The sequence below is a fragment of the Bubalus kerabau genome, chromosome 9 (genome assembly GCF_029407905.1).
Source record: "Bubalus kerabau isolate K-KA32 ecotype Philippines breed swamp buffalo chromosome 9, PCC_UOA_SB_1v2, whole genome shotgun sequence".
Lineage (NCBI taxonomy): Eukaryota > Metazoa > Chordata > Mammalia > Artiodactyla > Bovidae > Bubalus > Bubalus kerabau.
In genome coordinates, this window is record NC_073632.1 from 101,422,537 (window position 1) to 101,566,715 (window position 144,179).

The window sequence follows — 144,179 nt, forward strand, 5'->3', positions numbered from 1 at the left end:
GCTGCCCCACCTGTCCTGCCCAGGGAGTCCTGGGAACATATACATCCCCTGGGGACTGGCCCACAACCCCCTCCCCAAGCCCTGCAGTCCTCAGATTTCACCATCCTGGGGGGAAAACAAGGGAGATGTTAAGTGCTATTTAAGGTTTCTCTGTCTTACCAAAACCCTTTGTAGGAGGTTATTAATGTCAAAGGAAAACCAACCTTATCCTCACGCCTTCTTTCCCCCTGAAATCAGACAGGCCTGTGCTGGGACTGCCTACATCATGGAGCACCCAGGGAAGGTGGCCACAGCCTCCACTCCCACCCAGGCACCGAGGGACTTTGCAACCCACTCTAGAGAAAGGAAGGTTTCTCCCAACCCCGCCAGAGGCATGCGGGCTCCCTGGGTTAAAATACAATTATTAGTCAGGCTTCTGATATGTAAAGAACTGGAATAAGAGAGAGAGAACTTACAAACCATACTACTCATAGCTTTTGGGGGTCTTCAAAATGCCCAATTTTATCTTAATGAGAAGATTCCTAACCCAGACAAAACTTCCTCTCAAACTCTTACTACTTATAACCCATAAAGTATATTTTTAAAGACTTGGACAATAAAGCATTATAATTCCTACATAGGGTTTAACTGAGAAAAGAGTATTTGTTGGTCATTCTTTTTTCCCTCTCTTTGTATGTGTTTGTGTATAAATGATGCAACTTTAAAACAATATACTCTAACGGTACTGGTTTGGAGACTCCTCACCTTCCAAGGGGCATTCAGACTTGGCTCATTCAGGGTTCACATCTCAACAGTGGTCCCTGGGAGGCTTTGATGCTGGCTCCTCACCCCCTAACCCCTCACTGCTGTGAGCCGGGTGCTCCCATCGCTCTGCATCTGTGTCCTTCCTCTGAAATCACCACTTATTGCTACATCAGACTCTCAAATCCTCCCTGGAGGTTCTTGGACTTGGCTGTGTCTCATGGATAACACCTCAAACAGCCTCGGCTGCTCTGCTGAGGCTCTGCTATCTCCCCCACGTGAGTTGGGGACGCAGCCCTCCACCCAGGGAGTCGCTAGATGTTACCACCTCCTTGCTCCCCTGACCCAGCAGAAAGCCATGGAGCTACTCCTCGGGGCTCGGTTCTTATAGGCCTGCTGGAAGAATTCCAACTCTGTAGGCTGCCGGTGTGGGGCCTGGTGCGCTCCACAAGGAATTCTCAAAGAAGATGGCAAGTCCAGGAGTGGGGGTCATGGTGCTGAGGCCCAGGGTGGGCCCTCCAGGGGCCCCGATGGACACAGGCCCGCTGACCACGGTGGCTGTGATCCTGGAGGGAACTGACATTAAGTCTCCCCAGGGCCCCTCTGCTGCCCCCGGGACCTCCAGTGTGTGCTCAGGTGCTTGTCAGACTCCAGGTCCCCACTCACCCCGGGGCCATGACAGGTGAGTCCCTCGTTCCCCGGTTCCCCAGCATCGCCAGAAGAACATCATCAACCCATTGGCCTCCTAAACTCCAGAGATGCCTTTGTCACTTGGCATGACACATCTCACTCTCTGATCGGAACACGTTCTCCTGCCATTTTTCCTCTGCTACCATTCACGGCATGTTTCCAGTTATGCCGAAGGGAAAAGACACTGCGAACCCTGCTTTGCTGGGAACGTTCAGCCTCTGTCTAAAGTCTGAGAAACCACCCTGGGGAGGTACAGCGTGTCCCGCCCATGTTAGAGCATCTGACATCTCTGGGAGCTCCAGCCAACAAGAGGCTGAATTACAGTGAAATCCACCTGATTGCTCTGCTCCTTGACATGTCTATACCATACATTAATGAGGTGTGTCCGACTGCAAATGCAAAACCATCTAAAAATAGATTCTCGCCTGCATGAGTTTAAAGCCTTGAGGCTCTTCTTCCAATGTTGATTACCTTGGGTTTGCTATAACCAAGATATAAACACAGGATATAAAAACAAGAAAAATAATCTTTTAAGGTTAATAGCTTTGAACAATTAGTATAAATAATCACACATTTCATATTTTCTGCAATATTAATTTTGAAACTGAGCAAACAATTTTGCTAAGCCAAAGTACTCAGCTGACTAAGAATTACTTTTTTTTAATCTTCATTCCAACCAAGGAAGTGAATACGTAACATTAACTGTGTCATTCACCATGTTAGACCTCAGTCATTTTGGTTCCTCAGCCATTTTGCCCCCGTTGGCACTGACATTTAATGATCATCGCTTCATGAGGCTAAGGAGTCCAGCCATGTTCATCATCTGACCAAGAAGCAGCCTTCCCGTCCTTAAGCTCCAACTATGCAGAAAACACTCAACAAGCATTTGTGGGCTCAGGAGTGGAGCAGAACGTCTCAAGGGCTTTAAGAAACAATGTCACCATGATGTTTTTAGCCCCAGGACCTAGCACAGTGAGGGGACAGTAGTAGGTGCTTAACACTCGACTTGACTGCCGAGTAGGCAGCATCTACGTGGACAAGCCGGAGAAGGCAATGGCACCCCACTCCAGTCCTCTTGCCTGGAAAATCCCATGGACGGAGGAGCCTGGTAGGCTGCAGTCCATGGGGTCGCTAAGAGCCGGACATGACTGAGCAACTTCATTTTCACTTTTCACTTTCATGCATTGGAGAAGGAAATGGCAACCCACTCCAGTGTTCTTGCCTGGAGAATCCCAGGGACAGGGGAGCCTGGTGGGCTGCCGTCTGTGGGGTCGCACAGAGTCGGACACGACTGAGGCGACTTAGCAGCAGCAGCAGCACGTGGACAAGCGGACAGAACATTTGGTCATCCCCGCCCACTGCAGCCGGCTTTTAACCTTGTGCCAGAGATAGGACTTGCGTTTTTATAGTTTCCTCTTCCCAGGATGAGGCAAATGCACCTATGTACTGCTCTTGTTCATGGGGCCATGAATAAACCCCTTTCTGATGACTAAAGCCTAGTGCTTAGGAGACAGAGAAGCCGACCTGAGGAATCACCTGAGACACTGCCAGGTGGCTGGTTCCCCTTGACCGGGCTGAGCCCAGGGCCCTCCCCTCACCCCTAAGAGAGAGAAGAAGGGGCAGGCAAGCACCCTTGCATCTGTGGAGACGGCCGAGACCCTACAGGTGGTGGAGGAAGTGAGAGCAGCCGTCCTCATATGTCTGAAGTCGAGTCCTTAGGGTGCAGAACCCTCAGGGAGATGTCCCTAGCAACAAAACAGGCCCTGATAGCTGGCTGCCAGGACTGCCCCCCTCGAAAAGCTAATCTACTAGAAAAACTCTCTGTTCTATGTTTTCGCTGAAAGTTTGACTCTTCTTTTATAGTTTAAAAGTTTTAACTGAAGTCATAATTGTTTGGTTTATTCCTGCTGGCAGCTAGAATGAGTCAACTAATTTCTAATAAAATGAGAAAAAATTATTTTCAGGGAACATTCTATAATTCTTTTTGGAGATATAAATGTAATCATGGTCAAAATTGCTAAAAATAATGTTTCTGAATCCCAGTACCCTAAAAATATATTCACATTTAATAACTAAAGTATTATAACTTAATTATTATTATATAACTATTTTATTCCATGTGTAGTCTCTAGACCACCCATATTTTATCCCTATTATCTCTATTTTCTATAATGCAATGTAATATAAATGTAATGTAGTGCAATGTAAAGAAAGGAATGAAATTCTTAATAGACATTCATTTTTAATGCACTGTAATCATTTTCCCTAATTGATTAAGATCACAACTCTCTAAGGGCCTCCCCTGTGGCTCAGCTGGTAAAGAATCAAGATCTGGGTTCGATCTCTGGGCTGGGAAGATCCCCTGGAGAAGGGAAAGACTACCCACTCCAGTATTCTGGCCTGGAGAATTCCATGGACTATAGTGCATAAGGACTGTAACTCTCTACATGTAACTCTCCATGGGGACTACAACTCTCTAAATATTGCAAACACATGAGATCCAAGTCATACTAAAGAGGAAAATAGGGGAAAAAAGGAAAAGAACTGCCTTTATTGATGAAAAATATAAAATATTTTTTGCACAGAAAGAAAAGATTGTATCATTTCAGTTTTAAAACTTGAAAAGTATTTCTGGAATAAAATTTGTGATTGAATTCAGAAAGTTTGCGATTGCATCTTTAAAGCAGTTGGTCAGTTTACTACCAATACCTATAAACCTAGTCAGTTTCCCTTATCTTTTATCTTTGGAAGATTAAAGAATCCTGTAAACCTCAGCAGGAATAAAAATTTGACCAGATGGGTTTTATACTGGGAATGCAAGGATAGTTTACTATTAAGGACTGTATTATATGACACATCACATCAAAAGATCACATAAGAAAAACTTCACTCAGTGATGCTGCTGCTACTGCTGCTAAGTCACTTCAGTCGTGTCCGACTCTGCGCAACCCCCATAGACGGCAGCACACCAGGCCCCGCTGTCTGGGATTCTCCAGCAAGACCACTGGAGTGGGCTGCCATTTCCTCCTCCAATGCATGAAAGTGAAAAGTGAGCGAAGTCGTCACTCAGTGCAGTCAATGACAAAAGCTGCTTGGGAATACTCTACTCAAGTCCTGTTAGAAAGAAAACAGGAGGAAAGAAGGAGCAAAGAAAGGAAGGACAGACTGGTAGAAGGACCCCACTACAAATCATCAATATAACAAAGTCTGTGTATCTCACATTACCAGTTAACATTTAATTGCAAAACACTAGAAAAACCCAGATAAGAATATCTGCTATCACTAACTGTGTAACATTCTGCTGGTAAATGCTAATTAATCAATAAAACATGAAACAAAAAATACACAGATGATATTTTGTAGCATGATCTATAACATGTTACAGATTATTTTTATATTTGAATACATTAATTATAGCAACTTGTAAATAATACGATTATACATACAAAAAGCAAGAAATGTTCCTATAAACCTTGAAAATAACACCATTCAAGAGTTCTTAATATGAGCTATATATACAATAATTAATAGCTTTGTGTATTCCAGCAACAAACAGAGGTTCTAAAGGAAGGGAAGATGATGCACAGAAAAATTCTAGAAATAATCTTATGGTAACTGTGTGATATTTGTGTGAAAAAAATCTAAAACTCCCCTGATGCACATAAAAGAAGAACTGAATGCGTACAGCAGTAGAGCATGTGCCTCAGGAAAAGACAGCAAAGATGTCAATCACTGGGATGCAAGGAATGAGAGAGGGGGAGACCCAAATAACTGATTCAAAAAGATATCTGAAACAATAAAAGATGCAAATGGCTGGTGAGGTTTTAAAGAAAACTAGCAAGAAGAATTTGGTTGTGTCAGATATTAAACCGTATCATGAGGCTAACAACAGCAGCGTGAACCTGGCATAGTAACCATTCTGCAGAGCTGCAGACTGAAAACGGGATGCCCACAAACAACCCCCATATATATGAAGCTCATAAGTGAAAAGAAACCATCCCAAATAAAGGAGGCCGATTCAAAAACTCCCACCGAGAGGACTGGCTGTTTCAGAAAAAATCAGGCTTGAGCTGAAATTCAACTGTACAGCAACATAAAATCCAGATGTATAAAAGAGCTGATGTTTCAGACAAATACAGAGACAGAAGGACACAGAGAAAAAAGAAAGGAAGAAGGAAGGAGAGCTAAGGAAAAGGGAGAGAAAAGAAAATGTGTCACAAATGTAGACAAATTCAAGATAGGGCTGGACTTTCTAAGCATAAAAGCAGAGAAGAAAAAAATCTTTAAACATACAAAAAGATCTGACCAGGTAAATTTTTCACAAAGAATTTTCAGCCTGTTTTTAAATATGGAAAAAAATGTCAACCAACAAATCAAGAAAATTATTTGCTGTATGTCTAACAGATAAAAGTTATAGACCTCTGTTAAATCAATAGGATTTACATACATATAATAATCATATATCACTTTTTTTAATTCAAAGGAACTTAATAGAAATTCATAGAATGAAAATTTTAATTTCCAAAAACTATACTCAGTAATTGATGAGTACACAAAAATATGTTTACTTTTGTGCTATTTTGCCCTATTGAATTGGCAAAAATAATTTTAAAGTAAAACACCTCATTAGAACTGATTCAAATGTATTCTTTTTAATGGTTGAGTAATACTCCATTGTGTATATGTACCACAGCTTTCTTATCCATTCATCTGCTGATGGACATCTAGGTTGCTTCCATGTCCTGGCTATTATAAACAGTGCTGCGATGAACATTGGGGTACACGTGTCTCTTTCAATTCTGGTTTCCTCGGTGTTTCCTCAGTTCTAATGAAGTGGATGAAACTGGAGCCGATTATACAGACTGAAGTAAGCCAAAAAGAAAAATACCAATACAGTATACTAACGCATATATATGGAATTTAGAAAGATGGTAATGATAACTCTGTATGTGAGACAGCAAAAGAGACACAGATGTATAGAACAGTCATTTGGACTCTGTGGGAGAGGGATGGGGGGATGATTTGGGAGAATGGCATTGAAACATGTATAATATCATATAAGATATGAATCGCCAGTCCAGGTTAGATGCAGGATACAGGATGCTTGGGGCTGGTGCACTGGGATGACCCAGAGGGATGGTATGGGGAGGGAGGTGGGAGGGGGGTTCAGGATTGGGAACACATGTACACCTGTGGCGGATTCATGTTGATGTATGGCAAAACCAGTACAATATTGTAATTAGCCTCCAATTAAAATTTTAAAAAATAATAAAGTAATAAATAAATAAAAAATAAAGTAAAACAGTAATTTTAAATGCTGGCAAGTGTTCACACCATAAAATGGACATTCTCATACACTGTTGAAAAGAATGCAATGGAAACAAACTTTCCAAACAGCAACTTGGAAATATCTACAAAGAGTTTTTGCCCAGTAATTATACTTTTGCAAATTTATTCTAAGAAAATAATCACAGATATGGACAGAGATTTATGTTCAGGAAAGTTAATTATGCATTATTTATAATGGTGAAAAATTGGACCTAGTCTAAAAGGAGAAGGGTTGAATTTATTATGGCATATATTGACTGCATAATGAAATATAAGTGATATAATAGAGCTATGAAAAATCATGTTTCATAAGACTATATAACAGACTGCTGAGAATATGTTACACAATGTCAGGCACAAAATTTTGTGTAAATACCAAATACACAGACACACAAACACATGGACTGGAAATAAAGATACCAAAATATAAACAACGGCTCTTTCCGAGTAGTTAGGTCATGGTTCATTTCCTTCCAACAGCTATTGGAATTCTCTAAGTCATCTAAGTTATCTATATTCTCTAAGTTATCTAAGATAAATATATGTTACACTTAAAACATTGTCATAAGTCAATAATCAATGCTTACTTTGTGCCAGGCTCTAGTCAAAGCATCCAGTATGTATTATCTCATTTAATTCTCTCAACAAACTTATAAGTTAGATAATGAGTATATTATCCTCATTTTATCAGTTAAGAACTAAAACTAAAGGAGGGTAAGTAACTCACCCAAGGTTACACAATAGATAGTGGATAGGCCGGCAGGTTGTAAGTGTCAAGTGGGTAAACTCAGGCCCTATAATTGCAAAGCCCACTCACTGCTACATCAGTCTACATCAGTGATTGTCAAACATTCTGGTCTCAGTTCCCTTTATGCTTTAAAAAATTACTGCAGCTCCCCCATCAGAGCTTCTGTTTAATTGGTTATTTCTATTGACATGTCTCAATATCTACCATATTTAAAATGACAATTTTTTAAATTCACCTCAAAATAGCAATGACAAACTCATCACATGTTAACATAAATAATACATTTTTAATTTAAAAAAACTCTAATTGCAAAACAAAAATAAACAAAAAAATGCAGTGAGAAGAATGGAATTATTTTATCTTTTTGAAAATCTCTTAATGTTGGCTTAATACAAAAGAACTGAATACCCATATCTGCTTCTGGACTTAATTTATTGCAAATTACATGTCATGTTGTCTCTGGAAAACTCCACTATAGATTCATAAGAGAATAAGAATAAATAGGCCAAAAAACACTTATTATGTTCTGATCATGGTTTGGACATGGTGGGCTTCTTGATAGAGTTTGGGTGACTTCTAATGACTTTGGAACCACACTGAGAATCACTAGTCCACACTGAGTTTAAAAAAAGAAAAAAATGATAAATTGACTAAAGAGTGTTTATTGTGTATTAAACACTCATTATCACTTCAGATTCTGAAAAGACTCCAGCACAACAGTTCACAGGGAAACAGGGATTCACGAGCCCTGGGCAAAATTATCTTCTAAGATGCCAGTAGCCTCCAACCCACTAGTTGAGCTGAAACAAAAAATTGAATCAGAATAGAGTTCTGGAATTCTATTAGCCTTGTACTGCTGCTGCTGCTGCTAAGTCGCTTCAGTCGTGTCTGACTCTGTGCGACCCCATAGACAGCAGCTCACCAGGCTCCCCCGTCCCTGGGATTCTCCAGGCAGGAACACTGGAGTGGGTTGCCATTTCCTTCTCCACATCTGATCAAAAGAGGCAGGAGACTGGGCATGCCCAGCAGAGAGAATCAGCCCCAAGGAGCCAACCCTGCTTCAGACAACCAGAGGAAAGCCGTGTGAGAAGCCAGTTCACTGCGTAAGAGAAGTAAGCTGTAACAAGTCATTAGTTCATTCAATGGACATTTCTTGACCAACCACTAGTTTGAGCATTGTGCCAGATGCTGAGACAGAAAGTGGAGAGGAAAACGATCTCGTGTTCAGTTCAGTTCAGTTCAGTCGTTCAGTCGTGTCCGACTCTTTGCGACCCCATGAATCGCAGCACTCCAGGCCTCCCTGTCCATCACCAACTCCCGGAGTTCACCCAGACTCACGTCCGTCAGGTCAGTGATGCCATCCAGCCATCTCATCCTCTGTCGTCCCCTTCTCCTCCTGCCCCCAATCCCTCCCAGCATCAGAGTCTTTTCCAATGAGTCAACTCTTCGCATGAGGTGGCCAAAGTACTGGAGTTTCAGCTTTAGCATCATTCCTTCCAAAGAAATCCCAGGGCTGATCTCCTTCAGAATGGACTGGTTGGATCTCTTTGCAGTCCAAGGGACTCTCAAGAGTCTTCTCCAACACCACGGTTCAAAAGCATCAATTCTTTGGTGCTCAGCTTTCTTCACAGTCCAACTCTCACATCCATACATGACCACAGGAAAAACCATAGCCTTGACTAGACGGACCTTTGTTGGCAAAGTAATGTCTCTGCTTTTCAATATGCTATCTAGGTTGGTCATAACTTTCCTTCCAAGAAGTAAGCGTCTTTTGATTTCATGGCTGCAATCACCATCTGCAGTGATTTTGGAGCCCAAAAAAATAAAGTCTGACATTGTTTCCACTGTTTCCCCATCTATTTCCCATGAAGTGATGGGACCTGATGCCATGATCTTCGTTTTCTGAATGTTGAGCTTTAAGACAACTTTTTCACTCTCCTCTTTCACTTTCATCAAGAGGCTTTTTAGTTCTTCTTCACTTTCTGCCATAATCTTGTGTTCATCGTCACTCAATTCCTAGTACCGAACTCAGTACCTCCCACATGATAGGTGTGCAATAAATGCTGAGGAGAGATGGAGAGATGGATGGATGGATGGATGGATGGAGGGAAGGAGGGGGATGGATGGATGATGGATGGATGGATGGAAGGAGGGGGATGGAGGGGGATGGATGGATGAATGGATGGATGGAGGGGGATGGAGGGGGATGGATGGATGGAGGGATGGAGGGGGTGGAGGGGGATGGATGGATGGATGGATAGATGAAGCAGCCTAGCATCTGCCCTCAAGTAGCTCATCGTCTATTGAGGAAGACAGACATAGAAACAAAGAATCGCAATACCTTGTAGCCAGTGCTTGAACTGAGGTGAGCAATAGATATTTAACAAAATGTAATTTCCAGCAACTGCCCATGAACACCAACACCTTGAAGATGCTGAGAGATGGCAAGTAGAGGAAGTTGAAGTGGGCTCACTTCTGGGGGAGAAGTACTGGCAGGAGCCAGGCCACGTGTGGAGGCCTGGCGCTGGCAGGATGAGCAGGTACTGGGTCATGGCAAGGACCCAGTCCCTAGAACTGAGCCTGGCGTGGTGGCTCAGGACTAGGGGACAAGCCTAGTTACTAGAACTATAGTAGACAATTGGAAAATGAGGAGTAGTACATTCGACCTGATCTGATGGGGAGTTAGCAGAATGCCCAAACCAGGCTTTCTACCAGCCCTTCTGTGTGGTTTCCACAGCTGGGAACAGAGCTCAGCCTTCCGGGAAAGACCACTCAGCCACAGCACAGGGGGAAGCCTGGAGGGCAGCGGCCAGACAGCGGCTCTCTTCTCCTACCCCTCTCTCTAGGCAGCTGTGTATAGCTAACCATTAACATTAATGTTCAACCACTGTTAATATTCAGTTCAGTTCAGTTCAGTCACTCAGTCGAGTCTGACTCTTTGCAACCCCATGGACTGCAGCACGCCAGGCCTCCCTGTCCGTCACCAACTCCCAGAGTTAATATTAAGTAATACTAAAATAAATGAAACAACAGTTGCATGCACAGCCCAGAGGCCAGAGCATAGGCACCTGACTACATTTTAATTCAACGATATAGACAGATAATAAAAACATCTACTGTACTTCAAATTCCAAAAGCAACCAAGGCTGTAAATGTTCTTGGAGTCGGGGTATCAGTCAGTCATTTCAGTCGCTCAGTCATGTCCAACTCTTTGCGACCCCATGGACTGCAGCACGCCACACTTCCCTGTCCATCACTAACTCCCAGAGCTTACTCAAGCTTATGTCCATCCAGTCGGTGATGCCATCCAACCATCTCATCCTCTGTTGTCCCCTTCTCCTCCCACCTTCAATCTTTCCCAGCATCAGGGTCTTTTCCAATGAGTCAGTTGTTCGCATCAGGTGGCCAAAGTATTGGAGTTTCAGCTTCAGTATCAGTCTTTCCAATGAATATTTAGGACTGATTTCCTTTAGGATGTGAAAATGAAGTCACTCAGTCATGTCCGACTCTGCAACCCCATAGACTGTAGCCTACCAGGCTCCTCTGTCCATGGGATTTTCCAGGCAATAGTACTGGAGTGGATTTCCATTTCCTTCTCCAGGGTATCTTCCCAACCCAGGGCTCGAACCCGGGTCTCCCGCATTGTAGATAGATGCTTTACCATCTGAGCCACCAGGGAAGTCCTAATATAGACATAGAATAAAAACATCTACTGTACTTCAAATTCCAGAAGCAACCAAGGCTGTAAATGTTCTTGGAGTCAGGGGATAAATAGGATGAAAAAATGTTCAGAGCTGTGTGGGCAGAAGCAACATAAAATTCTCAGTCTAAAAATAGTTGGCTTTGTTGCCACCGTGTTTTTGTTTGGTTTGGTTTTGTAAGAAGTAAAACCCGTTCTCTTGCATTTCTAGGTATGAGAAACGATTTGCAAACTTTAAATAAAATCTAAGGAGCCCGAATGCTCACCATGTAACACTCTTCACACCAGACTTTCCAAGATATCTCTCCCAGAAACCAAAACAGCTCAAGGGTGGCAAGTTAAATAAACCTATCTTAAGTTATGACCAAAAGTAGAAGCTCTGCAGCCACTGAGGTAAGAGAGGAAAAAGGAGTCTAGAGCCATCTGCACACGAAACTAACCCATGGGGTTTTGCTCCCCTGTGTGTGGATCAACAGCAAGATAGTGCTACCATATTCCAGAAATTTCTCTGGCCTACCCCACCATGAGAAGCACACAAGATGTCTATGTAGTGGGCTTCCCTGGTGGCTCAGACGGTGAAGAATCTGCCTGCAATGCAGGAAACCTGGGTTACATCCCTGGGTTGGGAAGATCCCCTGGAGAAGGGAATGGCTACCCACTCCAGTATTCTTGCATGGAGAATTCCATGGACAGGAGCCTGGCGGCTACAGTCCATGGAGTCTCAAAAAGTCAGACACAACTGAGCAACTAACACACACACACAGCGGATAACTAATTCTCTGGTCTGATGTTTATGTAATAGATCCACTGTGATGGTAATAGGAGTTGTTTTCAGTGCCTTGTAAGATCAATCAAAACTACAACAAATAAATAAATAGAGCTGGTTATCAACTGAAACATGGAAAAACAACTGCCCCGGCCAATCTGGCTTTTCAGATTTGAAAGCTTTATTAAAGTCCGTGAGGACACCTACCAAATGCAGAATACAGGCTATTAAAAAGTCTTCAAAGAGAGAAAGAGAGAGACCCCATTGATTGAAAGCAAGGCAACAGAGATCAAAATATGCCCCTAGCGACACAGGGCAAAGCATCTTACACTTCATACTCTGGTAATTTATAAAGAACCCCAGGCTATAACACAGTGGACTGTATAGCCTGCCAGGCTCCTCTACCCATGGGATTCTCCAGGCAAGAATACTGGAGAGGGTTGCCATGCCCTCCTCCAGGGGATCTTTCTGACCCTGGAATCCAACCCGAAACTCCTGCAGCTCTTGCATTGGCAGAAGGATCCCTTACCACTAATGCCACCTGGGAAGCCCATAACTCAGTGAGCACAGCCACAGACTAGAAGGCCCCTCTGCCTCCATCATACTCTTCAGGCAGGACCACAGGCCCCAAATCTCAGCCTCTTAAGAGCTTAAGAGAGAACTTGGGGTCCCACATGGTGGGAGGGAAGGAAAAAAGGAAAAGAAGGAATGAATGAAGGAATTGTTTTCTCTGCTGAACTTGAAAATCAAAGAAATTTTTCCCCTTTCAGGTGACCTCTGTCAGCTCTCTTTCCCAAGGTAAATTTCAAATCCACTAATCTCACAGGCTAATATTAAAATTAAATATGGCATACTGCTTCATATAACATTTCTCTCTATGTGGCAATTCTCAACACTGTATATTTACCTAAGCAACTCCCATTGGAATTTCACTTTGGGCCAGACCTAGTAGTCCAAGAAAAGGGGATTACTACTATTTATATATGACTTAATCACACTTGCAAACTGCCTGTCCTTTAAGTATAACTCACTTTAGGCAGATGCACATAGAACAAGCCATCAGCTCCAAGATCTAAGCAAGATGCTTTCAATTAACTAAAGCTGCAGTACAGTAAATGATACCTTGGGAACCTCAAAGAGACTGCATCTTCCAAAGGGCCCCATTTATGGGAAGTGGGAGCATAATTTAGGCACTGGAAACACTCGGCTCAAAATAATTAAAGGAGTAAATGGGTTTGCAGAATACGCTTGCTTCAGATCTGCCTCCCAACTTGGACATGCTTTATTAGACCTAATTGAAATTGTGGGTAGATACTCGAGGAAAAAGTTTCCTGAAAGAAATAGGAAACCACATTAAATTAGAAAGGATTTAAGTATTTTCCTTTATATAGAATCCTGGTTTACTTTGAAATAGTGTAATATTATAATCTGTAATAGTGAAACCAATTCTTGGAGAACTGAGTTTCGGAATGGAGGTGGGGAAATAAGACAAAGTGACCTAGCCAATCAGCAAGAATAATGCAGCAATCCATAAATAAATAAATAAGGAAGCAAAACTTTAGAACCAGTGGGGGGAGAAAAAAGATCAGTGATTGTCAGAGATTCGGAGGAAGGCAGAGGTGAACAGGTGGAGCCCAGCTGAAACCATGCTGGATGGTGCTGTCATGGCGGATGCCTAACATTTTGGTTTTGTCAAAACCCACTGACTGTACAACACAAAGTTGGAACCCTAAGTAAACAGTGGACTTCAGCTAATTAATAAAATGTATCAGTACTGGTTCATTAATCTCAACAAAGTTACCAGCTAATAGTGCAAGATGTTACGACAGGGACCACTGTGGGGTGGGGTGGGCTTCCCAGGTGGCGCCTGTGGTAAAGGATCTCCCTGCCAGTGCAGGATATGAAAGAGAGGCGGGTTCATACCCTGCGTCAGGAAGAGTCCCTGCAGAAGGAAATAGAAACCTAGTATTCTTACCTGGGAAATCCCAAGGACAGAGGAGCCTGGCAGGCTGCAGTTCGTGGGGCCGCAAAGAGTCATTCACAGCTGAGCAACTGAACATAGCACTGTGGGGTTAAGCACAGGGGAACTCAGTACTCTCTGCTTGATTTTTCTGGAAGCCAAAAATGGCCCTAAAAAATAAAGTCTATTAATTTTTCTTAAAAGGAGTGGAAGGGGAAAAGGGAAGATGGAAGTTAGCTGAAGTTAGGAGACCAATATAGAATCCAGATAGGAGAGAAAACAAACGTTGAGACTTCGGTTGTTGGGGTACTAGATGTCAGGACACAGCATGAAGATGAGCAGCTGCGCACCCTCCACATTCTGTTCAACTTTCTTCAAGCTAGTGCGCTACCTCAGGGGTACATACGGTCAGGATTAGGAGCCTTGCTGTTTTTGTTGTATACCTTTAATAGGGCAATAGTATTTATTGATGGGTATACCTTAGAATATAGAAAAGAAAAACTGTGCCTCCTGAAGATGATACTTGGAAGAGATCAAACTTAATATCTACCTACTTTGGCCTAAACATTGATACTTGCCTTATGAAAAATAAATACATAAATGAAATGCCTACTTACTGGGGAAGTTGAAGACCCAGTTTTGCCATATGCCCTGAACTAAAAGTCAAGCAATTTAAATAGCTGGAATTTTCTTTTCTTTTTTTAATTCTCTTTTTAAAAATTTTTACTGGAGTATAATTGATTTGGGCTTCCCAGGTGGCTCAGTGGTAAAGAATCCATCTGCCAATGCAGGAGACGCGGTTTCGACCCTTGGGTTGGTAAGATCACCTGGAGAAGGAAATGGCCACCAGTATGCTTGCCTGGGAAACCCCATGGACAGAGGAGCCTGGGGGGCTACAGTCCATGGAGTTGCAAGAGTCAGACACGATTTAGCAACTAAACAACAAAATAATTGATTTACAAAGCTGTGTTAGTTTCAGGCATACAGCAAAATGAATCTGTTACACATATACCCACTCTTTTTTAGAGTCTTTTCCCGTATGGGACATTACAGAGTATGGAGTAGAATTTTCTGTTCCATACAGTAGGTCCTTATTAGTTATCTACTTTATATACAGTAGTGTGTATGTGTCAGTAACAATCTTCCAACTTACCCCTCCTTCCCCCAACCCCTCCCCCCCCATCTGGTTAACCATAAGTTTATTTTCTATATCTGTAACTCTGTCTTGGTTTTGTAGATAAGTTCAATTGCAGTAGATAGAACTTTCTTATGGTTTTCTAATTTTCTGAAATTATTCTTTTTTTTTTAATTATTTACTTTATTTTTGGCTGCACCGGATCTCTGTTGCTCTGCACGGGCTTTCTCTAGTCGCATTGAGCAGGGGCTACTTCTCACTGTGGTCCACAGGCTTCTCACTGGGGCGGCTTCTCTCGCTGTGGAGCACGGGCCCTGGGGTGCAGGGGCTGGAGAGTGTAGGCTCAGTAGTTGCGGTGCAGTGGCTTGGTTGCCCCGTGACAAGTGGAATCTTCTGGGAGCGGAGATCAAACATGTGTCCCCTGCATTGGCAGGCAGATTCTTATTCACTGTACCACCAGGGAAGTCCCTGATTTTCTCAACATCTGTATAAGCTAGTGTCACTAATACACACTTGGGCCTCAATTACCTACTTTCATTAGGCATTTTTAGAAATCTAAATTAAACACATGGATTGAGCCAATTTTTTGACCTAATTTTTTAAATTTCACTGTGAAGTTTATTGTAAACACTAGACATCTAGTTTCTTCTATTTATTAACAGTGATAGCTAACACTGCTCTAAACAAGAGAAACAAGTAGCCAGATAATTTTTTAAATGAGTTAATTCCTATTTTATGCTCATTACAAGAAGAATCATAAAGGAATGAGAGGCACTATTTTTCCCCTTTGCTTTTCACTCTGCCTGGATGCTGGTGGTGGGTGGGGTTCAGCTAAGGCGACTCTAACATCCCTCTTATTTGAGGACCAGAGACATAGAAGCCAAGCAGGCACCTGTCCAGAAGGCCCTCACCCCCTAGGATTGCATCTGCACACAGAGATGTAAGAGGAGAGGTGGCTGCATGTGCTGCTGCTGGAGGCCGAGGTGCCTCTACCTGGGTGAGGGTGCTCCAGAGGAGGGGGAATGGAGATGAGCGGAAAAGGTGGGCCCCATGAGGGGCTGGGGCCTGTGCACAGTTCCCATGAGGCACCCGATGAGCTGAAGTGAGATCTCTGTGCTCCGCTAGCCACCAGAACAGAACCACCAGCCTGGGCCAGGACACCTCACCGGCACTGTTGGTGGCAGTCTTTAGAGCTTTTCTTCTGTTTTCTGGAACCTTGTGCAGATGGAACTTTCATGTGGTCTCGTGATGGGGAAGGCAACCAGGCTCTACTGGCTCGGGAGAATCAATTGTTAAATTTTCAGGCCTTTTGTGAGCTGGTTGGTTAAACACAGTCATTATTTTAAAATGAAATCATAAAAGCTTAAAACTAAATAAATTGTATTAAATATAAGAAGAAATAAATACTTAAAACTAATCACTTCTTCAGTATTTGACTAGATTGGACTATAACTAAAATCTGTGCTCTTGGAGTCCTTTACCCTGGCTGTACCTGAATCGTAGAAATACCATCATGGGGATAGCTCTAGCCAACTCTGTGTGCGGTGATGTCACATTGGTAGCTTGCCACCAGCCTGGATGAGTGTGTACACCACAGAAATTAGCAACCCCTGCCCATCAGCAGCAGCAGCAAATCAGGGCGTGATGTTCTAAGACCAGGAATTAGCAAACTTTGGCCCACATAACAAATCCCGCCCACCACCTGTTTTTATATATAAAGTTTTATTCGAATGTAACCATACTCATTCATTTATGCCTTGTCAATGGCTGCTTTTCCTGCTTCCTTTCTGCAACAATGGAATTGTGTAGCTGAAACAGAGATACATACACTGCCATGTATAAAACAGATAACTAATGAGCAACTACTATATGGCACAGGACCCTCCCCTCGGTGCTCTGTGCCGACCTTAATAGGAAGTAAATCCAAGAAAGACGGGACATACGATTCACTTTGCTGTACAGCAGAAACTAACACAACATCTGAAAAGCAACTATACTCCAATAAAAATTAATTTAAAAGAAAGACAGACGGTATGGCCTGCCTTCCTGGTCCTTTACAGAAAAATTTTGCTGACCCCCAGAATAGACTTAAGAAAGTGATGGATAAAATGTTAATAATGCAAATTAAACTTTAAAATGTGTTTTATCTGTTGCCTGGAGTTGTGTTTGAGTAGCACAAAAAACTTTTTTAAATATTCTTTAATATTCAAAACTGTTTTCCAATTCAGTAAAGAAGATCCTTATATCTATTGATGTTGCAAATTAATGAAGTTCCAAAACACAGCTTTATTATATCACTTCCATATGACTGAGCAATAAAATTGAAACTATCAGCTGATACCTGTGTCCAAACTAAATTCAGCATCCCGGTTGTTAAATATTTAGCAACAAGATCACCACTGCATCCTATGACTGACTTGCACACCATTTTGGTGGATGACAGGGATTTCTGCTGACTGTCTGGTTTTCAAAAAAAAGAAAGGATTCTCACACATTTCTTGCAATTAAGTATTGTGGAACATATTTATAAACTGCAGTATTTAATATGGCATTGAAACTTCACAATAATATGATGAGTCTGGAATTATAAAGTCCATTCAATAGGTGGAACAGAGATTAAAAAGGTTAAAAAACATCATCCAATGGTGAAGCTAGAATTCGCACCTATATTTCTTGAAAATCTGAGCACACTGACTTCAAATTATACCTTTAGAAGGTACTATTAGAGAAAATACACCATCAATTTTTTTTTAAGTAACAGTGAACTCAGTTATACTTTAAAGTAAATTTGTATTTTATTCATTTCAATATAAATATACATGAAAAAGTTATATGTGGAACATTTATTCTATAGGCAGTGTTTGGATTCACCAACCCCTTGAAATAATTTAGCAGTGACCACAGAGCTCTGCAATCAAATGCTGGAAACTTTGGAAACAATCACTGTCATTTTTCTTTTTTTTTTTTTATATTTTATTTATTTAACTGCTGCACGCTGCAACTAAAAAACAAAAGATCCTGTCGCTTATCTGTAAGATACCTCTGCTGAGAGACCAAGTTCCCCACCATATACTTGATCCCTGACTTTGCTCCCTTCCCCATAAACTGCTGTTCACAGTCCTTCTAGAATAGCCATTGGCTTCTTTCGATATTCCATCCAGCCTGGATTGCAGTGTGGCCCCTGGGGAATGTCTTTCATGCTACGGGGACCCTCCAGGGCAAAAAATTGAGGGTGGAATGGCTGCTTGCAAGGGCTCAGTGGTGAAAGAGAACAGACAGACAGACTTAGGAAGTGGAAAGCAAGTCGGAGTGACCAAAGTAAAGGATTTCAGAAGGGAGGAGTAAGAGCCCCGGGAACAGTTTTAAGTGGGTAAGTTACATGGTCTGATTCATGTTGTTTTTCTTTTTATTTTTTAATGATGTCACATCTGTGAACCACTGACTGTTACCATATCCAAAGCTTCACCTTCCACCCAGAGATGAGGAGGCAGGGCCCAGCCATGGAGACTTCTGGGGAGGCCCACACCAGAGGGCAGGAGAGCAGAGTGACGAGAAGCCTCTACAGAAAAAGTCAAGGAGGAATCCGAGTGTGACAGGCCCCAGCAAGTGTGGGGCCATGAGCCCACAGCCAGGGTTCGGAAGGCAGGCGCAGGCGACGCGGCATCTCCTGGGGGATCTGGCCCGGGGGGCTGGCCGAGGCGCTGCTGTCTCCAGCTCTGTCTGCTGTGCAGCCCAAGAGCCTGAGCGGAAGAGCCAAGTGTAAAGGGATATTCTGGACAGCAGTGAAAACTCCATTGTCCAGAAAATCAAATTCTTGGTTTTTTTCTTTCGCTTTCTTGGGTCATTAATAGGTGTGGTTTTGACAACAATAGACAAAAAAAAAAACAAACAAAAAAACACCTTATAATAAACTCAGTAATACTCAAAAATTATTTAATTCAAGAAGGTGAACAGTCCTGCAGCGGGGTCCGGGGAGGGGCAGCAGGCACCAAGTTGGGCCGGGAAGGTGGCAGAAGAAGCCCCTGAAGCAGCTCAAGAAGCAGGCCAAGGACATGGACGAGGAAGACAAGGCATTCAAGGGGAAACAGAAGGAGGGGCAGCAGACACTCAAGGAGCTAAAACCAAAGGCCCAGGTGAAAGGCTCCCTGGCCACGGGTAGAATTAAGAAGTCTGACAAAAATAAGCTGTTCCTTGTGCCCGAGGCCATGATGACCCTTAGTTCCATTACTGTTCAAACATCTGGATTCCCAGCCATGATATCCGTTGCCACCTATACCTGGAATCCAGTGTTGTCTTGGCACCTACTGTACATTTAAGAATAAGCTTTTGTTTAAAAAAAAAAAAAAGATGAATAATCTGGACAAAAGAAGCGTGGAGGGGGAAACTGCAATATTCTTTATATCTACGCCATGTGTGATGCCAAGTCCTTGCTACACATTAAGCCCCCATTCCTCCGTGCGGTAGTGAAGTTCAGGTGAGTGTTCATTTACTGCAGACAGAACAGGAGGGCAGGTAAGTCCCCACCGCCACCCCTCCACCACCCTCCAGGAAATGCATGCGGAAGGAAGACAGGGAAGAGGCTCAGATGCTCGACTGCGCTATTGGGCGAGTAGAATCTTCTTGCAGTGGCACCCCACTCCAGTACTCCTGCCTGGAAAATCCCAGGGACGGAGGAGCCTAGTAGGCTGCAGTCCATGGGGTCGCTAAGAGTCAGACACAACTGAGCGACTTCACTTTCACTTTTCACTTTCATGCATTGGAGAAGGAAATGGCAACCCACTCCAGTGTTCTTGCCTTGAGAACCCCAGGGACGGGGAGCCTGGTAGGCTGCTGTCTGTGGGGTCGTACAGAGTCGGACACGACTGAAGCGACTTAGCAGCAGCAGAATCTTCTTGCGTGTTTTACCCTTGAAATGAACGCAAGTCCTGAACCAAATAAAGCTGGGCAAGGTGCTATGCCCTCCTCAGCCACGTTTTGCCTACCAAGTCCCTGCTTCATCACTAGGGTCTCACACACGCTCCTAATGTTACACTGAAAACAATGTCAGGAGAGTCGCCGGCTGATCACCTCATTGCCAAAACTTCTGGCTCCTTTTAAGTTCTTATTCTCCTTCGTTTCCATAACACTAGACTACCTACCCTTGTAACCAGGCCTCTGTCAAAAAAAAAAAAACAGAATGATTTGATGTCTACAATATGCAGATTGAACGAAAGGCAGGAGGCCAAGACAATATTAGTGTTTCAAGTGTGTGTGTCTGAAACGTGTTGCCAAAACAGAAAGTGGGAAGTGGGGAGGGAAACGTGGTTTGGGGGGGAGAGTTAAGATCCGTTCAGCGGGTTCTTGGAGACAGAGAAATCCAAATCAGGGCAGGGGGGCCCTTGAGACAAAAAGAATTGCACAAGGCCTCAGAAACAATGCAGCCGTGTAGAGAAAAAAGATAGGCCGCTCTGAACTCCGCCCCCTCCCCTCCGCCCACAGACAAGTCCTGCTGAAACAGGGCTTATTTTCTCTAGTTCGACACTGGTTCCTTGTTGACTGCATTCTAAAGGCCTCTCTGCCTGCCTCCCCAGGTCCCATGAAAGCCTCTCATTTACCCCCTTGATTGGAAGCTGCCCTCAGACAGCGGGGCCTGCGTGGGGCCGGGCGTCTCTCTCACCTGGAGGGGCTCCCTTCTCTCCTGCCCAGAAGGTGGGTCTGCTTATTTCAACTTTCTCTCCCACCCTCCACAGCCTCCAGCTCGCATTCTTTCCCCTGCCTTTTCTCAGGAATCAGCAGGAGCACAGAACTGATTTCTTCAAGACTTCCTCTGTTTTCCCCTCCCTTTGCCTGAGTGCTCACTTTTTCCCCAACTGTATTGACAAGAGAGCTGTGTTTCACCACGTCTGTGATTCGCTGACACACCCTGAGGTCAAGCAAGCAGGGAATATATTTTTGGTTGATTGACTGAGAGCCTAATATGTGAAAATGTGCCTCGGTAAAACTAAAAAAAACTGATCATTTGCAGTATCAAAGGAGTTCCTATTTGCAGAAATGAAATTATCCATTATATATTCTTTTTTATTGTGATAAAATAGAATAACATAAAATTTACCATTTTAAAGTGTACATTGAGAATATTCACACTGCTGTGCATATATATAGCCGTCTCCAGAACGTCTTTCATCTTTCCAAATCGAAACTCTGTACCCATGGAACAATAACTCCTCATGTCTTCCCCACCCCCAACACATCCGGCTGGGGCTATCTACTTTTTATCTTGATAAACTTGACTCCTTTAGGGACCTCATCTCTGCGGAATTACAGAGTACTTGTCCTTTTGTCTCTGATCCATTCCACTTAGCATAATGTCTTCAAGATGACTGCATATCCTTTCAGCTAGCTCCCAGCTTAACTCAGAATTCATTCATTTCTAAATATTTGACAACTGGCATGGGAAGAACAGTGACCACATGGAAAGAAATTAGGACCAAACAGAACAGGTGTGGGCCACAAAGGACCCAAACCCCTACCCCACTTTCAAAGTGGAACTCTTGCACAGCTTCTCAAAGACGTATCTCCTTTGGAATATAAGGAACACCAAATCTGAAGATAATGTACTGGAAGAAACAGTTCTGTGCCCAGCATGGTATAAATTCTTTATCATCTCATTTAATCTTCAGGACAACTCAGTGAGTCACAACCATATTATCTTCATTTTACAGAGGAAGAAACCAAAGCTTTAAGAGGCCAAGTAATTTGCTCCAAATCACAGGCAGTAAATACTGGAGTTGACACTCAAAACACTCACACTGATGTCTATTTGACCCCAGACGCCTCTCCCTTAAACACCCAATGCTTACTCCCCAGGGCCCCACTCCACCTGGAAGAAAAGAAAGCAAGGAAATCAACTCGATAATCCAAAAGTGAGACCTGAAAAGAATGGCTTGTAGTATTTAAGAAAAGCACGCTGAGAAGGTGACTTTAAAACAGGCTGAGTGTATAAATTGTGATCAGACTATTAAAGTCTCTTTTAAAGAAAGAAGAACAAATGTGCTTCAAGGGTAACAGAGGAATCTCATTATTAGATGGGTTATCATAAAGGTTGCGAGTCCCCTTCCCCCAGAGACTGCAGGAGGAGAGGCGGGAACCTGTCGAGATCAGGCTGCCTGGAGGCAAAGAGGTGAACCAGGCAGTCTAGGGGGACTCCCCCAGCATCAGAAGTCCCCGAGGTAATTCTAGTGAAGCTTTTGAGTTCCTGGAAGAAAGGCTTCCTAGAAACCCTAGGTAAGTGTCATAAATATGCATGTGTATTTTATCCTCTGTCATCAATATAGTCCTACTGGGTGGGGTGCATGTTTGACACTTTAAAAATTTAAGGGGCAATGTCCCCTTTGATTGCAGGGCATTCTGCAGTGAACTAACTTTCAAACTAACTCCAACTTGCATTCGAGCAGTGTCTTTTAAATTCAGACTGAGTGGTAAGTGTGCCTTGAAGTGAATATTTCACTGAACAGGGAAGATGCTAGCTTTTCATTTTAATGTCCTTACAGCTGGTTCGATATGCATTGCCTCAGAGGCTGAGTTTGTCAAGATATGTAAACAGCAAAACCCAATGTGCTTTTCTGGGAATGACCCGGGCTACTGAGGCAGATTAAGTGTATGGAAGGTGACTCCCAGGACATTTTACACACAGAACTTCTTTACGAGGAAAAATGAAACTGAGAGCATGCGCATTCCCAGAGACAGGACGCATGTAAACACAGCCAGCATTCGCAGGGATAAATCTCTGGTCAGAGATGAGATCTGTTTCTAGAGCAGACACATCACTTTTATCTCACATTCATTCTGCCAAATTCTTTAAGCCTCTATGGCCCATGCTCACTTTCCACTCTTTCTGTGGTTGTAAAGGGATTCCAAGCGAGGTCCACCTCCTTCTACCAACCATTTAATTTGAGAAGGGAGCTTGTCGGCCACTGCCAGCACATCTGTCTCCTTCTTGGGTCTTCTGCCCACCCCAAACCTCCTCATCTGTCAGGGTGAAATCCTCAGTGCAAATGTTTCAAAACTGCATGCTTCCTACGGCCTCTGAGATAACTTCACCTGAGGCTTTATCCAGAGTCTCATTGTTTAAAAATGATATTTCTTAAGTCATAATTATGTAAACGTCTGTGTGGATTCGGACTGATATTTGCTCATCTTTATGCAAAATGGAATTGGCTCCAATGCAGTGCTGTTAGGGTAGGGCAGGGGAGGGGTGGAAAATAATGGAGTAATTTCCGTGAATATTGAAATGTGGAAATTCTATCTTCTACAAATGTGGCTATACTGAATCCCGAGGATGAATGTCTTTCTGGCATTTACGGAGCAACTGATGTCAACGATGTACTTCTCATCTTAGAATACTGTCTTTTTCAGGACACATTCATTGTATTGATGAAAGCATAGGAAGCTTTTGAACTATCAGCAGTTTTTTATTAAGAGGAGTCAGAATATATATATATATATATATGTGTGTGTATAATATGTGTGTGTATATATACACACACAACCCCCAAAATCGACCACGCAAGGCAATCCAGTTATTTCAGCTACCTTTTCAATCATGAGGGACAGGGCAGCACCAGGAGAGAAACTAATGATATAGAAATACACAGTGACTATTAAGACGGACAGACGATCAGACAGTTTGGTCATGACCCGGCCATTCTGGGGGATGCCTTCTGTCTTCTCCCAAGAAGACATTAACACATTTACATTCATGTACCACCAAGCTGCTGAATGGCTATCATTTAAGCAGCTGGATTAAATGGGTAAAGATAACCTCCCAGAAATTCACCCCAAAACCAAAGCCAAACTTAAAATCCATAGTTAGTGTTCATGGTGGGGATGTAGCATTGGTTTCTGGTAGACTTCCAGACTTCCAAACTTGATGTTGTCTGTTCTACTATAGCGTCGTGGGTGAGTCATGATAATTACCATACAGAAGAAGGTAACAGGGACAAAAGGGGGCTCACAAACTTGGAGACAACATTTCCTCTTGAGGTTGAACTATAAAATTGATATCTGCAGACCAAAGAGACATGCAGGGTCTCCTAAAACTAGAGAAAGAAAGACCCGCAGGCTTGTAGGACATGACTGTCAACTGGCTGATGAGGTTAAATATCTAAAGAAAGAATACATCAGTCAGGAGGGATGGACAGTCATGGAAAGATGGAAAAGAAGGAGACTCCCGACTTGACTGAGAGGGGAGAGCTGCCTGGTCCAGACGCCCAACAGCCGTCCCAGGGGCAGGCCAGCTTCTCTGAGAAAGATGACTAGGGTGGGTTCTCAGAGCCCCTTGTTAGGAGTCCATGCTCACCTGCAATCTTCTGATTATAATGCACCTTCCCAGGTCACGAACACATTTCAAAACAATAAATCAGCATTTTGGTCTACACCGTCAGCCTTCCTGAGTTGGGTTAATGTGGGTCCATCCCCATGAGACAGAGCCACTGAAAACTGTCTTCCTCCATTTTTCAGTCTTTCCCCATTTCTCAAAACAACGAATGCACACGATCTACAAGATATAAGATATAAGGCACTGTTGGTCATTCTATGAATCACTGTGACACCACCACAAGGGCAACAATGTGAATAAAAGTGTTCTGTTTGGGAGAGAAATGTCTAGTAAATTCCCCATTTTGTCATCTTACAGACAGTTTGAATGCGGAGCTGGAATTTTCTATTTTATGTTTATTTTGTCCTTCACAATGCCTGGCCCAGTGCTGGGTGCTTGAGCTTGCAGAGAGGTGTTAGTCTATCCAGCGAGTGAAGAGCAGCAGCTGGACAACATATTACCACCACTGCGACTGCAGGACGCAAACCACGCCTCGGACACCAGAGGCCCCCGAGGGGTGGTCCTGACATCCAATCAGAACCCAGGCCGCTGCTGTCCCCAGAGCGCAGACAGCTGGGTCACTTGCTGCGTTTCTCTCAGCCACATGCTCTTTGGGCTCCGACTGAGCATGTGGAGGAGGAGGAATTCCTGGGGACACAGGGGTTTGACAGTGAGCTCACACGTGCTCACCCCAGACGTCTGCTGAGGTCACTGCTGGTACGTGGCCATCTCTGCGTTTAGACGTGACTGTAAGCGCCGCAGTGAGAACGCATTCAGTTCTCTCTCCCTGTTCACTGGGCGAGAAAAGATTTTTCATTTCATACATCATTTACAACTTGCTGCTGTGATTCTAAAAAATCAGTGGGCTTTATCGAGTTAATGAGCAAGAAAAACATATTTGGTGAGCGTGTTAATTTTTTGAATGTTCTGTGGAGTCCAGGACATTAGGCAACGTGCACAGGGCAGCTGGGCACACCGGGGAGCCCCCATCCCCTCAGATTCATTCCACTCGGCTATGGGGGCACCTGGCTATTTACTAATAAGTCAGAAAACGGGTCTTAATAGAAACTGAACAGCAAAGGCGTCATTCACTTTGCATTCTTTTTTTTTTTTTTTTTTTTTAAAAACAGGGAAAAGACGGGGGTGTGTATAGATTGGGAAGGGGAATGAGGGAAACTTCTGCGATATTGGAAATGTTATATCATATCGTCACTAAATGATGGATACACGAGTGTTTACATACGCTTTTTTTAAAAGCTCAAACTATATACTTGAGTAGTGGTCCATATTTTTTGCTTTACTGTATGTCTATAATACAACCACATACACACAAAAAAACTTAACCTTGGCTGCTGCTGCTGCTAAGTCGCTTCAGTTGTGTCCGACTCTGTGTGACCCCATAGACGGCAGCCCACCAGGCTCCCCCGTCCCTGGGATTCTCCAGGCAAGAACACTGGAGTGGGTTGCCATTTCCTTCTCCAATGCATGAAAGTAAAAAGTGAAAGTGAAGTCGCTCAGTCGTGTCCGACTCTTAGCGACCCCATGGACTGCAGCCTGCCAGGCTCCTCTGTCCATGGGACTCTTCAGGCAAGAGTACTGGAGTGGGGTGCCATTGCCTTTTCCATCACTTTGCATTCTCTGCACCATCTCCACTTGGGAACATTTGGGACTTTGGGCAAAAGTCACCATTAACCTGAGGTTCTCTTCCACCTGCCAGTCTTCACAGCAAGAAAGAGGAACAAGTCAGCGGCTACGAGGACAAATCAGGTCAAAAAAGGGAAGAGAGCTCACTGAGCCTCAGAGCTTGGGATCTGTTAAATGATATAAGATAATCTGTCTAAAGAATGATGTAGGAATGAAGGTGAAAGCCCAGACACTTGGATGAAAGGGCTTTGTCAAAGGACCAGGATAAGACAGTGAAATAAGTCTTAATTTATCAGAGGATCCTTTTAGAGCTCTTATTCTTATCTATCAAAATCTCTGATACTCCAGCCTAGTTAAATACATCTCAGAATTAATCCGCCTGTAAAACCACTGGACCAAGAGCATGACATCCCATTTTACAGTTTCTCTTTGAGTTTCACCTTAAGCTGGACATTTAAGACTGATCCCCAGCAAGTTCATGGCACTGACAAAACGCATACCCAGAACCAACAGGGCATGTATGTATTTTTCTCATCTCTTTCCACACATGGTAGATGAGTAGACTTGGGTCTTATTAAAGATGGGGAGACATTTGAGCTATCCACTATTCAGTGGAAACACAAAACAACAGCTGCCACTTCACGGCTTAGAACATTCAGCATAAAATCGACAATGAGTAGGGACGATATTTTAGTGTTATTCAATTCATTTAAAGACAGTCAACTTCTGGACCCCCACCTATCACAAAGATAACCAGTCATAAACACATACATGCACACGCGCATGCACACACACATACACATTTCAAAACTCCCAAAGAGCCTGAATGTGGCAGGTGGCAGGGAAGACAGAAACTGGCTGTTTTCTAGATAAGACAAAATGCAAAACAGTGTATTTCAGAAAAGATATAAAAGAAGTATCACTATTTGGGAGAGGAACATATTTGTGTTTTATTGGAAAATAGAAATACAAGAAATGGTTTTGTACCCTGGTATTTAATGGCATCCTGTATTCTTTTTTGTTGTGATTGTGATAAACCTCTACTTAACAAGACACCCAGTTTGTAGTAACTGAGACCACAGCCAAGCCATTATCTCGGGAGGACTGGGACTCACTCACACCCTAAGAGGGGCTCTATCTCTGATGCCTGGTAAATGGTTAGGAATGTCAGTAAGAATATCTTTTTGCAAATAATTTTTGGAGAAACGGGAAGAAGAGGGTTGAGAATGCAGCCAGGGTGAACGAGGCCAAGGAGAGTGGGCTCTCGGCACAACACTTCTGTGTGTGTGTGTGTGTGTGTTTCAAACTTATTTTTAATTGGAGGATAATTGCTTTACAATATTGTGTTGGCTTCTGCCACACAACAACGTGAATCAGCCATAAGCACACACGCATCCCCACCCTCCTGAGCCTCCCTCCCCATCCGCGCCTTCCCCCACAACCCCCCCCCCCCCCCGCAGGCTGTCACAGAGCACCCTGCTGAGCGCCCTGTGTTATACGGCGACTTCCCATTGGTCGTCTGTTTCACATACGGTGACGACACGTTTCAGTGCTACTCTGTCCATTTCCCCCACCCTCTCCCTCCTCTGCTGTGCCCACAAGTCTGTTGTCTCTGTCTGCATCTCTATTCCTGCCCTGCAGATAGGTTCATTGGTACCATTTTTCTAGATTCCATATATATGCATTAATATACAATATTTGTTCTTCTCTTTCTGACTTACTTCATTCTGTATAATAGGCTCTAGGTTCATTCACCTCACTAGAATGATTTAAATGAGCTCCTTTTTATGACTGAGTATTATTTCACTGTATGTATATACTACAACTTCCTTACCCATTCATCTATCAGTGGACATCTAGGTTGCTTCCATGTCCCCACTATTGTAAATTGTGCTACAGTGAACACTGGGGTACATCTGTCTTCTTCAATTAAGATTTTCTCAGGGTATACGCCCAGTAGTGGGATTGCTGGGTCACACGGTAGTTTTATTCTTAGTTTTTTAAGAAATCTCCACACTGTTCTCCATAGTGTCTGCATTAATTTGCATTCCCAACAAGAGTGTGTGCATGGTTTTAAATGCTCTCCTCGGATGTCCCCCAGAGTAGGAAGGACCACCCCACTCTCCCTGCATTATCCCACATCCCCTCACTCCACAGGCTGTACCATAGGCAGGTGGGTCCAAGAGTCCACCCTATACGTGGACCCAAAGGGACACTCTACATGTCCTGCAGCACAACCCTCACTCAGGCACAAAATAACTCCCCATCTAAACCTTAGACTCACTCTTTTCAGCCCAGAGAAATAGATTCTGCAGATCTAAAGTATAAAAGTAAGGCCTGGCCAGGCCACTCTAAAGGAAACCTCAAAATTCCCAACTAAACTCACATAGGTGGGGAGAAACAGTAGTAAATCAGAGAGGGAAGACCCAGGAAAGAGAACGCTGCCCAGAGCTGACCTGGGTGGGGAAAGAATATTCTGGTAAGGCTGGAAGAGGGCCTGCCTCCTTCTCACTGGAGCACTGGTCTGAAAGGTCGCCTAGTTCAACAACCATGAGGCCACCCAGTCTCAGTTAACCCCCACGGTGGGATCCCTGTGGATCACAGACTCATGTAGTCCCCTTCCCTTGAGTGCAGGTGGAACCTGGAATGTCTTTCTGGCCCACAGAGAAGAGCAGAAGTGACTGGATAGTCCTTCCTGTGATTATGTCACATCCTACCTCCATTCTAGCCAAGGGAATGAGATTCTCTTCATTGGCTTGGTAGGCAGAATGATCCCCCCTACCCCAGCAAAGATGGCCATGCTCTAATTCCAGAACTCATTGGGTAACAAAAGAGACTCAGCAGATGTGATTAAGATTACAGACTTCTAAGGAGATTACCCTGGATTATGTGAGTGGGCTCAATCTCATCATATAAACCATTAAAAACACAGAAATTTCTCTGGCAGGAGTCAGAGAAGTGCTGCAGTAGAGAGGCAGGTGAGATGCGGCCAAGAGGAAGCTAGAGACGCTCCCAGAGTCAAAGGATTCAAGGCACTGTTGCTGGTTCTGAGACGCAGGGGCCAAGTGCAAGGACCAGAGAAAGGTCTCTAGGAGCCGAAGGTGGCCCCCAGTTGACGGCCAGCAAGGAAATGGGCTACAGTCCTACAACCACAAGGAACTGGATCCTGCTAACAACCAGAGTGAGCTTAGAAGGAGCTACTTCCCCAAAACCTCCAGAAAGGATCACAGCCCTTGTGATCACATCTTGTGGGACCCAAAGTAGAGAAACCAGTTGATTCCGACTGTGCCCAGACCTCTGCAGAGCGGCAAGCATAAAGCAATACACTGGTGTTGCTTTAAGCCACTACCTCTGTGGTACTTTGCTGCAGCAGCAATAAGGACTGCAGGCTGGCCTTGAGGAAGCACGCTTCCATGTTGTCAGAGCACCTAGGAAGGAGCGGACGGTGTCACCAACTGACAGAAAACGGGACCCACACCAACAGCAACTGAATTCTGCTAACTACCACGTGAACTTGAATGAGGACTCTCAAGTTCCAGATAGAAACGGGCCTCACCTATATTATGACTGCTGCCTTATGAGACCCCAAGCAGAGGACCCAGTTAAGCTGTGCCCAGATCCTGACTGATGAAAACTATCCAATGATAAATGTACTAAGCTTGTTGCTCCTTGGTTACACAGGTATTGGGAACTAATACACCCTCTTCCAAAACTGTGGGTTTATGCTTCTTCTGGACCACCTCAGCCCAACACCTACACCAACAGTTTCTAATTCAGGATTGAGGCCAGTGCAGAGACTGGTACATAACATATTATAGTTTAGGATACAGATCTAACATGACTGGCACCTATAACATGCAAATATAGACTTTCTTATTTCCACCAGAATTAAAATCAGATGCCTCTAAGATGGAAGACCACATTCCGCTCTTTCCCATTAACTACGATATCACCCTACCTTCCAAAGGTGACATGGGCTCTATGATGAGGACACAAAGAATCGTTAATTCCTTTTTTACAAAGCCATGTAGGAATATTAATCTATCACTTTATTTCAAATATTGCTTTCTAAAGTATTTTATCCCGCTTGACAACACTAACATGCAGAACCCTTTTATGTTTAAGTGATAGAAACTCCAACTCAAACAGGCTTGAAACATAAAAAGGGAAAGACTGGAAAGTCGGGTGCAGGCAGGGCTACAGCCATGGTCTCTTTCCAGCTGAGTTCTCCTCTGAGTTTGTGTTTTTCCCCAGCTGGCTCCTCCCTTGTGGCAAGACGTCAGCCAGTAGCTCAAGAATTCACCCTCCTTTCACCCCAGAAGTGGCAACACAAGTTCGGGGCCTGACTCTCACTGGCTCATTTAGGCGTGTCAATCCTGGACAATCACCATGAAGAAGGGAGGATTTGCCGATGGCCAAAAGCCAGGGGTGTAAGGTGAGCAGATCCCTTCCCATCCCTGCAGACTGAGAGCAGGGAGTGGGTGCTTTCCTTAAATAAAAATTAGGGAGCAGCATCAAAAGAAGGAAAGCAAACGTCAAATGGGCAAAACCAAAGCTCTCTGTTTGGTGAGCCACCTTATTCACCAACTATGACGCTAACTGGCATTGGGCAATTTTCAAGCACCCTATGAATTTTCTAGGAAAAAAGCTATCCTACCATAAGGGCATCCATCCATATATGTTTTCTGGACTATGCCGTGTCCTTGAAGGTCCCTTCCATCTTTACAGTCTGTGATTCTAATCTAATTGGAGCCTAATTGGAAAACACGTCTAGTCTCCCAACACAAGTGTTTTTAAAATCATTCTGGGGACTTCCCTGATATCCAGTGGTTAAGACTTCATCTTCCAGTGCCGGGGGTGCAGCTTCGATCCCTGGCCGGGGAGCTAAGATACCACATATGCCTGGTGGCCAAAAATCCAAAACACAAAACAGAAGCAATATTGTAACAAATTCAATAATGACCTTTAAAATGGCCCACATTAAAAAAAAATTTTTTTTTTAAAAATCAGTAAAATGAAATTATTTTTGAAAGGAACATTCACCTGACTGAAAAACCAGCCCCGTGACTCCCTAGGTGCCCCTCCTGGGTCAGCCCCTCGCCTTTTCTATGTTCAGTCATCTGTCCCTTGGTCCACTGCTATGAACACTCAGACATGGGCTCTCTGGACGTCCCTCTAAAGGGAGGGATGTATGTGCCAGGCAGCGGGGCAGGGCGCTGAGCCTGCACTTTTTCTGCTCCCCAAACTTTGTTTTTCAAAAGCCAGTTTCTTCAAACAAAGCAGTTACGAGTCCTGAGTCAGTTGAAGTATAAAAACAAAGATACTTCTGAGTTTTCTAAACACACACTAAAAGAAAAGGTTGTTTTTTAACTTTCAAAAAAGAGCAATGAATTCTTTTGGTGTTCAAATACGGCCCAGCAGAATTTAGCTACAACTTTCCCCTGAGTGCTATTTTATGACTGAGACCAGGCACCAAAATTTTTTCATGTGAAAGGATTTTTTTTTCTTTCAAGAAAGAAAAAGACATAGTTGGAAGAAAATGAATAAAAGAGCTAAACAGGAAAGCGCTCCCAATCAGGAAGTGCCTGATGTTAGGATTACCAGCAAATGAATTGTTCAGACCTTCCCTTCGAATGTCATTTTTGGATCCAGATGATAATTTTAGCTTCTTCCTCAAGGAAGTAGAACCGTCACTAAATCTTTAACGCATTTCAGAGATACATTGTACTGTTCTGTTCTTAGTGCCCTGTGTCTTCTTTAGCATAATCTGAGGGGGGGAACCCTTAATCTCCCTGAAAGGGTGCCATATGTATTATTTTCTAGTACCTATGTATAATTATCGGTTATTTTAATAATCAATTTCAGTGGAACGGCAGGATTTGCTTCAGTTGCATTTAAATCCTAATAAAGCTCAATAAGAAGAAAATGAGAAAGAAAGAGAAAATATCGTTCGGAGGATTAACAGAACACTCCAACAAAAGGGACCTTTTTAATTTTCATGACATGATAAAGTGATAGCCTTTTGAATAGACAATTAGGCTCATAAACCTGATACACCAAGGGCTTAATTCACAAACACACGTTGCCACTAATATTATACATTTGCAGAGAGCTGTATGCTTAACAGGATTAGGATACAGCAAATCATTCATTATTAATGGGAATCTACACTGCCTGGGTCTTCATCCCTAGACAGACCAGTATTTAAATCAAATAGTTTAGCACAATTTCAGGAGCTTAATTCACATAGAGATTGCTCAGGGGGAGATCTGGATTTTCTTGCACAGAACGGGAGATCTTTCCTGCCTGCCTCAGCTCCTGCTGCTAGAGGATTTAGGTTCTGGAAGCTTTGTGCCTTGCTCTGTCCACCCCAAAATAAGAAATAACCAGCTGGCTGGCCCACCTCAGGAGGTCATTTGCTTCCCCTAGAAGACTGTAATCTGCACCAGATTCCAGGCACACTGTCTGTACTTCAGCTTGGATCAGCAATTCTGTAAATGGGGGGCACACACCTCAGGGGACTTCAGACCCAACCTGGTGTAGATCAGAGGGAACTTACAGAGTCGTCATTTCAACACCTCTGTCTCAAAGGCACCGTCATCCACGGGAAGGATGCAGAAGACTTCCCTCCTTTGCCTCAAGGAAAAACTGGCTCCCCTAGTGAGTACCAACACGATGTGACTAGAGGGAAGGCAACAAGGCAGGTTAGTCATCTTTATTACTGAGCGGCTAACTTGTATCAAGCACAGAGTGACCAAATGTCCCAGATCTGTTGGGACTGAAGGGTTCCCAGGGCAAGGGATTTTTAAGTTTAAACCAGAAAACTTCTGGGCAAGCTGGTCACCCTTGTTGTTCAGTCACTCACTCGTGTCTGACTTTTTGTGACCCCCATGGACTGCAGAACTTCAGGCTTCCCTGTCCTTCCCTACCTCCCGGAGTTTGCTCACATTCATGTCTATTGAGTCAGTGATGCCATCCTACCATCTCATCCTCTGTCACTCCCTTCTCCTTTTGCCTGCAATCTTTCCCAGCATCAGGGTCTAGCAAAGCTATACTCTTTCCCTTATTCCATAATGGAGGTTCACTGTGTCCTAACATTCATGTTCTTCTCAACTGTATGAGAAAGATGCTCCCATTTTGAGATGAAGAAAATCAGCCCCAAAGATGTTAAACAATTTACTCAAAGTCACAGCCAGGAGAGCTGGGATTCAATTCCAGATCTGTCTGGAGGCTCTGACGGTCATCTCCAGCTCTGCTTAGGCCACCAAACACCAGCTAAGCTGGAGCACTGTGCTGTGCCCCAGGGTCACAGGCTCCACTACATGGGCACTTGAGGCTTCCTAGGTCTTAAAGCTTCAGATGACATGAAAACTCAGCAGGCCCTTCAGCAAGGCCAAAGGAAGGGCCAATCCAACCAGCATGTCCCCTCTGGCTCCAGGGCCCAGCAGAGATCATCCTTAATCTGGAAGAGCGGGAAACATCAAAACCACCAGGGATATTTTCCCAAATAAAACTCTTTCCTCCACCAGTGGGGGGATTTTGAGTCAATAGGCTTCATGATATGAGAAACAGATAAAAGATCCCAAATTCCCCTAGATGGTACACAAAGCCATGAGAATTCCTTCATCCTGCCACCCTGGGCCAAGGAATTCATTCTCTATGGTAGGTAGCCACTGTGTCTTGTAAATGTGACTGGGGGCAGGCCTGGCAAGCTTCCTTCAGGGGTCAGATAGACCATATTGAAGGCATACTTAGCGGGGAGAAAAAACATCCCAGCTCTGCTACATGACCCTGGATGAATCAGTGGATCTCCTGGGGCATCTACTTCCTGTCTGCAGCATGAGGAGGATGCTAGCACCTCTCCCAGGAGAGCGGACGTGAAGTGCCAAGCCCACTGACCCACATGTTGGTTCCCATACCCGTTCCTCCACGGCTCCCCGCTCAGCCTCGACCGAGAATCTGAGCAAGCACACTGTTTCATGGGGGAGGAGGTTCCACCCAGGGGACAGACATCAGGGGAACCTGCCCCTTGGCTCAGGCCAGTGTACATCTGTCCATTTCATTTCACTCTGCATCTCGACTACCTTGGAACAACAGCATCCTTCATAACCTCCCGGGAGTGAGTCCAATGAGAGAGGCTTCGCTGGGTACAACTGAGAGGTGAAACGATAAACTTGAGAAGGAAGACATTAAGTGGCTGACTTCCCTCAGAAAAGGTTCTCTTTTCAAAAAGAGATTAGTCAAAGTTTCTTTCACTAGCAAGAGCACAGGCTGCATGAATCAGTAATTATGGGTAACACTGGGTAGTAACAAATATTCAACCTCTAGGATCCAGAATTCTTCAGGTCTGTCATGTCCCAGATGGGACACTTTCTAGTTTGCGGAAGAACATGAGGTTTGATCTGTGTAATCCCCTCTTGAGTCTCCTTTTCAAGTTTCTTGGCCTCTGGAGGTCCTCAGGACTGAGTTCAAGTTCTTCTTCTTTCTCATTCAACGTTTCTTCGTTAGAGGATCTCATCCATCCTCATGTGAGGTCTAAACCCAAGCTTCATTTCTGAGGTTCAACTGCCATTCTTGACTTGGAGGTCTACAACCACCTCAAATGCAGCATGCCTGTTATGGGTTTAATTGTGTTCCCCCCACCCACCCCCCCAAAAAAAAGATATAACCCTTAGTACCTCCAAATGGGAGCTGACTGCAGATGTCAGTGACTGAGGAGAGGTCACAGTGGAGTGTGGTGGGCTGTGAATCAACATGACTGGGGTCCCTGTGAGAAGACAGAGATGGGAAGACACAGGACTCAGGGAGACGTCCCAAAGACAGAGGCAGAGGGCGCAGCAATGCTCCACCAGCTACGGAACACCTGCGGCCACCAGGAGCTGGACGGGGTGAAGAGGGGTCCTCCCCGAGAGACTTCAAAGACAGCACAGCCCAGAAGACACCTGGATGCCAGACTTCTCGGCTCCAGAAGATAAATCAAATAAATGAATTGCTTTGCTTTAAGACACCCTGGAGAAGGAAATGACAACCCACTTCCGTCCTAGAGCAGGAAATGCCAACCACTCCAGTATTCTTGCCTGAAGAATCCCATGGACAGAGAAGCCTGGCGGGCTACAGTCTATGGGGTCAAAAGAGTAGGACAAGACTGAGCAACTAAGCACACACCCAAGACACCCAGTGTGTGGCACTTGGTTCCAGCAGCTCTAGGAAGCTAACACAATGCCTGGCCCAGGATTCCAGTGTCCCCTCAGTAAACAGGGCTTCCTGCATTTGGCTGTACCCATCAGGAGCAATACAGGAGACCTGGGTTCAATCCCTGGGTAGGGAAGATCCCCTGCAGAAGGGAAAGGCTACCCACTCCATTATTCTGGCCTGGAGAATTCCATGGACTGTATAGTCCATGGGGTCACAATGAGTCAGACATGACTGAGTGACTTTCACCTTCATCAGGAGCCCGGGCCATGTCCGAGCCTGGCCGCCTCCCTCGCTGGCACCCTGTGCATCCAGCCCAGCCCAGCTCTCTGCAATCCTACGTCTCCTCTTGCAGCCCCACCACCTCCACCTGGGGACACAGGCGACACCTAAGTGCTTCCCACGTCTGCTCTGCCTGCTGTGGCCTCTCCTCCATGGGAGGAGACAGACAGACCCTTCTAAACGCGGGGCGCCACCCTGCTTATGAACCCTGGGTAGTTTCCACGGCAGGTCAGATGACATGGGCTGTGGAGCCCTGGGTGACAGCTTTGCTGCCCTTTCCAGCTCACCGCCAGTCACCTTGATGGCTAACTGGATAGCAGTGGCCTTCGGGCCTTCCTTGGAGGGTGGGGGGTCTCCTTGGGTCACCTCCATTCACCACAGGTCTTGGGCCCAAGCTATTTCCTTACAGAGCCACCCCCCCTCTCAGCCCTCCTGTGAGAACCTCTTCATTTTTCCCTCCTGGCATTTGTCCCAGTTCTCAGCACACATTCATTCGCGTGGGGATTATTTGCTGTTGCTGTTGTGGGTTTTTCATGTCTTTCTTACCCTCACGGCAGGCCCCACGTGACCAGGGAGAAAGTCTATTTGTCCTCCTGGTGTTGGCGGAGTGAAGAACAACGCTGGCTCCTCAGAGGTGCTCTATAAATACTGAGGAATCGCCCGTCGTAAACGCCTCTCTCTGCAGCGTGACATGGGACAGGGATGCGCTGACTCTCAGGTCAACACAATCAATCGGGCACCAACACGAACTCACTGTGAGAACTCAGAGCTGCCAAGAGACCTGGCGTCACCGACTGCCACCTGTGGGGACACGGCTGGGCCTCTGGTTTCCTGAGTTTCCACAGCTTAGAGCCTGCTCCGGGTCATGGATTCCTGGCTTGGGATACTGCCTGACTGGCTTGGGATACTGCCTGACTGGCTCTTGGCACTTGGCGAAGCTCTTCCTGAAGAGCTTCTGAGGTGATCTGAGGAGACCCACAGCCACCCCTGACCCTGTGCGGGAGGCCCTGGAAGTCTCATGTCACAGGGGAGAACCAAGTTCCCACAACTGGCAGGGCTGGCTCTGCCCTCCTCCCTGCTGGAGAGAGTCTCTGAGTCCAGCAGAAGAGAGCTGTCAGAGAACTCCTTCTGGATAAAGCAGTGAAGACTTGAACCAGACACTGGTTCTACCACACAGGGTGATCGCCGAGCTCTATGAGAACCTCTTCCAGGGTCACAGACCAATTTCTGATAGTGTCACCAGCCGTCACAGGCAGGTAAGCATGACCCTCAGAACAAGAAGAGAAGCAGAGCTGAATGTCTCCTGCCTGCTGGTCATTAGGGCAGTTTCAGCGACCCACTGCAAGTTAGACAAAACACTGGATTCTTTTTTTTTTTCCACCAAATCTATAAGAAATTTTCATTCTTTCAACCTAGCAAAGAAGAGTATTCTAATGGAGCCAGGGTCTCCACCTCCGAACTGAAGCCACTGCTCTGGTATAGACGGTTCAACACTTGCCTCCCCTCTGCTTTTCCAGGCAGAAGATCCGAATAGACGAAGAAAAGCCAAAGCAAGAATAGGTTGATTTGCCAACTGATTTATCTGTGAAGCACTTGTAGTGATAAGAGCTGCACCTAAGAGCTACTCAGAAACTGGGATAGAGGTCGCCATGATGACTGGCCTCAGCCTCGTGATGGGTCCAACACTACTGTTTGGAGACCAAAGGTGGCCACCCCATCGCACGGTGCCTTCCTGCGCTCACCAGGCTGCGGCGGCTCTGAGACGTTTCTCCCTTTGAACAAAAAGCAACTCCAGCGAGAGTCACCAGCTCCCTCCGCACCTCTCAAGTCCAGCATCCCTGCCTGAGCCCCCATCACCATCTCCTGTGTCTGGGTCCCCAGCCTCCTCAACCCCCTCCAAGTCAGAAGGTCTTCCCAAATATAAACCTGACACCTGCAATTTCCAAGCCAAACTGCAGCTGAGGCACTTCCTTCAACTCACACGGCTGCCACAGATGTTGAATTTTTAAGGGATGCGGCAGAATTCAACAACTGTCGGCACGGTGCAAACCATGATTCAGGCAGTTCTCGTTCTCCTCGTGAGATCACCCCACACTCTTTCCAAGGACAGCACATCTTTGTGAGTCTGGGTACCCGGGCTGACGTGACAGAAGCAAGCACCTTGCTAAATACCGCAGAGACATGAAAGCAGATGCTTCTGCATCAAGGTTCACGGAAGCACTATTCACAACAGCCAACAGCGAGCAACAACCCAGACAGAGGAACGTCCACCAACAGAGGAACAGCGGACAAAACGTGTGCATGAGTACCACGGGATGTTATTCAGCCCTAAACAGGAAGGCAGAACTAGCACGAGCACACGCCGCGACACAGACGAACCTGGAAAGCATCACATACATGAGACGAGCAAATACAAAAGGACAGACAGCGTATGACTCCAGTTTTCTGAGGCGGCTGTGTGTCAGTCGCTTGGTTATGTCTGACTCTTGAGGCTGCTGTGTGTCAGTCGCTTGGTTATGTCTGACTCTTTGAGACCCCATGGACTGCAGCCTGCTAGGCTCCTCTGTCCTTGGCAAGAACACTGGAGTGGGTTGCTATTCCCTTCTCCAGGGGATCTTCCTGAGCCAGGGATCGAACCTGGGTCTCCTGCATTACAGGCAGATTCTTTACCATTGGAGCTGAGGTAGCTAGAGTAGCTAATTTCTTAGAGTCAGAAAGAATAATGACTGGTCAGGGTTAGTGGAAGGGAAGATTGGGGAGTTAGAGTTTAATGGGTTTGATGGTGGTGGTCGCACAGCATTTTGAATGGGCTAATGCCACTAAGTTGTACGCTTTGAAACGGTTGCAATGGCACATTTTATGTTTTGTCTGCATGCGCACTGTCGCTCAGACATGGTCAGCTCTTTGCAACCCTATGGACTATAGCGCAGTCCGCCAGGCTCCTCTCTCCATGGGATTCTCCAGGTAAGAGTACTGGAGTGGGTTGCCATTTCCTCCTCCAGGGTATCTTCCCCACCCAGGGATCAAACCCACATCTCCTGCATTGGCAGGCAGATTCTTTATCAGTAAGCCACCTGGGAAACCCTGTGTTTTGTCTATTTTACCACAAAAAAAGTAAAATCTGGCAAAAATAAATATGAAAGAGGAAATAAGGGTGGTCGTGTCCAATAGGATTCCAAGGTGTGAGAAGCTCTTCCATGCTCAACTAGTAAGAAATTGTGCTTTAAAATGCAATGAAAATTTTTTTCATTCAATTTATGCATATTAATTTTCAAAAGGCCACTAAGTTGCTAGGGCATAAGTATTTAGTAGGCTGTTTAAATATAACTACTCAGTCAACTGAACTGTTAAATATTCTTTGGGCACCGTGAAAAATTACTAAGATACTAGAAAGTCCTGAACCAAGAAAGATTCTATGAGGTCCACTCACTCACAGGACCAACCCTGAATTTCATCCACCCCCAATTTACAGGAATTAAAGAGAACAGAAGAACATGCTAAATGATACCACTGTGAGCAGGCCGTATATCTAAACTGGGGAGAACACTATAGAACCCAAAATAGCATTCTTCAACAAATATACTGCAGAGAAATACAAGGAGAAATAGAAAGAGAGATGCAAGGGGTACAGACTATAAAATACTTAAGAAATATCAATAATCGTAACATATGAACATTACTGGATCAAAAAAAAAACTGTAAGAAACATTTTATACAATTTCCTCCTTTATATATAAAGTCAGTTTGTGTATGTGTGTCTGTGTGTGTGTACATACAGAAGTAAGGAGAAACTTAAGACTGGGTATTTAGTTATTTAGGGCTTCCCTGATGGCTCAGGTGGTACAGTGTCTGCCCACAATGTGGGAGACCTGGGTTCGATCCCTGGGTTGGGAAGATCCCTTGGAGAAGGAAATAGCAACCCACTCCAGTACTCTTGGAGAACTTCCCTGGTGGCTCAGATGGTAAAGCGTCTGCCTGCAGTGCAGGAGACCTGGGTTCAATCCCTGGGTCAGGAATATCCCCTGGAGAAGGAAATGGCAACCCACTTCAGTACTCTTGCCTGGAAAATCCCATGGAAGGAGGAGCCTGGTAGGCTACAGTCCATGGGGTCGCAAAGAGTCGGACACGACTGAGCAACTTCACTCACTTATTTAGTTCTTTAGTGTTCCTTAGAACTGTTACATAATGATGTTGTTTAGTCAGCAAGTCATGTCTGACTCTTTGTGATCCCACGTTCTGAAACGCATCAGGCCTCCCTGTCCTTCACTATCTCTTGGAGCTTGCCCAGGTTCATGTCCCCTGAGTCAGTGATGTTATCCAACCATCGCATCCTCTGCCACCCTCTTCTCCTTTTGCCTTCGATCTTTCCCATAATAATACCATGGTTATTTTTTTAAAGGAGTTCTTATCTTTCAGAGCAAAGAAGGCAATGGCACCCCACTCCAGTACTCTTGCCTGGAAAATCCCATGGACGGAGGAACCTGGTAGGCTGCAGTCCATGGGGTCGCTGAGGGTCAGACATGACTGAGCGACTTCACTTTCACTTTTCCCTTTCATGCATTGGAGAAGGAAATGGCAACCCACTCCAGTGTTCTTGCCTGGAGAATCCCAGGGACGGGGGAGCCTGGTGGGCTACCGTCTCTGGGGTCGCACAGAGTCGGACATGACTGAAGCAACTTAGCAGTATCTTTCAGAGACACATATAAAAATGTTTACAAAAGAAATGACAAGATGCCAGGGACCTGCTTCAGAATAATCCAGGTAGAGGTAAAGGAGAGTGAGCAAGAGAAGAGAGAAAACCAAGTGAGCTGTGAATTGACCACTATCGAATGTGGGTGATGGGGGACTTCCCTGGTGGTCCTGGGGCTAAGACTCTGTGCTACCAAGGCAGGGGGCCCAGGTTCAATCCCTGGTCAGGGAACTAGATCCCGCACACTGCAATGAAGATGGAAGATCCCATGTGCCACAACTAAAACCAACTGGGAGTAGTCAAACAAATAAATATTAAAAAAGAAAGAAAGTGGGCGATGGGCACATGCAGCTTCAGTTCATCATTCCCTGTGCTTATAAACAGGCCTGCAGTGTCCCACTTCCCAAGCTAAATGCATGTCTTCTGGCCAAACCCTACTGGTGCTGCCCTCCGCTCTGCCTCCCAGGAAGACTCCCGTGCTCTCTGGATGAGCTCCCGACAGGCAGGTGCAATGCCTTGTCTCTGCTCCCCCTCTGCCCACATTTCGCACCAGCATAGCCAGGCTTCCTCTCCCCTCCTGGCCCCCACGCCTATGGTGGCACATGCCTGCCTCCTCCCCACCTGCCAAACCCTCTGCCTTAGACGGCATCTTCCCCACCTCTCCTGGGCTGCTCTCACCACGCCCCCGCCCCAGCGCTGGATTAGGAGCTTGTCCTTGATGCCTCCAGAGAAACATGTTTTCCCTACCACAGAACCTTTTAAACAGTAGCGCTGTAAGTCCCCTACATACGAACCTTCAAGTGGCAAACTTTCAAAGAGGCAAACGTGTTTCCACGTCCAATCGAGTAAGATCGAGTAAGTGAGTTCTCGTGTCCGGCATACATTGTCCCGTGCGTGCATGTTCTACAGGCGGCTGTGGTTTTGTGGACTTTAGGGTACAGTACTGTATACAGTCGTGCATCATCAAGCCCATGATGTCCGGAAGCAAGAGGGGTAAAGACTGATTTGAACCCAGCAAGGAACCAGAATCTGTGCCATCAGCGTCAGGTGTGAGTGAAACTGCAGCTTGCCCTCCATCTCCTGTTGCTGATGATCCTTCAGCTCTACTATCTCCCACGTGAGTTGCTCTTCTTGCCTGTTCACTGACCCTGGCCTCTGTATGCCACCTATTGTACTGTACTTTTCAAGGTACTATCCTATAAAATTGAAAACATTTTTTGCGTTTTTATGTATTATTTGTATGAAAAGTATTATAAACCTACTACAGTACAGTATTGTAAGCTGATCATGTTAGTTGGGTTCCCAGGCTAACTCTATTGGATTTATGAACAAATTGGACTTACAAACATGCTCTCAGAATGGAATTTATTTGTATGTAGGGGATTTACTGTCCTTCACTTTATCGTTATCTCATTGAACTGAGCATCCAGTACACACTAGTTACCCAATAAACATCTGTTGAATGAAGAAATGATTCAAAAGCAGAGACATTACTTTGCCAACAAAGGTCCATCTAGTCAAGGCTATGGTTTTCCAGTAGTCATGTATGGATGCGAGAGTTGGATTGTGAAGAAAGCTGAGTGCTGAAGAATTGATGCTTTTGAACCGTGGTGTTGGAGAAGACTCTTGAGAGTCCCTTGGACTGCAAGGAGATCCAACCAGTCCATTCTAAAGGAGATCAGTCCTGGGTGTTCTTTGGAAGGAAGGATGCTAAAGCTGAAACTCCAGTACTTTGGCCACCTCATGCGAAAAGTTGACTCATTGGAAAAGACTCTGATGCTGGGAGGGATTGGGGGCAGGAGAAGGGAGTGACAGAGGATGAGATGGCTGGATGGCATCACTGATTCGATGGACGTGAGTCTGAGTGAACTCCGGGAGTTGGTGATGGACAGGGAGGTCTGGCATGCTGCAATTCATGGGGTCGCAAAGAGTCAGAGACGACTGAGTGACTGAACTGAACTGAACTGAAACTGAAAAAATATCATTATCACTTATTGTTCTCTCCTGGGGCAGTTTGCCCAGAGAAGGCAATGGCACCCCACTCCAGTACTCTTGCCTGGAAAATCCCATGGACAGAGGAGCCTGGTAGGCTGCAGTCCGTGGGGTCGCTAAGAGTTGGACACAACTGAGCAACTTCACTTTCACTTTTCACTTTCATTTTTCACTTTCACCCATTGGAGAAGGAAATGGCAACCCACTCCAGTGTTCTTGCCTGGAGAATCCCAGGGACCGTGGAGCCTGGTGGGCTGCCATCTGTGGGGTCACACAGAGTCAGACACAACTGAAGTGACTTAGCAGCAGCAGCAGCAGCAGGGGCAGTTTGCCAGCTACAGGGGCCCCATTATAAGGCTTTTTTGTTATAGGAAGCTTATTTTTTTGTTATAGGGAGAAATGGATCTCCCCTCCTACTTGAGACGAAGGACTTGAAATGGCATCTGTAAGAAGGAAAAAGCGTGCAAGTGTCAGGCCACCTCCATGTGTCAAAAGCTGGAGACATGAGGGATTGAGCCAACCTTGCAGTTTCAGAAAAGCAAGACCCTAATGAAGCAACAGGACCAGGACAGGCCCTTGTCTGATTCTGGGAACAATGACTCCAGAGAAATCCCACCCCTCAGCCCCAGACACTCACCCAGATCTGCAAGTCACTTCTCCTGGGCCCTCAGTTCTCTCACTCGCCTCCTGAATGCTTATTTTACGCCTCATGCCTTGTGATTCTACCCCAGTTCCTGGATCTTTCAGACATCAACAGTCCTTCAGTTGTTCATTTTGCAAGAACTACTCATTGATCACTGAAGTTGTTCAAGCCCCACCAGACTACGTGTGGGGCAGGGAGACAAATCCCAACGTGAACATGGCTCTCAAAATCTCACAGAGGAAGATGAGACAGACACAGAAATAACGACATTGTCACACAGAACTTGACTAGTGGAGAAGAGGCGATGAGGCAAGATGCATGGGAGGTCATTACTGCACCAGAGTTCTTCCAGATGGGGCGCCTTAGGAGGAGAAGCGGGACTTGGAAGGCAGCCCTGGGGTGGGTGGGGTTTGGACCCGTGGCATGTTGGTTAGGATGCTTCACCAGCAAGGGACAGCAGCTTCAGCTGGGTGCTAACCAGCCAGGGAACTCGTTCTCTGGCTGAACCCAAAGATAGGTGTTCTCAACAGCTCAAGCCAATGGGTCCTCCCCCGCTGCTGTGCCCAGGTGGGTTCATCATGGAGCCCCTCTCCAGGAACAACAAAGTTTAGAGGCCCATTCCTGAGCCAATCCTGGGCCTGCCTGGTCACCAGGGTTGGAGGGCAGACGCAGCTGCCATCTGGCCATTTCCACCTTCTGAACTAGTCAGGCGGACGTCTTTCACGTTCTCCCCACCACTGAGGCAGGCTGCGGACCAAAGAAATGGCCAGTGAGGTGGTTCCAAGCAGAGGTCTCAAGACAAGACAGACCTGAATTCAATTCCCATCACGTCTTTCCTCTACCCCAGTGGCGCTGAGTCCTGGCCACGTGTTAGAATTACCTGGGCCTCACCCCAGAGAAATTAAATCTAAGTCTCCTGGGGTTGGGATCCAGACACCTGTGGTTTTTGTTTTTTGTTTTTTGTTTTAAGCCTCCCAGCGGGTACAGATTCCTGGTGAGGGTGAGAAATGGGACTCTTGCTCAGGGGTTCTCCAATTTTAGCAGCAACAGAATCATCCGGAGGGCTCGTTAAAACAGAATGCTTCACCCCATAACTGAGTTTCACCAAGAATTTGTGTTTCTAACAAGCTCCCAGGCAATGCTGCTGCTGCTGCCGGCTGAGACCACGCGGTCCCTGATCTTGATCAAGTCGTTATCTGTCTCAGAGCCACAGTCTCCTTTCTCATCTGTGAAACAGAGATAATAATATTAATAGCCGCCTCACCACTATTATTGAAGGGATTGGAGACAAGGTCCATCAGGACAGAGCACAGGCTCACAGAGCTGCTTGCTGATGCTCACGAGACAGGAGACACCGCCACCAGGGACACTGCTGTCTGCCAGCCAGCGGCCTGGGTGTGACCCGGGGCTGGGGCAGCGCTCCCTCCCTCTAGTATTCGTTAGCACCAAAAAGAGGTGCATTCGTGCATTGGTTCTAATTCTCCAAAGTTTTCTTATAGAGTGATGCTTATCAGAGGGAAAACATCTGCTCCACTTTCTTTAATCTCTAATTTATCTAATCTCCCTTTGTAAAAAGGTATATTGCTAACGAGTGAATTTCTGCCAAGGGAAAAAAAATGCTTGTTTCAATTACTTAATTCTTCTCATTGACTTTACCCTCTGTGCTATAATGTCACACAACATAAATATAATGAATAGGCCACTTTTTCCTGGTATCTCCATCACTGGCCACTGATAAAGGGACCTTTAGAAAAGACAGATGTCACTTTCCATGTTTCGGCTGGAAGCACCAAACACCCACTGTTTGAGTACATCTCTTCCTCGGACAAGCGTCCCTACTCAGCCCAAGGCACCAACTGGGGAGAACCCTCCAGGAACAGTGACCATGGTGGAGAGCGGCCACCAGAGGGCGCCCCAGAGCAGCGCAGCCTGCCCCCTCCAGGGCCAGGGACTGGCCACCTGGGCACTGGAGCAGTCTGGGGTGTTTATTTCTTCCTTGGAAAGGTTGGCTTTTTTTCCCCAGAACCTGCAGACATCTGCGTGCGTGTGTGTGTGTGAGTGTGAGTGTGTGCTTCACTTTTTAAAATTTTAGTAACCAAATAATATGATGTGTTCCTATGTGTTTATGAAAACAAATGATGAATAAAATAAATAGAATGGAATCAAAAGAAGGAAAATTAAAGTTTAGAATTGTACTTCTGTGGGGTGGGGTGGGGAGTTGAAGGCCATCTCTTCCCTTGGCAGAGATGAACCCCTCATTTGACAGAGAGAAACCTGAGGACCAGGGAGTTCACACCATCCTCACTAACAAACCGAGGCCAGACCGCTCCCAGACCACGCCTGACTCTGAGCCCGTGTCCTCCTCGCCACAACCCCAACCACAGCCAGAAGATGCAAAGGCCACCAGAGACACTGGTTAGCCCCAACTTCCTCTTATTCTGTCCTCTGGTATCCCACTAAGCAAATCAAAAAATTAACATTTCATATTATAACCTGAGTTTGTACCAGATCTTGCAATGTTAATGACACTTGCATTCTTTTTTTTTCCGCAATTTTTTTTGTGTTGTGGTAAAATAATATAATATGTACCATGTTAACCATTTTCAAGGGTCCAGTTCGGTGGCATTAAGTACATTCACGTCACACATCACCACCACCATCCATCTCCAAACTATGTCATCTTCCCAAACTGAAACTGTCCCCATTAAACACTAACTCTCCATGTCCTCCTCCTCCAGTCCCTGGCAAACACCCTTCTAGTTTCTGCCTCTATGAACTTGCCTGTTCTAGGCACCACATGAAAGGAGGACGATAGAACATTTGTCCCTTTTGTGCCCGGCTTGTTTCACTGAACACGACATGCCCAGTGTTCAGTCATGCCTCAGCGTGTGCCCGGGCTCCCTTCCTTTACTCGGCTGAATAATACTCTCGCACTTTCATTCTTGTAGCTGACACCCAGGAGAAGGCTGCCAGGAAAAAACGGAGGGCAAGCCACACCCTCATCTTTCCGACAAGGAATCTGAGCTCCTGGCTAATTCATTGCACCCTCACAGTGCAGGTCTTAGATCCACACGAGGGCTTCTCGCTCACGTCCAGAGCTCTCGGCTCTCCTGGGGTGGAGGAGACAGGCTTTCCCGTCACTCCCCTGCACACTGACATGGAGAGACACTTCTTTCTGGGACGCAAGTGCAACCCCCCTGCGGGGAGAGATGAAAAGACCAACTAAGCAGAAACAACCCCTCACACTAACATTTACAGGGATTGTACATCCTGACCACAAGCTCTTCTACAGACCTGGTTACAAAGGTAAGGAAACTTGGGTGGGGAGAGAGGGTGGAATATTCAGGCTCAAGCCAAGTGAAGTGGACTCAACAAGCTGCCAACTGCACCAAATCCCTTTAGGCTTTGAAACCCCTCTCTGGCCAGAGACCCGACTGAACAGGACTTGGGACAAAGCTCTCAGGGGGCACAGGTGCTGAGAGCCCTGAGTCTGGTGAAGTGCCCTGGGGCAACAATTCACATGAGAGAGTCCAGTTAATAGACAGCTGCATCCTGAGTCAGACAGGGATCCATATGACAAGCGGATCTTGTAACCCGCTCTGAGTGTGATGACGGCCCCATTATTGAGCTACTATTATTAGCTGCCCTGTGCTTTTTGCACCCTGCATCACTCAATTCCAACACACACTCCAAAGGAAACGAAAGCTTAAACCCCAAAACTTGCTCTTGCTTGGGATTCCATGGCTGGCAAACGTAGCCAGGACTCCCAAGTGGGGTCTTCTGATTGCGGAACACACACTGGTCCCTGCCGAGCTCACTTAGCTCCTGCAACTCATCTCGTCCAGCCAGCAGGGGCAGCCGTCCTTGGCAGGCGGGTACTCCCCCTGCAAACCAAAGCTTAGGCATCCCAAGCAAGTCAGTGATCCCCAGCGGGGCACGTTCTCCAGGCTGGGCCCTGCAGCAGGTGCTCTGAGGCACCAGGGGGAGGCAGGCCTGGCTCCTCTGGAGCTCACATCTCACAGACAGATACTTGATGAGTCCTCTCTTTGACTTATCAGGCTTCAGTTTGGAGAAATATGGAACATCAAATGTGGTAATTCTCAGCTGTGTATTAAAAGAAATTGAGAAATTTTACTTTACTGGATGGCAACTGATGAGAAAACAGAATGCCTTGATTTTTACTAAAAACAGTCTGTGCAAATCTTTCCAAACTCCATGTAAGATTGTGAAGACATCTCACATTCCGTGACATTTGTCATCTTGGTCCCCATAACTTCCAGTACTAAAGGGTATTACCAGAAGAAGGGGTATTGTCTTGACTCTGGCCAGATATGTTTTAAAAATCAAATGGTGGGTCTTCTGAGACCGTATTTACTCTAGAAAAACTGGGAGAAACAAAAAAGAAGGCTCTGATCTGTCCTGTTTTGTTTGATAAATACTGAATTTTCTTGAACTCCAAAAATTTACATAAGATGAAGCAACATTCAGAAAAGGTTGGCTGATCCTAAAAGGATTAAAATCTGTCTCAGTGGTCCAGGAGCCCTTTGTAATTTCAGCTGCTCGTCGTCCTTGACGATATTTGCCAATTTTCTGATGTGAAAACAGAGGAGGTGTTCAGTGCCACGCCTCGTTCACGAGTCAGCAGACACGGTGGTGGAAAGAGAAGCTGACTTTTACACACTGATTCCCCTGGCTCCCACCCCAACACGTTACCAAGGAAAAGGAGGCGTGTTCTCTAGTTTGTGGAAAGGCAAGAACACTTGTATCAGCCACCTGAGAAATACAAACGAAGGGTGCTTTTCCTTCCACTGGATAGCCTGAGACAAAAACAGGAAAAATTTATTACCCATGGACAGCGTTTTAATATCTGTGTACTCCACGGGTTAAAAAAAAAAAAAAAGATGACATAAAGAAAGTTACTCTCAGGTTAACTTTTAGGTAATACCTTAAAAGAAATTGAAAAAAGAATTCTGTTACCAATAATATACTAATTGTACCAGCTGCCTACTTGGTAGAATGCAGCCACATGGATGGCTCCACAGTATCTCAAACAGAACATCCTCAAGACCAAACTCGTGATATTTTTGGCCCAAATGGTGGTATCTTGTGTTCCATTCGTCAGTGATTCATTTTCGTTCAGTAGCATCAGGCAGAATGGAGGGGTCATCCCTAAAGCTCACTCTCCCTAGGCCCCCGTGTCAATCACCAAGGTCACTCATTTCATCTTCAAAACATTCTCACACGCATTTCTCCACACGTCCACCACCCCCTCCCCAGTGCAGGCTCCTGTCACTGCTCGCCTGGAGCGTCCGGAGATAACAGGCTTGCACCGATGAACCTTGGCATCTGCTTTAGTCCAGCCGCTGCACTTTCCAAAAGTCTGATGATGTCCCCACCAGCCCCATCCACACAGAAGACTCCTCCAGGGCCAAGTGGAAGGAGGCCTCGTCCGAGCTACTGCTGCCACTCTCAAACGTGTGACTCGCCGTGACCGATAGGCCGTGACCAGCGGCCGTGGGTGCCATAGCTGAGAAAAGTCCCAAAGGCATTTGGGGGCTTTATTCCTGCTCTTCGCACTCTGCCTTGAGAGAGGCCGGACCCCCTATTTTGAGCTGCTTCTTCAACTTGAATCCTGCAGTGCAGTGAGGACGTTAGAGTGCCCCACAGAGCACAGCTGGCCCACAGTCAAGACATCACACAAGCGAGAAACACACATTTGTTACTAGAAGCTAATGAGATATTAGGGTCCGTTTGTTACACAGCATTAGCAGGTGAATGCTAATATATGGGGCTTCTCATTACCTTTAGGTATTTCCTTAGATTAGCTTTGCTTCCCCACACCAGGCCTGTGGCCCCTGAGGTTGCAGCTTAAAAGTCACTTCTTTAAGAAGATGTTAAAGAAGAGAACGCCACTTTTTCCAGAAGATTTCAGAGAAGTGACCTGATCCCTCAATCTACCACATACTTCTCCTTCATAAGTTGTATCAGATCTGTGATTTTACATTTACTTGCGTAGTCATTTGAATGCACTCTCTACTTCTCCTTAAAGCATTAATCACAACTGTAATTTCTCTGATTATTTATTTAATGCATGCCCCTCCTCCAACCATCATACATTCAAATACACACTCTTGAAGTCGCCTAAGAATACTTTCTGGTTTTGCTAACCACTGAAATTGAGAGCCAACAAATTGGTGGCAGGTAATAGATGTCCAGCAAATTTTTGTGAATGAATAAAATGACTCATAGGTGACCACGCACCGGTTAAAAGTATATTGTGAAATGCAAACGTGGTAATTATTAAAAGCGTTTGCTGAACAGAGTAAGATGATGACACGCTATTTCATCTATGAGCGGTGACCAGATTACCATAGTTGAGACGCCTCTGTGCACACATATCAACTCCATCCCAGCATGCAAAGAGCAGGTAGTAAGTAGTATCTCAGTCTTGTATCAGGTGGCCTTACAGCCGTGGTTCCCAAACCCTCTCATGCATCTGAATCACTTGAAAGCCTCATTAAAAATACAAATTACTAGGTCCTACCCTACCTCCAAGAACTTCTGGTTTAAGAATATGTACCACTAACAAGTTCCAGGCAGTGCAATGTCGAGAGCCTGCACTGAGAAGTACTGCCTTGGAATTCACAAAGAATTTTCACTAGGGAGATGGGAAGAGAGGACAAGCAACTTCCGTGAACCTGGGATGTTGTGCCGGTCATCTCATGGGCTCCTGAACCCGCCATGGTGGATATCTCATCTGGGTCCACATCCACTCCACAGCCCACCCACCAGCTGCTTCTACACCAGCAGCCAGAACCTGTGCTCCAAAATATCCATTCTCAAACACCACGTCATCACAAACAAGCCACAGGAACACCAGGAATCGCAGTTCAATGTCCCCGTTACTTCTTTTATATTATACTAGTACTGGTTCCAAATAGGAAAAGGAGAACGTCAAGGCTGTATACTGTCAGCTGCTGATTTAACTGTTAAGCAGAGGACATCATGAGAAACGCTGGGCTGGAAGAAGCACAAGCTGGAATCAAGATTGCCGGGAGAAATATCAATAACCTCAGATATGCAGATGACACCACCCTTATGGTAGAAAGTGAAGAGGAACTAAAAAGCCTCTTGATGAAAGTGAAAGTGGAGAGTGAAAAAGTTGACTTAAAGCTCAACATTCAGAAAACGAAGATCATGGCATCAGGTCCCACCACTTCATGGGAAATAGATGGGGAAACAGTGGAAACAGTGTCAGACTTTATTTTTTGGGGCTCCAAAATCACTGCAGATGGTGACTGCAGCCATGAAATTAAAAGACACTTACTCCTTGGAAGGAAAGTTACGACCAACCTAGATAGCATATTCAAAAGCAGAGACATTACTTTGCCAACAAAGGTCCGTCTAGTCAAGGCTATGGTTTTTCCTGTGGTCATGTATGGATGTGAGAGTTGGACTGTGAAGAAGGCTGAGTGCCGAAGAACTGATGCTTTTGAACTGTGGTGTTGGAGAAGACTCTTGAGAGTCCCTTGGACTGCAAGGAGATCCAACCAGTCCATTCTGAAGGAGATCAGCCCTGGGATTTCTTTGGAGGGAATGATGCTGAAGCTAAACTCCAGTACTTTGGCCACCTCATGCGAAGAGTTGACTCATTGGAAAAGACTCTGATGCTGGGAGGGATTGGGGGCAGGAGGAGAAGGGGACGACAGAGGATGAGATGGCTGGATGGCATCACCGACTCGATGGACGTGAGTCTGAGTGAACTCTGGGAGTTGGTGATGGACAGGGAGGCCTGGCGTGCTGCGATTCATGGGGTCGCCAAGAGTCAGACACAACTGAGCGACTGAACTGAACTGAACTGAACTGAATAGGTATGTGTGCTCAGTGAAATTGGGAACACACTTCCAATCAGTAAAAGGTTAAATTCACCTGTGCTTTAAGAATGAGCTATGAGCATGAAAAGTGGCTATCCTCAGAGACCACGAATAACGAATGCTGTAAGGATGCTGAGAAAAGGGAAGCCTTGTACACTGTTGGTGCAGCCACTGTGGAAAACAGTATGGAGGTTTCTCTAAAAGCTAAATAGAACCACCATAATGATCCAGGAATTCCACTCTTGGATCTATATCCAAGGAATATGAAAACAACACTTCAAAAAGATACATGCAGCCCAGTGTTCACAGCAGCACTGTTTGCCACATCCAAGACATGGAAGCCACCCGAGTCCATCAACAGACGAATGGATAAAGAGGTGGGGGTCCAGGCTGAGGACAGGCTTGGAGGGCCTGGTGGGCCCCCAGCATCGCCAAAGTTGTGCTACCTGCTGGTAACAGGACTGTCTCCTCTGTTTCCCCTTCCCTCTAGGACTGTCTAAATGTCACGGTCACTGGCTGTTGGTCACTTTTATCCAGTTACTGTAATGGGCTTAGTTACGGCCCTCAAAATTCTTACGTTGAGGTCCTTACCCTCAGTGCCTGAGAATGCAACTGGACTTGGAGATGAGGTCTTTGAGGAAAACATCAAGTTAAAATAAGGTCACGTGGGTGGCTCCCAAGCCAATATCGCTGGTGTCCTCATAAGAAGTAAAAGTGAAAGTTAAAGTCGCTCAGTCGTGTCTGACTCTTTGTGACCCCATGGACTATACAGTTCATGGAATTTTCCAAGCCAGAATACTGGAATGGGTAGCCTTTCCCTTCTCCAGGGGATCTTCCCAACCCAGGGATCGAACCCAGGTATCCTGCACTGCAGGCAGATTCTTTACCAGCTGAGCCACCAGGGAAGCCCAAGAATACTGGAGTGGGTAGCCTATCCCCTCTCCAGGGGATCTTCCTGACCCAGGAATTGAACTGGGGTCTCCTGCATTGCAGGCAGATTCTTTACCAACTGAGCTCTGAGGGAAGCCCATCCTCATAAGACGCACACAGAGGGAAGACCCCGAGAAGACGGCCGTCTGCGTGTCAAGAGGGGAGGCCTCCAGAGAAAACAACCCTGCCCACCCACACCTTGACCTCACACTTCCAGGCTCCAGAATGGTGGAGAAATTAACGTGTTGTTGAAGCTCCCCCGACATCCTCAGTATGTGATATGTGTTTACAGCCGTCCTGGCCTCCATGTAAAGTGGAGTCATAAGACGGAGAAGTTGCAGCAGAGAAACAGCCCTGCCCGCCCTTGCAGGCTAAAGGACGCGGCCCTAGTATAAACAGGAGGGGGGGTCTCTGCACATCTGTGAACCCGAGGTAGACAAGGGCCACGCTTTCTGCAAAATGGACTGAGACAGGGTGGCAGTGCTGGTACCCAAGTTGCGGTGAGCCTCTCTCCCCCGGGAGATGCCCACCTCACCACTGAGGACCGATGACAGGTGACAAGGCGGGTGACGCTAGCGGGGCCATCGGTAACACATCAAGCACTGACCGGGATCCACACAGTCATCCGAAAGATATGTGTCATGTCAGGCAGATACATAACACATCAAGGAGACTACCCACACAGAAATCCTGACAGAAAAAAAATTATTTTCTCATGAAGTTATCTACCAGTTATTTGTCATAGAATTACAACATCAAAGGCAAAAACAAAATCTCAATAACGCCGTAATTAAATAAGCAAACACTTCAGCAAAGTAAGAAGGGAAGAAGTAAAAATTAGCTGCCCTCTCAGTCGGGACGGAGGCCCAAGGCTCCTCTCGAGGGTCAGCCTCACGTCCACCAGGCGCTCGGCTTGTCCTCTGCTTCCCACCGTGGAGCCCCTCCCTGCTCTCCTGAGCACCCAGAGCCCTGCCTTTCTCTGAAACCACCATGGCCCCAGCTCAGGGCCAGGAGATGCGAGGACCTCCATGGTGGGGGAGCTCCTCCCGGACCTGCCAGGATTTGGCTTCACACAGGACCGCCCCCAGCCATGGACACACCCAGGACACCTGTCAGCCACAGAGAAGCCAAACAGCCAACCCCACATAACAGAACCATGGAGCCCTGCAAGCCACTGCGTGCAAAGACCGGGTAAAGCAAGGGCAGGGGCAGCACTTAAGGGCAGACTCTGGGGCCTGGAATCCTTAGTCACTTGTGAAAACATGCTGAACTAATCTCATAGATGCCATTCCCTTCTCCAGGGGATCTTCCCAACCCAGGGATTAAACCTCGATCTCCTGCATTAGAGGCAGAATCTTTACCATCTGAGCCACCAGGGAAGCCCCCTCATAGATGCTGCATGTACCTATCTGTGGCTATTCCTGGCCCCAGTGTCCTCTCTCTGTTAACTTTTGATGCATAATCAGAAGGATGACTTTTCTTGAGCCCCAAGTCCCACACTGTTTCCCACATGTGCAGTCCCTGTGTGGCTAGTGGAACTCCATGCACCCCACCCACCACGCCTGCCTTGCCACCTTCCACTGTCGGTGACAGAACGTCCAGACCCCCGAGAGAAGGTGGTGACAGGGAAGGGCATTGCTAGGGCTGCACCCTGATCAAAACCCATTTCGATCCCTGAAATGTGCGTTTCTCACTGAATCCCAATGATTCACACTTGTTTTAGGGTATGATTTAACATGAAATGTGCAACATTTACTTTGTGACACTCGGGTTTGGTCTGTACACTGATTCCACGGTGCAAATCCCCACGGAGGGCAGTGGTGGAAGACTGGAGCTGGCGAGAAGCACTTTCCTCCCTGGAGAGCAGCAGTCCCATCCCAGAGAAACCTCAGGGGAGAGGAAGCTGGGGCACGGGGCAGGAAAGTGGCCGGACCCAAACTGGGGCCCCCAGGAGGCCTGTGCAGGGGGCACAGCCCCACACCGCAGCGCGGTGAGCGCCAGCCGAAGGCCAAGGTCGCCTCCCTTCTCTCTGACAGGCAAGAGGACAGCCCCCTGCGCTCGTTTCATCTTTCCTGAGGGTAACAGTGGCTGAGAACGCAGGTGTCAGAGCCCTGTATTAGCTCAACCCTGAATCTGCCATCTCCTGTGATACTCTGGACCAATCCTCTTCAACTTTTAGTAGATTTAGTTTCCTCCTCTGGATATCAGGATGGCAGCACTTAACCCCTGAAGTGAAAGTGTTAGTTGCTCAATCATGTCCAACACTTTACAACCCCACGGATGGTAGCCCACCAGGCTCCTCTGTCCATGGGATTCTCCAGGCAAGAATACTGGAGTGGGTTGCCATGCCCTCCTCCAGGGGATCTTCCCGACCCAGGAATTGAACTCCGGTCTCCTGCATTGCAGGCAGATTCTTTACTGTATGAGGCACCAGGGAAGCCCTTAACCCCTAAGAGTTTGTGAAAATTAAACAAGGTAACTTGTGTGAAGTACCCAAGATTATGATGGCAGATAAGTGATTGATCAACAGTAGCTGCTGAAATCATTTATAGTTATTACCATATAGGATTCTTACAAAGATTAAATAAGGTAATGAGCCCTGTTGTGGTTGTAATAAAAGATAGAAAAGTCAACTAGCATTGCACTCGTTTCACAGGTGAAAAAACAAAACAGCCAAAGTAAAGGCACTGGCATGGGGCCCATCAACATGGAAGGTCAAACCCCGGCTTCCCAATCCGCATGCGCTGGTCCCCACTGTGGGCCTGTGCTGGCGCTTTGGGGGAGCCCCAGGAAGAAACCCCACAGCCACGGCGGCAGGCACAGCAGCAGCCCTTCTCATCAGCTCTGCTGACGGTGCGCCGGGGAACACTGAGGCTGGCACATGTCTCTCTGCTGAAGTTTCTACCTTGTGACCGCCGGCTTTGTCTATACCTCAACCCCACAGTGCAGTAAAACCAAGGCAGACCAGGACAACATGTCACAGCTAGGACTAGGGATACACACGCGACACCACTGCCTCGCGCTGTGCGGGGACTCCACCCAAACGCGACCACACACGACACACTGGGAGTGATGCTCTCTGTAGTTGTGCAAACTGTGGGTTGAAGGGGTCAAAAAAGAGAGGGAAATTACTTCTTTCCTCCCGAAAGAAGAGGGAGACTGAACACAAGAGGAACAAATGAATGACCCATGGAAGCAGAGATAATCAAGGGGTTTTCTGAACGAGAAGCACTAACCTTCCATTCTTGTTTGTCTGTGAGACTCAGTGGTGGGCGATGCAGTCCCATGCTGGTACCACACCTACATCCATCTTTGGGTTGATGGCACTTTGTTGCATGGAGGGATTAGGGCACAGGTGAGCTGGTAAATCCTCAACAACTTGCTCTCTGGGAAATGAAAGCTTGGTAGGCAGTATTTCCAATTCCCGTGCTGTAAATACTTCCATTATGGTCATTTCTAAGCTAGTAATATGACCTACTGAGGCAGAGCTGGGAAGGAATGCACATAATTGGGGGCCAGGACTGCAAGAACGCAGAGAAAAAAGAGGGAAAACAACAAATACAAGAGCTAAAGACAGGAATTCAACAAGATTAAAATCCAAAGACAGGATGACTACTAAAAATGAAAGCAACTCTCAAGAATCTGTACATATAATTGAAAGGATGTTGTTTCCTGCTGTGTGTGTAAATTTACACAATCCAGTGAGCTAAAAGAGGTAGAGATATCCAAGAGTCACCCAAACAACGCGAAGAGATGGAACCTAGAAGCCAAAACGGCAGCAAAATCTCAGCCAAAAGCATTCATGAGTGGCTGAAGAGAAGCGGTCTAAAACATTTTTCTGGTTTATGAATATAAGTAAAACTGAGCTTCCCCAGTGACTCAGCGAAAAAGAATCCACCTGCAATAGAGAAGATGCGACAGGAGCCATGGGTTCCATCCCTGGGTCAGGAAGATCCCCTGGAGGAGGAAATGACAACCCACTCCAGTAATCTTGTCTGGGAAATCCCATGGACAGAGGAGCCTGGCAACCTACAGGACACTGGGTCACAAAGAGTCAGACACAACTGAGCGACTGAGCATCCACACAAGCAAAAGTACTGTAAGAAAAATCAAAAGGTGTAAGATTTTCTGAGCTTAAGAACGGAGCATACAAACCCAAACCCTAAGGTATCTTCAGTTGTCTCTTGTAAACCCAGAAGATTTGCTCCTCCTGCCTGTTTCTTCCTCCTTGAGATGAGTGTGTAAATGATGAATTTCCCAGGCCATGGCAGTGTACATCTACTTGTTAAAACAAACAAGCAGATGACAGAAACTTCACTAAGGGCATTCTTCCACCTAATATTGTTAAAGCTCAAGGTTCAAAAATAGCTTTTCTTTCAGAAAGATCAATTCTCAAATCCCTAAAATATTGACCAAATAAAACCCCTGAAAAACAATTTTAAAGAGTGCCATTTGAAGGTATTCCTACAATGAATAAATAGTTTTTCAGACTACATCTCCCATCAACAGCTAGAAAACGTGGAAAAATACGAGAAATATCTGTTCAAAGGTATTAAGAGGACCACCAAGGAAGCAAAGACTTAAAAGACCAAAATCCTTCAGGAGAAAGCTAGCCACTTTTTCCCTGCAGATACTTTTATTCAAAAGTAACAGCCGAGAAGCTGAGCAACGATTTCAAGGGTCAAACAGAGCTGGAGAGACAAAGATTAAAATATAGCACTCATGAAGAAGAAGTGTCCTTTCCAACTGAATGAGGCTTTCAGTTGGGACCCTTAAAGTGTTATTCTTTGAAAAATATATGCTTTTCCATGTAGAAGTACATGTAAATATACTGTCGTTGTTGCTGTTGTTCGACTCTTTGAGACCCCATGGACTGAAGAACACCAGGCTTCCTTGCCAGTCAGTATCTTCTGGATTTTGCTCAAACTCATGTCCACTGAGTCAGTGATGCCATCTAACCTGCTATCCAATCATCTCATCCTCTGCTGCCCCCTTCCCCTTTTGCTTTCAGTCTTTCCCAGCATCAGGGTCTTTTCCAATGAATTGGCTCTTCACATCAGGTGTCCAAAGTATTGGAGCTTCAACTTCAGCATCAGTCCTTCCAATGTATATTCAGGATTGATTTCCTTTAGGACTGACTGGTTGGATCTCCTTGCTATCTAACGGACTCTCAAGAGTTTTCTCCAGCACCACAGTTCGAAAGCATCAGTTCTTCAACATTTAGCCTTCTTTAAGGTCCAACTATTACATCCATACATGAGTACTGGAAAACCCATACTTTTGACTGTATGGACCTTTGTCGGTAAAGTTGATATCTCTGCCTTTAAGATACTGTCTAGGTTGGTCATAGCTTTTCTTCCAAGCAGCAAGTGTATTTTAACTTCATGGCTGCAGTCACCATCCACAGTGATTCTGGAGCCCAAGAAAATAAAGTCTGTCACTGCTTGCAGTTTTCCCCGTTCTATTTGCCATAAAGTGATGGGACCAGATGCCATGATCTTAGTTTTTTTAATGCTGAGTTTTAAATCAGCTTTTTCACTCTCCTCTTTCACCCTCATCAGGAGGCTCTTTAGTTCCTAATATACAGGCCCTTATAAAGACAAAGCTGAGCTTGAACAAGCTCAGTCCCTACACTTACTGCTGTAAGAATCAAGAGCAAATCCTCTTGGAAGGAAAATAAAAGCATTGAAGTCTCAAGTAATCTCCAAGATTTTATATACAATGTCTATAATTTAATCAAAAGTAACTAGGAAGATTCAATCAATAAAAAGACAAGGATAGACAAAAGCCAAAAGAAACGAAAATACAAACAAACCCACAAGAGACTGTGACATTTGAATTATATGATATAAATGTGAAAATAACTATGATTAACATGTTCAAGAAAGTAAATGAGAATATAGACAACATCAGCTAAGAACCAGAAATTATTTTCTTAAAACAAGGAACAAAGATAAATCTTGAACAGGAAAATCAAAATTAAGAATCCAATGGATGGATTTACCAGCAAATTCAAAATGGTAGAACAGAGATTTAGTCAAGGAAGAGTATACCTGTGGCGGATTCATTTTGATATTTGGCAAAACTAATACAGTTATGTAAAGTTTAAAAATAAAATAAAATTAAAAAAAAAAAAAAGAAAATATCCAGACTGAAGGACAGAGATTCAAAAGAAAGTATAAAATATAATCAATGTAAGAGATATGGGACAACAAGAACACGTCTAGAACTGGCGCTCAGAAAGAGAAGAGTGAGAGTATCACGCATGAGATGAGATGAATTTATATCATGCCAACTTAGAACTCTTGCCTGGAGAATCCCATGCACAGAGGAGCCTGGTGGGCTGCTGTCATGGGGTTGCACAGTTGGACACGACTGAAGCGATTTAGCATGCATGCGTGCATTGGAGAAGGAAATGGCAACCCACTCCAGTGTTCTTGCCTGGAGAATCCCAGGGACGGGGGAGCTTGATGGGCTGCCGTCTGTGGGGTCGCACAGAGTCGGACACGACTGAAGTGCCAGCAGCGGCAGCAACTTAGCCAAGTTGGAACTAATTTTGCTAGAATGTTTTTCCCTGCATAGCATGGATTAATACAGGTTATAAGAGACACTTTGTGCAAGATTCGAAAGACAGAAGCAAGTCAGCAGCCCTATTCCTCTCACACTCAGAAGGCCAAAGCAGGGCACAAAGCACCGGTGCAGCTCACATACCTTGCCGTTTACCGGCTGACTCACTCTGCAGGTGGGAGCACCAGCCAGGTCCTCTCAGAGTTCCTTCTGCAGTCTCTTTAACTCCTGGGGTGGGCACATTTTAGCTCTATGTCAAAGGATGCCAGCTTCTTCTGCAGGGCACTTCATCATTGAAGTTGGGGTCCTGGAGGTAGTTAAGAGACTGATACGGGTTCCAGTTCTTTCTTTCCAGTTCTTTCTTGTGGATTCCCGGTTCTTCTCTTCCTCTCTATCTATCCTATCGACTTCAAGCTACAGTGCCAGGAACAGAAGCAACAACTTCCTCCATTTAACTGGTTCAGGCAATTTCATAAGGCAATTTCAAACCCCAATACTAAATCTGTTTGTGTCTGTGTATGTACATGTATCTCCTAGTGGTCCGGCCTCTTTGATTGAAACTTAATGCAGGATAAAAACAATATTTGATACAGTATACTAACGCATATATATGGAATTTAGAAAGATGGTAACAATAACCCTGTGTACGAGACAGCAAAAGAGACACTGATGTATAGAACAGTCTTATGGACTCTGTGGGAGAGGGAGAGGGTGGGAAGATTTGGGAGAATGGCATTGAAACATGTAAAATATCATGTATGAAATGAGTTGCCAGTCCAGGTTCGATGCACGATACTGGATGCTTGGGGCTGGTGCACTGGGACGACCCAGAGGGATGGAATGGGGAGGGAGGAGGGAGGAGGGTTCAGAATGGGGAACACATGTATACCTGTGGTGGATTCATTTTGATATTTGGCAAAACTAATACAGTTATGTAAAGTTTAAAAATAAAATAAAAATTAAAAAACTTTGCAAAAAAAAAAAAAAAAAACCAATATTTGAAAAGATAATGGCTGATACTTTCCCAAAACTGATGAAAGACACCAAAACACAGGTTCAAGAAGCATGACAGATTTGTTCCCCAGCATGACAATTCTAAAGACACACACATCATAGACAATATTTCTAGAAACAAAAATCAAATAGCATATCTTAAAAGGCAGCAAAAGAACAGCAAATTCTGGCAATGAGGTGTAGCTAAAGGAACTTTTATTCACTGCTGGTGAGAATACAAAATAGTATGGTCAATTTGGGAAAATTTTGGCAGTTTTTTACAAAACTAAATATACTCTTGCCATACAATCCAGCAATCATGCTCCTTGATACTTACCTGAATGAACTGAAACTTATATCCACACAAAAACATGCACATTGATGTTTCCAGAAGCTTTATTTATAACAGCCAAAACAGCCACAGCCAAGACAGTCTTCAGTAGGTGAATGGATAAACTATGATAAAACTGGAAAATGGAATATCATTCACTGCTAAAAAGAAATAAGCTATCAAATCGTGAAAAGACATGGAAGAAATTTTAAAGGATATTACTAAGTGAAAGTCAGTCTGAAAAGACTATATACTATATGACATTACATGTTACATGGCATTCTGGAGGCAATGGCACCCCACTCCAGTACTCTTGCCTGGAAAATCCCATGGATGGAGGAGCCTGGTGGGCTGCAGTCCATGGGGTCGCTAAGAGTCAGACACAACTGAGCGACTTCACTTTCACTTTTCACTTTCATGCATTGGAGAAGGAAATGGCAACCCACTCCAGTGTTCTTGCCTGGAGAATCCCAGGGACTGGGGAGCCTGGTGGGCTGACATCTCTGGGGTCGCACAGAGTCGGATACGACTGAAGTGACTTAGCAGCAGCAGCATAGAGACAGTAAAAACATCAATGGTTGCTGAAAGACAGAATGGAGGGAGGGGTGAAAAGGCAAAGTACAGCGGATTTTTAGGGCAGTAAAGGTTATTCTGTATCATACAACAACACTGGATGCATGTCATTATGCATTGTTCCAAAACCACAGGATGTACAACACCAAGGATGAATCCTAAAGTAAGCTATGGATTTGGCTGATAATGATGTGCCAGTGTAGGCTTGTCAATTGTAACAGATGTACTATTCAGATGCAGAATGCTGATAGTATGACAGAGGGAGATGAGAGGTGTGTGGGTACTCTGCACATACTCAGTTTTGCTGTGAAGATAAAAAATAAAATCTATTACCAAAAAAAAAAAAAAAAAAAAAAGGCATGTTACCATCAAAGGAGCAACAGTAAGATTGACCACAGACTTTTCAATGGAAACAATTCGACTCAACAGACAATAAAATATTTCAAAAAGCTGAAAGAATACAACAGTCAGCTCCTAGAATTAGAGGCTGTTATACCCAGGGAAAAAAAAATATTTAAAAAAAAAGCAAGATGCTTGGGGATGTATTAATAGAAAGTTATAAAGAGCATCACTTCCACACCAAAACGAGGAAAACCTGGACAACGTGAAAGCTCATTGCATTCATCAGAGAACTCAGGTTGCAAGACAATGAAATGACTCAAATTTTAAGGAGATATATATATATATATATATATTATATATATACCTTCAGTCAAAGAGTTCTTGTTTGCCTGGGTAGATGCAAGTGGATACTAGTGAGAGAGTTCAGCTACAGCAGCTGATGACCTGCTGAAAACCAAGGTGTGTATACCAGCAAGTGCACAAGGCCCCAAGGAGTCCACGAAATTGAAGGAATCAACACCCTATTCAGGGGTTTTGTCCATGGACCCTACCAGGAGCTCAAAGAACTTGCAAAGAGCCCTACAAATGTCCAGACCTGGAGGAGAGCTACAAACCACCCACACTCTTCTGTTCTATCTCCTCTATGAAACAAAAGCCTTCATCTGTGGAGAGAAGGGCAAACTAGAGCACCAGTGAAAACACACTGCAGCTCAAGGAAGGGAGCTAGGAAAAAATGCCCCATCCCAGCAGGGAGAACTGGGGGCAAGAATATGTGGGGCCCAGAACTGCAGTTAAAGGATGATACAGGTGCAGCTCTCTCTCTCTCTCCCTCTTACTCCACGTACTAAACACTTAACGTTCATTTGATTAACACAATCCAATTACCTTCCAGCTTTATTGAGGCAGATCGAGGGCAAGAGGAGAAGGGGGCAGCAGAGGTTGAGATGGTTAGATAGCATCACTGACTCAAAGGACGTGAGTTTGAGCAAACTCCAGCAGATGGTGAAGGACAGGGATGCCTGGTGTGCTGCAGTTCATGGGGTTGCAAAGAGCTGGACACAACTTAGCGACCAAATAACAAAGGTGTACAGTGTGATGATTTTTCTATACCTATATATTATAAAATAAGGGTGCTCCCTTCTGCGCTCCTCAAGCTGGGCCCTGCCTGAATTTGATGGAACACCCCCCACCCCTTACCTCTAAGGCAGCCCACATGTTTCTAGGATTGCTTCAGCTCGCTGGAAAGTTCTTTGATTCTGTAATTGCAGGTCATGGTCATGTATAGCAATGTCAAATAAGATTTACTCACATTTTAAATGGCCATAAGCAAACGTGTGTACCCAAGTCCTACCTTAGTGGCCGCTGAGCGTGGCCGCTCCTGGAACAACAGCAGCACGCAGGAAATGCATTTCACAGTACAATGAATTACACACTTAACGGGAAGCAACTGTTCCTAAGCACCGAAAGGATGCATGTCACACTAAGAAACATCCCACGCACAGCCATGAACACTTGCATTAGGGCCAATTAATCACAGGCGATATAAACTCAGAGGGGCCCTGAACTTGCTCTCAGGGATAAAAGTGGAGGTGGGGGAAGTGAGGAAGGAGAAAGGAAAAAACATGGCTTTGTCTGCTCAATGGAAACATCTTATAGGAGAGTCGACTGACTTTGTTAAGAATGAGTGACCCCACACACACTTTATTCAACTGAATATCTTTCACCATCTAAAGCACAACAAATAAAAAAGAGAACAGACGGGGGATGGTTTAAAGATAAGGTCACTGACATTGCAGAACACCATGAACAGAGCACCATGAACAGGACTTACCAACGTGCAGGCATCAGTGGGGCTTACTTGATCTCAGCCCAAGTAAAATTCAGGTAGCATCCTAACATCCAGCACTCTCCACTCCCCTCCAAACAAATCCAGGGAGGGAGATGTACAGGCAGCAGGGAACACGGAGGAGAAGGCAATTGAGGTGTGCGGTGAAAAACGGCTCTGGTACCTCCGGATGGTTTTGATCACAAAATGCTTGACTTTTATGGGTTTCATACTCTCCTTTGATAAACCCTTCATGGCCATTATAACCCTCTCTTCTTCAACTTCATTCCACGTCCACTGTGTGATTACATGAAATCTCTGATCATGGGTGCTTCTCCATCACAGAGGATAAGAAGTCCAGGGTAAGAGAGGAGGCACCCCACCTGAGCTCTCCCTTCCTAACACCCTCCTGGCTACTAGACATATTTACTGTTCAACCCAGCCAGCACATCCTAAGGCCTACTGTGACCAGACATGCTGGGATCTGAGACTACAGGGAGGAATAAGGGCTGATCCTCATCCTCAGGCACCTCTTGGTCCAAGAAGAGCAACAGACACACCAACTGACTTTGTGGTGGCCATGAAAGTGTGACTAGTGTGGAGTCACTTTGTTCAGTGACTGAAAAGACACTGAGCACCAACCATGACCACCTCTAATGGCTCCAACAGCAACTCACATTTTCCCTATGAAAACCAACTCATCCATCCTTCCCATGCTTCCATCAGCTGCTGCTGCTGCTAAGTCACTTCAGTCATATCCAACTCTGTGCAAAATTCTCACACTACTGGCAGGAACACAAAATAGTATGGCCACTTTGGAAATTGTTTTGCAATGTCTTTAAATATATACTTACCATATGACCCAGCAATACTAATCCTAGATTGGCACCCAATGGAAATGAAAACTTATGACCACACAAACACTTGTACTTAAATGTTCATAGCAGCTGTACTCAAAGTAAGAAAAATTAGAAACAAACATCCATCAACTATTGATAAACATTGTGGCATGTTCATAAACAGAATACTACCCATGAACAAAAAATAACAAACTACTGATACACACAACACAGATGAAAGAAGACATACACAGTTTCAAGAAAAAAATTATTAAAGTATATAAATGATTTTAGGTTTGAAATCTTTGAGGGTACAAAAACTACATGAATAATTCAGAGCTTGTTCCTAAATGATGAAACCAAGAACTTTCTCGTTTTAGAACCACAATAACATCAGAATAATGATCATAATACAGGTAAACTCAACTGGACCATATGTCAGTCCAGGTTTACTTTATGATTGATGTTGATGGTGTTTTCCTAAAATTGATGATATCTGTTGTTGTTCAGTCACTAAGTCATGTCCAACTCTTTGCAACCCCATGAACTGCAGCACACCAGGCTTTCCTATCCATCACCAACTCCTGGAGCTCACTCAAACTCATGTCCATCAAGTTGGTGATGCCATCCAATCATCTCAACCTCTGTCGTCCCCTTCTCCTCCTGCCTTCAACCTTTCCCAGTATCAGGGTCTTTTCAAATGAGTCAGCTCTTTGCATCAGGTGGCCAAAGTACTGGAGCTTCCGCTTCAGCATCAGTCCTTCCAATGACTATTCAAGGTTGATTTCCTTTAGGATTGACTGGTTTGATCTCCTTGCAGTCCAAGGGACTCTCAAAAGTCTTCTCCAGGACCACAATTCGAAAGCATCAGTTCTTCAGTGCTCAGCCTTCTTTATGGTCCACCATATAAAACTGATGACAGGCCCACACTCAGGCTATTTTAAGGAGACCAGACGAGTGCCTACCAAATTATGAAATTAATTCATGCTACAGTGTTAATGTAATACTGATCCTGGGTGTTTTAGAAACAACCCAAGTTAGGGCTGACATCCAGTCCTTTGCCTCTATAAATAATATCAATGGCAGCAAAGAATCAAGGCATTAGAAGACCTGAACTAAAGATTTTCACTTCCCTTTTTCTCTGATCATTATAGTTTCAAACAAAAGTCAACCCACACTGCTGAAAGATAGAGTTTTGTTTAGTTTTTTTTCAAATGTCTAAATCGTCCTAGCCACTTCAACTGGTGCAGCTTAACTTAGTCTTGGAAGACACAGAGGAGCTTTCCATGGACTTGGCCTGGCAAGGTTCCAGGTTGGGTGGAGTAGAAGGTTCTAGTTCCTTTTGTACTTCTCTTAGGGAAGAGATAGGAGTTAAGAGGAAATTAATCCCTGTTCTTCAACTGAATCATAAAACATTTTCTGTTAATAAACAAAGAAGAACTTTTAAGAAGGACGTTTGCAGACATCACTGTTCTCTCATGCTGCAAGCACAGGTATCTTTGGAAAACAGATCCAGAGATCCAGGAAGAATGGTGACTATTTTCATTGTTCCCAAAAGAATCCCACCCCTCAAATAATTACACAGTCATTCAAGAGGATCTCAGGACTTTTTCATGGATTTCCAATAACATCGAATATCTGCCTATTTTAGGATAGTCAGGGTAACAAGAAACTATTAACCTAACAACAGGCATTTGGGGCATATTGCAGTCTATGGGGCTTGGAGGTTATTTAAGAATAAGCCATTTTAAATCCCACCTATAAACTGAAAAATAAATATGTTAATTCTTCTGCCATAACCTCACCTCAAGTGACTACCCAGCACTGAACCAGTTAGTTCTCAACCCTAGAAAAGTCACTAACCTCTTGGGTTACAGTTAACTATACAGTGAAACTTAGACTGGATTAACATTTCTCAAAAGTTCACATGGATCAGAATCACTTGGGAGATTTATAAAATGAAGATTCCTGGGCTTCTACCCCAATAACTTGATTTATTTGACCAGGAATGGAGCCCAGGAATCTATATTTTATGCAGTTTTCTTAGGTGATTCTCTGCAAGTGGGCCATGGATCTGAAACACTCAATTAAGATATCTGATGTTTCTTTCCAGCTCTATTATCTTATGATAATGCCATTTACAAGCAAAGCTACAGATGGAATTGGTATCAGTAAAGCCAATATTGCTATCAAAACCTGAGCCAGAACAAAAATCTATAAAAAAAATAAAATTTTTAGAGAAAGGACATTGAGTCCATAGCCAAAAACAGATTAATTTCTCAGCACTTTACATTTAAACAACTAGACAATTTAAAAACACTTTATTTTAAGTGTCATCATATTCGATCTCTATAAGTGAAAGATTCAAACAGAAAATAGGCATTTAACCATAAGGATAAAAAATGACATCCTTTGCACAGTTTTCCTCAGAAACATGTACATTTTTATATTAGATATTTAACAGAATAAAAATCAGAATCAACCTTTATGAGATGGGGTAGGAGGTGGGAGGGAGGTTCAAAGGGAGGGGCATATGTATACCTATGACGGATTCATGTTGATGTTTGGCAGAAACCAACAACACTGTAAAGCAATTATCCTCCGGTTAAAATTTAAAAAAAAAGAAAAATCACCCTTAGTGGACATGGAAAGACAGTGTGGCTTAAGACAACCTCCATGCCCAACTGCTCCAACTCCGATGGCCAAGCACACCATCTCTGAAGCCCAACTACTACCCCTCACCCCTGATTAAAATGACCTTCCTCGCTGGAGCCTGATATTCTACAATGGAAGTTTTATTCTTTTGCTTTTAACCCATGCCCATGATTCCAAGCTGGCTGTAAATATCCATGAGGGACTGAATCTGGGGTGGCAAGAAGGGGTCCCAAACTACCACACTCCAGCCCCCTCCCATACAGATGCTGGTCACTGACCCTGGCAAGTCTTCCCTCTGAGCTGAGAAGAGGCTGCAGAAGCTTCTTCAACGCAGTGCTCAGGGCAGTTGCATCCATTTGACTAGAGTTGCCCTCAATCTTCTCTGTCACTTAAAATCTTCATTCATTAAACATTTATTACACAACACTAGGTGACAGGCAGGAGGCCTGGATGATCTTCTGAGAAGAGGATAAAGAAGGGTAGAAAAAACATACTAAAGTCATAAAGACAAACTCCATCCTACTTCACAACTTTGCCAAGAGTTGGGCATGGTAAAGTTACAGATTGTGCCCACTGACGGGGAAACAGATACATAAATTGTACTATATCTAGAGTAGAACAATACCCAGCAGTGAACATTTAACTATAGCTACAAGCTACAACAAAGATGAATCTTGGAACATGAGTGATTTAAAAAGGAGGAGGAGGAGAAGAAAAAAGGCTATTCCCTTTTTTTGAGAACCGTGGAATGTAGGGGGAAGGATGGGAAGAAAGCACCTAAGGAGACCAAAGATATTACCAGTGTTCCGTATGTAGGGTCGGGTGGTGGATGTTTAGGTATCCATTATATCCCAGTAATTAATAACATCCAGACACGGATTAGTAATGAGACTATGGCATGAAGCAAGGATTATGGTTAATCCAATTCTGTGCACTTAAGTCCATTTAGAAAGGGCACACTGCAGCAAGTTTGTCAAGAAAGTGGACTAAGAATCACAAAAGCTACTGTTTACAGACTCCTCAGCCCAACGTCAGGAATCCACCTCACCCCAGGAATTCTGTCAGGAAAGAAAGCGATGTGGACAGGATGCACTGCAGAATGGGCAATCGTGACGTTCAACCGACTGGCTTGGGAAAACGTCTAGAAGCCAAAAGGTCTTGAACCATTTTGGTGAACTGAATTCAAGCTACTCATATCTTCTTTAGTTTTAAAAGGAAGTCTGGAATACCCTTAGGAGCACTTCAGTTCTGAAATTGCTGGAGTCAATAAAAGAAATGTAATACAACTCATCCTAAAAGAACAAGAGAACTATATTAACAGATTGACAGTATTCATAGGTTAATTAGGAAATCTGTTGGTGCCGTTAGGAAACTTGGCACATTTTAATTCACAGTGACGTTCTCAAGGTATAGGTATAAGCGATGTTCATTCACTAATAGTGAGATGTCACTGAGCCTGTGAGAGACTAACATCTGAAGGGCGCCTACAGTCAGGCAGTGTGGGAGACATGCTCTGGACCGCTATGGATGTTTTCCAATCAAACCTACGTCTTTGAAATTACTCAGGGTGCAAAAGTGATGCACACTTGAGTAGAGATGAAAGAAAGGAGTTAAAAGGAAACAGCTATTAAGCTGATTTGAAATTGGTTAGAAAGGAATCGCCTAAGCAGCTGTGTCCCATGGCTAACATTTTAAACATGGTCACCACAGCTGTAAGGGGCGGTTAGAAAAAGCCCCCTTAATTATTTAGTATGTTATCTATTGAACTGAATTTTAAAGAGTCAGATAAAAGAATAGATAACTGGCATAAGCACTGAAAATACAATGACCTAAAAACTGAAAGATAGCTTTCAGAATGGTTGCATCTTCTTTTTTTCATTTAGTTTTATTGAGATATAATGGCGCTAGTGGTAAAGAACCTGCCTGTCAATGCAGGAGACACAGGAGATGCAGGTTTGATCCCTGAGTTGGGAAGATCCCCTGGAGGAAAGCACAGCAACCCACTCCAGTATTCTTGTTTGGAGAATCCCATAGACAGAGGAGCCTGGCGGGCTACAGTATATGGGGTCACACAGAATTGGACACGACTGAAGTGAAGAGGAACTTTAAAAAGCCTCTTGATGAAAGTGAAAGAGGAGAGTGAAAAAGTTGGCTTAAAGCTCAACATTCAGAAAACAAAGATCATGGTGTCTGGTCCCATCACTTCATGGGAAATAGATGGGGAAACAGTGGAAACAATGTCAGACTTTATTTCTTTGGGCTCCAAAATCACTACAGATGGTGACTGCAGCCATGAAATTAAAAGACGCTTACTCCTTGGAAGGAAAGTTATGACCAACCTAGATAGCATATTCAAAAGCAGAGACATTACTTTGCCAACAAAGGTCCGTCTAGTCAAGGCTATGGTTTTTCCTGTGGTCATGTATGGATGTGAGAGTTGGACTGTGAAGAAGGCTGAGCACCGAAGAATTGATGCTTTTGAACTGTGGTGTTGGAGAAGACTCTTGAGAGTCCCTTGGACTGCAAGGAGATCCAACCAGTCCATTCTGAAGGAGATCAGTCCTGGGATTTCTTTGGAAGGAATGATGCTGAAGCTGAAACGCCAGTACTTTGGCCACCTCATGAGAAGAGTTGACTCAATGGAAAAGACTCTGATGCTGGGAGGGATTGGGGGCAGGAGGAGAAGGGGACAACAGAGGATGAGATGGCTGGATGGCATCACTGACTCGATGGACGTGAGTCTGAGTGAACTCCGGGAGTTGGTGATGGACAGGGAGGCCTGGCGTGCTGCGATTCATGGGGTCGCAAAGAGTCGGACACGACTGAGCGACTGATCTGATCTGAAGTGACTTAGCCAGAGAAGGCAATGGCAACCCACTCCAGTACTCTTGCCTGGAAAATCCCATGGATGGAGGGGCCTGGTAGGCTGCAGTCCATGGGGTTGCTGGGAGTCGGACACGACTGAGCGACCTCACTTTCACTTTTCATTTTCATGCATTGGAGAAGGAAATGGCAACCCACTCCAGTGTTCTTGCCTGGAGAATCCCAGGGACGGGGGTGCCTGGTGGGCTGACATCTATGGGGTCGCACAGAGTCGGACACAACTGAAGCAACTTAGCAGCAGCAGCAGTGACTTAGCATGCACGCACTGTTTAAGTTGAAGGTGCACAGCATAAAGACCTGGCTTATATATATCATGAAATGATCACCACAGTAAATTTCGTAAACATCCATCATATTATAGAGTGAGACAGACACACAGCTAAGACAAGAGCTGACCCCAAAGCATGGGATCCCCATGATCAGGGCAATGGGCATCAGAGGCAGAGCACCCCCCAGAAAGAACCTTCTAACTGGACGGCGCCACCACATTGGGGGAGAGGAGCCCTGCAGGACGGTCCGTGTGTTGACTTGGGCTGGCTTCCTCATTGGCACTGTGGCCCCCGCCTTCAACTGAGCTGGCACGCTACTCACGAGCATGTCTAAGATCTCCACTTTGCCTCTTGAGACTGGAGAACTCTCACCTCCTGCTCAGGATTCCCTGTGGAAGAAGAGAAGGGGTTGTGATGGGAGGGTCTGAACTGCTTCAGAGAAAGACTTTCAACCAATCCTGGGTTTGTCCCCACCTATCCCTCCAGAAAGTTGCTGGAAACTCCAATTTCTGAGGCTTCCTCAGGTCTGTGGCTCAACTCCGCCTGCGTCTGGCTATCTTCCTTGGCCGGCTCACGTCTGCAAAATCAGTGACCATGAGATATCCGACTTAGACCCTCCAAAATGCGGTTGCTTGTAGCTCGTGTCCCCCCCGGTTCTTTCTGCCCCGTGAGTCTAAGCCTTTCTCTGCCTTTATTATCATTTTAATGCAATTTTCAGAGGAAGTGACTACAAAACACATTTGTTCCATCTGCCATGCTTAACTGGCTCTTCTGAAACAAAAATACGTTCACAGGCAAGGAAAGTGTGTGTCTAAGCCCATATGTGATCTATGAGTTTTACACAGGATGTACTTGCAACCTGCAAAACTCAGGACCCACCGGCTCTGACTGAACAAGTGAGCTGTGCCCCCACTGCAGGACATTCCTGTCAAGTCTGACCCCTTCAATTATGCAGTCTCTTTTCATGCTCAGAGAAGAGTGAGAGAAGCCAGCCAGCCAGCCTCAACTGTTCGTGTCTCCAGTAACAAGGCCATCATCTGAGCGGGAGTTAGACCATTTGTCGCAAGGCTTCGCCACTGTTATTTTAGGGCGAGACTATGAAATGGTGCAGCCTACTAAATTGTATCATTGCCAGAGCTCTGGACACTCTGTAACTTCTAAATTTTGAAACTGTAAAATAGAGGAAGCATATCTCACTTGTAAAGGAAACGGATGTGATTTCTTGCCCTAGTCTTTAACGAGGGCAAGTTAACCAGTTAACCTAGCCAGTAGTCCAGGCTATTTCTGCAGCCCAGAGGGAGAGTTGAGCTGATTTCTGATACTAACTGGATGAGCTGTTACCTCATTTGACCCAGCTCTCTGGCGTGGGCACTAAGATGACGGGCAAGAAGAGACTGGGCTGGCAGATAAACACAAAGCCCGAAGTACTGTCTGTTCCCTCACACCCACCAGAAAAGAAAACCTGTAACAAAAGCAGTTTCCTAAGATGTCATCTTCATTGCTCATCCCAGTGTGGGAGACCCTCAGAGCTTCTTTGTCCACTCCCCAGTCCCTTCTTCATTTGAGACCTAGACCATCTGATTTTCCAAAGAAAATTTCTATAAATTAAAGTAAAGAATAGGAATAAAATATGAAGACAATCCACACATTTTTAACATGCTTTCTTGTAACAGATCTTATGCATGCTGGCTACTTTGCAGTATTTTCACTAGAGAACAGAGAAAGCCCGCCTCTCAGAGCCCCTACGGGTGAAAGAAAAGGTCACACATGGATTTCATCACTGCCAACCATCTCAGATATAAAGAAGTGGGTAAAGATGGTCCACGTCATGGCTTCAAGGAAACACAAATTATATCAACAACAAGATACCACCACCATGACGGAGTTTGGCAGTTTATGAACAAAGCTAAACATACTCTCATCATATGATCTGGCAATATCACTCCGAGGTATATGCCTCAGTTCAGTTCAGTCACTGTCATGTCTGACTCTTTGCGACCCCATGAATCGCAGCACGCCAGGCCTCCCTGTCCATCACCAGCTCCCGTAGTCCACCCAAACCCATGTCCGAGTTGGTGATGCCATCCAGCCATCTCATCCTCTGTTGTCCCCTTTTCCTCCTGCCCCCAATCCCTCCCAGCATCAGAGTCTTTTCCAATGAGTCAACTCTTCACATGAGGTGGCCAAAGTACTGGAGTTTCAGCCTTAGCATCATTCCTTCCAAACAACACCCAGGGCTGATCTCCTTTAGAATGGACTGGTTGGATCTCCTTGCAGTCCAAAGGACTCTCAAGAGTCCTCTCCAATACCACAGTTCAAAAGCATCAATTCTTCAGCGCTCAGCTTTCTTTACAGTCCAACTCTCACATCCATATATAACTACTGGAAAAACCATAGCCTTGACTAGACAGACCTTTGTTGGCAAAGTAATGTCTCTGCTTTTGAATATGCTATCTAGGTTGGTCATAACTTTCCTTCCAAGGAGTAAGCGTCTTTTAATTTCATGGCTGCAGTCACCATCTGCAGTGATTTTGGAGCCCAAAAAAATAAAGTCTGACACTGTTTCCACTGTTTCCCCGTCTATTTCCCATGAAGTGATGGGACCAGACACCATGATCTTCGTTTTCTGAATGTTGAGCTTTAAGCCAACTTTTTCACTCTCCTCTTTCACTTTCATCAAGAGGCTTTTTAGTTCCTCTTCACTTTCTGCCATAAGGGTGGTGTCATCCGCATATCTGAGGTGATTGATGTTTCTCCCGGCAATCTTGATTCCAGCTTATGCTTCTTGCAGCCCAGCATTTCTCATGATGTACTCTGCATATAAGTTAAATAAGCAGGGTGACAATATACAGCCTTGACGTACTCCTTTTCCTATTTGGAACCAGTCTGTTGTTCCATGTCCAGTTCTAACTATTGCTTCCTGACCTGCATATAGCTTTCTCAAGAGGCAGGTCAGGTGGTCTGGTATTCCCATCTCTTTCAGAATTTTCCACAATTTATTGTGATCCACACAGTCAAAGGTTTTGGCATAGCCTAAATGATGTTAAAACGTATGCCTACATCAAAACCTGCACATAGATATTTATAACAGCTTTATTCAACCCCAAAGTGTGTCTGTTTTATTTGTTTTGTTTCAAGATTTATTTATTTATTTTTTGGTCACACCTTGCAGCATGCAAAGATCTTAGCTCCCCAACCAGAAATCAAACCCATGCCCCCTGCAGTGGAAGCACAGAGTCTTAACCACTGGACCATCAGGGAAGTCCCAACAGCTTTATTCCTAACTGCCAAAACTTGGAAGTAACTGAAAGGTCTCTTGGGAAGTGAATGGATAAATAAACTCTGGTACATCCAGAAAATGGAATATCACTCACCAAAAAAAAAAAAAGATATGAACGCTTAAGCCATAAAAAGACACAGAGGAAACTTAAATGTACATACTAAGTGAAAGAAACCAATCTGAAAAGACTATGTACTGTATAACTTCAACTACATGACATTCTGGAAAAGGTAAAACTATGGGAACAGTAAATAAATAAACAAGATTTGTGGTTTCCAGGGTTTGGCTGGAGGGAGGAATGAACAGGAGGAGTACAGAGGATTTTGAGGGCAGTGAGATACCCTGTGTGATACTACACTGGTAGATACCCCTCATTTTATGATTGTCAAGACCTACAAAAACCACAGAATGAGTAACACCAAGACTGAACCCTAATGTAAACCATGGACTTGGGGTGATAATGACATGCCGCTGTAAGTGCATCAGCTGTAACAAAAGTAGGGGATATTGATGGGGGGAGGCTCTGCATGTGGGGAGGCAGGGAGTGTATGAGAAATCTGTACTTTCTGCTCAGTTTTGCTGTGACCCTCAAACTACTCTAAAAAATAAAGTCTGTTTTTTCTTTAAGTGAATTCATTTCACCACAGTGACCAGGTTCCATCCACAGAACTTGGCCAAGCTTGGTCTCCTCTTCCCCATCCTAGGGAGGGAAATCGACACTGTCCAGACTTTTGAAAAAAGAGAACAGATGGAAGGGGGAAAAAGGAAGGAAATGAGTGAGAGAAGAGGGAGGAACCTCACCAGCAGAGGGCTGAGAAACCAGGATGGGCTGCAACTAGTTATGACTGCACTGGTTTTCCATTGCTGCAAAACAAATTAGCACAAACGTGGTGGCTTCAAACAACACATACGTATCACATCACAATTTCTCTATGTCAGGAGTATACCAAAGTGTCGCTGGTTCCTCTGCTCAGGGTCTAACAAGATGGCAATCAAAGTGTCAACTGGGCTACATTTCATCAGAGGCTCAACTAGCAAAAGATTTACTTCCAAGTGCCCCCAGGTTGCTGTCAGAACTAGTCTCCTTGAGGCCATGGAACTCATAGGCACTTGCTTCTTCAAAGTGAGAAGGAGAAAGAGTCTCTGACCTCAGGAAGGGTCCTAGACCCTTCTTTAAGGACTTTTGCCTGATTAGGTCAGGCCCACCCAGGATAATCTTTTTTATTAACTCAAAATCAACTGATTTGGGACTTTAATTAAAAACCTGTCCATCTTTGCTATATAACATAACCACAGGAGTGACAGCTCATCTCCTGTGCCACGTGTTGTGGACCAGAAGAAAGTCATGGTTTCAACGAACACTTGAGGGCAGGCGATTATGCAAAGACATGACTCACTGGGAATCACCTTATGGTATGTTCACCACAATTACCCTACATTTTCCTAAGCAGAAAGTAAAGGGAACTGTTGGAAAAGATTTTTCACTTATGTCAGCCTTTGGTGTTTATGAATCATTTCCTTATTAAACTATAAAAAGAACAGATTAATTAATTTAGGGCCTGGCTAGGAGAGGGGAGTGTCTCCTAATCTTTGGCCAAGAATTACATTCAAATATGTTCATTTGAGGCTTCCCTTGTGGCTCAGCTGGTAAAGAATCTGCCTGCAATGCAGGAGACCTGGGTTCGATCCCTGGGTTAGGAAAATCCCCTGGAGAAGAGAAAGGCTACCCACTCGAGTATTCTGGCCTGGAGAATTCCATGGATTGTATAGTCCATGGGGTCACAAGAGTCAGACACGACTGAGCGACTTTCACTCCATATGTTCATTTGAAAAGAGTGCAGAACACAGTAAATACCCTGGCGGCATTTTCACTGTCAGTCACATGACCCAGCGACAAATGGCTAGACAACACACTTCTGAGACAAACAGGGCAATATTTTAAAATGAGTCATGCACTTTTCCTTCCACCTTTCTAAGCACATACCTGCCCCTAGCCTATCCATCTGAAGCATCTGTCTGCCTGGAGGATGGTTAGGACTTGGTACCAAAAGAATGCCAAGGGAAAGACCTTGGCTTTTAACATGCAGCAGGGATTCTTCAAGAAACTGCCTGAAAGAATAGGGCACTGTCTTGGGAAAGGTCATCTGTGTGCCTTAACCTCCCCTGTGAGGCATTAGGGGCAGTGTGGAGTTTTGGTAGAGAGGCTCTGGGCTGAGAGAGCACAGGCCACGTGTGGAGCCTGAGAAGTGGGAGGAGGTGGCCCACAGCAGGCCGGACGGAGGATGCAGCTGAGCGCCTCCCAAGTCAGGGAGGAGAGCCCACCGGGTGAAGCTGTCCCCACCACAGACATCACTGTGCAACCAAGGGCAAGCTGCTGCCACCTGCCACAGAGCCACTGCCCCGGGGCCAGAAGTAAAGACACTGGTCCCAAAGACCCCAGCTCTTCCCAGCTGCTCTAACACAGAAGAAGACATGTGTCCACTCATATACCTGGACATTGCCTTAAAAAGAGAACAAGGAAAAGCGGAGGATGAGAAATTGACCACATGGAAAGAACGATCCCATTTATATAAAACAATAAGCCCATAAAACAATACTATAACCCTATACAAGTAAGGTTATAGAAATGTGTGTGTGTGTGTGTGTGTGTGTGTGTGTGTGTGTGTATTATGTGTGTGTATAACTCAGGAGGAAAGGAAAGGGGATGGGCCTGAGAACAGGATGAGGGTACAACTTTATCAAATGTAGATTTCAGAATTATGCATGTAATCAAAGCTTATTGTACAAAAGAATCATTTGGGAAATTTTTAAATACACATTCTCTGGCCCTACCTTAGATCTTCTGAATCAGGCTCTGTGAGTGAATCAGAAGAAACCTCAGGGCCAGGCTTCTAAAAGGCATTTTTAAAAGGCATCTCAGATGACTATGCTGCAGAGAGAGACCAACATTCATCTGCAGACCTGCATTTCAGAATTGCTGCACAAGATTTTGTTTGCCCAAGTGCTGATTAAAGTTTGTCAATAGCAGACATGAGGTTTGAGTCGTATCTGAAAGATCTCAAGATTTACCAAAGCAGAAAAACACTTGCCTCCAACTCCCACACTGAAAACCTTCACTGGAATGTGAGCTCTGTGAGACCTGGGGTTTCATCTCCACTCCGCTCTGTACAGCCAGACCCAGAATAGGAGCTGTCACAATGAAGACCCTCAATAAACACACAGCGAGTGAATGAATGAGTGATGATGGGCCTGCAAACACATCCGCATCCTTAACAACAAATAAAACAGCCAAGTGGAATGGGAGACCCATCATGTCATCAAAACTCTAAGGACTTCATTTAATTCCCTTTTTTCTCAGCTCAAATACAAATAAAATAGCTTCTCCTTCTAACGCAGCCAGGTCTCAAGAGCAGCATCCCTTCTCTCCATGGCTAACCTGGCACTCTGCCACATGCACCACAAAGAAACATTAAACTAGACTCTGAAAATCCTTGCAAAGCCACACTTCTACTGATGACTCTAAGGGAGTCCCCAAAGGGAGCCTCACATGACATACAAGGAGCAAACTTCCCCCAAATCACATTTCCCAGTTCCCCCCATTCCCCTAGAAGTCTTCACCCTGCACAGCCGCTCCCGCAGCCCCGCATCACTCCCCCAGCACCGCCCCCCACCAGCCTGCCCTGCCTCCTTCCTGCTTTTCCTCACCCTTCACTCCTGCCTCCTCTGGCCTCCCTGGTCTTTTTCACTCCTCTCTGGGCTAAGTCGCTCAGTTGTGTCCGACTCTTAATGACCCCATAGCCCGCCAGGCTCCTCTGTCCATGGGGATTCTCCAGGCAAGAATACTAGAGTGGGCTGTCATTCCCTTCTTCAGAGGATCTTCCCAATCCAGGGATCGAATGCAGGTCTCCTGCATTGAAGGTGGATTCTTTACCTTCTGAGCCACCAGAGAAGCCCAATTAACTTCACACTCCTCATACAGTAACCTCACACTGTAAGTTACAGTAACTTCACACTCCTCGTACAGTAACTTCACACTGTAAGTTACAGTGACTTCACACTCCTCGTACAATTGATGCCCTCAGTGCCCTGACCTTCTCCCTCAACCCACTTCCCAGATCAGCTGGAGAAAGGTCCTGTGATAGTTCAACGGGAGACGAAGAATCGACATCGTCTTCAAGAGGTCAACCTTCAACTTCCCTCCAGAAAGTTCACTCCACTCTCCTTGGTCACCACACCTGTTTGGCAGCCCAACAGGACTCGACTTCACTGCCAATGTCGTCATCCTACACTTATTATTACACTGTCTGCAGTTGCTCCCAGTTTGTTCCATTCGCATCTGTGTGTGTGTGGGGGGGGGGGGGCGGTGCACTTCTCCCCCACAAGAAGACTGTAAGATTCTTGAGGACAGACACTTTGCCTTTTTATGTCTCTTAGATTCCTTCCACAGCTGATCTCCAAGTATTTGCTGGATAAATATTTGCTTATTTCCTAAAGGGCTTCAGGTAACACTTTTGCCTTTCTCTTCCAGAAAGAATATACCTGTGGAGTAAAAAGGCAACCACATCATCTCTGAATACAAAGGACAACTGTGTATGTAAATATATGATAGGAATAGTCATTCAAACATGAAATTGATCCTGGAGGACTCATAAAATAAACTGTAGGCGACCTGAATGTCTCCTGTGGATTACCAGCCAATTAATTCTGCTGACACTGTACAAGGAATGGTTTACATTAGAGTAGTTTTGAAAGTAGGCGATGGTAAGTCATCGCCCATTATCTTCTTCCCGCTAATGTGAGAAGTGTGTCTGGCTACTGGGCCAGATTTGTCTCCGTGGCTATGCCCTGCTGTAGACAGAGAAACCCCAGCCAGGAGAGATTATGCCTGAAGAGTCCAGATTCAGGGAATTTGTCTTTTCCCTCCAGCCCCCAAAAATACCTGAGAAAGAGCTACCAGAGAGGGAGGAGGTGATCGGTATGGCATAAAGGGAGATCTTAGCAGGGGTTTTAGGCTCATTAGGACCGAATGGTGCAAAATAGTCAAATGCTGGAAAGTAGGTCAGTGGAAAAGACAAGATAGACTCTCAGTGAAAATCATACGTGCTTTTCCACCCTGATGCAAAGCTATCCTGAGTCACAGCAAATGTTGTTGTTGCGGTCTCACACACTGTCTGAAATGCAAATGGACAGCGAGTAGCTGTGCAGGCCACCAGGAGTGGCCAGGACTCTCGGGCCCGCGGACGGTCAAGTGAGGTTCACACAGAGCAAAGCTAATGCTGGAAACGAGAGGCAAAGTTCACTTATAAGCAACTCTCTAATGGGCAATTACCTCTTCTCTTTTCCTTCATTTCTCTTTCCTTTCTTCCCCCCCTAACGTTAAGGTACAGTAGGCAGTAGAGGATATGAAGGAGACTGCAGTTTTATTTAGTCTGGCAAAGAAGGCAGCTTTTATGCATTTTCTGAGGTGTGTATAATTACAGGTGCAGTTAATGTGCTTAAGAGCTTAGGGGAAGCAATTGCATATGAAAGATAACTTCCTAACAGACAGCTTTATTACAGCCGGGCCAGCCGCCCCTCAGCTCCGGAATTACGCACACATCTCCCTATTTCCCATCCCTCTGGTCCTCGAGGTCAGCTCTGTTAAAGATTCGGGCACCTGTGGAAATATTTGGCAGGGAGTGAAGCTGGGCCCTGAGACTTACACATATGCTTAATACAGGTCCTCAAATCCCATGGAACTCAGTGATGAAGGGAAGCCCTCGGGGGAGGCTATGCCCAAGACTCTCACAACTAATACCTCACTGATACCTAAAAACTGACACTGAGCAACCACACATCATTTCAAGAACACAGATGAGGCGCTCCACTGGAGCCATTTTTAAATGGAGATGAGATTTTAGTAGCATCAATCAGATAAGCCCATTGAACTGGGTACTGGTCAGAGCCCTGCTGAAAGCCCGCTGATGCCCTCATTCTCCTCCATCGGGCCAGACGACCAAGTGAGGAACATCGTGTTTACCAAGGGCCCAGGATCTGGGGGGAGGAATCAAAAATATATGGAAAACACAATGTGGGTCAATTCTTTCACAGGGCAGACATGGAGATCAAGTCAAAGGAGAGAGAGAACAAGAAGGAAATGAAGAGCCAGGAACAGAGGGAGAAAAACAAAGGAGTTGAAAGTCAGCCGGTGACATAGTCTCCTCTTGCCCACCCCCCTTCTCTCCCCATCTTTCCCCATCTCTATGTGTCCCTCTCCCTCTCTTTCACACACACACACACACACACACACACACACACACACACAGATGTGCCAAAACAGTCATACATAACTAGGACCAGACCCAAGGATACAGAGAAAGACACTGAGAGACACAGACATAAAGACACAGAGAAAAGCTACAACTTGAACTTCTTCCCTTCAAAGGCTGAGTCAGACGAATGTTCATTTTAAAAAAAAAAAAAAAGGTTGTATTTGTGTGAACGTAAGCAGCATCAGTGATACCATCTCCTGGTACTCACTGCATGTTCTGGCTGAACTGGAACCAAGAACACCCTGTCCCTTCCACACAGGCCGTTAGTGGTCTGGGAGAAGCAATGGCCCAAAGCCTAGATTACATGTGACACTTGACAGTCTATATTTTCTAGTCTCTCTTACGATTATTCTCTTTAACTTTCTGGAGAGGCAGAAAGCCGAATGCATACTGCAATTTTTTAGTCTTTTACCTTGCTCCTCAATTAACTGAGGCCAGTTGACATGGCTGTGTACCATATGCCTCCCCTCAAAAAAATACTGGTCCTTAAAGTCAGCAATATTGTCAGAAGCTTCAAAGTTAAAGGGACTAGATCTTAATTGTTCCCACTACAAAGAAGAAATGAAAATTATGTGATGGAGCTGTTAGTTAACCTTATGTGTTGATCATATTGTACTATATAAATGTATGAAATCAACAAGGTGTACACCTTAAACTGACTCAGTGTTATGTCAATGGTATTTCAATTTTTTAAATATTGTTTCACGAAGAATTCTTCAACACCCCCTCCTCTCACACCAGCACCCCCATGCCACAGTTGCTCCACTCTCTTACTGGGTTAAGCATTGTGAACACAATGGCTAGGATGATGCCAGTCACCCTGCTGGAGCCAGGGGCACAGAGGAACCAGCAAACACTGTGCTACTTCTCCACTCAGGGTCATCTCATGATCCAAAATGGCTGATGGACCTCCATGCGCAAAAGCTAAGAGACCTTCTCCAGCTGAGTAGCCTTAAGTAGCCTTCTCAGAAGTATCCTTGTAACTTTCTATATGATAAATATGTGCTGTGCTGTGCTTGGTTGTGTCCAACTCTTTGCAACCCCACAGACTGTAGCCTGCTAGACTCCTCTGTCCATGGGGATTCTCCAGGCAAGAACACTGGAGTGGGTTGCCATGCCCTCCTCCTGGAGATCTTCCCAACCCAGGGATGGAAAACCAGGTTACCCACATCGCAGGCCAATTCTTTACCGTCTGAGCCATGAAGGAAGTTCATACGATAAATATATATAGGGTCAACACTTAGCCATATGATCATACCTGACTAGAAGGGAAAGCAATCTGGCCTTGCTACTGAGTGCATTGCCATTACAAGTAAAATCAGGATTCTGCTTTTAAGGAAGAAGGAAAATCTGGATATTGGGAAAATGACTGATGAAATCATGTATTACATACATGTAAATGAAACAGTTTCATTCATTCACCAAATATTCATTGAATGCCACTCTGTGCCAGCTCTCTTCTGGCCCTCAGGGCACTTAGCAGACTGTTCCGAGCAGCCCCGTGCCTCATGCCTCAATCTTCCCTTGGCAGACATTCAGTTCCTGCACCCCCGAGCTCCAGGCAACACCCATCAAGTCCTGTGATTTTCCTGAAGTACCCCCAACCCCAACATAGCTAGTGGTGTGGGGAACCGCCCGTGTGGCAGGTTGGGGACACAGCACACTAACCTCCTCCCCAAACAATTCCTCACCATCAGCCTCGGGCTTCTTGAACCATCTTTCCCAGAATTCCCCTCCCTCTATGGTTCTGGGCTAGAGTTGGCCACAAGACAAAACTTGTAGACGCAGAAGGTGGAAGTGAAGTGGAAGCCATCATTTTTGGGCCCTGAAGACACCCTGGCTGGGCATGTAGGCAGCTTGCTGGTCTGTGGTCTCCCTAGCTGCCGAGGGGTGACACCCACATGGGCAGCTCCTCTGGTTCCCCGGGCCCAGCAGGCATGCTGCTCCAAGGCAGAGGGCACTCCCTTTTCCTGCTCTGAGCTGGACTTGGGGAGCCAGGTGCTCGAACTGGTTTGGCAGGATTGAGTTTTCCTTGTGGCAGGGGTGGGGAGTGGGAGGGTGTCCCAGTTCATTCTGAGGGTTTCATTGCCTCTTGGTTCTCATCCACATCCACACTCCAACTGCCAGTCCAGGAGATCCTCCATAACTTCAGGCCCACAGGCAGATAAGGAGCAAGCAAGCAGAGGCTGCCCCAGGGTCTCCCACAGCTACATGACATCCAGTCTGTAAGAAACCCCAAGGGCCCTCACAGCAGTTCTGCTCCTCTGAACGAACCCTGACCAAGACCCCTGCCAATTAACTTCCACTCCCCTTGTGCAGCTGAGGCAGATGTGCAGGGGGCCAGGGCTGGCAGGACTCCTTTTGCAAGTCCTACCTAGGCCATCTAGCACCTCATTTTAGAATGTGGGTGTGCATGACAACTAATATTTGTTCCCAGCCTGTGGGGCTTCACCTGAAACGCAAGAGATGACAGAATGTCAAACACGATTCTTCCCATGTGCTAACTGATAGATGATAGTAGGGCTTCCCTGCTGGCTCAGCTTTAAAGAACCCACCTGCCAACGCAGGAGACACAGGTTCGATCCCCAGGTTGGAAAGATCCCCTGGAGAGGGAAATGGCAACCCACTCCAGTATTCTTGCCTAGGAAATCCCATGGACAGAGGAGCCTGGAGAGCTACAGTCCACTGGGTCACAAAGAGTCAGACACGACTTAGTGACTAAACAACAACAACATTAGATCTAGATTGACGAAAACATAGATACATCCCTAGAGCTTTTCTATCATGCTTCCCAGAGAACTCAGGCCATGGGGCTATGTAAAATCATACAGAAGAATAATGAGGTCCCAGCCACTACAAACTCTCTTGGTTCAGATGCTATTTATTGGAAATACGAGCCAAACCCACTTTATGCTAATCTTCCCCTACATTGAGTAATATAATACTATAATGCTCAATATAAAAATGTTCTAAACACGATCCTATTAAACCTCAAACATTATTTTTAATTTTCAAAAATGGAACTCATTCTTGGAATGGTTTTTCCTACCAATATGTGAACATTTAGATATTCACTTTACTTTAAAAATTATTTATTTAATAAATTTGAGTATTTTTATTGATTTTTTTAAATTGTATTTTCTTTTGAGGAATTTTTCCATTTAATTTTACATATTGATTTAGTTTTAAGTATATGTTTGTAGCATAACAGTAAATGAAATATTCCTTATTTTGGAAATTAAGGTAAATATTTAAATATTATCTTTACAAAAGCATATGCCCAACAGGACAGCATTTCCCAAGTCAAGTTTTATAAAATGGAATACTAAAAAAGTGTTAATTAAACCAATAAAGTTTTTTTTTGTTCGCTTGTTTTTGTTTTTTTGTCCAGCAGATTTGGAATACATTGGGTTAAAAAATTCAAATTGGTTTCTTTACTTCAAGACTCATCAGTGAGTTTCCTCTGCTGGCATGCTTAACCTCACCAAAAGGAGGTATACAATGTAGGATTTTCCAAATGTATTTACCAATAGAAACTTTTTTGGTAAAATATCTTGAGGAACCAAAATACTAAGGAACACACTTCAGGAAAGTATCCCCAGAAAGTTACACAATATCTCAAAATAACTGGTAACATTTAAATATAATTGTATCATGTTGTATACAGACAAGATTTATGCCATACACTGGCTGCATGTCTTGACTATGATTTACTGAAATCACTATTTTATCATGACACCTCCGTATCTCCAGTGAAAAAGAATAGTAAGAATACCAAAGCACACTCTTAAGATTATACATAAATAACTAATTGGGGGGGAGTTACTCCTCATACACAGCAATTTCTGCAGAACTGACTGATAATAACATGACTTTGGACTTTATTTACCAAACATTTCTCTGGAGCCTAAATGACACTGTAAGGCAGGGGTTCGGCACAAACACCTGAGAAACAATGGTAATAACTCTATTTCGAGCTGTAAGATGGAATAAACAACCTGAAAACCTTCCACTTGAAAAAACCTTCTCAAATACAGATGAAGCGTAGCAAATATTCTGTTAAAAGGACAGCTGAACTTACAGTGTAGTAAAGCAACTCCCCAAGGGCTGGTAAAGAATTAAGATTTAGAAATCAGAAAGTTAAGGTCAGCTATGTTGAAGCAGGAGAGGCTCCAAGCGAACCAAGAGACAGGTTAGAACATCTCACAGGAATAGATGACAAGACCTTAGTCCCAACAAGACTGAAAGTTAAAACTGAGACCCATAAATGAAGCCAAGACTTTCAAACGACTACATGCCCCATGAAAGGATGAATCGGAGGGCAGGGGGGAATTCATCCACTGGCCCAGAGAAATATCAAGGAAGTTTTTAATTATTGGCCTGAGCTTTGGCTGGGAAAAGATTATGCTGAGAATTTGAAGAAAAAAAAAAATGGACCCACCTCTCACTCTAGTTTTTGGCTTAAGTGTATAGGTTTCCATGGTCCAGAAACCTTCAGGCCAAGAAATTAAGATGAAAATGTTTCCAAAATGCTAATATCTTTAAGGTGTCTGGCAGAAGAAGACTCAAAACTACCCTGAAGGAGTGCATCCCAAACTCAGGCCACAGAGAAATGCACAGATAACCCCACCAAAGACATGCATGTGACCTAGAATTTAGAGACATGCGCCTGATGAGCCCCTCTACGGGGCGGCAATGGAGACACAGACATAGGGAACAGACTTGTGGACACAGGAGGGGGTGGGGAGGGCGGGACGAACTGACAGAGTAGCATGGAAACATGTATGTTACCATGTGTGAAATAGGCAGCTGGTGGGAATTCGCTGTCATGACTCAGGGAGCTCACACCCGTACTCTGTGACAACCTACAGGGGTGGGATGGGGTGGGAGGCTGGAGGGAGGTTCAAGAGGGAGGGAACATATGTATACTCGTGGCTGATTCATACTGATGTTTGGCAGAACCCAATACAATATTGTAAAGCAATTATCCTCCAATTCAAAATAAATAAATGTTTTTAAAAAGACAGTGACTTTATAAGTTTTATTTTGACCTATCACATTTATGATACTTTGAGAAAGGATATAAATACATTTCCATCCTGACCCCTGTACCTGGATAAACATATTTTTTTGACATTGCAGCTTCTGTGAGGACTGAACTGGTAGAGATGTCTTAGAATAAATAGGTCAAAATAAAACTTATAAAGTTAATCTACAAGTATTAAGTAAGGAAAAAATTAAAGGAAGTATGATGCATGTGGAGATGTTCTTCATAAGTTTATGTGGTTTGTGAGAAAATCAAATCTGTATGGTCTTGGTTGTGCTTACTAAAACGGAAATTTATGAATATAATCTATTTGCTTTTGATAAATTATATAGCTTAATATAAAATGAATATTTTAAAAATTGTGAAAATATATATTTTAAATAAAAAGGTTTACTGTATAGTTTCAAGTTTAAATGCATGCTTTGTGAAATTAGATTGTGCTATTAAACACTGAAAACTTACAATGGAATTGAACAGTGTAAATAAAATGAATAATAATAATTTAAAAAAATAAAATAAAATAAAATAAAAAGACAGTGAGACTCAGAAATAAATTAACAGCCCAAGAAAAAAATCAAAATCTGTCTATATATATTTTTATACTAGTTATGTTTGCTGCTGCTGCTGCTGCTGCTGCTAAGTCGCTTCAGTCATGTCTGACTCTGTGCAACCCCATAGATGGCAGCCCACCAGGCTCCACCATCCCTGGGATTCTCCAGGCAAGAACACTGGAGTGGGCTGCCATTGCCTTCTCCAGTGCATGAAAGTGAAAAGTGAAAGTGAAGTCGCTCAGTCGTGTCCGACTCTTAGCAACCCCATGGACTACAGCCTACCAGGTTTCTCAGTCCATGGGATTTTCCAGGCAAGAGTACTGGAGTGGGTTGCCATTGCCTTCTCCGCTAGTTATGCTTAGAACATAATATTACAGAAAGGTTAGAAATATAAGAACAGAGAAAGGATACACCAGAAAAATACAAACCAAATGAAAGCTCGTATGCGTGTGTGCTAACTGGGTTCAGTAGTGTCTGACTCTTTGCTGACCCCATGGACTGCCGCCCGCCAGGCTCCTCTGTCCATGGGATTCCCCAGGCAAGAATACTGGAGTGTATTGCCATTTCCTCCTCTAGGGGATTTTTCAGACCCAGGGATCAAACCCAAGTCTCCTACATCTCCTGCACTGGCAGGTGGGTTCTTTACCACTAGCCCCACCCGGGTATTATGTTCTGTTCAGAATACCCAATTAGAGACAAGGGATAGGAACACTGGAGAGCTGCACTAAAGGAAAAAAGCACACATGGAAGTTTCAGAAAATGCCTGCTTAAATTCAAACCAGTGGCCATGGGTTTACACAGTTTACGATTAAAGGGGCTGAGATGAGTATTTGTTTACAATTTAGAAAGAGAAACAGAATAGCCTAAGAGCCTTCTCACCAAAGAGTGATTTTCACCGAAGCAAACCCAGGACAAGAGAGAAAATTTAAAATAAGGTCACAGAAATGTCTCTCAGAAGCCCAGAGACCACGTACAGTTGGACTCATCGTATCCTTGGGAACAAGGCCACTCACTTCACCTCTTGGGGCCCCCACGGCTCGCATCCCCTTCCAGTCTCCTGCCTGTCCCCTCTCCTCTCCCTGAAGACCACTTTCTAGGTACATCCATCAGCTTGCCAGGCCCCCAAGACAGCCACTGCAGACGCTAAGTCTCCATGGCCTGCACACTGGCTGCAGTCCCTCTCATTTTCATAATTTCAAGCTACAGAAAAGAACCGAGCCATAAAAGACCTAAGTCCCCAGACAGCACGGAGCCAGGAGCCTCCTACCCTTGCTGGATCATCCCAGGCCAAGAGAAGTGAATGATCTACTGGGACCTGGCCTTTTAGAGCAAGAAAGCCTGCGGGCAGAGAAGCCATAACAGAACTACCCTCTACACTGAGAACCACTCTACTCACTATCTAATTGAGTAGAAGAAAACAAGGATGTCATTTGTGAGAGGAAACATTAAGGTTAATAAATAAGAGCTTATCTAATGGAGGGAGGGGCTTCCCTGGTGGCTCAGACGGTAACGAACCTGCCTGCAATGTAGGAGACCCAGGTTCGATCCTGGGTCGGGAAGTTCCCCTGGAGAAGGGAAAGGCAACCCACTCCAGTATTCTTGCCTGGAGAATCCCATGGACAGAGGAGCCTAGCGGGCTACAATCCAAGAGGTTACAAAGAGTCAGACACGACTTAGCGACTAACATGGTTTACTAACATGGTTTTCACTCATCTAGGGGAGGAACTGTGATTGCTTGCATATTCATTCAATGGGCATTTATTAAACACCACAGGCCAGGAACTGAACCGGACCCAGGTAATACAAAGGTAAGAAGTGCCACCTGCAACGAACTCAAGGGTAATGGAATGCATTATTAAGAAAAGCTGTGCCATTTGCTTCTCAGGAAAATTAAAAGAATGGTCCCTTCTGGAGAACCCTGAATACAGTAGAGCCGCAGGCACAAGCTATTCTTAAATGTCCTCTAAGTGACACCCAGTCCTTGCTTGCAGGAAGCTCTACACGTGAGCCTTAGGTTTCCTGTTACTTCTGGGACCATCCACTTCATCTTAGGAAATCACTTGCCAAAGGCAGCTAGAAATGAGTCAGTCACCTTCATGGATTATGGTGTTTCTTCTAAGTGAGTTCATGTACTATCCAGTCGGTTTTCTCTTTCAGCACAGAGACCGGGGATCTACCAGAAGGTGGAATCAGAAGCAGACTGGTGTGTCCAGCATGAGGTTACTTTGTTACCACTGGAGCCATGTGTGCCCCAGACACAGGGCTGCTGGGTTTACACAGTAGCCCCTTGCTCTGGGCTGCTCAGCAAACATCACAAACATATTAGCCCTGATGCACTAGTACGTTTCTACAATAAAATTCTATTCCCTGGTGGGAAAGTTAAAGCTCGGTAAGAGGACTTAACCCGCTGCACGGAATTAGCGATGAGCGAGTTAAAACCCACAGCCCAGCAGTCGGAACTCTCCAGGCGCAATCCCAGCATCACCTGTTTCTAATTATCCCTGTTTGTGTGATGAGTTCCTGATTAGGGTCAGAGTCAGGAGAACAGAACCAGGAGAAAGCAGAGGTCATAAATTTCTTTTGCTGTCAAGTGCCTGCAGGGCGCTCGGGGCCAGTCCTGCTCGATGGTTCGGGCCATCCCCCAGCAGTGACAGTCCCTTCTCCATGGCTGAGCAAGCCTGCCTCGGAGGCACCTCTGGACAGCATCAGCCGGAACTGGGCTCACTTGGGCCTCGGGTTCTCGGCCATGGAAACCCCAAGTGGCTTTTTTTGCTTGTCATGTCTCTTTGATTGGCTGAGAGCAGTTAAAGGAGCTCGATGGGGAAAGATAATCAGGGGCTTAATTCAAATTCACTGGGGCTTTAGGGCATCACCCCGCTGGAGTGGGAAACCCAATCTAACCCCAGCCCACACTGGCGCCCTTCCAGGGAGGTTTCATTACCAAAAGCAGCAGAAAGGCCACTTTTGAACAGGGCTTCTCTATAACACAGCCCTGCTTGGAACCCAAGGTTAGAGGTTCACGGAACCCTGGGCAGAGCCTTACATGAAGTGCTGAGTGCTTTTCCATGAGGAAGACCGTCCTCAGAGTCAACAGTTTTGAGAACGACTTTATTTCCACTGCTCTGTTCCTAGAACGCATCACTCTGAGTTTTTTCCCCCAAAAAATAAATGGATCAAACTTGATGTAGCATTACATCAAATGAGGTCCATTGACCTTTTTAATTCTTTTTCTCTAAGAATAGCTGACACGTATCTTGCCAACCACCTTTCTACCCAGGAAAGTGAGTCAAAGTGCCCTGCGACTCCAGGCTGCAGTCCCACCATACACATTGTATTTGTTAGCTGTGGGACCTCGGGAAAGCTAGTTTACAGGAGCCTGTTTCTCCACAGCTAATGTACAGGATGGTAGCATTCCCCAGGCCATGGGTGGAAATAGTGAAGGAGACAATGTAACCATTTGGCAACCGGCACAGTAGTAACTGTTTCAAGTGAAAAATCATCAACCAAGACGCTAACATTAGTGATTAAAAGCATGATAAGAAACAGGATATTTACATAGTCTCAAAGAAGCTGCCCAGGAGATACTTATTAAACACACAGGGGAAAACAGTGGCCTCACAGAGAAGAAACAAGACACCACCCTAGTGAAGGCACCCACAGCTACAGCATCAGCACTAACGGGGCAGACCTTACCACACGCGACCCCGTGAGCAGGACTGAGAAGAACACACACACAGCCGCCCACCAAAATCTCACTGTCTCAGTCTAGTCTGATGGAAACACCAGGCAAACACAAACAAAGACTGCAAACATCTGGCCTGTATTCTTCAACCCAAACCCTCCCCCGCCCTCCCCCCCACCCTGCCAAAAATACCTGGCCAAAGGGTTTCTCTAGATATGGCAATTATCCTAGATGAACGGGGTGGTCCCAATGTAATCACGTGGGGCCTGAAAGCAGAGACTGCCTGCCCAAGGTGTGCTCAAATGTGATGACGAACGACACATCAGAGTGATGCAGCCATTCAAGAGGGGCTCAACCCAACTGGCCATTGCTGGCTTTGCAGACAGAGGAAGGAACCACATTCCAAGGAATGCAGGAGGAGTCCAGAAGCTGGAAAAGGCAAGAAAACAAGTTATGCCGTAGAGCCTCCAGAAAGGAGCACAGCCCTGCCGACACCTCAATGTTACCCCAGTGAGACCATGTCAGACTTCTGACCCACACAGATATTAGACAACACACTTGGTTGGTGAGGTCACTGATTTTGTGGTAAACCATTACAGCAGCGTGGGAAATTAACACAATGAAAGAAAACAGAGAAGGATGATCCGTTACAGCTTAAAAGAAACTAAAAAGGCATGACAAATACATGCAATGTATGATCCTGGATTGAATTTGGACCAAAAATAGAAAGTTGTACAGCTGAAAAGTTGTACATGTGAGATCTGTACTGCTGCTGCTAAGTCACTTCAGTCGTGTCCAACTCTGTGCGACCCCATAGACGGCAGCCCACCAGGCTTCCCCATCCCTGGGATTCTCCAGGCAAGAACAGTGGAGTGGGTTGCCATTTCCTTCTCCAATGCATGAAAGGGAAAAGTGAAAGTGAAGTCTCTCAGTCGTGCCCCACTCTTAGCGACTCCATGGACTGCAGCCCACCAGGCTCCTCCATCCATGGGATTCTCCAGGCACGAGTACTGGAGTGGGGTGCCATTGCCAATGTAACTGTATCAGTGTTAATTTTCTGATAGAGGTCATTGTGCTAGTCATGGAAGAGAATGGTCTTGTTTTAGGAAACATACACTGAAGAATTTAAAGAGGCATCAATATTTGCAACTTATTATCAAGTGTTTTGGAAAAAAATGTGTGTATGTGAGATATAGATAGATGATAGATAACAGGCAGACAGATGATAAACAGCAGGTAGGTTGAGACATAGACAAAGATACGGAGAGAGATGACAGATAGATACATAGATAGATGGATATGTTCAGAGAGAGAAAAAGAAAGAAGTCTGGTAAAATGTTAGTATTTGGTGAATTTGGGTTGTGAACAGTATTCAGAAATCCTTTGTGCCATTACTGTAACTTCTTCATATGTCTAAAATTTTTCAAAGAAAGAAATATGAAATACTGAGAAGTGAAATATACATATAATTTACTCAGAACTCAGCTGGCACCCAGAATATTTCCAGTGAATCTAGACTTCTCTTATTCTTCCTGGGTTAGGCATCAGTGCCCTCCTTGTCCAGGGCAGGAGAGAATGAACGGGGTGCAGTGGTTAAGCTACACCCTGGAGCCAGGTTGGTTTGAATCCTGGCTTTGTCCCTGACTAGGTGTATGACTTTGGACAAGTTACTTAACCACTCTGGACTGCACTTTTCCCATCTATAAAAAGGGGGGAATACCTACAGCATATTAAAAAGCAGAGACATTACTTTGTCAACAAAGGTCCATCTAGTCAAGTGAAGTGTCCGACTCTGCGACCCCATGGACTGTAGTCTATCAGGCTCCTCCGTCCATGGGATTTTCCAGGCAAGAGTGCTGGAGTGGATTGACATTTCCTTCTCCAGGGGATCTTCCCAACCCAGGACTTGAACCCAGGTCTCCCGCATTGCAGGCAGACGCTTTACTGTCTGAGCCACGAGGGAATCCCCTTCTAGTCAAGGCTATGGTTTTTCCAGTGATCATGTACGGATGTGAGAGTTGGACTATAAAGAAAGCTGAGCGCCGAAGAATTGATGCTTTTGAACTGTGGTGTTAGAAAAGACTCTTGAGAGTCCCTTGGACTGCAAGGAGTTCCAACCAGTCCATCCTAAAGGAGATCAGTCCTGGGTGTTCATTGGAAGCACTGATGTTGAAGCTGAAACTCCAATACTTTGGTCACCTGATGCAAAGACGTGACTCATTTGAAAAGACCCTGATGCTGGGAAAGATTGGGGGTAGGAGGAGGAGGGGATGACAGAGGATGAGATGGTTGGATAGCATCACTGACTCAGTGGACATGGGTTTGGGTGGACTCCAGGAGTTGGTGATGGATAGGGAGGCCTGGCATGCTGCGATTCACGGGGTCACAAAGAGTTGGACACGACTGAGTGACTGAACTGAACTGAACCTACACCAAGGTTGGAAGACTTAAAAAAATGATGCATATAAAGTACAGAGAACAGTCTTAGGCACATAATAAGCTCTACATAAATAGGGCTGCTATACAGTGGAGTCTGAGAAGGTATCAGGAGAACCCTTGTCTACAGAGTCATCTGCAGACTTCTCCAGCCTGCAGCTGGGGTTCTACTCCCACTCAGAATTTATTTACTGCCTAAATTCAGAGTCTTTTCCATTTTTTAGAGATAGGTATATAAACATATCTGCTACAGCTTTTACTAAGAACAGATCCTATGATAACAGAAAGAGCTGCTGCTGCTGCTAAGTCGCTCAGTCGTGTCCGACTCTGTGCGACCCCAGAGACGGCAGCCCACCAGGCTCCACCGTCCCTGGGATTCTCCAGGCAAGAACACTGGAGTGGGTTGCCATTTCCTTCTCCAATGCATGAAAGTGAAAAGTGAAAGGGAAGTCGTTCAGTCGTGTCCAACTCTTAGCGACCCGATGGACTGCAGCCCACCAGACTTCTCCATCCATGGAATTTTCCAGGCAAGAGTACTGGAGTGGGGTGCCATTGCCTTCTCCCAACAGAAAGAGAGCACCCAACAAATAACGTGTCAGTAAGAACATAGAGTCAAAAGAACGCTTGAGCATTGCTGGTGAGAGTGTAAACTGGTGCAGCCCCTATGGAAAAGGGTATGGAAATTTCTCAAAAAATTAAAAATAGGACTACCATATGATCCAGAAATTCTATTCCTGGGTATTTATCTAAATAAAATGAAAACACTAATTTGAAAAGATACACACACCCCTATGTTCACTGCAGCACGATTTACAATTGTCACAATATAGATGCTAACCAAGTGTCCACCAACAGACGAATCAGTGAAGGTGTGGCACACACACGCACACACACACATGCACACATGTATAACAGAATATTATGCAGTCATAAAAAGTATGAAGTCCTGCCATTTGCAACAACATGGGTGAACCTAGAGGGTACTATGCTTAATGAAATAAGTCAGAGAAAAACAAATACCATAAATACCATATGATTTTATCTATATATGAAATTAAAATAAAAAAACAAATGAACAAACAAAACAAACAAATCCATAGAGAACAAACAGGCGGCTATCTGACAGCAGTATGGTGGGGGAGTCAGACAAACAGGTGAGGGAGATTAAGAGTTATGAATGTCCAGTTGCAAAATAAAGGAGCCAAGGATATGGAACGGTACAGTGTGAGGGACAGAGTCAATAATTATGCAATACCTTTGTATGATGACTGTAACTAGATTTACTGTGGTGATCATTTTGAAATGCATAGAAATACCAAATCACTATATCACATGATAGGAACTAACATAATATCACAGGTAGATTATACTTCAAAAACAAGCAAACAAACCCATAGGAAAAAAGAGATCATATTTGTGGTTACCAGAGGTAAGGGGTGAGAGGAGGGGGACTGGGATGAAGACCATCAAAAGGCAGAAATTTCCAGTTATAAGATAAGTAAATACTATAATGTATGTGCTAAGTCACTTCAGTCGTGTCTAACTCTTTGCAACCCCATGGACTGTGGCCCACCTGGCTTCTCTGTCCATGGGATTCTCCAGGCAAGAACACTGGAGTTGGTTGACAGGCCCTCCTCCAGGGAATCTTCCTGACCCAGGGACTGAACCCTCATCTCTTACGTCTTCTGCATTGGCAAGCAGGTTCTTTATCACTAGCACCACCTGGGAAACCCAGGGATATAATGTACCACGTGATAAATAAAATGAATACTGAAATATATTATATATAAAAATTAATAGAATAAATCATGCATTGCTGGTAGGAATGCAAAATGGTTCAGCCACTATGGAAAACTGTGGTGCTTTGATGCTTCCTCAAAAAGTTAAATATAGAATTACCATATGATTCAGCATTTCCATTCCTAGGTACATACCCAGAAGAAATGAAAATAGGACTCAAACAGAAAATTGTATACCATGTTCACAGCAGCATTATTTGCAATAACCAACAGGAAGAAACATTTCATATGTTCATCAACAAATGAATGAATGGGTAAACACAGTATATACATACAACAGAACATCATCCAGTCATAAAAAAAGAATAAAACTATGATACATCCTGCAATATGGAAGAACCTTAAAAATGTTATGCTGGGACTTTCCTGGTATTTCAGTGGCTAAGACTCTGTGCACCTAAATGCAGGGGCTCAGGTTCAACCGTGGGTTGGGGAACTAGATCCCACATGCCCCAGCCAAGTGTTCACATGCCCTAAAAATCCCACATGCTGCAACTTAAAAAAAGACCCCACGTGCTGCAACTAAGACCTGGTGCAGCCAAATAAATATTTTTCAAATGTTATACTAAATAATGGAGAAGGAAATGGCAACCCACTCCAGTGTTCTTGCCTGGAGAATCCTAGGGACGCAGGAGCCTGGTGGGCTGCCGTCTATGGGGTCGCACAGAGTCGGACACGACTGAGGTGACTTAGCAGCATACTAAATAAGCTAGACAATAAAGGACAAATACTGTATGATTTCATTCATATACGGTATCTAGAATAGGGTTCATAGGGACAGAAAGTAGAACGAGGATTATCAGGGGCTGGGAGGAGGGGAAAGTGAGAGTAAATAATGCTTATTAGTGCATACACAGTTTCTGTTTGGGATGATAAAAAAATTTCTGGAAACAGATAGTAGTGATGATTGCACAACACTGTAAGTGCACTTAATTCCACTGAATTGTACACCTAGAAAGGGCTAAATCAATTATACTCCAACAAAAACTTTTAGAAAACAAAAACAAATAGCTAAAATGCTCAATTTTACACTATAGTTTACCACAACAAAAATGAATGAATAAAATCATGACAGAGACAAAATGTTCAGTAGAAGGCTGACAGATGAAATCAAGGAAGTCTCCAACGAAACACAGCAAAAGAGCAAAGAGAAAACAGGGGCGGGGGGTGGAATCCAATATCCAGGTTAATATCCAAACAATAGGAAGTCCAGAAAAAAAGAACAGGAAAAATAGTGTAAAGAGGGGGTGAATTCCAATGAAATCATTCAAGGAATTTCCCTAAATTGATGGATATGAATTTTATATTGAAAGCACCCACTGAATACCCAGCAAGCTGACTATAAATGGACCACATCAAGGATTATCACAGGAAAAGTTCAGACCCAGGAGGCAACGGATCAAGAAACTGAGCAACCCAGGGTCTCAGTCCCCTTGACTCTAGAATGGTCTGTGGGGCCCCAGGCTCAGCCCCAGTGCCTACGGAGTGCCTGGTACAGGGCAGCAGTCAATAGGTATCTATCTGCTGAATGCATGAATGGGCAAGTGCATATGCACCACGAGGCACGTCAGAGTTCATAAGCATTCACGAAAAGTCGAGATTACAAACTTGGGGGGATGGGTTGGCTCAATAAGCATGTTGAATAACATTCAAAGTGATTCTTACATGATGAAGAGCATTTCAACAAGCACAGACTAGACAGCAATATGAAGAGAAGCATCTACTGGGGCAAAACAGAAGCAAACCTGGGGTCCCTAGTCAGCCCAGGACGACTAAAGTGAAGGGAGGACAAAGATCGGAGACGTGGCTGGACAGGTGGCCCGGAGGTGATGGAGAAGACAGGGTCCCGTCTGGGTACCTGGGCCTACGCCAGCACCCCAGGCTGGCCTCTGAGCAGGAAAGCAGGACAGACTTAGCAAGGAAGGATCCCCAGATTCTATCCAATTCACTCAGGTTCCAGATTTCAACACCCTGCCTTTCTTGATCGCATGCGTGTGTGCACATACACGGGTGTTTAATGATGATGAGTTCAGTGCCAACTTGCAGACTGCTGAATCAAGCACCACGCATGCCTACCTGTGAGTAATAAATGACCCTTGCCCTCAAGATACTCAGATTCCAGTGGAGAAGACAGGCACCCTTTTCAGCAATAACAGACTAAGCCGGAGCCGGGAGGAGGGTGGGGAGGAGGAGAGCTGAAACAAAGTTAGCAGTCTCACATTCTCAAAACAAAACACATGACTAACAGCTCAGCATCCTTGGCACAGAAGATGTTGGACTCATTGATTCTTAGAAGCAGAAAACAGACTGGCTGCGCTAAAAAGGAAGTGTAAGTTTAAATCCCTTACCAGTATCAGGGCAGTGCTAGGAATCATTCCTGGTTTCTGTTTCAAGATATTTATTCCATAAACTGGAAAATAGGGGGGTCCTCCCCTCACCTTCCAGGCAAGGGACTAAGTATTTCACCTTTTATATCCCTCTTTACAGTGCTAGGCACTCCAAACATATTCGTTATCTGATAACTCAGTTTCTGAAAAGATGGACAGACCATAAACAATCTCAGGCGGTAGGCTGAGCTAAAGATACCGCAGCCTCTTCACTGTGAGAGATCAATTATATCTATTAGTTCAACAATTCTCATCCCATCAAAATTAAAAAATAAAAATTACACATCACTAATGAGCTACTCTGCTATACTGGGTCACAATCTGCATTTTAAAGTATCTATATTCACAAGTGCAGGGTACGCTGAACTTCACTGGTGTTATTGTTACTGGCTTTCTGATAATTAATGGGAATTTTTCAAATTGTCTAAATCTCTATTTAAATGATTTATATAATGGACCTTCAAAGTTGCTGTTACAATCTATCACATTGTAATGAAGTAACTTAGGTGTGTTTATTACCAATTTATAGCGAATAAGGCAGACTGGAGGTGATAAAACTTTATTTTTTTCTGCAGCTTTCCTTACAGTTCTAACATTCTGTGTTAGAACGTAGCATGTGACACATCTTAACACATGAGACATTTGTAGTTTGAAACCATAGATATTTTATTTAGGGTGCCGGCCAGTCCCTGGTGATTTATGACATTATTTCATTACAAATTGCTGTAAGGACAAGCATTGCTCACCCACGAGGTGGTGTGCATTTACTCATAAATTTTCTGGAATGAGACAGTGTGTGCCAGGAATGATAGAATGCTGTTTACTTTTCCCTCCTCCAATTCTCTTAAAACAAAAGGATGTTTTAGGAAATGTAGTTTAGGAGTCCCGCCTGAGTCCAAGCTAGCATGTGCATATCTTAGGTGTAGGCCAAAGCAGAGACATCACGACCTCCGCTTAACTTTACGAAAAACAGGAATAATATTCATTCCATTTCTCTATCAGTGTGGCAGGACATCTACAGTAATGAAGCAGAGTTCATACAGAAATATGAGCTCCTTTAGGGCCAATAAAGCCTTATTCAAATTTGTTACTCCCCCTAACTCTATTGAGTTCAATGCCTGGCAAATGGCAGTTGCTCAGTAAACACAGAATTTGAGTTAATCTATGTAAGTCTTTAAGTTGTGAAATATATATTTGAAAAATAAAACCAGTGACCAAGACATCTTTATTTGAAGGGTGCATACCATAGGGAGGTCTTTCACCATCATAAGATATTTGTAATACTATCTGAGGTTTTGAACATAATACGCTTTGCATTCTTGATCTTTTATCTTTCATATTTCTTAAATATTGTAAATATGCAAAATGATGATCTTTTTCATCTGACTCATTTTGAGAGAACATAAAGGAAATAACCTTTTTAAAACAAAGATTGTTTTGTAATGATTAACAAATACAGGTATTTCCTAATTCAGCAAGTTCAAATGTATGAAAGTAGAAACTTTTCCAACTCTATGGGAGTTCTCTATACCAATATTTTTGTGAATTGAAATTTTTATAATAAAAATGTTTTAAGTTAGAACTATTGAGTTTACTAGTTGGCCGTGTTATGCAAAGATTCACCCAGAATTATAAGACGTTCAAAGTATTTTTTCACTGAACCTTTAAATCTCTTACCTTATGTGTTCTCCCCTTTTGTGTTCATCTGTTTTCTTTCATCCAAAGTATTTTCCAATACCTTGTTTTTTATCAAGTGTTTTTTATCAAGACTTCAAATTTAAACTTTGTGTGTCTGAAAATGGTTTTTGTCCTTACTGGATTTCTTTAGGGATAATTTACATATTAATACAACAAATTGAATCCATTTAGATGACTTTCATTATGTGTAAATACTCATAACACTCCCATTACAATCAACATACAGACATTATCATCACTTCTAAAAGATTATTTGTGCTCCTTTGCAACCCACCCCTCCCTCTGCCCCAGAAAAGCACAGATCTGCTTTATGTCATTACTGATTATTTTACAGTTTACATAAATGGAAAAATACAGTTCATACTCTTTGTATCTCATTTCCTTCATTCAGCATGATTTAAAGATCCACGATGCTGCATGTTTCCAAAGTTTGTTCCTTTGCACTGCTGAGCAATACTCCCTGGATACACCAAGTATTGTTTATCTACTTACCAGTCGATGGATATTTTGGATTATTTCCAGGTATTTGTCTATTGTTATTAAAGCTACTATGAACATTTCTGCATAAATATTGGTATGTATATATATGTGTGTGTGTTTTCAGTTTGGGGTGGTAAATACCTAAACGTGGAATACCTAGACCACATGCTGAGTTTATGTGTAACTTTGTTAAGACACGAATGTACAGGTTTCCAAAGTGGTTGTACCACTATGCTGCTACTGCTAAGTCACTTCAGTCGTGTCTGACTCTGTGCAACCCCATAGACGGCAGCCCACCAGGTTCCCCCGTCCCTGGGATTCTCCAGGCAAGAACACTGGAGTGGGTTGCCATTTCCTTCTCCAGTGCATAAAAGTGAAAAGTGAAAGTGAAGTCGCTCAGTCGTGTCCGACTCTTAGCGACCCCATGCACTGCAGCTCACCAGGCTCCTCCATCCATGGAATTTTCCAGGCAAGAGTACTGGAGTGGGGTGCCATTGCCTTCTCCGCTATACACATTCTCAAAAGCAGTTCATTAGAGTTCTACTTGCTCGACATCCTTGACCAAACTTGGTATTGTAGGTCTCTTAATTTTAGCACTTCTGTAGTTAGTATATAGTGGTTTCTCATTATAGTTCTCATTACAATTTTTCTTGATTTTTACATTTCCCTGATGGCTAATCATATTAAGCATTTTTTCAAGTGTTCACTGACCATTCTTTATTTCCCTCTGAAAAGTGTTTGGTTCGAATATTCATTATTTTTGTATTGGGTTATTTGTACTTTTATTATTGAATTGTAAGAGTGTCTCATGATCTTGGAAACAAGTCTTTTGTCAAATAAAGTGAAAGTGAAAGCCACTCAGTCGTGTCTGACTCTTTGCAACCCCATGGACTATACACAGTCCATGGAATTTTTCAGGCGGGAATACTGGAGAGGGTAGCCTTTCCCTTCTCCAGGGGATCTTCCCAACCCAGGGATCAAACCCAGATCTCCCACACTACAGGTGGATTCTTTGCTAGCTGAGCCACCAGCGAAGCTTTGTCAGATATATGTGTAGCAAATATTCCATTCCCTAGTTTTTCTTTTTCTTACCAGTATTTTTTGGAGGGCAAAATTTTTAACTTTGATAAAGTTCAATTTATCAATTTTTTTCTTTCACGTTCATGTTTACTTGTGTCCTATCAGAGGGATTTTGTCTTTCTTACCGACTCGATGGACATAAGTTTGGGTAAACTCCAGGAGTTGGTGATGGACAGGGAGGTCGGCTGTGCTGCAGTCCATGAGGTCGCAAAGAGTCAGACATGACTGAGTGACTGAACTGAAGGTCAAAAATATTTTCTCCTGTATTTTCTTCTAGTTTTATACGCCTTCTTGTTTTGTTTGTGTTTGTTTGGGGTTTTGTTTTTTACACCTATTCTGAAAAGATGATTCAACCAGGTGTAGAAATCCAGCATGGCAGCTGTTTTCTCTCAACACTTTTAAGGTTATTATTCCATCATCTGGTATCTCATGTTGCTGAAGAAAAAATCTGCTATTCGTCTGATGTTGTTCCTTTTAAGTAATCTGTATTTCTCTCGGATATCTTTATTTCTTTATTCTTGCTAGACTGTAGTGTCACTAAGTTTATCTAGGCTTTTATGCTCTATTTAACAATTAAGATGCCTTTTTCATCCCAGGATTCATGTCTACCTTTAATTCTAAAAAAGTCTTAGCTGTTACCTTTTCAAATATTGCTTCTCTCCCATTCTTGCTATACTCTCTTAAGAATACCTATTAGTCAGTTCATTTGCTCAGTCATGTCCAACTTTTTGCAACCCCATGGACTGCAGCATGCCAGGCCTCCCTGTCCATCACCAACTCCTGGAGCTTGCTAAAACTCATGTCCATCAAGTCAGTGATGCCATCCAATCATCTCATCCTCTGTCATCCCCTTCTCTCCCCACCTTCAATTTTTCCTGGCATCAGGGTCTTTTCCAATAAGGCAGCCCTTTGTATCAGGTGGCCAAAGTATTGGAGCTTCAACTTCAGCATCAATCCTTCCAGAGAGTACTCAGGATTGACTTTCTTTAGGATTGACTGGTTTGATCTCTGTGCAGTCCAAGGGACTCTCAAGAGTCTTCTCCAACTTCTCCAACAGTTCAAAAACATCAATTCTTCATTGTTCAGCTTTCTTCATGGTCCAACTCTCACATCTATACATGACTACTGGAAAGACCATAGCTTTGACTGTACAGACCTTGTTGGCAAAGTAATATCTCTGCTTTTTAATACGCTGTCTAGATTTGTCATAGTTTTCCTTGCAAGGAGCAAGTGTCTTTTAATTTCATGGCTAAGAACTTAACAATTTCCCAACTTGTCCTCCATGGCCCTCTTAAATCTCCTTTCATGTTTTACCTTTTTTTAACCTCGCAATGTTGCATCCCAGGTGACTTGCAAAAATTCTACCTCCCATCTCACTTCCACCTACTATAGCCAGTTCAATATTTCATTTATGGGGGTTGTTTTTATTTCAATGATAGTATTTTCCATTTCCAAAATTTCTGATGCATTTTTATTTACATTCATCTATTCTTAATTTAATTGCCTACTTAAGTCATGTTTTGTAGTTGTTATTTTATGCTATTAAAAAACTATGAAAGGAAAGTGAAGTCATTCAGTTCACGTCCAACTCTTTGAGACCCCATGGTCTACCAGCCTACCAGCCTTCTCTCTCCATGGGATTTTTCAGGCAAGAGTACTGGAGTGGGATGCCATTTCCTTCTCTAAACTAACTGTAGCTGTGCTTATTTTAGAGTAATTTTCAGATTCCTCTATTATATTTAGCTTTTCGGGTATGAGTTCCTGCAATTTTGTTTGACAATTCATACTGCATGGGAGCTGCCTCCCTGAATCTCTGCTACTAAAATGCAGTTTTATCTTGAGTGGCCATGTGCCTGGCCAATAGGTCTGATTGGTCTAAGTCAGTTGTGAATATTTCTTTCCCTTTACCATACATTCCATGCCCCAGTCTCCCCTGGAGCCAAGGGAAGCCATGTGATCCAGTTCTGCCTAAAAAGACATAATGTAAATTCTGCTTGGGTGCTTCTGGGAAGGCAGCAATTGTGATATTTGGAGCCGCAGCAGCCATCTAACAACCATAAAGCAAAAAACAACAGACTCAGCAGAAAGGAGACAGACCTTGGATCCTTGATGGAGATGGATCCTTGGATCCTTGCTGGGCTGCTAGACCATCCTGAGACAACATGCCTCCAGTTCTCACTATTGAGAAAGATAAATGCCTGTATGGTTTAGGGCACAGTTACTTGCTGCTAAAATTATCCCAAACTGGTAGAGGAGCCTTCCCCACTTGCAGCAATAGGATGCCTCAGCCTAACCCCGAGGAGTACTACAGCTCAGAAGTGCAGTCTCACCTCACTGGGTGTTCCTTGTTCCTGACGCCAAGCCAGGACAGGACTTGGTCCACGTCCCAGTCATGCAGGTATCTTGCTTCCGCCCTCTGCCAAAGGTGAGCAGCTTGTTACCTGCTGAAACTCCAGATGGGTGGGTTGGAATGTTCTCAGCTTCCAGTCACAGGCACAGAAGCACAATGCCAGCCCTGGCTTCATGACAGGAGGCTCAAGCAAGACTCACCACTCACCTACCTCTGTCCCCCTCCTACTTTGAAATCCTTGATCCCAAATTTGCTTCCTTCATTCCCACCTCTCACAGACTCCTAGGTTCAGCCAAACTCACTGCTTCCAGACCCTGCTTCCCCTGGTCCTGGGAGGTTTTCCTCTTTTGCTTCAGCACAGTTAAACAGTTCTAACTTTTCTTTATAAGTCATCCATAACTTCTGTATGTGTGGAAAAGAAGAGAATTTTGCACATCTACTCACTTTGACATCTTGCCTAAAGTCTATCCCAGTGCACGTTTTAATTGCTGTACTCCCATATTTGAGATTCTTACAATAGTCTTACTCTTGTAAGTATTTGGAAATGCAAAAAATATAAAAGCAAAAATCAACATTAACCTGTCACCACTGTTAACATTTTGATACATTTCTTTCCAGTATTTTTTCTGCACATACATACTATTTCATAAGATTGTGGGACTAATGTAATACACAGGGTTATAGCTTACCTTTATCTATTTAATATATTATAGGCATTTCCATATATACATAATGTTCCTAACATATATATTTAAAACAAAACAAAAATCATAGATAGAGTAAAAAGAATGGTGGTTGCTATACAGGTGGGCAAAAGGGGTGAAGGGGGTTGAGAGGTACAAACTTCCAGTTATAAAATAAATTAGTCATGGGGATGCAATGTATAGCATGGTGACTAGGGTCAATAATACTGAAGTGCATACTTGAAAGTTGTCAAAGAGTAAATCTTAAAAGTTTTCATCACAAGAAAAAAATAATTTTTTGAAACTTTGTAGGGTGACAGAGAAGGCGATGGCACCCCACTCCAGTACTCTTGCCTGGGAAATCCCATGGACGGAGGAGCCTGGTAGGCTACAGTCCATGGGGTCGTGAAGAGTCGGACACGACTGAGCGACTTCCCTTTCACTTTTCACTTTCATGCACTGGAGAAGGAAATGGCAACCCACTCCAGTGTTCTTGCCTGGAGAATCCCAGGGATGGGAGCCTGGTGGGCTGCCATCTATGGGGTCGCACAGAGTCAGATATGACTGAAGCGACTTAGCAGCAGTAGCAGCAGCAGGGTGACAGATGGTAACTGGCCTGACTATGATAATAATTTTGTAGTGTATAAAAATATTGAATTACTATGTTGTATACCTGAAACTAATATAATGTCATATGTCAATCATACCCCAATAAAAATAATAAAATGTTTATCAAATATATAAAATATGTAAATAATATTCTGTTATAGATGTCTATATATCATATATACCATAGAGATCTACCATAATTTCCCTACTCCCCTATTATGTATATTTTGTTGTTTTTAATTTAAACCTACTGTACATAATGTTGCATCATAAATATTTCAATATTTCCTTAGGATAGAGTCCTAGAAATAGGATTACTGAGACAAAAGACATGAACATGTAAAAAATACATATACATATTGCCAAAGCACTTTCCCACCACATGTTCATCCTCTCAGACTCTGAGTGTAATACTATTTTAAACTTGCCAATTTGAAAGATAAAAAAGTCTCACAGTTCTTTTAATTTACATTTCTCTGATACTCATAAGTTTGAACATTTTTCATATGTTAATTAGCCATTTGTCTTTCCTTCCAGTGCATTTTAAATAAGATTGTATTTACTTACAACTTTGCAAAAACAGTTATTTCACAAATCAAATCAAAATACCTGATTTTAGTGTATAAACCAGCCTCAAAAAAGATAATGGAGGACTGGGAGTTTGGGATTAGCAGATGCAAACTATTATTTATAGAATGGATAAACAACAAGGTCCTCCTGTATAGCACAGGGAACTATAGTCAGTATCCTGTGATGAAGCATAATGGGAAAGAATATGAAAAAGGATGTATATATACATATATACACACATACATATGTAAAATGAAACCACTTTGCTGTACAGCAGAAATTAACACAACACTGTAGATAATTATATTTTAATAAATTTTTTAAAATATATTTTAAAAGAGATAATGGATATTTCTCTTGCATAAGGTGAAATGCTGTTTTCATTGTATTTCAGGTCCAAATTATAATTAGGCTTAGTCTTTAGGTAATTTACAATCAAGGGTATAGGAGTGGATAGAAAACTTGTATTTAAAAACAAATGATCAAATTTTTCATGTTATATGGAAATATCTATACCTACATGTCTATACAGATAAACACATATATTAAGTGTGTATTTATATACCGATAATTTGTGTATATAATTCACCACAGGCGGAGATGATTTTTGATCTGTAAACCTTAATATATTTCCATAACCTCTGGTCATGTGCAAACTTGGTTTGAAACCCATTAAAAACTTCAGTTGATGTGCCCACTTGAAAATTTTACCAGCCACCATTTGTCTCTTAAACTACAAATCAGGCCTAACAAGTATCTTATAATGAGCTCAAGACAAATGCTATGTGGTTGATTTAAAAGAGTCACCACTGCACACTCTGATTGAGAAAGCAATAGGCATTAAATAGCGTTTATAGAAACCGAAATGCTAAAGTGTTCAGGAAGGTTAAGGGGGAAATAAGTCTGACTGTTCGCCGATTTCAAGCAGCATTGAGGAGATGTGACACTCTACTGAGGAGAGGAGCAAGAAAGGCCTGATGTTTGGAAAGACAGTAAAGGGGAAAGTAAGTTATATGTGGGACTTGAGAGACCCCTGGGTCCATCCTGGCTCTGCCACACACTGGGATGTCCTTGCACATAGCACTAGACCCTCTGCTCTCATGACCTCACAATTTTACTTTTAGGATTTAATAAACTTGCCCAATATCCATCCCACAGAGGACAGGCACTTAACAGGCATAGCATTTAGTATTATTACAACGGCAAAGCATGACAACCAGGAGGCTGGACACAGTGACATTCATGGGGAAACGTGGCAGGGACATTGTGGAGCTGATGAGCTGGGTCTAGGGTCACAGGAGGGCGACTGGAGGTGGGGCCAAGGCTGTAATCACAAAAGAGCTTTCGAGTGACCATGAGGCAGTTGAGTCCCTTCAAGGTCTATGGTGCATGACATGATGAAAAGAAATCAAGAGACTCTCCCGTTGCTGTAATGAAAACAGCCTGCTGGGAAGTGTTTCACTGCATAATGAAAAATCACCTGGCACTGCGCAGGGGACTGTGACCTCACAGGATAAACAGGACCCGAGTGCCCGGCTCCAGGTGGGGGGCCAAGCTCAGCCTGCAGCACCAGGCTCACTGTGCTAAGATGTGACTTTTACAGTGACTTAGGTTAGAAGTAGGCTGCTGGGTACAGACGGGACATAATAAAAACGTGCTAGGTGCTCAGACCAAAGCTGTACATTTCTGAATTTGGTCCCTTGCTTATCACAAATAATTAGGCATCACTGCCTCTGTGATGTTGGCTTCTCAGATGACACATTTCTATATGACAGTACCAGTCAACCTCTGCAGCATTTCCAAATTCCAAGGCAGCTTGTTTGTCTCCTATTTTCTTAGACAGGTTTATGAGGACTCACACAGAAGTCTACTAAGTAAGTACCTAGAAGAACATTTTAAGTTAAAACACCTTCAATTATAATGGTTTTTTTAAGTATAGAAATGCTCCCCCAGTGTCACTATAGAATGACACCCCCCAGGTAAGCAGAGAAACCCTGCTATGTAACCCCCACCCAAGTCTGCTAATCATAATTTACCTACCATTTGCTACATGTAGGGGAAGGTCTTATGTTAACTCAGAGTTAGGGGAAATGCTGCACCAGGCTTCATTAGTTTATTATTTGAAACAATGCTTAATTCCCTTCTTTCCTCTTCTACTCTGTTTCTTTCTGCTTTTTGCACACACTCAAATATATAAACATTCATTATGAGTCCATTTCTTAACATACAACTTATCTTTTCCTCAGTAAAAACCTGGAAAAATCATACCAAAGAGTGAAGATGAAAATTTGATCTTTTTCAACCACTATTCTAAATGCATACCTTGATCATTACCAAATTATTTCACTAAAGAATCAACCCAAGGAAACTAGAGTTATTCTTTCCATCTTTTATGAAAAAACTTACATAATAGTTTTTTCAAGTGTTTTCTCATGTCTTCAATATAAATTACAAATTCCCTCTCGAGATAGTCTTGCATATCTCAGACCTGATTAAGTGGATGAGCAAGAGGTCTATCTCAAGACAATTTCAATCACTGGTAGTTTGCATTTTTGTTAGTAAAACTTAGCTTTGGTACTTCTTAAACAGGGAAGAATCATTATGGAGTCTGGGAAGGAACTAGCAGGAAATGTACAAAAGTTAAATCTTGGAATTTTAGTAATACTTGTCTCACCAATAAGGCATTAATAGTAATATCTGCTTCATGTGATTTTGTCAGGACTAACTAATATCACATATATGTTACACTTATTTTATAATGCTATGTTTTATGTATTATACACACACACACACACACACACACACACACACACAGAGGCTCACTGCATAACAGGCAGTGAGCACATGATTACTATCGTCCCCCTCCCTACTTCTTCATCACTATTTCTTTGAAATAATAACATGGAATTTTTCATCAGAGAGCCATGAAAATTCACGATCCTATAGGCACCTACTAACACCCATCCCCCATCTCCACTTCAGACTCCTGTCTGAACCTCAGCTCTCCAACCTTGCAAGGACTCAGAGGATTGTAGGCAGGGGTACTTAATAAATATTTATTGATGATAAGCCAATATCTGCCATATCACAGCAGCTTTAATAGATCTGCCTCGCTCACAAAAACAAGGGCCGGAGAATGTAGAATAACAGTCAGAGGCTCTGACAGACCATCTCTGGATTTCAATTGGATCACCCTCCACACAATTTCTTCCATGATTGCACACCCATATTGCAGTGGTTTTCCGAGCATTCTTTCGGGATCCGCCCCAGTTCCCAACGCACACAGTCAGGGTCTGCTTGCTTTAGTGGCCCATTTTGTACCCACCATTCTAGTTCTATCTCAGACTTCTTGCAGCATCTGAGCCCAGTGTTGCCCTCTATCCTCAAACCCGCAACCCCAGGTAAAACACCCACTTCCTACTCCCCTCTCCCTCCCCCGCTGTCCCACTCTGCCGCTGGGAAGGAAAACCAGATACTCAGACACTTCAGGACTGGTGTTGTTCCGCCAAGTAATACACAGAATAACTTCTAAAAAGATCGAATGCAAGAGTATCCCGGATGTACCAGATCCAGGTCATCCTCTCGGGGCGTAAGGGCCGCGGTCAGCACATGAAGCCAAAGTCACGAGTGGTTAAGTGAAGAGATGGTGCTCAAGGCCAAGAACCAAAGATGGACCCAAACCAGCAGGCATCTTTAATCAAAGCTACATAACACGCTTTCAGCCAAAGATGTGGACCCCAGTTGACCCAAAGGTTTACCTTAGTCACTGAAGAAGAGGTGATTCCCGGAAGTTCAAGTACCCCTGCAGGTGGCAAGGAAGGAAACAGCGCGAGAAGACCACGAGACTGGAGACAGCGCGAGAACATCACGCGAGAAGACCACGCAAGAAAACCACGCGAGAATATCGTGCGGCTGGAAACAGAGCTGCTGGGGGCAGAGCGTGAGGCTGACGGCGTGAAACTGGGCAGAGCAGGCCGCGATCTGAGGTTCTTGTGGCGGACACGGGCCTGGGCGCCGAGGCCCTCGCCGGGTGTTCGTTAACAGGCACAAGGCCATAGTTAGAGAAACAAAGACAGAGCACGGCCAGGTCCCTTCAAAGCCTCCGGCCGACGAAAGGACTGGTTCAGAACTGAAGCCCGTGACGAAGCTGTCGCTTCTCGGGTCCACGGGTGGGACGCTGAACATGCACCAGACAGCGCCCCGCGTCCAGGTCAGGCTTCAGCAGGTCACGTGGCCCTCCCTGAGTGACTCCCACGAACGGGCCCAGCGTCCAGCTGTTGAACGAAGCAACTGAGAAACCTAGGAGCGCTGGGATTTCAGCCAGAGCAGGTGAGGACAGGGTGTGGAGGGCGGATAGGGAGAATCCAGGGAGCCTCCATAACCCGGCTCCCCACCCCGAGGATGTCAGGGCGGTGGTCAGGCAGGTTTGGCGGAACCACAGGACCGCGGGGCTGGCCGCTCCAGACTTTTCCAGGTCTGGACTGGCACGAAATAGGTCAGCACCGGATCAGACCCAAAACGTGATCAGAGGCGATGGGCGAAGTGGGTCAGTCCCCAGCACACCAGGCTTGGAGGAGACCATGAAGCTCACTTAAAAGGACCCGTTCTTGTTTTCCCCTCTAAAGCTGTCCACACCCAGCAAGAATGGTGCTAAATAAGTGCTTTCCGGTGCTCCCTTCCCCGGGGCAGATCCTAATAGCTGTGTGATCATTGCTGGCCCAGACTTGGTCATTGCGTGCAGGCCCTCTCCGCAGGTGGTTCCCAACTCAGTGCAGGTTTCCTTGGCTCTTGTATTCTTTTACTGACTCAGTGACCATCTGCCACTGGGTTTTTCTCCTAGATGGGTGGTGGCCACTATTTGTTCAGTTAGCCCATCTCCTGGGCTTTGACAGTACAAAACTTGCATCAAGCCTTTTTAACTAAAAGTTAGGTTCAGCTTGTGTTTTGGCTCTTAAGATGTTGACAAGTTGGCTGCCCTTGCTTGAACTTCTCTCTCTGCAAATACAAGGTCTATTGGAAATCTGGAGCTGTCACTTTTCCCCTGGGCAATCAACTGTACAATCACACGGAATGCTTGCTATTGCCATTAATGTAACTCTGGGGACACAGACACCATATAACTCTGCCGAGTTTAAAAAAAAGTTGGGGGGGGGGAGTACTCGTAACTTAAGAAGCTACCAGGGTTTCAAGTGTGGCCTTCAGGAGCCCAGGACTGCTGAGGCACTAACATCCGAAATGCTTGCTGAAAAGAGACATAATGTGTATTGGCATTATCAGCAAAAGCACTTGAGCTGACTCTGTTTTCATATTCCTTAACCCAAATTCCTCTGAAAATGAAAGTAAAAATAAAGTGATACTCCTCATCATTTCCTCCAGACCTTGGAGTCTGGATTAAAAAAAATCTGCTGATTTTGCTGACCTTCACAAAGGTGCCATGGGGGTGAGGAGAGGGAATTGTTGCATCTCGGGCTGGTGTGGGTCCTAATAGCTGAGCTTAGCTTGTGCTTTAGATATTTTCTTTCAAACTTGCCTTTTTGCTGTTGCAGCTGGGCTTGTCAGTTTTCAGTACTAATGGGTTGTGATGGGGTGTCAGGGGAAGTCAACAATCAATGCTTCGGGAAAAAAAAATTGTGGGAGGGGAGAGCATCACTGCTGACATGGCCAGGAACGGAAGTTCAATGGCCTTCTTTTGTAGAAAAAATAGACAAGAAATCCTGTGCTGTGTTTTGCTTTTAAGACTAGTATAGATTTTTATTCTTTGAAGACTGGGCTGTGTGCTCTTCCCCACCTTATACTTGCCTATCAAAAACATACATTTTGGTTTTTAAATAACTACTTGACAATATAGTTAAAATTGTAATTCATGTTGCGGGTTGTAGTTATTTCTTGCAGGGAGATCAAACAAGATAAGGAAATGTCTACTAAAACAGAAGCATAAGAAAAATAGTGTGAAATGGCTGGGGCTACCTTGTAAAAGAGGCCTCTTTTAGGGAAAACTCATTTTGGCCCCAATGTTGTGTGACGTGAGAATGCCATTACAGTGACACAGCGTAATGATGCTAATGTGAAAACATCAGTGCCTCGCTGCAGCTGGCATCCAGGGCCAGGCATCTCATTGAAAATGTTTTCTTACTGATAATTCAGTAGAACCCTATTATGACACTGATGTCAGAATGCAAGAAAAATACTTCCTTCATAGGTTGCTTTATTCGAGTTATATATCAGGGAGTATGCATGGGAAGTGATTTGATCAACAATCAAGTGTAATATAATCTATGATAGCCAAAAACTTTCTAAACAAGGGTTTACTGTACTTTTTTTACATAAGTTATATTTATGCCAAGAATCCCAAAGTGGTTATCAAGTGAAAATATTCCAAGTTAATGTTACATAATACATGAACGCCTAAGTTTTGTGTGATTCAGAGTAAAACTCAGCATCACACCCTGATTTATTCACCTTATAAATCCAGTTCAGCATGTCCCAGGTCATCTTAAATTTCCTTTAAGTCCCTCTGTATTCATCTTTCTTTTTAAAATTGAAAATTTAGTTACAGGGAAAAATGTGGGAAGTTTCTGAAGTTGTAGTGAAATGAAGCTCTGCTAATCCCATATCCCTGCCCTTTATTATGTTTTTTTCCTTCACCATACTTCACAGTCTTACCCAGCCCGATTATTACTTTCAACTTCAGCCTTTCTGTATTATCAGGAATTTAATAAGCATATAGTATTTTAATAATCAGATAAATAACACACCTAGTTTAATCCTTAAAAAATTATATTATCCACCGGGAAGGAGTAGATGTACTTTTTATATTCCTCATATAATTACAATTGAAAAGTCTGAACAGCAATATATATAATCTAGTAAATATGTCATTATTATTAATATAGTCATTATATATTTTTATTCATTATATAAATACTATATATATCATATTCATTTATTATATAAATATATTTATATATAATTATATCATTTATATTTACTTATACTATATGTAATACTTTTATTTATATAATAATTACATGTAATATATATAACACATAATAAATGAATAAACAATATAAATGGCAACCCATTCCAATATTCTTGCCTGGGAAATCCCATGACAGAGGAGCCTGGCAGGCTGCAGGCCATAGGGTTGCGAGAATCAGACAAAACTTAGCCACTAAACTACAAATATCATGTGTACATATATAAATCAAACTCAGAAACTCTGAAGAGCAGAGGGAAGGAGACAGACTGACTTAGGACCTTGGGACTTGAGAATCCAGCCCATGGTGAATTCCCTGGGTTTTATTTTTGTCTTATATATTACAGACTTGAAACTAGAAAAGCTGGCAACCCTGAAATGCCGGAAGATGCTAACCAAAAAAGTCCCAACAAAAGCCTGCCCTCTCTAACCAAAGGACCAGAAAAACAGACAGCTTAACAAGACAGAAAACATTTAAACAATGACCTCTCTACTCCACTCAAACACCACAGATAAAATTGTATTCACACCAGCAGAGGTTGACTGGGAGTCTAGACCTCCACCTTCAAGAAGTTGTAAGAAGGAATCCAGTGCTCTCATTAGGGAGCAATCAGGAAAGACCAAATAAGGAGTCAGGATATTCATCCCCACCAAGTGATAATCAGACTCCCCACCACTTTGCCCATGAAGTGGTATCAGTAGAAATCACGTGGGGAACCAGAACTCCCACCTCTGCCCAACAGTATTGAGGCAATGCACCCAACTTCCCTTGCCACAGCAGTGCAGAGAAAGCCAGGAAACACCAAAAGTTTAAATATTTATGTCCAGAATCTCATAGCATAATACAAATATGCCCAGCTTTCAATTGAAAATAACCCTTCATCCCAAAAATCAGGATGATCTCAAACTGAATGAAAAAGGACAATCTATAAATGTTAACACCGAGATGACAGATATGTTGAATTATCTGACAATGATTTTAAAGCAGCCATGACAGAAGTGCTTCAACAAGCAATTATAGTCATGCTTGAAAAAATAGAAAACCTCAACAAAGATAACAAAGGAATACAGCTCTACATACATAAATTTAAAAATTTAAATGGACCACTTCTGCAAAAAAAAAAAAAAAAAAAAAAAACACTGTCACAATTCACCCAAAATTAGTTTTGGCCCAGATGATTTCATTAAAGAATTATGCTAAACATTTAAATAAGAATTAACACCAATTTTACATAATCTCTTCCAGAAAATAGAAGAGGAGGGAACACTTGTCAGTTTATCTTATGAAACTATTGTTACCCTAATGCTAAAATGAGAAAAAAAAAAAAAAACAGTACCACAAAAGAAAGCTGCAGACCAGTATCCTTCATGAAAATAGATTTTAAAATCCTTAATAAAATACTAACAAATAGGTCTCTGCAATATATTTAAAAATTGGATATACCATGACCAAGTGGGGTTTATCTTAGGAATGCAAGGCTGGTTCAATATTCAAAAGTCAGTCAGTGTAATCCATCATATTAAACTAAAGAAGAAAAGTCACATAATTGTATCAATGCAGAAAAATCTTTTGAACATATTCAACACCCACCAATGATAGGATATCTTAGGGAAAAACATCCTACTCATTCTTCTATCACCAAATAAACTCCTTTACTTACTGGTATAATCTCAGGCAAATATTTACTCTTTCTAATTAACCTCTCATCTGAAAAAAGGGGGGAGTGGAAATGATATCTAACTCACTGAGTTGTGTGAATTATTATTATATACACTAATTATTAGTAATTAGAAGCAAGCTTGTTAAGTCATGTTCTATGAAATGGCTTCTTTCCTGGTTTTGCATACTCAGCATCAGAACCGAGGCTTCAAAATTGGATAAGACCCTCTTAGTTCAAGTATCTGCCTACTACAATACGTAAAGTTCAGTTCAGTTGCTCAGTCATCTCTGACTCTTTGTGACCCCATAGACTACAGTATACCAGGCTTCCTTGTCCATCACCAACTCCCAGAGCTTGCCCAAACTCACGTCCATCAAGTCAGTGATGCCATCCAACCATCTCAGTCCCTGTCATCCCCTTCTACCCTCAATCTTTGCCAGCATCAGTGTTTTATACCTAAAAGTACAATACCTAAAAGTGCTCTTTAATTCAGATCATTATAGGCATAGCTCATAGAGATTACAGGTACAGTTCTAGACTACAGCGATAAAGCAAATGTCACAGGAAAGCAAGCCACATGAATTTTTTGGTATATAATGTTTATACTATGTTGTTGATGTTGTTTAGTCACTCAGTTGTGTCCGACTGTTTTGTTTTGCTCCCAGTGGACTGTAGCCCACCAGGCTCCTCTGTCCATGGGATTTCCCAGGCAAGGGTACTGGAGTGGGTTGCCATTTCCTTCTCCAGGGGATCTTCCTGACCCAGGGATCGAACCTGCATCTCTTGGACTGGCAGGCACATTCTTTAACACTGAGCCACCCAGAAATCCCATTTACACTATACTGTAGTCTATAAGGAGAAGGCAATGGCACACCACTCCAGTAGTCTTGCCTGGAAAATCCCATGGACAGAGGAGCCTAGTAGGCTGCAGTCCATGGGGTCAATAGGAGTCGGACACGACTGAGCGACTTCACTTTCACTTTTCACTTTCATGCACTGGAGAACGAAATGGCAACCCACTCCAGTGTTCTTGCCTGGAGAATCCCAGGGACAGGGAAGCCTGGTGGGCTGCCGTCTATGGGGTCGCACAGAGTCGGACACGACTGAAGTGACTTAGCAGCAGCAGCAGCAGTAGTCTATAAAGTATGCAATAACATTATGTCCAACAAAAGCCAGTGTGTATACCTTAATTTAGAAATACTTTATTGCTAAGAAAAAAATGCTAATCGTCATCTGACAATGCAGGATTGCCACAAACCTTCGATTTGTAAAAAACACAATATCTGTGAGACACGGTAAAGCAAAACATGACAGAACAAGGTGTGCCTGTATATGCAGCACAGAAACGTAAATTGTGATTAAAGCGAAAATTAAAGAGTATCATGCATATTTTACTATTCAGCTAATTTAGACATTATATAAAATAAACTAGAAATGCTTTATAGTAATGCTCTTGTATAAACTTCTAACCACTCCTTAATAAACAATTGTTGAAACCTTTAACCAATACAGATAATATTAATAATAACAATGATTAATAAAAGGATCTCTCCTTGTCCACATTTTCCTTTTCATTGTATTTTCCAAACCCTGCTAATCCTCTGCTATGTATCCAATACAGTTCCTTTCCCATGTTAAATTGTTCAGGGGTAGACTCTTCCTTGTCTCATTGCCTTATTCCTATTTGCAGAAAATTCTTAGTCTTTGCAGATTAAGATTAGCTTATAACGTGTATTTATATACTGATTAACAATGCCACCTCTCCACAGCTTGGACTATCCTTCAATATATTAGGTTGGTGCAAACATAATTATGGTTTTAAACCATGAATTTTAAATCATTATGACTAGTCTTAAGCACATCTTTATTAATCAAAATAGGAACCATTACAATCAACAGATTTTTGCCAACAAGAATTAAGTTTGCTTATTCCTGTAGCATAAAAATCTGTGCTTCAGGAACTCAGTGAACTCTTGGAAAGTATTTTCTGCATCCTGCTGGTTATAGACGCTTTTTCCCTGCAAAAAGTTGTTGAAATGCTTGAGGAAGTGGTAGTCAGTTGGCGAGAGATCAGGTAAATACGGTAGATGAGGCAAAACTTCCTAGCCCAGTTCGTTCAACTTTTGAAACGTTGGTTGTGCGACATGCAGTCGGGCATTGTCATGAAGAAGAATTGGGCCCTTTCTGTTGACCAATGCCAGCTGCAGGCATTGCAGTTTTTGGTGCATCTCAGCGATTTGCTGAGCATACTTCTCAGATGTAATGGTTTCACTGGGACTCAGAAAGCTGTAGTGGATCAGAGCAGCAGCAGACCACCAAAGAGTGACCATGTCCTTTTTTTTTTTTTTTTTGGTGCAAATTTGGCTTTGAGAAGTGCTTCAGAGCAGCTTCTCAGTCCAGCCACTGAGCTGGCCATTGCCAGTTGCTGTACACAATCCACTTTTTGTTGCACGTCAGAATCTGATTGAGAAATAGTTTATCATTGTTGCATAGAATACAAGAAGATGACACCTCAAAATGATGATTTTTTTGTGAACTGCAGTCAGCTTGTGAGGCACCCACATACTGAACTTTTTCACCTTTCCAGTTTGCTTCAAATACCAAATGACCGTAGAATGGTTGACATTGCGTTCTTTGGCAGCTTCTTGTGTAGTTGTAAGTGGATCAGCTTCAGTGATGACTCTCAATTGTTGTTGTCAACTTCCAGTGGCAGGCCACTGCACTCCCGCTCTGGCCCTAACTACTCCACAATGGTGCAACCTTAGGAGGAGCTCATTTTCCAGCTTTGGCAGAAAGAGAACCTCTTCTTTTGGGGTCCAAGCTAAAAATGGATTCCATTGCCCCAGTTGAACAGCAGTGTCCATATCTTGCATTATGTGTATTTTGATTACATTTCTTTCCCAGTTGCAGGAGTTCAGAAGATTTACTATATAGTGATTTTGAGCTTGGTGCTGTTGCTGCTGCTAAGTCGTTTTAGTCGTGTCCAACTCTGTGGGACCCCATACATGCCAGCCCACCAGGCTCCTCTGTCTCTGGGATTCTCCAGGCAAGAATACTGGAGTGGGTTGCCATTTCCTTCTCCAATGCATGCATGCATGCTGAGTCACTTCAGTCGTGTCCGACTCTGTGTGACCCTATGGTCAGCAGCCCACCAGGCTCCTCTGTCCACAGGATTCTCCAAACAAGAATACCGGAGTGGGTTGCCATTTCCTTCTCCCACTTTGAGCTTATCATTGTGCAAACCATAAATGCTCAAAAAGTATTGAATAAATAATCTCTACTGGCACCACAGGCCAAGCTGGCCTAAAAGGACACATGCACACTCCAAACACATGAAAGTGCTGGATAAACTATTTTTTTAATGCATAGCCAAACTCAAAACCAAGGAAAGGAAATCCCCAGATGTCAGACATGAAGAACAACTCAAAGAAAATGAATGCGTGGGAACCGAAGCCAAACACACGACAGGGTACAGCCTCAGAGGCCGGGGACTTGCATTTTAACTCCTGCCTTGGAACATGAGACAAAATCGTGGGCCCAGGCAAGGCAGGGAGCAGAAACTCAGTTCCTGTGTAAAACTAGGAGTCATGACGCTTTGCCTGGATTGTGACAGTGAATTTAGAAACTCAGCACATCAGTTTAGGGGTTCAGCAAAGAAGACTGCCATCAGCTTAGGGCAGTTGGTAGGAAAGGTACTCTTAGGAAGTTGAAACCAGGGAGCTTCTGTACAAATCTGCACTGTTTGCATGGTGAGAGAATCACAAATGAGAAATTAATTCAAACACTAGGACAGTGATTCCATTTCTTGGTATTTATCCTAAGGTATTGCCAACTGGGTCCTGAAAGGATAACTACACCCATATTCATGGCAGCATTATTCACAATAACCAAACTGTGGAAGCAGTCTAGACGTCCATCAGCAGATGAATGGATTAACAAAATATTGTATATACCTACAAAGAATATTAGCTTTTAAAAAGGAAGGAAATTCTGCCATATGCTACTGTAGGGATGAAACTGGAGGACATTATGCTAAGTAAAATAAGCCAATCATAAAAAGACATATACTGTTAATTTGTCAGTGGATGTATAGGTTGCTTCTATGTCCTGGCTGTTGTGAATAGAGCTGCAGCGAACATTGGGGTAAGTCAGTCTTTCTGAATTCTGGTTTCCTCAGGATATATGCCCAGTAGTGGGACTGCTGGGGCATATGGTAGTTTTATTCCTAGTTTTTTAAGCAATCTCCATACTGTTCTCTATACTGTGACTATATTAGATTACATTCCCACCAGCAGTGCAAGAAGGTTCCTTTTTCTCTACATCCTCTTCAGCATTTATTGTTTGTAGATTTTTTGATGGTGGCCATTCTGATTGGTGTGAGGTGATAACTCATAGGAGTTTTGATTTGTGTTTCTCTAATTAGGAGCCGTGTTGAGCATCTTCTCATGTGTTTGTTGGCCATCTGCACGTCGTCTTTGGAGAATTGTCTGTTTAGGTCCTCCACCCATTTTTTTATTGTGTTGTTTGTTTTTCTGATATCTAGCTGCATTGAGCTGCTTGTATATTTTGGAGATTAATCCATTGTCCCTAACTGTCTTGCCCACCACCCTTACCCCCTGGAAATGGCAAAGATCTTTGCCAGCATCAGTGCCTTATACCTAAAAGTACAATACCTAAAAGAGCTCTTCAATTCAGAACATTATAGGCATAGCTCATAGAGATTATAGCTCATATAGGTTATAGGCCAAACAGGCTCTGAGACAAGGAAGGAGCAAAATCCTCTCGTGTCATTTAGGATAGACTTGATAGCAAGAAAGACCAAGAATGTTTCCTGTCAAATGCAGCAGATAAGATGCCATGGTAGATACACCTGGTCATTTGCATTGCCAGAGTACCATTGGTCCACTTAAAGTTCAAATTGTAACTGAGCTCCAGGATACAGTCTGTTTGGAAGAATCAAAGCCAGGCCTTGAGCTTCAGCCAGAATTATACTGCCAAGGATAAACATAGAAATGTATTCTCCCAGAAGTCCATGGATGTCTTTTATACTTCATCTTGCCCCTGTCCTAGTGAACAATGAATTGAGTACACACCATACACTAAACTCCTGGGATCCCTCAAGTGCCATCCATTTTCTAAAGCAAAGGTGGCAGTCTTTTCCTGTAAGGAGCCAGACAGTACCTAGTTCAGGTTTTGAAGATCATACCATTTCTGTTACAGTTGCTCAGCTCTGCCACTGTGGCACAAAAGCCACCAAAGATAATACATAGACAAACAAGGCGGCTGTGTTTAAGAACACTGCATTTATAAAAACAGGCAGTATTTTGCCAACCCCTGTTCTAAAACAATGATCCCCAAAGTGGATTGAATCCACTTGAGCCTTCGGGTGTGTAAAGAAGGATCACAACTTTTGTTTTTATCAAAAAAAAAAAGCCAGTAAGAAATTATTAATATTTAATATCAGATGACATTTGGTGCCCACATTTAATCCAGTGTCAGAGAATAAGAGGTCACACACAGAGGCACAGAACTGAAAGAAAAAGCTCAGTTGGTAAAGAATCTACTTGCAATGCAGGAGACCCCAGTTCAATTCCTGGGGTCAAGAAGATCTGCTAGAGAAGGGATAGGATACCCACTCCAGTATTCTTGGACTTTGCATGTGGCTCACCTAGTAAAGAATCCACCTGCAATGTGGGAGACCCATGTTTCATCCCTGGGTTAGGAAGATCCCCTAGGGAAGGGAAAGGCTACTCATTCCAGTATTCTGGCCTAGAGAATTCCATGGACTGTACAGTCCATGGAGTTGCAAAGAGTCAGACACGATTTAGCAACTTTCATGTGGAGACAAAGGGTCTGAAAAGCCTGAATATAAAATAAAATCCTTTCCTGTTGTTAGTTTCTATTTTCAGTAATAATTTGTCAGGGCATTTATCTGGTGGTTGGTAAATAGTATCAGAGTATAGTTACCAGTTTGACTGCCTTATGAGAAGTGGTAGAAAATGATGTGGTTTTGAGGGGAAGTAAATGTAAAAATCACATTGGGCGAGGTGAGGTGTTAATTGTAGCAAGCATTTGGCCTGTTATTGAAGGAAAACAATAGAATATTTAGAATTAAGGACAGATTTCACTTTTAAAAGTCAGTGAATACTTGATCCATGTAAAGATTTAAAGCAATGAATACCTAATAAAATAGGGAAGACTGAAGCAGGGGAAAGTTTATCCTTTACTGTAAAAAAAAAAAGTGTCTTGTTTTTTAAAGGGAGAAGGAATGTAGAGATTTTGTAGGAAGAAGGGAGGGAGGGAGGGAGGGAGGCCAGGGACATTATCAACATCCACCACCGTGAGCCGCCACTCCTTATCCTACTCACTCCTCCCTTTGCTGCTGCCTTTCATTGAAACTGTTTACAGGATGAAACACCACAAGAACAAACACACTGGAGTCCTTCGCTGTTGGGACCCTCCACTGCGGAAGCTCAACCAACTCCTAGATCATAGACTTTGGGGAACCCTGTTCCCGTGAACCTATTCATACCCAGTTAGCCACTGTGGACCAGTACAGAATGTCCCAATAAAATTGTTCCTCCAGAAGTCATCGTACCATAGCTGGACACTCCACACACAGCTGAGAATGTGTGTGTGTATAGTGCATATCGTGCAGCCACATGTCGGCACCAAAATGTCTGCCTAACTGAAAGGATCTGAAGTCAGTATTATCAAGAATTATAGTCTAGGCCATTAACAACATTAAGTCCTTGTTTTGAGCCAAACACTCTGCATAAGTGATTTAATATATTATGTCATTTCATCCTCACAGCAGCCCTAGGAAGTAGATATTCCTGCTGTTCCTGATTTTACAGAAGAAACCAAGGCTCAAGTAATTACCACAGGCCAAATAAACGACAGAGGCAAAGTTTGACTCCCAAGACTGCCTTCTCAAATACTATACCAGTGGTTCTTAAGTGTTAATATATGCAAAAATCATATAAAATACTGCTTAAAATGCAGACCTCACTCCAAAGATTCTGACTCAGCAGGCCCCATGTTTGCCCTGGGAATCTGGTTTTTTGTTTGTTTGTTTTTGTTTTGTTTTGTTTTCAATAAAATACACCAGGTGATTCTAATTTGAGTAGTTGGTAGCTTTCAGTTCAGTTCAGTCGCTCAGTCGTGTCCGACTCTTTGCGACCCCATGAATCGCAGCACGCCAGGCCTCCCTGTCCATCATCAACTCCCGGAGTTCACTCAAACTCACCGTCCATCAAGTTGGTGATGCCATCCAGCCATCTCATTCTCTGTCGCCCCCTTTTCCTCCTGCCCCCAATCCCTCCCAGCATCAGTCTTTTCCAATGAGTCAACTCTTCAAATGAGGTGGCCAAAGTACTGGAGTTTCAGCTTTAGCATCATTCCTTCCAAAGAACACCCAGGGCTGATCTTTAGGATGGACTGGTTGGATCTCCTTGCAGTCCAAGGGACTCCCAGGAGTCTTCTCCAACACCACAGTTGGTAGCTTTGGGGGACACATATTGTACTATCATTGTATTACATCCCTTAAATTGGTATTGTACTATAACTAAATAAATTGAACTATATCTCAGAGTTAGCAGTTACTTTATAAGTAACTGTCCTCTCTGATGTTATGAATCAAGGGAGAAGCATACATGCACATATTCGGACTTACAGACTTATTCAGACTTATCCTCTGAAAAACCAGAGGATATGGTTTACATTACAGTATTAATATTCAGTTTACAGAAAGATTCTTGGCAGTGAGAAATTTCCAAAACAAGGTGCTACATAGCACTGCCTATAAACAAAACTGTTTAAAACAAAACAAAAAGCACTGCCTATTGAACAAAACTATTTGGCCACTAAAACTGAAAAATTAATGGCATAATTCCCAATGCATAGAAAAACATACTACTGAATGCAATTTTTAACCATTTTACTTTTGTCTACCCTGTATTTTTCTTAAACTTCTAATGTTTGTACCACTAATCTGCTCTTGAGGGTGAGTTGACAACAAGGCAAATAAACATGGACCAAAAATCATTAAAGAAAAGACTCAGAAAGAACTAATTGTGTCACATTTGACAGCCTGCTCTTCTTTGAGGATTTTATGCTCCTGATTTTATATTGTACTTATATGGCAATATAAAAGGAGGTAGTTCATACCTCCTGCTGGTAAAATTGTGCCTGGATCATAGGATATTACTGAATATATCTCTTTATCATGGGTTTGTACTGAAAAGCATTTCGAGACTTCCAGGTACCCTGCCACCTGAATGAGAGTGTGAACAACTGGCCTATTTCCTGTCAACATGATTCTGTGTACACCATTCAATTATATACTTCTTAGGATCACATTTATTATGTAATACAAAATGTGAAAGAAAGCCTTCTCTCATTGTTAGTTATTAGTAAAATTGTTGTTCTCATAGTTATTTTCCCATTGCAAAGCAGCAGTGACACAACCCAGGAAGGCCACATCCTCAGAGAGGTGGAGACGGGGACTGTTGCCCTGCGCTGCTGCGTGTCGCCACCTCTACTCTGCAGAACAAGGACATCTCTCAGCAACAAAAGGGCAGTTAATGGGAGGAGCCCAGCAGGGGAGCGGAGAGGAGGTGGGGATTGCTGGAAACTAAACCAGACCTCTGCTCCTGGCTGTTGGCAGAGAGACTGGAATGCAGAGGCTCTGGTGATGACTAAATGCAGATTCTAGTTGGAAGTTAAGAAAACTGAACTTCACTTCTGGAGAGTGTCGGCTTCAACAACCAATTGTGCATCAAGGCCAGTAGTCTGTGAAATGGCTCAGGAGTGAGGACTGGACATTAAGTGAAAAGAACAAAACGCCTCCAAGAGGGCAAAGGCAGGTGAATGCAGGGCTGAATAAAGCCCAGTGTGACCTCCATCACGTGGATGGAGAGGGGCCATCCCTCAGAGCCTAGTGCCCACTCCTCTTCCGCTCCCGTGGAGCCCTGTGCGTGTCAGACTGCCTTCCCTTCCCACATGGGTGAGTTACAGATCACTCCTCATCTTTCATTCTGTGCATCTCAGACCAGCATGTCCAGAAAGATGCTGGGTGATTTGAATGGGCTTTTAGATGCCTTGACTTGATTAAGCCCATATCACCTCAGATATGCCTGAGCGACTGAACTGAAGAACACCTCACAAAGCAGCCAGCCTGCGGGTGGAAACTGCCACAGGACAAACTGCACGTGAAGCCAAGGGGATGCGGAAAATGCAGTTTGGGTCAAAAGAGGAAGGAAGCTCTCCTGAGGAAAATTCAGCTTGAACTGGCAAAAGACAGTGGACAAGTGTTTGAGGAAAGGTTCTGGAGGAGAAGGGAGAGAAGCTGCCCCACTCTCATGCTTGCATGGATTTATACCCTCCCCTGATCAGCTTGGATGGCACCACCCGGGCATGAGTAAACTATGTTAAATTGTGTTGGAGAAAATTTTTTGTCAAAGTCTTTATAAAGTGTTTAGGCACATGTGCCAATTTCATGTCTATTGCACTATTGTTGTGGTTATGACTGCTGTAATTCCTCACTTAGAATAAGGATGGCTCACATTTATTGGACACTTTCTATGTGCCACACACCATGCTAACATCACATACATTATTTCATCTAATTCTCACACCAGCCCAACAAAGGTGGGCACTGCAGTCTCTCTTTTACAGATAAAGAAGTTAAAACTGAAAAAGATAAAGTGATTTGCACTCACTCAGAATAAGCAATCCTGGGGAGCACAGTTGCCTGTAAGGACCTTAGGGGCACCCTGTTTTATAAGCACAGCATAACTGGTACATATAAAAATGCCTCCCAAATCACTGAGATAAGCTTACATCATTCTCATGGAAGCTATTCATGAAAACAGGTGTTTAACGCATTTTAGAAAGATTGCTATTCACAATGATGAAAACAAACTAAATTTGGGTGCTCAAAGAAGTGGAGTTCAGTCAGCTGGAAAATAGAGTTATGGGGAACAGCTCATCCCTGATGATGCTGGATAAATGAAGTGTTACCATATTAGTAACAGGAGGAGGAGGAGCAGCACGAAGGCGATTAATAATATTAGTCAAGCTGCAGTGGTTGGACAGACTGGGACAGGAGAGAAAGGAGAATTAGGGGAACGTCTGGGAATTTATCTGTGAAATAGCCTCAGAAGTCCCGTGCTTTCGCACCACCATCCCCAGTTGCTCAAGTGTAATGATGTGTCCAGGTAATGTATTTATTTCTTACAACAAACACTTGGCCCTTCTCTCATTTTGAAGCCCCTGCCTCTGGGTTCCTCTGTATTTGGCACTGGCAACATTAGAGAATATATATGTGCTGCAGCCCTTGTGCACAGCACAAGGCTATAGGGAAAGCAAACGGATTCTCCTCATCTGGTATATTGATGCCATGCAGCAGAAAGCCAATAAGAGCATGACCTTGTTCCACACACAAATACGTTCTTTTAACGGCTTTTCCTCTAAGGCAGCAAGTCTGCACCGGCAAGGAGAACAGAATGAATTTTCCTTTTAAGAAACATGTAAGATGGTGCTCGTTTTCCACAGCCTTTTTTTTTTTTTTTTTTTGCCTTTTATTTTCTTCATTTCATAACATAAATGTGTTAAAGCGTATCCCTTTTTGCATATAATGATATTGACTAAGCCATCTTGCTGAAGGGTCTTTCTCCTCGGGCTGCTGGTTTGGTTCTAACTGGTGCTGGAAATAGAACCCAGCCACAGAGATTAATGCCAACTCAGATTCTTATCACTCACACTAAAGACACCATATTTCTGCTTGTATTCCTATCTGACCTCTTGACTATATTAGACTTGTGGATGTATGGATGGACAGAAAAACAATGAGATGCTTCAGGTCAATAACTGCTTTCAAACCAGTGTTATAATTAAGAAAGCATTGGTTTGATTCTCCTGCTCCTACATAACTTTTCTTTGAGGTTGTGCAAAGGTGAGACTGATTTATGCCACAGCATACCATGAATAAAGCTTTCAAAGTAAAGTGTAGCCACAAATGTTGTGTTTAGTTTACATATATATTAATAGGTAGTCCATGGGGTCGCTAAGGGTCGGACACAACTGAGCGACTTCACTTTCACTTTTCCTTTCATTCATTGGAGAAGGAAATGGCAACCCACTCCAGTGTTCTTGCCTGGAGAATCCCAGGGACGGGGGAGCCTGGTGGGCTCTCGTCTGTGGGGTCGCACAGAGTCAGACACAACTGAAGCGACTTAGCAGCAGCAGCAGCGTACATGTGACTGTCCTCATACAGCCTAGGAGCTAGCATCTCAGCATTCTGCATTCTACACTTCCCAGACACCTACTATGTGCTGGGAGCTCATCATTCAAAGACTAATAATAGAAAAGAAAAAAAAAACCTGCAACCAAAGGGGCAGTGCCACAAAATAAGGATTCAAGGATACTATTTTAAAGACTGTTGCCACACTGTTCTGTGTTTCAAACTGAAAACCACCCCTTTTCCCCCCCCTGCGCATGGATCAGTCAAGAACAAAAGGAAATATTTCTGCTTTTTTTTCCTTTCTTTCCAAGCACCTTGGGAAGAGCCAGGCATGGAGCCAAAAAGGAGGGAGATGTTACTAAGGGAAAAAACCATCCTGTTTGACTTTGATGGGGAAAAAAAAAGGATAGAAGCAACTGCATCATGTATGGAGGCTTGAATGAGGTATATAGGAAAAGAGTGTTTTTATGGGTAACTGCCATAGGCGAAACAGCAGATCTAATCAAAAGTACTACACACGTGGATGTTCCCCGCCTCTGGGAGAAGGGATCTCTTAAAACGGGCTGGGTTTCAGAGTTTTTCTTCTTCAATTCAGCAGAGGGTAGACAGCCTTACAATGCATAAAATGTTCCTCACAGCCTCGCTATCCTCCAGGAAAAAAAAAAAGACGACTCATCACTAAGACAAACCATTAATTCCAAATTAATTCTAAACTAATAAAATTCTCTTATCTTCATCACACAGGTGAGTTGTGGTGTGAATGTCCATGCGGTTCCATAATATGAGCAGCCACGAGTTGTCACTGCTATCCTCTGTCCCAGCCAAGTAGCATAGGAAGTGAGTCTTGGCTTTGGGAAACAAAAACGCTAAGATAAGTTATCCCCTCATCTCTTTACCCTTCCTGCCATTCCCTCCTTGTGTTTTCCATTTGAGGCTGATTATGCCTAGATAAGCCCACCCAGGGAATAAGCAGTAGCAGGCTTCCCAGGTTCAGTGGTAAAGAATCTGACTGCCAACACATGAGATGGGGGTTCAGTCCCTGGGTGGGGAAGATCCCCTGGAGGGGGAAATGGCAACCCACTCCAGTATTCTTCCCTGGAAAATCCTATGGACAGAGGAGCCTGGCGGGCTACAGTCCATGAGGTCGCAGAGTTGGACACAGGAGGCCGCCGCAGTTCTCGCCTCTAGAGGGCGCTGTACACTCCAGTCTCAGGAAGCCTAAGGAAGGAGTGTCTGCTCTTCATATCCGGTTTTTGGAAAGTGGAAGCAGTGAACAAAGCTGAACAGGCAGGCGTGGGAGAGGGAGTTGTGAGAGGAGGCAGGACAGAGGCGGAAGGAGGAGCAGAGCTCTCCTAGCAGTGCTCCACTCGTCTCCAATGGCAGACGGTGATTGTGCTAATTGGCTCTGTGCTCTGCCCTATGTGATGGAAAAACAATAGCAACGAAAGCAAGATGAAACCAGAAAGCAGGAGATTCTATATGATCAAACACAGCCCTGCACAAGAATTCTGCGTATTGGAAGGTCAGATAAAAGCTACCAAATCCACCAGGAAACTTCTTTACCGGACCCACAAATGGATGTGTTTTAAAACGGATCTATACTCCTCAATTCTCTTTGACCGAATAATCGGACCACTGTGGCGAACAGTGATAGTGCAGTTGCTGCAAGCCAGGCACCATGCTGTGTGTCCGTGTGGGTCGCCTCACTCACTCCTAGCAAGGGTGTTAGTACATCTTATGTATGAGGAAACAGAGACTTGGTGAAAACTCACCCAAGGTAACACAGCCAGCAAGTAGAAAACCTGGGATTTGCACCCAGCTCATCAGACCCGTGTCCACATCCCTAACTACTCTGCTGGTTGGCTGCTAGATGCAATGCCTCTAGCAATAGCTGGGGGTGGAGGGGGGTGGGGGTGCGCGGAGTCAATGGCCTTCAAAATCCAAATGCTAAAATCCAACTTGATTGACCGGCATCAGTGCTGGAAAGATGGTAGAGTGAAGCGGCCCCCGCTTGTCTATTCTTTCTTATTTAGCAGATGCCAAAAGGTACAGAATATACAACAGAAATAAGACTGTGTGAAAAGTTAGTGAAACCACCCCCACCACACCCCGCCCCCCCCCGCCTTGGAAAAATAAAAGTTAAGGCCAGGAAATCAGTCTCCAGAAACTGCACTAAGACCCAGCAGCTAGGATATTCCATAGATTTTTGCCCCAATTTGAGCCTACTACAGACTGTTGGGGTCAGCGCAGGCTGGATCCGCCTCCACTCACAAGAGCACCCTCAGTGTCCTACTCCATCTCCACCAGCTCCTTCACGACCCCAGTCCTGTCCCTCTGGAATGAATCCAGTTCCCTCAGACTCATTTGCTCCCCACTTCACTGAGAAATTCAAGGCCCTTTTACACAAATCTTCGGTTCTTCTCTCCTCACCTTGCCAGTAGGCTGTTAGCTCCACTCTTCAGCTTTTTTCCTTCTCTTATAGCAAAAGAGATGTTATTCCTCTTTTTTCCAAAGCTAATGTCTCCTGCCTACTCAGTCACCTTGAATCAACAATGATCCCCTCTTGCACCTTCATCTGACCTACTCTCAGCCTCTTTCATTCTGCTTACAAGCCTGTGGTGCCTTCACAATCTAATAAATATAATAAATTTATATAAATATATATATAAATATATATAAATATATAAATATATATATTATATATTATATTTATTATATATATAAATATAATAAATAAATAAATAAAATTTTTCACACCTTCCTTTTAACCATGCCTCTGTCTGTAACAAAGTTTACACAATTTTCTGCTAGAAGAGCCACCTGGACCCTTGTTAGGTATGCAGATTCCCAGGCACTTTGCCCTGGATATCAACCCAGCAGGTCTGAAACAGGCATGGGAAGCTGTGTGATTGGGCAAGTTTGGGAAGCACCTCCCTGCAGGCTCTCCCTTCTGTGTCTGCACACACTGAACGTGGGGTTACAGCTGCTTTCTGCTTCCTCACCTCCTGCTTACTCTTAAGCATATTGCAAAGCTTCCACCCTAACAATAGCTCTCCTGTGGGAATTTTGTAGTGTGACAAGCCAAGTTGAACTACAAGCCCCAGAATTTCCTAACCTGCATGGCTCCAAGTGAGGTCATGACATTTGTGAAGTGGGAGTGAAGCTGCAGGCTTTGGGGCTGGTGGAAGTCGGTGGGGGCCCAGGACCTGCTGGCTCACGTTGGCGTGAAGTGCACTTCGGCCCAAAGCTCCTCCCTCTGTGGGTCTGCCCCTACAGCTTTTCTGAGTCCTGGGTCAAGCAGGTGTGCAGGTCCATGGCAAAGGGCACTGCCTTCTGCAGGTCACTGGGTCACTCATCAGGGTTGGACGTGGTAAGAGACAGATGCAGGTTACAGTTTGCCCTTGTGATTTTACTTTGTCCTCAGTTCCCCTGGCTCGTATCCAACTTTTCTCCTCAACTTCTGGCCCCCACTAATGATTTCATTAATGACCCTGTCACAAGTAACAAAGAGAACTCTGATGCCTGTTACATGCAATGGCAAAATAGTCACTAAGTTATCACCTGTAACAGTTGTCTAATTAAGTCTCTAGAAAATAAGGCTTTGTGTGATCGAGGAGGTACTGCTATAATAAGTTTTGATACAAATAAAAAATATAATACAGTTGGTACTAGAGAACTTAGCAGAAGAAAACTATAAATTTGGGGTCTCTAATGCCCAGCTTTAGGCCTGTAGGAAGGACAGTAAAACTTCTAAACTGCCCTAAAGGAGCTCTTGTCTTCTGGAGCCAAGATTTTCAGAGGTGGGGACCCAAAGTCCAGTCCTAAGGACTGCTGAATCATAAAGAAAATTGAATTCACAAACTTGCAGGATTTTTTATGTGAAAATCATAAAACCTCAAGTTTAATTATGTTAAATTGTTACTTGTGTTTGACCAAAATAAAATTTTTTTGGAAACTAATCAAATGGGTCCCTCTTCAAACTGTGATTCTCAAACTTTTTGAATTAGAGGGACCTTTTAGCATATTCAAAAGCAGAGACATTACTTTGCCAACAAAGGTCTGTCTAGTCAAGGTTATGATTTTTCCTGTGGTCATGTATGGATGTGAGAGTTGGACTGGGAAGAAAACTGAGCACCGAAGAATCATGCTGTTGAACTGTGGTGTTGGAGAAGACTCTTGAGAGTCCCTTGGACTGCAAGGAGATCCAACCAGTCCATTCTGAAGGAGATCAGCCCTGGGATTTCTTTGGAAGGAATGATGCTGAAGCTGAAACTCCAGTACTTTGGCCACCTCATGCGAAGAGTTGACTCATTGGAAAAGACTCTGATGCTGGGAGGGATTGGCGGCAGGAGGAGAAGGGGACGACAGAGGATGAGATGGCTGGATGGCATCACTGACTCGAAGGACGTGAGTCTGAGTGAACTCCGGGAGTTGGTGATGGACAGGGAGGCCTGGCGTGCTGCGATTCATAGGGTCGCAAAGAGTCGGACATGACTGAGCAACTGAACTATTTAACATATTACGAATTTTACTTCTCACTTTAGTCAGCACACACATAGAAAACCATGATGGTGATTATACTTTTAGTGTCTTTTGAAAGGGAAAATAAAAAAAGGAAAGACTATCAGAGCAGGAATTGGGACCTGGAAACTTGAGATAGTTTCTGCCAAACTTTATTTGTCAGTGGAAGCAGCCCTTCCTTCTTATCTTGAGTTTTCTCTGAGCTCTTCCTGTACCTGAGGAGTCTGCAAGGGTCTTCATGAGACAGTGGCCTCACAGCAGAAGATTGCTGGTTCTCCCCAGGACCTACCCACATCCTTCTCATGGTTTCTTGAGTAGACTCAAATCCTGGCCAGCCTCCACAGCTAATTACCAAGTATGACCCAAGAGGAGGTGCAGTACACACCCAAAAAACTGAAAGGGTTTATGAACTTTTATCAACAGCATCCTGGGAAATGTGTTTGGGAATGAATCCTACAGGTATTGGATCAGGGTAGAAAGAAATAATTGGATTGGGCCAAAATTTGATTCGATGTGTTAACTCAGGCAGCTGGAAGTGGCTCTAAAAGTTTGTGTCGTTGGTTTCCTCAAACATAGAAACAAAAATGTCCTATACAGAATGGAGTTTAAATGCCTGAACTTCATTAGTAAACTTTAAAAGAAGACATCCAGAGGCTACAGGGGATCAGAATTGTAAAGGCGACATATTACCTAAGACATGTCCCCCCACTCCCTAACTATGCTTGCTGGGAAGGTTCTGGGCTCACCCTTCATGAAGGCTGTGAGAAATGAGTTTGTGAGGGGCACCCTGGCATCTCTGAGAGCTCTATGGTGGCCCTTCTCTACAGCTCAGGAATGACAGTGGGGACTACTGCCATCAAACTACCAAACTCACTGGGGATAAGGACTTCCAGGTGGCACAGGGCTTTAATGACAGAGACAAGATTTGGCAGGTTACCATAATGGGTAGGAGAGCTAAAGCAGTAATTAGAATAGCTGAACCATAAGAATCTTTGGCATTGACTTACTTATCTTGGTATCTCTGGAACTGAAAGGAATGTATGACCTACTGGATCTGGTGACAAGTCTGACTTGAATCATCATTTGGGCAAGTTCACCATCCCAGGGCCCCTTGAATAAGGGTTGGCTCTTTCCCCCTGAGAAAGATCCCAGCTTGATTAGCTGATAATTAACTGACACATCTCCCAAAAGTCTGCTGGGACTCCTAATTGCCAAAATTCTTGACTATGGACTACAACACTTAACACCATGGACCACCTCCCCATTGAAACTTCCAGTTCTTGCCATTTCTCCAGCATCGTATATTCCTGCTCCTTCCTCTGAAACTCTCTCCCAGGTTGGCCTTTCTAGTCCCTGAATACAAGCATCACTATGTTTCCATCTTGGTCCCTTTCCTCCTTTCCTAAAACACTTGTTTCAATAAGTCCAAATACCTGTATCTCCTCTACATAGACCCCAAACTTTCCTTTCAGGTCCCAGTTTTTTCCTCAGTGCCTCACCCCTGCTTTTTGGCTAACTAAACATTAAACATCTGGATATACTGTTACCACCTCAAAATCGTTGCATATCTGCTACGCACTAAACGTTTGTATCCCCCCCAAATTCTGGAGAAGGCAATGGCACCCCACTCCAGCACTCTTGCCTGGAAACTCCCATGGATGGAGGAGCCTGGTGGGCTGCAGTCCATGGGGTCACTAAGAGTCAGACATGACTGAGCAACTTCATTTTCACTTTTCACTTTGATGCATTGGAGAAGGAAATGGCAACCCACTCCAGTGTTCTTGCCTGGAGAATCCCAGGGACGGCGGAGCCAGGTAGGCTGCCGTCTATGGGGTCGCACAGAGTTGGACACAACTGAAGTGACTTAGCAGCAGCAGCAGCCCCCAAATTCATTTGTTGAAGTCCTAACCTCCAGTGTGGCGGTATGTGGAAGTAGGGCCTTGAAAGGTAATTAGCTCCCTTGGGTGGAGCCTTCATAAATAGGATTAGTGGCCTTATAAACAGGACCCCAAAGAGCTCTGCTACCCCTTTGCCACCACGTGAGGCTACACCAAGAAGCTGGCATTCTGCAGCTGGGCAGAGGGCTATTACCATATCCCAACCATGCTGGCACCCTAATCTTGGACTTCCAGACTCCAGGACTATATGAGTTACATTTCTGTTGTTTGTAAACACCTAGTTTGTGGTATTTTGTTATGGCAGCCCAAAGTGACCAAGACAATATCGTTTTTCCTTATTTCCATATCAGTAATACCACAATCTTCCCAGTCAGACTTAAAACATTAGACATCCTTGACCCCACCTTCTACTTCTCTTCCCATGTCTAATCAGTGACAAAATACTAGAAATCTTATTTCAGTCTCACCTGTTATTCGAAACACAGCCCAAACGCAAGTCCATGTAATCACTGGAGAAAATAAAACAGCCTTCCACTTCCATTCTCTCTCCCAGTCATCCAGCCTATTCTTCATAAAGTATGAGCTGTTTCAGTGTGTACAGTTTCACTATTCAGACACCCTCCACCATCCCTACTTGCCTACAAAATAAAGTCCAAGCTTCAGAATTTAGTATTTTCCCCCTTTAGTGATAGGCCCCGAACCTACACCTTTCACATTCCGACATTTTCAGGGCTTATACGTAACCAATATTCCAACCAAACTCTACTATTCCCTGAATATGACCTGTATGTTCCCAGTTCTACATCTTTATTCACAACATTCCTTCTGTCTGCCATGCCTGCCTCATCTCCACCTGTTCACTTATTCCATGAATACTATTGAACATCTCTCATGTGTAAGGCCTTATGCATATCAAGGGATTACACTTACTTTGTGTTGCTTAGAATCTGCCTGTAGAAATCCTATGACTGCTATAAGGCTAGTTCATATTGCCACTGCCTCGATAAACTCCTCCTGGCCAGAAGTGACCACCTGATCATTGTACTGTTTATCTCACTCATGGTGTTTATCAGTACCAGATGCTAGTCATTCATTCCTCAGGGCCCTTATACTTGCTGTTCTTTCTGCCCCACGTGCTCTTCCCAGACTCCTTATAGTCAGATCCTTCACTTACTTAATTTTCTGCTCAAATCTCACATCCTCAGGAAGTGTTCTCTAGCCACCCTACCTAAAATATCCTCTCTACTTTATTTTTCTTCTTGAAATTCAGTTCAATTCATTCGCTCAGTCGTGTCTAACTCTGCTACGCCATGAATCGCAGCACACCAGGCCTCCCTGTCCATCACCAACTCCCGGAGTCCACACAAACCCATGTCCATCGAGTCGGTGATGCCATCCAGCCATCTCATCCTCTGTCGTCCCCTTCTCCTCCTGCCCCCAATCCCTCCCAGCATCAGGGTCTTTTCCAATGAGTCAACTCTTCGCATGAGGTGGCCAAAGTATTGGAGTTTCAGCTTTAGCATCAATCCTTCCAATGAACACCCAGGACTGATCTCCTTTAGAATGGACTTGTTGGATCTCCTTGCAGTCCAAGGGACTCTCAAGAGTCTTCTCCAACACCACAGTTCAAAAGCATCAATTCTTTGGCACTCAGCTTTCTTCACAGTCCAACTCTCACATCCATACATGACCACTGGAAAAACCATAGCCTTGACTAGACAGACCTTTGTAGGGCAAAGTAATGTCTCTGCTTTTGAATATGCTATCTAGGTTGGTCATAACTTTCCTTCCAAGGAGTAAGTGTCTTTTAATTTCATGGCTGCAGTCACCATCTGCAGTGATTTTGGAGCCCAAAAAAATAAAGTCTGACACTGTTTCCACTGTTTCCCTGTCTATTTCCCATAAAGTGATGGGACCAGATGCCATGATCTTAGTTTTCTGAATGTTGAGCTTTAAGCCAACTTTTTCACTCTCCTCTTTCACTTTCATCAAGAGGCTTTTTAGTTCCTCTTCACTTTCTGCCATAAGGGTGGTGTCATCTGCATATCTGAAGTTACTGATATTTCTCATGGCAATCTTGATTCCAGCTTGTGCTTCTTTCAGCCCAGCGTTTCTCATGATGTACTCTGCATAGAAGTTAAATAAGCAGGGTGACAATATACAGCCTTGACGTACTCCTTTTCCTATTTGGAACCAGTCTGTTATTCCATGTCCAGTTCTAACTGTTGCTTCCTGACCTGCATATAGGTTTCTCAAGAGGCAGGTCAGATGGTGTGGTATTCCCATCTATTTCAGAATTTTCCACAGTTTATTGTGATCCACACAGTCAAAGGCTTTGGCATAGTCAATAAAGCAAGTCCATGATTCAAGGCAAATTGGAAGTGATCAAACAGGAGATGGCAAGAGTGAATGTCAACATTCTAGGAATCAGTGAACTAAAATGGACTGGAATGGGTGAATTTAACTCAGATGACCATTATATCTACTACTGTGGGCAGGAATCCCATAGGAGAAATGGAGTAGCCATCATGGTCAACAGAGAGTCCAAAATGCAGTACTTGGATGCAATCTCAAAAACGACAGAATGATCTCTGTTCGTTTCCAAGGCAAACCATTCAGTATCACGGTAATCAAGTCTATGCCCCAACCAGTAACGCTGAAGAAGCTGAAGTTGAACGGTTCTATGAAGACCTACAATACCTTTTAGAACTAACACCCAAAAAAGATATCCTTTTCATTATAGGGGACTGGAATGCAAAAGTAGAAAATCAAGAAACAACTGGAGTAACAGGCAAATTTGGCCTTGGAGTACGGAATGAAGCAGGGCAAAGGCTAATAGAGTTTTGCCAAGAGAACGCACTGGTCATAGCAAACACCCTTCTTCCTTGAAATTATCCATACTTTAACTGTGTGTGTGGTTTGTGTATTGTACATGTATGTCTCCCCCAGTGGACTATAAGCTCTATAAAAACAGGGATATTATGATATTATATTCCCAAAATTGTTCTTTCAAGACAGCAACCATCTTTCCCTAATCACAACACATAACTACAAAGTTTAGTTTATATGTTCTTTGGAGCAACCAAATTCTTAGATGAGACTTCCTTTCCCCACTAATTATATCCACAATCAGAAAAGGAAACATACATGAATTTTTTCTTTCCTCTCCAGGTCATTGATTTTGATTTGTTGTTTTTCCTGGTTATACCTAAATCAACTACTGCCTGCTTCCTAAGCCTAGCACTGTATCAAGTAAGAACTAGATATCTCTTGAATAAATCCCCCTCCCCAAGAACAACCTCTTGTATATATTTTCCTAATCAGTACCCTCCGGATGGTCTACAATATTGATGGCTAACCACTGGCCACAGTTCTTTTTTAGAGCAGCTGCCTTCCACAGGGACTCCTCAAGTCCCTTCCCACAGCACAGCCAGGAGACCCAGGAACTGGAAAAACAGAGACCCCTACTTAAAGGCAGAAACAAAGATGCTCAGCCACACAACTGCCTGACTTCAAGTCAGAGCCACCCCTTGGTGTCTCATTAGCTCTAGGAGGAGCAAACACTGGAAAAGGGCCTCTGTCTCCTCCCTGAGTTCTCCAGTGCCTTTGTCCTTTAATTCTGTGTGTCTCTTGGAGTATTTTTTAACCATCACTGACTGGACAATGGGGCTCTGTTGGAGCTTCAGTCATCCTAAGTAGCAATGATAGCTTGTTCTTCCATGATGCATCTGTCTGAGAAGTGGATTGGGTAGCAAAGGTGTTTTGCCCATTCCTTTTCCATGGTATGATAATGAGCGGAGGACTTCCCTGGTGGCTCAGACGGTAAAGCGTCTGTCTACCATGCGGGAGACCTGGGTTTGAGCCCTGGGTTGGGAAGATCCCCTGGAGAAGGAAATGGCAATCCACTCCAGTACTATTGCCTGGAAAATCCCATGGACAGAGGAGCCTGGTAGGCTACAGTCTATGGGGTCGCAAAGAGTCAGACACGACTGAGCGACTTCACTTTCCATGGTATAATGAGCACCCAGCAGAAAAAGGCAGTCTTGGCTGCTGCTGCTATTTTTTTTTTTTTTTCATATTCATGAATTTATTTGGCTGCGCCTGGCATTCAAACTCTTAGTTGCATCTTGTGGGATCCAGTTCCCTGACCAGGGATTGAACCCAGGCCCCCTGCCTTAGGAGCACGCAGTCCCAGCCACTGGAGCCCCAGGGAAGTCCCCAGCCTTGGTTTCTCTAATGCAATGGTTGGCCCTACTAAAAGACCAAACTCAGAAAGGCCCCTTAGGCAGAGAAAGAGGCACCCCCTGCCTAACACTACTGGGACACCCAGAGCAGAGCATGTCAAGACAGTGGGCTCTGCCACTCAGGCTTTCATGAAAAAGCAAAGCCAGGACAGTCCCTTTATGTGACTCTGCAACATCAGTCACTTCTAACCCTTTTATTTGTGCTTCATCAGAAAGCCCTTTGTTCTGTATTTGTGGTCTCCACAGGATGTGCGTTTCCCTGGTACATGGTACACACATCTGTAGCCTTCATCACCAGTCTTCATCAGCTGGTTAGGTCCCTGGCTTCTTTAAGATTTGGTCTGTATGAGTGACTTAATTATCTAGCCTCAATTCATTTAATTTACCACAGAATCAGCCCAATTGAAAACTGTCAACCCAAAGAAATTTTTTGCACCTCCTCTGATGTATTTCTAAAGGGAATAACAGCCTGTCACTTTTAGACAAGTTGCCTGATTTCTCTGGGCCTGTGCTCCCTCACGAATAAAATGAGGCAGGTGACTCTGACGCTGGCTGCATATTAGAATCATCTGGGGAACTTGTAAACCAACCATGGGGCCTGGACCTCTCCTTCCCAGACCAATTAAGTTAGAATCTGGGGGGAAGGAATGGAGGCCTAAGCCCCAGTATTTTTTAAAAGCTCCCCAGAGGATCTGAACGTGCAGCCAACATTGGGGAGCAACCACCAGATTGGATGATCCCTCAAAATGCTTCAGCACCAACCTCACTTCACTCTGCAGGGCCCCATGATGCACCATCAGCAGTGGCTTGGGTGACTGGGTTTGAGAACTATGTCTAACAATGGCTCGCTCTGGAGTGAAAGGAAGCCGCAAGATTGTTTACCACCCAGTGATGTCCTATAGTCCAAAGAAAAGGCTGTTACCATCAAAATGGCCTCCTCAGAGGCTTGTCATGTCTGTGGGGAGGAAGAACCCAAGGTCTTCAGGATTCTCTGTGGACCTTGATCTCGCCAAGCAAGGCCCAGAACAGATAGTCTGGACTCACCATGTAAGGCAGCCCTGCCTCTCATAGGTCACCTCACACCTTCACAGCAAAGCCGCCCTAAGTCCCACCTCTCATTATCTGTTCCCTCCCTGGTCTGTCTCATTCACTCATCCAACAAATGTCTATTCTGTGCCGGCTCTCTCAATAGGCACTGTTCTGGGCCCTATCCTGTTCTGAGGAGAAGTAAACAAGAAAGAAAAGAGAGCTGTAGGAGGGTGAGGAGACAATCCAGGGAAAGCAGAAGGGAGCATTCAGTTCAGTTCAGTCACTCAGTCGTGTCCGACTCTTTGCGACCCCATGAATCGCAGCACGCCAGGCCTCCCTGTCTATCACCAACTCCCGGAGTCCACCCAAACCTGTATCCATTGAGTCAGTGATGCCATCTAGCCATCTTATCCTCTGTTGTCCCCTTCTCCTCCTGCCCCCAATCCCTCCCAGCATCAGGGTCTTTTCCAATGAGTCAACTCTGCGCATGAGGTGGCCAAAGTATTGGAGTTTCAGCTTTAGCATCAGTCCTTCCAATGAACACCCTGGACTGATCTCCTTCAGAATGGACTGGTTGGATCTCCTTGCAGTCCAAGGGACTCTCAAGAGTCTTCTCCAACACCACAGTTCAAAAGCATCAATTCTTCGGCGTGCAGCTTTCTTCACAGTCCAACTCTCACATCCATACATGACCACTGGAAAAACCATAGCCTTGACTAGATGGACCTTTGAAGGGAGCATTAAGGTGAGTGAACTAATAAAAGTGATCAGGCTAGGCCTTATTAACAAGGTGAAATCTGCACAAAAATGTGAAAGATGTAAACAAACAGCCCAATCAAAAAATGGGCAGAAGGCCTAAATAGACATTTCTCCAAATAAGACCTACAGAAGGCCAACAGGCACATGAAAAGATGCTCAGTGTCACTAATTATTAGAAAAATGAAAATCAAAACTACAGTGAGGTATCACCTCATATAGTCAGAATGGCCATCATCCAAAAGTCTACAAATGGGGCTTCCCAGGTGGCTCAGTGGTAAAGAATCCACCTGCCAATGTAGGGGACACAGGTTCGAGCTCTGGTCCAGAAAGATCCCGCATCCAACAAAGCACCTAAACCCATTCTCTATAGTCCAGGCACCACAGCTACTGAGCCCGCATTCCTTAAAACACTAAAAATAGAGCTACCATATGATTCAGCAATCTCATTCCTGGGGATATAGCTGGAGAAAACTAACTTGGAAAAAAAACATGCATCCCAGTGGTCATAGAAACCCTATTTACAATAGCCAAGATATGGAAGCAACCTAAATGTCATCAAGAGATAAATGGATAACGATGATACGCATACACACACACATATACAATGGAATAATATGCAGCCATAAAAAGAAATCATGCATTTGCAGCAACACAGACGGACCTGTGTTGTCAGGTCCATGTGAAGGTCCACTTCACGGACCATGTGAAGTCAGACAAAGACAAATATAATATGAAATCATTTACATGTGGAATTTTTATAATGATACAAATAAACTTTTATGAAACAAATAGAGTCACAGACATAGAAGACAAATTTACGGTCACCAAAGGGGATAGTGGGGCAGGGGAGAGAGAAATTAGGAGTTTGGGGTTAACATATATGCACTGCTATATATAAAATCGATAAACAACAAGGACCTACTGTATAGCACAGGGAACTATTCAGTGTCTTATAATAACTTATAATGGAAAAGCATCTGAAAAATGCATCTGAATTACTTTGCTGTACACCTAAAACTAAGACAGCATTGTGAATTAATTATACTTCAATATTTTTAAACTGTTATAAATAAATACTAAAAAAAAAGTCACCTTTTCCTCTACAGCTCTGTTCCACGCAGAATACAGCCTTATAATGCGGTTATTCCATATACTAGTCCCTTCCTCCGCTAAATTTTCTGAATCTTCCTTCTCAGGACAGCACATGTAGTAGACACTGTGGGAAAAGGTAGAAATAAGGTAAAAGGAGTGTCTTCTCTGATTATCTGTAATACAATCCATTTCTCTCTCACGCACACACCTTGAAGGTTCTCAGTTCCACTTTTAGGTCAAATGGGCTTAACTGTATAAAATCATAGCATTTTAGAATAGGAAGAGTCCCTAGAAATCATCCAATCCAAATCTCTTATTTTATAGATAAGGAGTCTCTAGCCTGAAAGTCAGGGGTTCTCCCAAGTAGGCGAGTGGCAGACATCTCCCCCAAGGTCACACTGCAGCTGAATGAGCTGTCACTGCCACTTAGGAACACCAGCCAAGCCAGCCACACCCCGACAGTGGCCGCTTAAACGCCTGCCTCCAGGGCCATGCAGACACAGGAGCGACAGAAATGGTCTCCTGTGCACCCCTGTGTTCTCCATGGCACCACAGTCCCCTCCAGTTCCCTTCAATTCCAGAAGTTTGGCCAAATCAATTTATAGAGAAGGGTTTTTCTGTAACTGTGGTTTTCTGTAATGAACCTGCCTGCCCCTTGACTTCTCTCTCAAAGAAGACAGAATAACAATCGCCTGTAACAATCACCTTAAGTGAGCAGTGAATTTATAATAAAACTGAAACCTGTCATAGTCTTTCCAACCTTCGTTAACCTGTGCTCTCTCTGATAAGCACAAAGTCACATACGCATTCAGTGGTTTTAAAGCTGCAATAAACAAACCATGGCTAAACATAAAACAGTAATTTTTAAATGCATTTTTTTATCTTGAAAGATGCTTTAACTGAAAAATCACGTAAATATTGATAAGACACTAATTCTGCTTACCTACTTGCTCTCTAGCTTATTAAAAAGGAAGAAGTCAGAATTTTTTTCATTTTCCAAATATAAAATACCATAATATTGACAGTGCTTTTCCAAAACAACATAGAGTCTTATTATTAGGTGTTAACAGGAGAAGGCAAAGCTGTATTTTAAGCTATGATGACCTAAGAGTTAAATGATGCCAGAAAACAGCAGTTTCTGGAATGAGCACACAGCTTGGAATCAGGCACCATGATTTTTAATTCAGATAATAGGGGTGCTTGGCAGGAACAGCTTTACCAAATCTACTTGATTTGACTACTACAATCACAAGGTCTGAAACCTCAACCTGATTCCCAAGATTCATGAGATCTTAGGGCCTGTCCTCAGCATCATCCATGACCTGCATGGAAAAAAGACGAATGGAAACCAAGGGCCATGTGTGTAGCCTTTAAAAAGAAAAGATTTCTGCATCTGCACTCTGCCAGAGGCTTATAATAGAACCTCAGATAATAGCCAAGCTGGGAAATAGGCAGGGGCCTGCAGTTTCATACCCTGGAGGAAGAAATCATATTGTCAAGTAGTGAGAAAAATAAAAAGTGAAAATGTTACCAACAAGAACGTTGGACTGAATGGCAGACTATATTACATTTTGTTGTCCTTTGTATTCAAAGATAATGTGCCTGACAGTAATTGTTCTCTGAGTCTTAGAATGTAGCTTAAATACCAATGGGAAACTCAAGAGTCTTTTCCATGCTCCATAAATTGTCCCATGGTTTGCTGCTGTTTTGTCACTGTTTGTTGCTTTGCCACTTAGATTCATGGTTAACCTGAAGCCTTTGGTCCAAGGAGAGGGAGCTCTTGCCTTCCTGCCCACAGTAGGATGATGGGTTCATGGCTATGGTTTAATAGAAGTTGATGCTACAAAGAATAGCCTGGGGAGGAACTCTTGCTGTAGGAGGGATGTAACTCCCAGCCGCCCTGCTGCCTGCACCCCACCCTCGTAACCAAGGAAACAGTGGGTTATGATAATGATGGGTAAAGGGCACTAAGTAGGGAGCATGAGCCAAGCATCCAGTCCCAGAGCCCTGCCTGCCCAAATGAAACACTGCTTCAGAGAAAAGATTCACCCTCTATAGCTGCCATCGTCAAGCACAGTAACCAAATGTACATATCTTATCTGATTAAATTCTCATAACAACCATGCCATATGAGGATTGTAGTCATGATTTACAAAGAAGACTGAGGTCCAGAACAATTAAGGTATTTGTCAAAGATCAAAAGTTAATAAGGACAACTTCTAGTGTCCAGTCCAGCATGAAAGGAACACTTAAGTCACCCCTCTGTTCTGACAAGTAAAATGCTGAACTGAAAAAAAAATCAGCAACTCTTAAGATCCATCAAAGAAATGAGGTTACATGGCAAACTGTTGTCCCTGCCCCCTGACCAAAATGTAAAGACAGACAAGCAAATACCAAGATTCACAACTTATAGCAACAAACCCCCATAAGCAGAAAACTCCATGGAAACCAGAGCCAGTATAGGAAAATCTGAACTGTAATTAAGGAAGTGCTGGAGGCTCAATGTGGACAAATCTCAAAGCTAAAAACTCCAGGAGGACCCAATCATAAAGGTGAACATTTCTGAGTTTTAATTCCAGGAGCTGAATTAGATCCTCATAGTAACATCAAAGATGAATCCCCTTGTGCTTCCAGCAGGACGAAGAGAAAAAGAACCATTTTGACATACACCAAAGCATTCTATTTTTAAAAGGGTCTGCTCTCAGGATGGATACTTAGGTTGCTTTTTGTCTACATTTTATGTTAAATCCCTTAGCATATTAATCACCATTTTTTAAAATTCCTTATCTGATAATTCCAACATTCCTATAATATCAGACTCTGGTTCTGATTCTTGTTCAATCTCTTCTGTCTATGCTTTTGCTTTTCAGTATTCCTTGTAGTTTCTGATGTACTGGGAAAAGGGACTATAGTCAAGAGGCATTTAGAAATGTGGTGGTTTCCCTGGTGGCTCAGTCGATAAAGAATCTGCCTGCAATGCAGGGGATGCAAGGGACACAGGTTCAATCTCTGTGTTGGGGAGATCCCCTGGAAGAGGAAATGGCAACCCAATCCAGTAATCTTGTCTGGAGAATCCCATGGACAGAGGGAGCCTGGTGGGCTACAGTCCATGGGGTCACAGAGAGTCAGACATGACTTAGCAACTAAACCACCAATGTGGTGGTAAGGTGCAGGGGATGAAAGCATTCTGCAATCCTATGATTAGCTCTCAGTTTTTGGGTGAATCTGTGTCCCTGGCCCATGAACTTCACCAATACTTCTCAGGATTTTTTCTTTCCCCTTTAAGTGGGACAGGATGTCTACAGGAGCCTGGAGTTGGCTATTTCCCTTCCCCCAAGTGGTTTCAGTCCAGTTCAGTTCAGTCGCTCAGTCGTGTCCGACTCTTTGCGTGGTTTAGGTGCTGATAAAATAGATTCTCCTGAGAGCACCTTTAGATTTGGAGACATTACCACCTCTTTATGAGAAATACACAGATCCAACAGGGAGAAAATCAGTAAGAACATAGCTGAACTCCACAGCACCTTCAATCAACTGGATATAATTGACACTGTAGACTACCTTATCATTCAATGGCAGATTATATTTCTACTCAATCTTACATGGAACATTTAACACACCTAGCAAATTTAAATGAATAAAAACCATATAATGTATGCTGTCAGACCACATGCAATTAAACTAGAAATCAATTTTGTGAAAGATAGATGGAAAAATCCAAAATACAGGAAGATTGAACAGTACATGACTAAATAACACATGTGTCAAAAAATAAATGTTAAGAAAATTTTTTTAATATTTTGAAGTAAGGGAAAATGAAAATAAAACATCAAAATGTGGGATGCAGTGAAATCAGTACTTAGAGGGAAATTTATAGCATTGGTTGAGTGTTCATTGGAAGGACTGATGCTAAAGCTGAAACTCCAATACTTTGGCCACCTCATGCGAAGAGTTGACTCATTGGAAAAGACTCTGATGCTGGGAGGGATTGGGGGCAGGAGGAGAAGTGGACGACAGAGGATGAGATGGCTGGATGGCATCACCGACTCGATGGACATGAGTTTGAGTAAACTCCAGGAGCTGGTGATGGACAGGGAGGCCTGGCGTACTGCTATTCATGGGGTCACAAAGAGTCAGACATGACTGAGCAACTGAACTGAACTGAACTCATTAGAAACTAAGAAAGATCTAAAATGGATAATCTAAGCTTCACCCTAAGTACACTAGAAAGAAAAAGAATGAACTAAATCCAAAGTAAGCAGGAGGAAAAAGGTAAGAATTAGACTAGAAATCAATGAAACTGAAAAGAGGAAATCAATTAAAAAAAAAAAAATCAACAAGCCAAAGATGGTTCTTTGAAAAGATCTAAAAACTAATGATCTTCTGCTGTCATTCAGTCACCAAGTTGCGTCTGACTCTTCACGACCCCGCGGACTGCAGCATGCCAGGCTTCTCAGTCCCTCAACATCCCCCAGAGTTTGCCCAAGTTCATGTCCATTGATTCAGTGATGCCATCCAACCATCTCATCCTCTGATAGATAATCTTCTAGCCAAGCCAACTAAGAAAAAATAGAAAAAGAAGACACAAGTTACTAAATGACAGGAAAATCACTACAGATTCCATGAACATTAAAAGGATAATGGAGAATTATTATGAACAACTCTGCCCACAAACTTGATAACCTAGATGAAATGACAACTCCTTGAAAGACACAATCTGCCAAAATTCACACAAGAATAAGTAATCTGAACGGGCCTTTATTAAAGAAATTAAATCAATAATTAAGAACCTTCCAAATCAAATGCACCAGGCTGGAACACATTCATCAGTGAATTGAATATACCAGTTCTCGAAGTCTCAAGAGCATAGATAACACTTTCGAACTCATTCTATGAATCCAACATTACCCTTATATACCAAAAGCAGACAAAGACATTACAAGAAAAATACAGACCAATACCTTTCATAAACATAGATGCAAAAAACATCAACAAAGTATTAGCAAATCTAATCCAACAATGTATAAAAAGCACAACCAGGAGGAATTAATCCTAAGTATGCAATCAATTGAAAATCAATTGGAAAAAAATGTAATCCATCATATCAACTGGAATAAAGGAAAACCACATGATCATATTAATAAATGCAGAAAAAGAACTTGACAAAAGCCAACACCTATTTATGACAAAAACTCTCAGTAAGTCAGAAATAGAGGGGAACTTCCTCATTTTGATAGAGAATACCTACCCAAAAATACATATATTACTAACATCATATTTAATGGTGAGAAATTCAAAGCTTTCCAAGAAGTATCAAGATAAGGTTAGGATGTCCGCTCTCACCACTGCTTATCAGCATCATACTGAAATAGTAGCTAATGGAATGAGGCAAGAAAAGAAAGAAAAGTTACACAAATGAGCATGAAGAAGTAAAGCTGGCCTTGTTACAAATGACACATTCATCTATGTGGAAAATCCTAAAGAATCAATTTAAAAAAATCCTCAGACTAATAACTGACTATAGCAATGTTGCAAAATATAAGGTCAATACACAAAAATCAACCACTTTCCTATATACCAATAATGAACAAGTGAAATTTAAAATTAAAAACATAATACCATTTACATTAGCACCCCCCAAAATGAAATACTTAGGTATAAATCTAACAAAATATGTGTGAGATCTATATGAGGAAAACTGCAAAAAAAAAAAAAAAATACATGAATTAAAGAGGAATTAAATAAATGGGGAGATATTCCATGTTTATGAGAAAGACAATATTATCAAGATGTCAACTTGATCTACATTCAGTGCAATCTAGAATCTAGCAACTTATCTTATGGATATAGACAAATTGATTCTAAAATTTATATAGAGAGGCAGAAGATCCAAAATAGCCCACACAATATTGAAAGAGAAGAAGAAAGTTATAGGATTGACACTATCTAACTTCAAGACTTACAGTAATCAAGACAGTATGATATTGGCAAAAGAAGAGACGAATAGATTGACGGAATCACAAGGAGAGTGCAGAAATTAACCTACATAAATTTAGTTAACTAATCTCTGACAAAAAATCAAAAACTGCAGTGGAGCAAAGATAGTTATCTCAACAAATAGTGCTGGAAAAACTGGATATCCACAGGCAAAAAAAAAGAATCTATACACAAACTTTACACATCTCACAAAAATTAAAGTGGACCACAGATCCAAATGTACAATGAAAAACTATAAAACTATTAAGCTAACATAGAATCACTTTGAGTATTGTGACAACTTTTGGATATAAAACCAAAGGCAGAATCCAGGAAAGAAATAATTCATAAGCTGAACTTCATTAAATTAAAAGCTTCCACTCTGTAAAAGACAACGTCAAGAGAATGAAAAGCCAGGCCAGAGTCTGCTCAGTTGCTTCAGTCGTGTCCGATTCTGTGTGACCCCACGGACTGCAGTCCACCAGGCTCCTCTGTCCATGGGATTCTCCAGGCAAGAATACTGGAGTGGGTTGCCATTTCCTTCTCCAAGGCCAGAGTCTGGGAGAGAATATTTACAAAGAGACACATCTGATAAAGGACTGATTCATACAAACAAAGAACTCTTAAAATTCAACAAGAAGAAAATGAAAAACTCAATTTAAAAATGGGCCAAAGACTTGAACAGATATCTCACCAAAGAAGGTATACAGATGCCAAGGAAGTATATAAAAGATGCTCTGAAGTATATGTCATTGTTGTTTTTAGTCGTTCAGTTGTATCCAACTCTTTTGTAACCCCCATGGACTGTAGCCCTCCATGCTCCTCTGTCCATGAAATTTCCAAGGCAAGAATACTGGAGTGGTTGCCATTGCCTTCTCCAGGGGATCTTCCTGATGGGCATCAAACCCACATCTCCTGCACTGGCAGACAGATTCTTTACCACTGAGCCACACATATGTCTTTAGGGAAATGCAAATGAAAACAAAAATGAGATACCACTGCATAGAATGGGCAAAATCCAAAACACTGGAGCACCAAATCTGGCAAGACTGTAGAGCCCATATTGGTGGGAATGAAAAGAGGTATAGTCACTTTGGAAGGTAGTTTGTCAGTTTCTAACAAAACATACCCTTACCCAATCATCTAATAATCAAGCTCCTTGCTCTTTAACCAAATGAAGTGAACACTTATATTCTCACAAAAACCTACACTTGGATATTTATAGCAGCTTTATTCATAATTGCCAAAGCATGGAAGTAACCAAGATGTTCTTTAGTAAGTGAATGGATAAATAAGCTGTGGTACATCCAAACAATAGAATATTATGAGGGGCTTCCCTGGTGGCTCAGTGGTTTAAAAAAAAAAAATCCACCTGCCAATGGATAAGAAAGCTTTGGTACATATACACAATGGAATATTACTCAGCTATTAAAAAGAATGCATTTGAATCAGTTCTAATGAGGTGGATGAAAATGAAGCCTATTATACAGAGTGGAGTAAGTCAGAAAGAAAAACACCAATACAGTATATTAACACATATAAATGGAATTTAGAAAGATGGTAATGATGAACCTATATGCAAGACAGCAAAAGAGACACAGATATAAACAACAGACTTTAGACTCTGTGGGATGATTTGAGAGAATAGCACTGAAACATGTATATTACCATATGTGAAATAGATCACCAGTCCAAGTTCGATGCAGGAAACAGGGCACTCAAAGCCAGTGCACTGGGACCACCCTGAGGGATGGGATGGGGAGGGAGTTGGGAGGGAGGTTCGGGATGGGGGACACACGTACACCCATGGCTGATTCATGTAGATGTATGGCAAAAACCACTACAATATTGTAAAGTAATTAGCCTCCAATTAAAATAAATAATTTTTTTTTAATCTGCCTGCCAATGCAGGAGACATGGGCTCGATCACCAGTTGGAGAAGACCCCACATGCTGCAGAGCTAAGTCCATGTGCCACAACGGTTGAGCCTATGCTCTGGCGCCCGGCGGCTGTGCCTACTGAGCCTGTGTGCCGCAGCTGCTGAAGCCCACGGGCCCTACAGCCTTGCTCTGCAACAAGAGAAGCCACCGCAGTGAGAAGCCGCCTACAACTAGAGAGTAGCCCTGCCCTCTGCAACTAGAGAAGAGCCTGCACAGCAACAATGACCCAGAGCTGCAAAAAATAAGTGCATTAATAAAGAAAATTATTAAAAAAAAAAAAAAGAAATGAGCCATCTAACCATGAAAAGAAATGCACACTAATAAGTTAAAAGAGCAAGCTGAAGAAGTTATATACTATATGAGTCCAACTATATAACATTCTAGGAAAAGCAGAACTATGAAGACAGTGAAAAGATTAGTGGTTGCCAGAGCAGTGGCAATGGGGAGGGAAGGGTAAATGGGTGGTATGGAGTACAGAAGATTTTTAGGGCAGCGGAACTACTGTGTATTATACCATAATGGTGGATATATATCATTATACATTTATCAAAACTCATTGAATGTAAAACACGAAGAGTGAACCCTAACATAAACTATGGACTTTGAGTGATAATGATGTGTCAGTGCAGATTCATTAATTGTGTCGAATGTAACACTCTGGTGTGAGGTGTGGATAGTAGGGGAGGTTCTGGACAGTGGGGACAAGGATATATGAAAAATCTCTGTACTTTCCAATTAATTTTGCTATGAACCTAAAACTGCTCTGAAAAGATAAAGTTTATTAATTTAAAAAATTAATATGTGCTGGAGCTAGAATTTGATCTCAAGTAAATTTAACTGTAAAAATCTTTGCTTAATTCAGCAATGTAACAGGTCTCTAAGATTAAAGTAGCAGTTCCCAAGCAACTGAATTGGGCCCTGTAACACTCCG

The 144,179-nt window shown here is 43.7% G+C and overlaps 4 long non-coding RNA genes across 5 annotated transcripts; 2 read left to right on the forward strand and 2 right to left on the reverse strand.

Moving 5' to 3' along the window:
* Positions 1-18,051: 18,051 nt before the first annotated feature.
* Positions 18,052-105,747, reverse strand: LOC129620192 (uncharacterized). 2 transcript variants are annotated; one of them, XR_008698429.1, is made up of 4 exons: positions 105,669-105,747; positions 32,627-32,748; positions 24,406-24,603; positions 18,052-18,808 (listed from the first exon to the last, which is right to left on the reverse strand). It is a non-coding gene; the product is annotated as an uncharacterized LOC129620192 (long non-coding RNA). The 2 variants fall into 2 exon arrangements; XR_008698430.1 differs by lacking the exon at positions 105,669-105,747 and adding an exon at positions 34,746-34,836.
* On the reverse strand, positions 59,468-69,526 carry LOC129620191 (uncharacterized). Its single transcript, XR_008698428.1, has 3 exons — positions 69,422-69,526; positions 69,142-69,336; positions 59,468-60,142 (listed from the first exon to the last, which is right to left on the reverse strand). It is a non-coding gene; the product is annotated as an uncharacterized LOC129620191 (long non-coding RNA).
* Positions 85,149-87,924, forward strand: LOC129620193 (uncharacterized). The gene is made up of 3 exons (XR_008698431.1): positions 85,149-85,586; positions 85,854-85,944; positions 86,294-87,924. It is a non-coding gene; the product is annotated as an uncharacterized LOC129620193 (long non-coding RNA).
* A 69-nt stretch (positions 105,748-105,816) lies between the features above and the next one.
* Positions 105,817-117,668, forward strand: LOC129620190 (uncharacterized). The gene is made up of 2 exons (XR_008698427.1): positions 105,817-106,239; positions 117,362-117,668. It is a non-coding gene; the product is annotated as an uncharacterized LOC129620190 (long non-coding RNA).
* The last annotated feature ends 26,511 nt before the right edge of the window (positions 117,669-144,179 follow it).